The sequence below is a fragment of the Protopterus annectens genome, chromosome 1.part0, assembly GCF_019279795.1.
Source record: "Protopterus annectens isolate FY-2018-M chromosome 1.part0, PAN1.0, whole genome shotgun sequence".
In the NCBI taxonomy this organism is placed as follows: Eukaryota; Metazoa; Chordata; order Ceratodontiformes; family Protopteridae; genus Protopterus; species Protopterus annectens.
Window position 1 is genome coordinate 275,617,199 of NC_056725.1, and position 144,179 is coordinate 275,761,377.

Consider the following 144,179-nt stretch of genomic DNA (forward strand, 5'->3'; position numbering starts at 1 on the left):
GGCCTTTTCATGCCTAGTGAGGTTGTACCATTGTTCCCTTATAGACAAAGGTATGTAGTTCATATTTGCGAATCCATGATCAGCACCGGTTGCCCTTGTCTAAGTGTGACATAGATGAAACCCCTGGGGTAATTTTACAATTTCCCATCCAACTGTCCAAGTTATGCTTAAATAGGGTTATCGATGAGCTCAGTTTCATATGAATTGTAAGTTTGTTCCATAGCACTGGCAATTTCTAGGAGACATATCTGTCTCTCCAGCATGTCCTGTTGATGCCTTGGGTTAGGTTAAGGTGCCTACAGACAGTGAGTCTTGTTCCATTTGATTTGTGGAGGTGCAACATTTTCATTAAGGTAGTGTTTGAGAGTGGTCTGTATGCCAGGCACAAGTCGCCTCTCAGCAGTCTATATGATACAGGGTACAGTGACAGGGTCTTCAGTCTGTCTATGTGGCTCATGTGTGGAAGTTCCTGGATTTTCTTGGTGAAAAACCTTTTAGGTGTTTCCAGCTGAAGCAGGTGTCTGGTGAGATACATGCAAAAGGGAGCATTGTACTCTATTATTGGTCTGATGAGAGACGGGTATAGTGGATTGATATCCTTAGTCTTGGATGCTATGCTCTTACGTATGAGGTGTGCAACATAAAAGGCCTTCCTTACCACTGTGGACACATGATCAAAGTTGACGTTGCTACCAACCTGCATTCCCAAATCTCTCACCATTGTTTTGGAACTTAGGGGGTATTATTAATAATGTAATTTGCAGATACCTCTCCTTTTCCAAAAGGGATAACAGTGCATTTTTTTGGTTAACGTTTTAAGTGTATGTCTTTGGAAGCAATCATTTATGTATGTAAGCCCATTTTGTAGTCTGTTGACATTATCTGGGGATTCAATGATTGCACACAATTTGCAGGCATTAGTGAACTTGGTGAGCTACAGGCCATCTATCAACTGAATTTCTGAGAAATATATTCCAAACAGTAGAAGTGCCAGTAAAAACCCTTGTGGACTATGACTGGTAACAGGTCTGCTGGTAGAGGTAGAATCCCCAGATATGACTGTATGCATTCTGTTAGTGAATCAGTTGATTACTTGTCTAATGATGTATGGGTTAATCCAAAGCTGGGTGTGAGTGGGGGATGGTATCAAAGCCTTTGACCAAGTCGAGATAGGCAGTATGTACTGATTTGCCTTCTTCCAGGGCTTTGGTGACACTATTGAATAATCCCACTAGGTTTAACAGGCACTATCTACACAAAAGAAGCCAAACTGGGTTAGGGTCAAGAGTCTGAATGTCACCCATGTCCTTGTTGATAAGGTCCAAGATGATTCTCTCCATGGCTGTACAGACAAGACTGGTCAGGCTTATGGTTCTGTAGTTCCCTTTATTGGTTGAGGCACCCTCTCTGTGCAAGGGGAAGATGGTTGCTGTTTTCTACTCTTCCAGGACAAAGCAAGTCCTTAGACTGTGTTTGGAGAGAGTACCCGGTGGTTTTGCTAACTCTTGCTTTACACCATTTAGTAAGCCTTATCTTACAATACGTCACATAATTACTATACAGCCATGTATTGCTTCCCCCAAGCACTGCAACCCTGGTGTCTCAGTACTTTTTCCAGACATATATCACCTACACTACAGAAATTAATATCCAATGTTGTGTGATATGCAATGTATATCAGTGTGGTAACATGCAGAACAAAAACTATTGACACATATGCCTAAAAAGCCTTATCGCAAGGCTATGGAAGGAAACAGTATAGACCTTATCCAAAGGGACATAGGTGACATTCAGCACACTTGACTCAACCAATGTTGGTATTGTCAGGGGTAGATCTTGCTTATTAAACCTAGTGGACTTTGTGACCTCCCCTTTCTGGGCCAGTAATCAAGGAGCCTAAATCCTCACCACTGACACTGGAGAGAGACATTCCCTGCAACAAAAATAGAGGCACACATTATTTCCAGATGCAGCTGTCTGCATCAAGCACTATTTCCCTTAAGAACAAACAGGGAACAGACTCAGTCTGTTGGCTGGTTTTCTCTCTGTCTCTCTCCAGACCCCCAGTAAGACTCCCCACTAACACAGCTATAAAGTAGCGTCCTCTGTCAAGTGTCCAAGCCAAGTCATCCAGCATGCTCTCTGTGAAACCAGTGCTTTGTGTCCCTGCTCCAAGCAGCTGACACACACGTAATCACACATACACACACAAACACACACACACACACACACACACACACACACACACACACACACACACACACACACACACACACACACACACACACACACACACACACACACACACACACACTGGGAAAGGTTGGCACAGATTTACGAGCTATGCCCCCTTCTGCATAGACTATAAGGTAGTTACACTGCCACCAGACACTCCAAAGCCAGCTACTGTAAGGCTCTTGCAAGAGTACCCAATTACAAGGAGTAAAATTAATATTAATACAAATTATAGTGTTTGACCAATGTAGAAAGGCTTTCAGGAGTGGCCAAAGTGTCACCAAATAGATATAGGTGCTCTCAAAATTTAAAATATTCTCTAAAGGAACAGCCACAATGAAAAGTTTAAATATATTTAATAATAAATTGCAAAAAGAACAAGAAAATACTCAATATCTATTTACAATAAACACCAGACTTTCAACTCAGGAAATATTAAAATAACACAGATGGTTTCAAAAACAGATGTCTCTGAGGCTTCAGTCTCATTGAGTATTAAAACGTCATTTCAATGATGGATTACAAAATGTCATCACATACATCTGGTCATCTAATTTCTTTTTCCCATACTACCCCCCTTACTAGAGGCTGCCAGTATTTACCATAAATGTGTTACCTTACACACCTAGAGCTTTATTAGATCTGTTGCAGCTTCTGTATGTCATAAAACTATTTCAAACTTCCACCCCACCAGATTAGCAATTAGGTTACTGCTACAGGCAGTGCAGCAAAGATTCCTAGTCCTTGTTTTTACAGACATTTCATCTCTGGCTGCACTCAGAACTGGTAAGATACAATCTTTATGGCCTACGAAGTAATTTAATTTCAAACTATTTTTCAAAGTTAGCTGGACTGAAATTAACCTCTTTTCTTCCAGTATTCTCTGTTGCAATATATCAATATCCACAGTTCAAATACAGTCTGACATGCAGGTACATTTCTCTTTCTCTCCAGCAGGACCCACTGTTGATACATTTTTTAACACAAGCAACTGTACAAATACATTTTTCATCAGAAGCATCTGTACAAATCAGTTTGCTATACAAATGAGATATATGAGTTATGCTACACATTCACTGCCTTACTTCTTCTGGCATAGCTGCCAATACCTCACATCATTACATCTCTCCACCATTTGACGACTCAAGCTAGTTTCTCAAATGCCTCTGGAGAAACATTGCTTGAGTACAATGAGCTCATCTGGGAATACATTAACCCATACCCTGTCTTGAGAGCTCATCTGCATTGGCATTGCTAAGCCCACTACAATACCTCATTTTCATACCATATGCCTGCAATCCTAGGCTCCACCTTAATAACTTGGAATTTTGATGGATGGCTCAATGCAGCCATATTAAGGGATTGCAGTCTGTAACTACAGTGAATTTACTTCCATGCAGATAGGGTTGAAGTTTCTGCAGTGCCCATACTATGGCTGGACATTCTTTTTCTACAGCTGCATAACATTTCTCCCTGGGTTGGAGTCTACATCTGAGGTGTACAACTGGGTGCTCTTCTCCCTCTGAGGAAACCCAGCTGAGTACAGCCCCCCATTGCTTGAAGCATCCAACTGCACAACAAATTCTTTGCTGTAATCTGGACTGGCTAATACAGAGGGTCCTCCCAAAGCCCATTTAAGCTTTTGAAATGCCTGTATACAGGCTGGGGTCTACACTATCTTATCTGTCCTGTTTTTTCTCATCAGGTCTGTGAAGGAAGCAGCTGTTTTGGGACAGGTCATGCCTACATAGCTTCCACTTTGGCTGGTTCTGGCCTGATCTTTACCATTCCTCAATCTGTGTCCAGGTAGGAGACCTCTGCCATACCCACCTGACACAATTCTGGGCATAATGGTCAACCCTGTCCTTTGCAGTCTGCCCAGGACCTCCATGACATGCTGAAAGTGCTCATGCAAGGAATGGCTGTAAATGGCAATATCATCCAGGTAATCAAGGTCATAGTCTCCTGCTCCTGTTAGGATACAATCTACCAGCCTCTGACTCCTTTCAGATTGTATAAATTCACAAAGGTCATCTTTGTGAACTTGTACAATCTGAAAGGAGTCACAAAGGCTGACCTCTCTCTAGTGGTGGGAGTCAATGGAACCTGCCAGTAGCCTTTGGTCAGATCAATAGTGGTCAGGTACTTAATCCTACCCAGCTGCTCTAAGGCTTCATCTGCCCTAAGCATGGGGTAAGCATTTGAATCTGTGTGACTATTTACTTTTCTGTAGTCCACACAGAAACTGGTGCTGCCATCTTTCAATGGTATCAGCACCAATAGGGATGTCCAGGGACTGCTGGATTCCTGGATTACCCCCTGTTCCAACATTTCCTGTATCTCCTCCCTCAGAGTCTGCCTGACTTGCTCAGGAACCCTGTAAGGGGTCTTCTTGATAGGCCTTTGAGATCTTGTATCAACATGGTGCTGTACCAGGTAGGTGCACCCAGGTTTCCCAGTGAACATGCCCTAAAACTCCTGTAACACTGCTTGAATTTCTTAAAACTGAGTAGGGGATAGCCACTGGATTATTGCTACCCCTTCCACTGAGGTGTCAGTCCGAGCCTCACTGAGAAGATCAGCCACCAGATCCCTCTCAGACTCCTCCTGCCTTTCACTGCAAATACTCACCACCAGGACCTCCCTTTTATGGTACGACTTCATCATGTTAACATGGTACAATTTGTGCCCCTGCCTCCTGTCTAGCAGTTCCACCATGTAGTTAACACCACTGATCATACTTACCACTTTGAAAAGTCCCTCCCAAGGTGACTGCAGCTTATTGCGTCTGACAGGAATGAGAACCATAACCTGCTGTCCCACAGCATACACTCAGGCTCAAGCATTCCTATAATACCATATTTTTTCTGCTGCTAGGCTCCTGCCAGGTTCTTCTGGGCCAATCTCATGAGTTCCCTAACCCTTATCCTGAGGTTTAGGACATATGTCACAACAGTCTCCATGTGGGATTCACACTCACCCTCCAACTCATAATGAATCAAATCTAAAGGCACCTTCAACCTATACCCATACCATAATTTAAAGGGTGAAAAAAGCTGTGTATTCCTGAGGTACTTCTCTGTATGCAAAGAGCAGTTGGGGAAAATATTTGTCCCACTCCCTCTTAAACTGGCCTGCAAATGCACATAACATGGTATTTAGAGTAGAGTTTAACCTCTCCACAAGACCATTAGTCTGGTGATGGTAGGGGGGTGTTTTTTATGTGCTTCACCCCACAGCACTTCCACAGACAAGCCAGCAGGTCTGACATGAAATTGGCACCTCTGTCAATCACTATTTCTCTCAGTAAACCAATCCTACTGAAAGCTGGTAACAAAGCATTTGCCACCTTCTCTATCTCAATGGAGGACAAAGTCACTGCCTCAGAGTATTTAGTAGCATAATCTACTACTGCCAGGATATACTTCTTCCCTGTGGGACTTGCGGTACTCAGAGGTCCCATAATATCCATAGCTACCCTCTGAAATGGCTCCTCAATAACAGCCAAAGGCATCAAAGGAGCTTTGACCTTGTCTACTGCCGTGCCTACTTTTTGGCACTGCTCACAGGTCCTGCAGTACCCTGTTAAATCCCTTTTAATCTTAGGACAATAAATGTTTTGCATAATACATCGCTTGGTATGCTTTATGCCCATATTACCTGCAAAAGGTATGTCATGTGCTATGGCTAGAAGTGCCAGATGATAGACTCTAGGCACTACCAACTGATATAAAATGTCACCCCCTAGCCCTCCTTCAGGTGTCCACTCTGTATACTGTAATCCTTTGTTCCAATATACAGACTCCCCTTTTCCTTGAGAATCAGATGTCTCCCTTGCTACCTCCCTCAAGCCTCTTAGTGCAGGTTCCAAGAGCTGAGTCTGTCTCAACTCTGTCATTGTAACTCTTCCCAGCTCCCCATCCACAGGAAGTCCAGTATCCTCTGACAACAGTCCCTCACTGTTAGCCTGCAGTCACTTGTCCAAAGGAACATCAGTACCTACCAGCCGCAGTGGCTCACCTTCAGGTTCACTGATACAGGATAGCTCTCTCCCTGAAATAGCCACCTTTCCAGCCCTGGCTTCAGGTGTGGGGTCTGTGTGGGTCTTCTCCAGGCTAGCACACCCACATGCTTGTCTCCAAGCCTGACTGCATGTAACTGCATGCACACAAGGTACTGCATTATCAGAATCATTCCCTATTGAGATATCTGTAGGGACATCCCCAAGCACACGTACTTGCTTGCTTCCTTTCTCACCCTCCCAGTCAAGGTGAACCATGGCCAAAGGCATTTGCAATGGGGTCCCTCCTAAAGCTCTGACTGGAGTGGACTGCACAAGCAAGTACTGTTCTTTTTTAACCACCACTGCAGGCTTCACAATGGTTATGTTAGAGGCTGTGTCTCTCTTAGCAGTGGCCTACTTTTCATCCACTAGGATAGAATATAAACTCTGGTGGTAGTTTGGTACTCCTGTTGTCTCTAGACAACTTACCACTGACATACTGTTATTTCCCACTTGCTGGCTCCCCTACCTTTTGCCCCCCCCCCATTGCTTCCGTGGACATCTATAGGATACATTGCCCCACTGGTTACATTTAAAACATCTAACCCTTGACCCTGGTCGTGTACCTGAACTAGTGGCTTGCCCTGTTACTGGTGAAAACTTTTGGGGTGGTTTAGGCTGCCCATCTTGGGCTCCCTTATATCCATGTGCAGCACTTGGTATCCCTTTCCTGTGCAGTGATGCCCTGCTTGCTAAGTAAAGATCCCCTTTTTTCCACAGCTCATCTGCAGAGTTACAATCATGGTCTGGCAACCAGATTCTCATGTCATCAGGCAAAGTGCTAAGGGCTTGTTCCCCTCACCAAAAGGTCTGCAAGCCCTTCAAAAGTGATGACCTAACCCCCACTCACCCACTTATGAAAATAAGTAATTAACTCAGCAGTATAATCACACACACTTTCATCTGCCTTGTGTCTATGCTCACAAAACTTTTTTCTGTAAGCTTTAGGTGTTAACTTCAAATATTCCAGTAAACAATGATTTACTTTACCATAGTTTAAACAATTAAAATCAAACAATTTAGAAACAGTGGTTACAGCTTTACCATGGAGTAAGGGAGTCAGGGGCCATATCTAGAGCCCTTGGTCAATGTTATACTGTTTATATACTCTTTCAAATATTTGAATAAAACTATCAAAATTATCACCCTGTGTTAACTGTAGAAGAAATTTACTAACCTTTATTGCTTCTGGGGTTCAATTATTCCCTTTCCTATTACCTCCATGAATCTACCAAAGAGTCAGCAGCTCTCACTCTCATGTCGATGTTGCTTCTCCTTTTCTTTGGCCTCCAAATACCATGGTCTCTCATTTACTTTGACCTACAAACACCGCAGTTTTTCTTTTTCTTCAGCCTCCAAATGCTGAAGTCTCTCTGCTAATTCTAGTTCCAAATATTTGGCCTCTAGTTCAAGTCTCTTTAACTCCAGACAGATTTTTAAGTGTTCTGAGGAAAAGGTGAACTGTCTTGTTTCTGAGCTGCAAATTCCCATCACCAGACTGGTTATCCACCTGGTTGCTAGTTTGAGCTGTGAATAAGTCTGAAATAATTTCCTCTTTAGTCAGGTTAGCATGCACCAGTTCTTTGGCTTCACACACCTTGGCCAACTGGTTCTTTTTCAGCTTGCCATAATCCTCTGCTGACATCTTTGCATGTTTTCACTGACTAAACTAAACTAAAAAAAAATAAATAAATAAAACTGTTGCGAAAATGAAACTCTGTATGCTTACCTCGTGAATGCTGAGAGTACACCCAACTTCAGTGACAACTGCCTATAGGCTGCAGAAGTTCAATTAATATCCACACCACTGCTCACCAATATGTGATGTCCCCCTTCTCTGGGCAGTAATCAAGGAGCCTGAATCCTCACCACTGACACTGGAGGGGGATGTTCACTTAGAATAAAAATGGACATACACAGTATTTCCAGATATAGCTCTCTGCATCAAGTGCAATTTCACTTAAGAGTACACATGGAACATATTAATTTGACAACTGGTTTTCTCTCTCTCTCAAACCCCTAGTAAGACTCCTCATTGACACAGCTGTAGAGTTGAGTCCTCAGCCAAGTGTCCAAGCTAAGTCCTCCAGTACCATCTGTGCCAAACCAGTGTTTTGTGGTGTCCTTGCTCCAAGTAGTTTTCACACACACACACACACACACACACACACACACACACACACACACACACACACACACACACACACACACACACACACACACACACACACACACACACAGACCTGGGAAAGGCTGGCACAGATTTACTATCATTGCCCCCTTCTGCCCAGACTATAAGGGAGTTACACTGCCACCAGACACTCCAAAGCCAGCTACTCAAAGGCTTATACAAGGGTACCTAATTATACAGAGTGAAATTAATATTAATACAAATGAGAGTGTTTGACCAATGCAGTAAGGCTTTCAAGTGTGGCCACAGGGTCAACAAATTGATATAACTACTCTCAAAGTTTAAAATATTCTCTAAAGGACCAGCCACGATGAAAAGTTGAAATATATTTAATAATAAAAGAACGTCTATTTATAATAAACAGCTGAGTTTCAATCACAGAAAATAAAATAACACAGATGAATAGATTCATACAGATACAGAAAAACAGTACTTAACTAATCTTCCTATGATTTCCTGACTGATCTAAAGAATTACTGTTCTCTGGTCACTTACTAGAACAAGGCAAGATGAAGTAGGTGAGGGATTCTTCTATGTCAGGTTTCAAAAACAGAGTGCTCTGAGACATTAGTCTCATCGAGTATTAAAACATCATTTCAGTGATGGATTAAAGAATCACATACATCTGGTTTATCTGCCTTCTGCTTCCTATACTACCTCCCTTTACTAGAGGCTGCCAGGATTTGGCATAGATGTGTTACCTTACACACCTAGAGCTTTGGTAAGATCTGTTGCAGCTTTTGTAAGTCATAAAAAAAATCATATTTCCACCTTTCCAGAGTAGCAAGTAGTTCACTGTTACGGACAATACAACAAGGATTCCTAGTCCTTGTTTTCACAGACATTTCATCTCTGGCTGCACTCAGAACTGCAAGATACAATCTTTATGGCCTACCAAGTAATTTAATTTCAAACTATTTTCAATGTTATCTGGACTGAAATTAACATCTTCTCTTCTAGTATCTTCTGTTACAATATATTAATTTCCACAGTTCCAATATAGTCTGTCATGCAGGTGTATTTTTCATTCTGTCCAGCAGGACTCACTGTTGGTACATTTTTTTAACACAAACAACTGTATAAATAGATTTTTCATCACAAACATCTAAACAAATCAGTTTGATATACAAATGACATATAAATCTTTACAAAATTCCAGCTAGGTATGCTGGCATATGTTAGTGATGTACTGCTCTACTTCTCCTGGCATAGCTGACAATACCTCACATCATCAGACATTTTTGTTACTGACCCCAAAGACCTGGATGGGGGATAACAGAACATATCCACATATGATGAGTTATCCAAGGCTTTTGACTCTATCTCCCATTCAAGTATCATAGAGAAAACCTCTCATCTGCGAATTAACCTATATATATATATATATATATATATATATATATATATATATATATATATATATATATATATATATATATATATATATATATATATATATATATATATATATATATATTACTAGATGGATAGCCAACTGGGTCACCAACAGAATGCAGACTGTCAAAGTTGGGGACTCCACCTCCACCACTAGATCACTTACCAGTGGATTACCAGAAGGATCTGTGCTGGGCCTTCAACTGTTTGGAAACTATTTATCTGAAGTCCAGGCAAAGGTAGATGGACAAGTTTGCACATGACTGTTAACTGAATGCACTCATACAGAGTCCCCCAATGATGGCAACATATTACACAAGGGTCTGACCGATAGAAATGATTGGTATCAAATGCACAGCCTGAACCTTAAAGCAAGCAATAACTCAATGCCCCATTGACAATGATGTACCCCTGCTAATTATGATATACATAGTACCCCTCTAAGCTCAAATACAGTGCTGCAAGACTAACACATGTTGATAACAATCGACACTTAAATCGCTATGTGCCTATATTGGCGGTCCACACATTCTACATTGCACACCTCATAAATAAGGCCATTGCATCCAAGGCCAATGAGGGTATATCACTGTTGTACTCTACCCTTATCAGACCACTAAAAGCGCAGAGTGCTCCCTTCTGAGTATAACTCATCAGACACTTGCAGCAACTGGAGTAAACAAAGAAGATTGTGACCAGGAGAATCTAGGGCCTCCCAAACATGACATACATGTAAAGACTGAAAGCCATGTCAGTGTACTCAGTATCATGCAGGCTGCTGAGAGGTGACCTATGCCAGACCTATACAGCAGCCTCAGACCCTGCTTTACTGGAAGTGCTGGACACCTTCAAATTAAACAGGACAAAGATGACATGCTCTAGGGACATCATCCTAGCCTATGACATAAACAAAACATGATGGGGAGACAGATATATCTCCTAATGATTGGCACTCCTCTGTAATAAGCTCCCACTGTATGTACAGCAGTGCTTTTCAATGAACCTATTCAAGTGCACCTTGACAACTGGATTGATTATTGTAAATTCACCCCTGGGGTGGCATATATATCCCTCATGGATAGACAGGGCCATGTGGTGCTGCTCACAAAATCACTTTGGTAACAATGGCCATCTAACTATGCTCAATAAGTATGCTTGTGTTTTTAAACAGCTATGCTTGTAAATGCCCTAGGGCCATTAGGATAGAAACCTCCTATGAACCAATGCAGGCCTCCCAACATCTTCTCTCCAACATGGCCTGCTGGTATCTTCCACTATAAGGTGACTTGCAGTCTTGTATAAGTCAGACTTGTGCCGTGGCACTTGCATAAAGTACTGTGTGCTATAGTCTGTGTACTTAGATAGGTAGAGGTTCTATTCTCACTACAATCAACTGTGTGTGTATGTCTAAATAGAATTGCAGAATTGTGTATCCTACAATTACTGTTCCAATACCATGGATTGACATTATTTGATACTTGCACACGCCTACACATCCATTTCATGTAGGCCTACAAACATCTTCTCTCCAAAATGGCCTGTTGATATCATCCAGTATAAGTTAACCGGCCATTTTGGATAAATCAGCCTTGTGTCATAGCTGCTGTGTAAAGTACTGAGTTCTGCAGTCTGTGTACTTAGATAGGTAGGGGTTCTATTTTCACTGCAATTAACTGTGTCTGTGTTTGTGCTCTTGCTTGACATTACAGAGAGACTTTTATGCCAGCATGTGAGACACTATTATTGCCATATTCTCTTCAACAGACACTGCTATTGTCATCGGCTATAAAGTGTTGACTGAAACACTCCAAATCAGACTTGAGCTGTGGCTCTTGGCTTAAATACAATGGTCCATAGTCTGTGCAGTCAGATAGGTAGGGATTCAGTTTCCACAGCAGACAAGTATGTGTGTGTGTGTGTGTGTGTGTGTGTGTGTGTGTGTGTGTGTGTGTGTGTGTGTGTGTGTGTGTGTGTGTGTGTGTGTGTGTGTGTGTGTGTGTGTGTGTGTGTGTGTGTGTGTGTGTGTGTGTGTGTGTGTGGGTGTGTGTGTTGCGCGCGTGGGTATGTGTGTGTTTGTGCTCTTGCTTGATATTTCATAGAGCCTTTTACACCAGCATGTGGGATACTGTTATTACCATATTCTCCTCAACAGACACTGCATGTTTCATTAGCTATATCTGATTTGTTGATATGCACTATTCCCACAAATGCAGGATCAGAGACTGGCCTGGAGGACACGCTGAAACCACCTCATGTAATATGATGCAGATTGCAGTGATATGTCTTTCCATCTATCCACATGCATCATGGAATGTTTTGTAGGCAGTGTGCCTTCTTGATGAGAAAGGCCTGCGGTCTCTCCAACTTTTGCATGTGTCTGGTGAGGTGCATGGAAAAAAGGGTATTATACTCTATTAGTGTTCTGATGAGGTTTGAATACATTGCTGTCATAAAAGCCTATGATCCGAATATGATGGCATGACTTATGATGTGCACACCATAGGCTTTCAATACCAGTGTGAACACTTGGCAGTCAAAGTTCAGATTGCTAGTGTTCCAAGTGCTTGCATCACTGCGTTTCTCCATAACAGGACTGTTGTCAGTTCCATAATTAGCATGGAATTCCACTTCTCAGAAGGACACCATAAAGACATATTTCTACATTTATTTGTAGACTGTGTTGCTTTGTCACCAATCATTTGTCTGTGTTACCTCCTCCATAGTAAGGTATCATCATTGTTGGACTCAATGATTGCACCCAATATGCAAGAGTCAGCAAACTTTGTAAGCCAAGGGCCAAATACCTTAGTTTGAACTGTAAAAAAATAGATTACAAACAGGAAAGGGCCAATCACAGATCCCTGGGGTACAGCAGTGGTGTCAGCTCTACTGGTACAGGCCAATTCACCATCTTTCACAGTACATGTTCTGTTGCTGAGCCAGTTGGCTACCCATCTAGTGACATAAGGAGTAATTGTCAGCATGGAGACCTTTGCAATGATACCTCCATGGGTGATTTTGTCAAAAAAATCAGGTCAGGACATGATAGGCACTAAGCACTGATTTCCCTTAATTAGGGCTATCACACAGAATCAGTGGACTGTGACAACATCACAGATTGCCTATGGCATGACTCAGCACATACACCTTCCTGATATCGTTGAATACACACTTAAACATACCCTCTACACAGGCTAGGTTCCTGTAGAAGGGTATACCAACATGTCATCATGGACTTTTTCTAAATGGATGCTAGTAAACTCCTGGCTATGTGCATCAGAACTGTGTCATTTTTAATGCTACATCACGTCTGTTACATCTGATAGATGTCCTCAAAGAGGTCATTGATGGCATGTAGGATGACATCACTATTGTCATCTCACTATGTTGAAATGTGTGAAGTGGCCAATATCTCAGGTCCATTGATCAGGTACATACATCAGGGCTGTTAGCTAGGCCCTTTCATGTCAATTAGTTCAGTGATGGACATCACAGATGACATCATGTGTCCAAACAGCTGCCTGAAAGACTACAGACTATGGGCAATGACCGTATCCAACGGTGATATTAGTCTAATACAGACAGTATCAATACATACCAAAGATTGCTGCCACAGCCATGATACCACCTGCGATGACAAAAAGAATGGTGGGATTTGTTAAGTCAGTAAAACAAACACACAACCCAAGTATAATATGGACATCACACCCTATAATCAGACCAATAGGTATGTCATCTGTGTCCTGGGGTAGATGGTAAGTAGAACATCCACACCCTGTGGTCACAGTGCTGCCTAGTCCCTTGTATGTAACACAAGTACTAACTATACAAACAAACATACAAATATTTCAGGCATGGGCATTAATGCCCTTCTAGCTTGTCAATATACTAAATCACTTGCTCCTATAATAAGTGTCCAGTTTGCTCTTAAAATATCTAAACTAGAACTTGCTTTAATGCAATTTGGTAGTCTGTTCTATGCATCAGCTATTCTGTCAGAGAAACAATTAATACACTTCTCATTCCTATAGAATCTTCTACATAGGTTGTCTGATGATTCTCTAGTAGTTTTTGTTAAACCAAAAAAATCCCAGAGGTAGTTGTCACTAAATGCCCTATATAACATGCTACAGACCACCTTCTCAAACTCAGGAAACCCACACAGCCTTCCTGAAGACACTGGAGAGTATGAATGTCTCTCCAAACACCATCATATTGGGTGACTTCAACTACCCAAACATAGACTGGGAACATTACTCAAGCCCCAACACCCTAGCCCAAAGGTTCCTGGAGTTCATAAACTCAAATGCTATGGAACAACTAGTCACCATTCCCACAAGAGGAGAAAATATACTAGACCTGATCATCACAAACATGGGGACAAAATGCTCCACACCGGAAGTATATCCCTCATTGGTGAGATCAGACCATAAATTAATCTCACTGGAGATCCACATCCCGCCCCCACCCCCAGCAAAAAAGACCACAGTGAAGAACTTCTCAAAAGCAAACTTCACACTTCTTAAGACTGGAGTGGTATCCTTCAAGGCCCCCGAGCCAGTGGAAACCACAACTCATGCTGCTGAAACCCTTACAAATGCCTTCTACGAGCACCTCCAGGAATGTATGGATCAAGCAATCCCTAATAAAATCAAGACCCTTTCCACCAAAGGCAGGCGCCCGGTCTGGTGGACCCCAGCCATAAACAAACTCTACAACAAGAGGAGAAAGCTACTACATGACAGAGCAAAATCCCTAAAAGGGAAGGCATCTCTGATCAATACTAGCAAAAACTACGATCACTCATAAAATCATCCAAGGCCAACTTTGAGAGAAAAATCGCTAATGACACAAAAGACAATCATAAGGCCTTCTTTAGCTATGTTAGAAACCTGGGTGGAAACTCCCAGATATGCTCAGAATTAGTCCAAAATGATAAAAAAATCACTGAACCCACAGACATTGCCAACATACTGGCAGACAGGTTCAGTGCAAATTTCTCCCCTCCCTCCCCCCCAAAAGGAGAAATATCTATCCCACCAGAGTCTAAACTCCCAAACATCTCAGATGCCCAGGTGAGAGCTGCTCTCTCTAAAGCAAAAAACACAGCATCAATGGGACCGGACGGTGTCTCCGGCTGTGTGCTACACGAACTCAATGAGGAACTAAACCCACACATAAGGCTGCTGTTTAATCTTAGCCTTACTACAGGATACGTACCCAAAGAATGGCGTATGGCAACTGTGGTCCCACTTCACAAAGGCGGTGTTTCTATGGATCCTGGAAATTACCGCCCCATAAGCTTGACGAGCCTTGTCTGCAAAGCTATGAAGAGGATCATAATGGAACTCATAAATAAAGACATTGGGGACCTACAGACACTGGATCCTACCCAATTTGTCTTTGTCAAGGGCAGATCCTGCCTTTTGAACTTGGTCAACTTTTTCAAAACAGTCACTAAGGCCATTGATGAGGGTAAGGCAGTTCACACAGCCTACCTTGACCTAGCAAAAGCGTTCGACACAATACACCACTCGGGCATCATAGAAAAGCTCACCAGCTTAGATGTAAACCCATATGTCACAAGATGGGTTGCAAACTGGCTCAAGGACAGAACACACAGGGTTAGAGTTGCTGGTGCCATGTCAGACTCTAAGCCAGTCACGAGCGGTGTCCCACAGGGCTCAGTCCTGGGCCCCCTCTTGTTCAGCATTTATTTTTCTGAAGTGCAGACAAACATAGGGAGATTGTGGCTGACAAAATTTGCAGATGACTGCAAACTGGGCACCATAATTGACACTCCATCAGACACAGACATCTTCCAGAGACGTCTCATAGAAATGGATAACTGGTACCAGAGCCATGGCCTTAAGCTAAATGCCAAAAAATGTATAGTCATACCCTTTGGGAAAAACAAGGTAACCCCTAATTACCACATAGGTGGTAATCCATTAAACACGGAAGACGTTATCAGGGACCTGGGGACCCAAGTTGACAGTAACCTCTCTTTTGACACTCACATTGCCAAAGTGGTTAGGAAGACCTTCTACATTGCCCACCTGATCATGAAGGGATTCACATCCAGATCAGGAGAGGTCATTGTACCCCTGTACTCTTCACTTATCAGACCAATGATTGAGTACAACGACCCATTCGGAATGTACCTTACCCAACACCTGCAGCAGTTGGAAAGACCCCAAAAGTTCCTCACCAAAAGGATAAAGGGGCTCAAACATATGTCATACGATGCCCGACTGAAGAAACTCCAGCTCTATTAAGTCGCATACCATCTGCTCAGAGGTGATCTGTGCCTGACATACAAGGCCATGTCCAACCCGGAATTAATGGACATGCTCCACCTCAAAAAATTCAAATCCACCAGAGCCACGAGAGCAAGAGACTTAAACCTCAACACGGATATAAATAGGACGTGCTGGAGGGACAGATTCATCACCCAGAGACTCCCTACACTATGGAACAAAATCCCAGTCCATGTGAGGCAGAGCCCCTCACTGACTCTGTTCAAGAGAAATCTTGACGAGTGGATAGGAGATCGTAGGTTTACCCCGGGAATCATCTCTGTGTCACTGCTGGACAGAGGCACAGCAAACTAATGGGTATAGTATTCTCATCCTAAGGGGTGGTGAAAGCCACATACACTCTGGCTAGGCTTATAAATGCCCTAGGGCAGATAGCCTAGTATGAACCTATGAACCTATGAACCTATACCTGAATAAGATATTCTCTTAGATATCTGTAAGAGACACTGTACAAGTTCAGATATTTTGGTCTTTCATAATAACTTAAATTTTCACATCCATGGATACTCTTGGTATAGTTCCACTGTACTCTTTCCAGTTTACTCATGCTTGTTTTGTAATAGGGTTTCCCTGTTGTTATTCTGTACTCAAGTTTGGGTGCAATTTAACTCACAAACAATGACTTCATTATTAATGATTTCCTAGACTTTATACATCTTTTTATATACCCTATAGTTCTATAAGTATCATTAACCAATTTGTTGATATGATTAGAAAAACTCATAGATAGATCAACCATATACCCAGATCCTTAAATAAGTCTACAGTTTCAATCACTGTATGCTGTATTAAATATTCACCTTTCAATGTATGTCTCTCAAATCTCTTATGCTTGGTTTTTGATGTATTTATCAGCAAATTATTCTCCGGTGCCCAAGTTGTCAATTTAGTCAACTTATTTTGCAGAAATGCCTTATCTGTAACACAAGTAATCAGTTTACCCAATTTCAGGTCATCTGCATATAGACTATAAAACACCTCAGATGAGAAAGTTAGTTCTGAAAGACACAATCTAAACAAGTAAGGGCATAGGACAGAACCCTATGGGACACCCTGACTGTAACCAAGGATCTCACTTGTTCAGATGCTGTATGATACTTGCCATTTCCTATTTGTAAGACATGCACCTATCCATCGTATCAACAGTACATCAATACCTAGTTGTACTCATTTATTGATCAATGTTTTGTATATGACCCTGTCAAATGTTGAAGTTAAATCTATATAAATTACATCACAGCAATTTTTTATTCATTGTTGTTATTATATTGTTATAGAACACCATGTTACAGGTGGTAATTGATCTGTTTTCAACACATGCATGCTGATGTATGGTTTCAAGTCCCAACCTACCCAGTTTTGATAATAACTTATCCAATATTACCTTCTCCATTATTTTTCCACAACATGAAAGTAGACTTAAAGGTCTATATGACCCTGGGTTTGTCCTAATCCGTTTTCCATTTAAAACAAGTTTACTAAGCAAATGTCTCCAGTCTTGAGGAATATCCCCATATTTATATGACCTAGTGAATAAAAGATATGAGTACTTTAAGTTATTGCTGATGTGTTTTCAGGTCATTGTTACTAATTCTGTCTCCCTGTGCTTTGTTTGGATTCTGTTTGCACAGTTCTTTTTCATTAAAATCTAATTTGAATCCAGTATTTGGGGTTATGTGGATGTCACTAGGACAACTTACTACCCCTTTTGTGGAGACAAACTATTTTGCATGAGATTTTGTAAATATATCTATAATCTGTTGTGTCTGAGAATAAAATATGCACACAGTTTATCAATCTGTGTCTTTATCCTTCCACATCTTATGTATCTATAAAAGGTTTCCTATTATGCTCAATATCTTTATATAAAGTGTTTTAAATTTTTTCTTGATCTTGTGTCACACTATGCTTAATCTGCTGTCCAGCTTGTTTATTTCAGTTTTCAAAGTTGTAGCTTCACCTCTCTTCCAATTGTTATATTTTTTGTCTCTCACCTTGATCCCCCTGATGTTGTATGCCTAGATCCTGATATTATTTTTTTTTTGATTTTTTTGCACTCAGATAATTTCTCTTTCAAAACTTATCACATTCCATCTGCAGTTTTTCCAATGAACACCTCACTCCAGTTAGTTTTACATAGTGACTGTTTTGCTTCTATATAATCTGTAATTAACCTTCAGTGCATTGGTTTAGATTTCAATTTGGCAGAATTATCTAGCAACAAATTAACCTATATAACCCCATGATCACTACTCATCAATAGTGGTAAAACCTGACTTGAAGTTACAGTAATTTCTTTGGGAACACAAACAATGCCTAGTATGTTCTGTCCCCTGGTAGTTTTTTTTTTTTACAATCTGAAGTAATTGTTGAAAGACCACCACATCAGAGGGTATAATACTGCTATAGTTCCGAGACTTCATCACACCAATAACTGAATACAATGCAGCATTCTTCATGTAATTCCCTACTCATCATCCTCTGATGTGTAACTGAAGTGTAATAATTTTTTTCACAGGGAGTTGTCACACAGCTTATTGGCCATACCTAGGTATGCTTTTTGTGGCATAAACATGACTGTGTGATGGTGCAGAACACCAATCAAGTTGTTACAACAGATACATGTCTGCTACCTGTTCTGGTGATGCACACACCACATACATAAGTGTTTGACAATATTAATAACATGGATATCACTCGTGACAGTGTGCATTATGCCATATATATATATATATATATATATATATATATATATATACACACATACACACACACACACACACACACACACACACACACACACACACACACACATATATATATATATATATATATATATATATATGCTTCCAGCAGATTGTGCCAGGACAGTGTGCTTGTGCATGTATCATAATAGTTGTACAAGTGTGTTTGTGCAGAATCATCTCTCATTATTCTATATCCCATATGTTATGTCAGAGTCATGGGATTGCTGGTGGTATTATTCTGATATTGCCCATGACTGTGGTTGCTTCTTTTAATGTCAGCCATGAGCATTTACCTGTGTCCCACTTGCTGGAGACCACTGCTGGGATTACATTCATATTCAGGCAAATCAGATTGCACAGCTTTACAATATGCACCCTACTTCAGTTGTATGCCAGAACCCTGATAGATGTCCTCTGCATTATTGATGTAAGGATGCTTATCTCACAGAGACATCCTCCCCATTGTAATATCATCTTGTGTGACAGTCACATAATCACATCTTCACTGTGCAGTCCCTACTGTACCGTATACATACATGATTGGTGTTGTTCCATTGACATGCCCTCATCTGCTTGTTTCACCTGTTCTGTTTCCTTTTGTGCATTCCTATAATTCATCTGTGTGTCCCTATTCAATACACACACTTTCTCTGAGTATTTATTTTATATGGCAGTCCATGTCCCATTACAGATCATTTACACAGCTTCAGTACAGAATGCCAGGCATGGGATATCACAATAATCTGCACTTTAGATACGCTGCCCTGTACTGTGTTTGGACCATACACTTTGCATTCATACCTCTCAACTGTCCAGATATTCACATGATGCTCAGATGTAGTTTGAAATTCTTTAGTTGTCTCCCCAGTTGTTACTTCTGCTGTCAATGCGTGGTTACTAATAGTGCTGCCCTCTATCAAGTTCGTTACCTCAACATTTATTGTGTTTGCAAAATTACTGTTAAGTAAAGGTTTAACTACACCTAACTGTCTCTTAAGTCTCACTTCTGTTACCAAAGATTGTATCATCTGTAAGGGGTAGCCTCGTTGTATAAACATGTTGCTTAACAATAGACACGCGTCATTAAAATCTGAGTCTAAAAAGGTCATCCTGGCTGCTCTAATAAGTTGTCCTTTCACTATTGAGCGCTTCTGGTGACAAGGATGATTACTAGTAAAATGCAAAAATGAGTTAGAGTACGTTTCCTTTCTGTGTATTCTAGATACGTATCTCTCATTTATAATGTCTTTGACAAGTTTACAATCCAAGTAGTCAATAGAATTTGTGCTAAAACTAGATGTAAACCTTAAGAATTCAGTAGTTGAGTTCAAATACCTAATGAATTCTTGTGCCTGTTGTTCATCGCCCTTGAAGAGGATGAAAATATCGTCCAAGAATCTGGTATAAAATGCTATGCTCACCCTGTGTAGTGGATGTTTAAAACAAAATTGTTTTCCCAAAATGCCATAACTAAATTGGCAAAACTACCTCCACAGGGTGAGCCCATAGCCACTCCACAATTTTGCAAGTAGAACTCACCATTGAATACAAAGAAATTGTTAGTTAAAATTATATCCAATAAGAGTTCCACTAATTGGATTTCTTGTGGTGGGGCGTCCCTAGACTTCATCATGAGGCTTACCCATTCAATTCTATCCAAATGAGGAATTGATGTATATAAGTCTTTAACATCTATGGTTAAAAAGTTGTTTTTATCAAACCTCAATTTGTTAAAGTTGTCCTTCTTAGACAATGGCATTTTCTAATGCTCATCTGTCACAAATCACTCCTGACACTCTTCCCCACCCTCTCCATCCTGCCTGTACTCTCCTCTTCACCTCTCCCCCACACTCATCGAACTGTTTATTCCAAGAATTTAAACTCATCCACCTTTGCAAACTCTATTCCCTATATCCTCACCATTCCTTTATCCTCCAACCCATTCATACACATATATTCTGTCTTAGTACTGCTGACCATCATTCCTCATACATGGGGGAGTGGGGTATAACAAGTATGTCACAATTTGAAATGTCACTGGCTGACAGTGATGGCCCTGAAACATTTGTCATACTCTCAACCTCAGAGCAAGAAATCTGGACAAAGCCATAAATAAAAGTGGGACAAAAGCCCAAAAATAAGGACAATTTTTAAATATTGCTCTTACAAACTTAGAAAGTTAATAGAATAGTAGGTCTTGCATTAGTATGAATTTTCCGAAGAGTATGAAATCTGAAACTCAAATGTCTGTCATTATTTTCTAACTTCAATCTTTAATTATTTGCCACTAATTTGCCAGAAAAACCACAATGTTATGAAAAACAGACCAAAAATGTGATGCAAAAATCTGGATATTCTCTGTAAAAATCTGTAGACACACACACACACACACACACACACACACACACACACACACACACACACACACACACACACACACACACACACACACACACAAACACTGTGGAAAATTACATTCCTTTTTAAAAGGGACCTTGAAACCCATTCTAATACCTGTCAACAGAAACTTGTCTACCAACAAAATATACATTTATATAATAACTTGCAACAGATGCATACAGCTAGAATCTACAATAATTTAGATAAAAAAAACTCCTAACAAAACAAAAGGGTAGTAAAAGAATCTACTGTGCAACAAAGGATAACAGTGTAATCAACATAACAATAATTTTTGGCTACAAAATGTGACATAGGCTCGGTATGTCATGGCTAGAGTACTAAAAGCATGTGACTCCATTTCATGTTTTAGGATTAAAAGCACTTACACTATGACATTCCTGGTTAAACTTGTTAAGCTATTAGTACGTGTTCCACATTTTTCCCATTTGGTCCACATGTTGAAGGGTAGTGTTCCTCATTTTGGAAATAGAAGGTTAAAAGCTATGAATGCAACTAAACACCATCAGGAAAACATACACACTACTAGACCTAGGTTTGCTAAAAAAACTAACAACATGATTCAGAAAAACCAAGTCTTATCAATACAGTTCTCTATGAAAGGCCGATCACTTCCTTATTGAATAATTAAAATATATATAAAAACGCAGACCCACTTTACAAAACTCTGTCAGCTATGTAACGCATCAACCAGTCAACAAGTTGTTCATCACTTTAGGCTCACACATCCTTTCTGTGCCTGCATTCCTTCTCAGATTTTAAAAACAAAAGCACAGATAGTTTTTTTCCTTTAACTTTGTTCTGTCATTTTTGTCTACTTTTACCAATATTCAAGGTGGCAACTCAATTTCTTCCATTTATTTTCCTATACATTGTATGCACCCATACATCTGTCATTCACCAGTTTCTAAACCCTTAAACCAACTTACAGAACCCACTCAACCAGTCCCCAACTCATATACACCTTCAACACTTCACTTGGTATATGCTGGTTACCACTTCTAAACCACCTATCCTAACCTCCCCCTTTGTATCCACCCACCACCTGTTTGAACTACTAAATTAAAAAAAAAAACACCATTACTTTAATAAATGCTCTCTCTTTCCCTTTACTGACTTCAGTCTGTGGCTTTTACATATTATCATCACTATTTATTACAGTCTCATAAATTAAATAAAACCACTTACTTGCTTATTCAGAATCACTTTCATCCACCTACTCTCTCTTTTGCAGCTGAAAGAGCTGGCCACACAGAATGTTGACAAGCCTCCAGCCCCAAGAGAAAAGGGGGGGGGGTAACAACTAAACTACAACTTCAGCAGGTTCAGTTTTTTTTTTGACAGCTACGGCTGTCAATTCCACTCTCCACTGGAAGTCGCCACTCCTCTCCTAGTGTTATCTCCTGAGCAATGATAAGTCGCTGTCCGATCGAAGTTACGAACTCCATCTAAACCAAAGTACACTAACTGGCTGTTTCTTGCTCTCTTTTTCCTAGCATGCAAAGCACAAGAAGAGAACGAGAACCAATCAGTAGCCATCCAGCTATCCACATCACATACGTGACTGCGGATGTGGCAGTCTGATCCCCTTCCACTTTACTGTGGTTACAAACTGCATAGACTTCTTGGCATGACACTGACGCCTTCCCTCCTTAATCTGGACTGCTTTTACAACAGTCCAGATTAACAGAAACTAGTTTTTTTTTTTAAACTCAGAACTCGCTAAGCATGCACAGTTTGAGGTCCGGGACTTTAACAGCAAGTCAGTCAGACTCGCAGCTAAGCAGCCAGCCAGTATACAGTAGTATACAAATAAATATTTTATTTTTTAAAATGCTCTTTCTTTTTCTTTATTTCCACAGCTGGGGGGCTGCAGTCCAGTGGCAAGAGCCACCATTGCTGTCCATCACCACTGCAAATAAAAAGGGTTCAGAGCTGATCCCTGAGGTAATCCCCCCTCCACCTTAAACGCACCTATCACTCCCACTGCAGAACTCACAAGTGTCACACTACCCTTGTGCATATCCTGTAGTACTTTTACAGATTCCTCTACCACTTCTGACTTCTTCATACAATGCCACAACTCCTGTCTAGGCACCCTGATATATGCTTTCTCTAAGCCCACAAAGACACAATGCAACTCCTTCTGACCTTCTCCGTACTTCTCCATTAACACTCTCAGAGCAAACATTGCATCTGTACTGCTCATTCCTGGCATGAAACTATACTGCTGATCACTAATCTTCACCTGCCTTCTTAACCTAGCTTCCACTATTCTTTCCCATAACTTCATGCTGTGACTGATCAGTGTTATCCCTCTGTAGTTACTACAGCTCTGCACATCACCCTTATTCTTATAATCAATACCCAAACACTTTTTCTCCTCCACAGGTATGTCATCTAGACCAACAACCTTTTCAGTCGTAATCCTCTTCATAGCTATCCTTACTTCCTCCTTGCTAATCTGTTGCACTTCCTGATGCACCATAGCCACATCATTCAACTTTCTCTCTCTCTCATTCTCTTCATCCAACAGCCACTAAAAGTACTCTTTTCATCTGCACAACACACTCTCCTTGCTTGTGAGTATGTGTCCCTCATTATCCTTTATCAGCCTTATCTGCTGCACATCCTTCCTAGCTCAGTCCCTCTGTCTAGCCAATTGGTACAGGTCCTATTTTCCATCCTTAGTGTCCAACCTTTCATACAACCCTTCATACACCTCATCCTTAGCCGTTGCCACCTCCCTCTTTGCCATGCTTGTACGCCTGTGTACTTTCTTCATCTCTCTGACAATCCCACTTCTTCACTAACCTCTTTCTCTGTATACTCCCCTGTACATCCTCATTCCAATACCAGGTCTCCTTGTCCTCCTTCCTCTGTCCAGATGTCACACCAAGCACCTTTTTAATTGTCTCCCTTACAAGCTGTGCTGTAGTTACCCGATATTCGGTAACTCTTCATTGCCACCCACTGCCTGTCTTAACTCTTCCCTGAAATCACCCTCAGGATCACTCTTTTTCAGTTTCCACCATTTAATCCTGGTGCTGCCCTCACACTCCACCTCCTCTTCTTGATCACCAATATCATCCCACAGACCAACATTCCATGCTGCTTAACTATACTTTCCCCTGTCACCACTTTACAGTCTCCAATTTCCTTCAAGCAGGCCCTCCTGCATAGGAGATAATCCACCTTTGTGCATCTTCCTCCACTCTTTTATGTCACCCTATGCTCCTCTGTCTTGTTAAAATATGTATTCACCACAGCCATGTCCATCCTTTTTGCAAACTCCACCACCATCTCACCTTCTGCATTCCTTTGCTTAACACCATACCTATCCATCACTTCTGCATCCACTCTGTTCCCCTCACTAATGTGCCCATTGAAGTCTGCTCCAATTACCACTCTCTCACACTTGGGTACAGTCATTGCCACTTCATCCAACTCACTCCAAAAGTATTTTGTCTCATCCATTGCACACGCAACTAGCAGTGCATATGCATTAACAACAGTCATAACACCATCAATTTCCATCTTCATTAACATCACTCTATCTGACACTCTTTTCATCTCCAAAAACACTCTTGCCATGCACATGCACAAATATAGTTTCCAGTATTGAGATTAGAACCTCTACCTATCTTGTTATGTCAACTATAGTGTTACACAATTATCAGACACGCCACAGAGTTTAAATGAATTCACCTTGTCGCAAGGTACTTCTAAGGTGAGTGACATCAGCAGGCCTTGTAAAGTAGGGTGATGAGAAGTGTACAGGGTGGTATACAACTCAAAATGGTATAACCCACACCTGATGACACACACACAGTGACCAGTATTGAGTTTAGAATCCCTACCTACCTAGTTATTTCTACTATAGTGTTACACAGTTATCAGACATGCCACAGAGCTTATATGGATTAATTTTGCCCCAAGGTACTTCTTAGCTGAATGAAATCAGTAGGCCTTGTAAAGTAGGGTGATGGGAAGTGTACAGGGTGGTACACAACTCAAAATGGTACAATCCACACATGATATGACTGCCATACACACACACACACACACACACACACACACACACACACACACACACACACACACACACACACACACACACACACACACACAGTTACTTACCAGCATTGGGATTAGAACACCATGCCTGTCTAGTGATTTGCACTATAGTGTTACACAGTTATCACATGTGCTATACAGCTTACTGGGCTGACAACTGGCCAAAGGTGCTGATAAGGGGAATGACATCAGTAGGACTGATAAAATGGAGCAGTGGAAAGTGTTGTGGGAGGGAATGGCCTAAAACTGTTTCAACTACAAACAAACAAGCAAACAAACAAACACACACTCCCTCATTCTTGCATAAACACTTGTCACACATACACAAACACAGTTGCCAGTATTGATGTTAGAACTCCTACCTATCTAGTTATTTGTACTTTAGTATTACGCAGTTATTGCATGCGCTCCATAACTTACAGGGGTGATGAGTGTCCAATGGTATGTCTAAGGTAAATGGCAGCAGCATATCTTGTGAAGTAGGGCAATGTGAAGTGTACTGAGTGTGAACAGTCTCCTAATACTTAGACCCATGAACAAACACACACACACAGGCAGGTGATGTGATATTATAAACCTAACCTCAGTAGTATTACACAATGGGGCTCACCTTTTATGCTGGCACGTGCAACTGTTTACAACTGGTATGCCACTGTCCACAGCAGGACATCACTGTATTCCATTCAAGGTATCCGTGTGTGTGACTCACTCTGTCCGTGTCCCCCTGTGTGTCTCTCTCAATCACTGTCTGTCTCTCACTTCCCCACATTTATGTGTGGGTGTGTGTGTGTGTGTGCATGCTTAACATATGTTATCTGTTGCCCATATATATATATATGTGTGTATCTCATGCAACAGATACAGATATATCACATATGGGCCACCTACAGCTAGCTGAGGGTAATCCTGTCTGATGCGTGTGTGGGCACAGTTATGGTGTACCTAGCTTTCTGTATGCACAGACATACATATACAATACAGTCATATATTCCGATGTGGGTTCCAACATGTCCTGTGATTCTCTAAGTGTAGGAGCATACACAGTGTGACCTTCTATAGTTAGAGTGGGGCTCCATTCCAGAGATAGGTGTATTCCAGTCCAGAGTTTTGTGTGCTACAGCCATGCCTGTCAGGACTACACAGGACTTTACTTGGGGCACTGGATTTGTTTACAAGACATTTTCTGACATATCTGTAGTCTGACACTGCAATGTATTGTGTCATTACCTAGTGCCAGACATCTTCAGATCATCACAGTGCTTTACCAGAGGAATACTAGTTGTATGATGAATAGACAAATATTATGAGGGTAGCTATGTGCATTCTTGCCCAACAAGGCCATTTGTGAGGTGTGGCTACAGCCAATTGAGTGATGACATGCCATGTAAACAGTCCAGCAACCTGGTGATATACTGGCTGGGGATCTCCTGTTTGTGTGGAGTCTTTCTAACCAGAGATGTCATATCCTTGTGTAGCTATATCTCTCACCTGTACAATTTTTGGCAGGTTGTCCAGGTGTTTAGTTAGAGGTTTCATCCTATCTACGTAAACTTGTGTTTTTATGGCATTTTAGTTACATATAATAGAAGAGTGATGCACAACATAATGACAGACATTACTGTTTCAGACTACATAACCTTCAGACAATTCCTGCTACTGCAAACCCTTCACCCTACCAACTTTCTCAATATGTAAGGGCAATATTTACAACACATGCCTATCATTGTGGCTTTGTTCCACTTTTGTTTCTGCCCTTGTCCAGGCATCTCTCTGTCAGAGGTTGGGAGTTATGGGTGTGGGTAAAGACTGCATTCTACTGTGCAGGCATGTCCATTATATGTAAAAGCAAACATAAGAAAAAATGATTATTGAGAATAACCACTGGCAACAGTACCAAAAAGCACTTATATTCACAAAAGCCTTAGCACCTTGGCTACACATCCTTCAAGATGTCCATTGTAGGTGTAGTATATTCCACATAGCACTGTCACTTCCAAGTATGTCAGTGGCAGAGCAGTGGATGTCATTGACTTGCATAACAGTTGGCATTGCAGTTATCTGAACATGGCTCTGTCAAAGACAGCACTGTACTTATGGCACTACAAGACGACTGCCAGGAGAACGTGCTGGCCAGATTCTGACAGTATTAACCACATATACACATAGCCCATTGACCCCTGCATATTGGGAACAGGCAACATGTTTTCATGTGTGTTGGTACAGCCCTGCCAATGTGTGCTATGCTGCTATTTCCTGGCAAACATACATGTTACTGCATTTCTGTGGTATATGGGGGGGTCACACCTGTCAGCTGTACACATTTGCACAGACAGTGCTGATATTTGCTTTACATTTTATCCTATTTACCATACTATTGTGCCCTGTCTTGAGGACTAGAGGCATATCAGTAAAAAGCACAGGTCAGATTGTAATGGCATGCATAAGAGTTTCAGACTTCTTACCCTTCATAGCCTTACTGCAACTGTGAGTCCTGCTGTGCTACCACTGTGTGAGTCTGTTGGGGGGTATTTCAACATTGCCACCATTTGTGTGCCTTTATCAGACATTTCTCTCTGGATTTCTACAGCTGACTTGCTGTGTGGATGTGAGGGGTGCGTATGGGACCCCCACACTGACATCCATGCCTGTGACCTATGACCCCCTCCAGTAAGTTGTCCCTAGACATGTACTGCAGTAGGATTTGCCACCTTGTGTGCTACTGCATAGTGTGTGGTGGACAGTTTTGGCCAGACATTTCCTGGTGTCCCACATAGCTGTCAGTTGTGTGCTGCTATCCCAGTAGGTTTCCCCATTCCCTTGCATGCATGCAGAATTACCATAGATATGCTAGCAAAACATACTAATCTATTAATTTTTTGTTAAGAAGACTGACTTATCTTGTGCCTGTGGCAGTTGTGAGGATGGTGCTTGAGGGTTACCAATGTTGGATGCACACAGTAGACCACCTATACATGGTAAGTTACAGGTAATGTGATGTGTGTGTCATCCATTTTACAGTGTGTGTGAGTAAGAGAGAGGTGTCAGTCCCTGGGGTTCCTACAGTGTCATTGTGTGTGCTATGCATTGCCTCTTTGCCAAGGCCTGAGCATACTGGGCACGCCTCCATCTGCCTACAGGAGCAGGCTCAGGGGCCTCCTCCTCTGAGTCTCTCTGTGCCTGTAGGGACCTCGGGAATGGTGGTGGGCTGTGTGGCCCTTCTTCATGCTGTTCCTGCTGCAGCTGTTTCCATTAGAACATATTGTGTAGCATGGCACATACTATGAACATGTGTGCACATGTGGCTGGAGAGTACTGCAAGGCTCCACCAGATATGTCAAGGCAGCGGAACCGTGACTTGAGCATTCCAAATATGCTCTATAATGATCCTGGTTTGTCTGTGTGCCTCATTATGGCATTCTTGTGTGGGTGTGTGTGCATTTCTGATGGGTGTCATCATCCAGTGCATAGCCAGCATCCCCCACCAGATGGCTATACGGGATGCCCACACTGGCAAATGCCTGGTACAGCTGTGACGAATTCCAGATGTGGGAGTCATGATAGGTTCCAGGGCTGCCAGCACACACATTCATGATAATGCCCTGAGCATTGCACACAGCTTCACAGTTGATGGTGGGGAATCCCTTGCTGTTTATGTAGACCCTACCCTGTTCACTGGGTGGTGCTTTGATGTGGATGTCCATGCAGTCTATCACACCCAGTACATCCAGGTATTCTGCTACATGGTGGAAGAGACACATATTGCTGGTCCTCTCCTCACAGGTGTTGGGGAAGTCAATGTGGTCACCAACATGTAGTATCATGGAATCCAGAAACTGGTGAAGTACCCTGGATGAAGATGTTTGTGAGACCCCCCATGATGGTCCCAGCAGGTCTTTGGAAAGTACCTGTAGCTAGAATTCTTAATGCTACACATACCTTGGTATCTACTGGGATAGGTTCCTCTCTGTTGGCTCTAGGTTTGAGTTGAGGCCGGCACAGTTCGGTGGTTTGCTGAAGTATGTCTCTATCCACCCTTTAGTGCTCTACTATGTCCAGATCATGTAGACCCTGGTAAGTTACCCTAGGTCTGAACACTCTTCGCCTCCTTCTTGGTCTGTGGCGGTTGTTAGAATTATCCTCCTCTCTGCCCTCAGCCTCTAGCACATACTGATGGATCAAACCAATGGCAGCCCCTAACATTCTTCCAGTTAAAATTTCCCTGCATATGTACAGCAATGGTGCAGAGTTTGTGGGCAGAAAAAAGACTGTAAGTTGTTTCCATAGTTTATACGATTGTGCTACAGATGCTGCCTGTATGATTGGCTGACTATGATGCGTTCCACCTGCTAGCTATGTAATTTGCTCTTGATTGCTTTTATTCCGCTATTTTATTTTTTTACCTTCCCATTTCTGCCCCTTGTAAGCCCAGAGGCATGCCGCGCAAACCTGGTGCCCAAATGTAAACAGTCCTGCTATTGTTTTTTTTTTTAGACCCAGTGCGCTCCATGCATACCCATTTAGCTAATGTAAACATGAAGAAATGGCCCTCCCTGGATGCAAACATGCTCTTCATTTCATGGAATAAGTCAGTACACCCTCAGACATACCCCCTTTGCTTAGCTGTGCTTAGCTAAGCTTATCTGGGCGTCATAGGGCTCCAATGTGCTTACACCATGCATGACACACTCCATTTTCATGTCTGTTGCTCATCCTACTTACAAGATCATGTTATAGCACCTACGTGGTTAGGTGCAGTTTGGCACTTAGAATATTTTTGTGATTCAGTACATTTCCCCTCATTTGCATACCCCACTGCCTTAGTCCACAGTTACTGCACTATCCAAGAGCCTTTCCCCTTAACAACCACTGTTCTCTGGTATTGTTTTGATTCTACATGCCATAGACTATAATGGAAAAATGCAGATTTCCCTTAAAATTGGGTTTTCACATTTTTTTCTTTATTTTGGCACAATCCCATTTGTGTGCAGCTACTCTATGCTTAAACATCTGAGATTGGCCAAAAAAATAACTTTTACTTTTATAAAAATGAAACACTTTTACATGCCAATTGCCATATATTTCACCATTGGCATGCCTAAAGATTTCAATAAATTCTTTTTTTTGAGCTGTTGTGCCTCTGTTTTTCTGCAACTAGCACTATTCTTCAACTGATTCCTGCCTGCTTGATGAATTGCTAATTCACCTCATTTGCATGGTTTTCACCAGTAAATGAGGTAATTAGCAGTATGCAGTGGTGTCCATGCAGAAATAGTGTATTCAGGCTTGTGCATGTCAAAACAGTAGTTTACTGGATCGCTCGGTGGCCATATTCCATGCAGGAGTGGCTACACTGTTCCTGCATGAAGAAATTGGCTTATTGAATCCTGGGGTAACTTTTAAAATTCAATGCATCTTACCTATGAATAATCATATGCTCGATATTAATATAAATGACAGTCTACAGAATGGTATAATAACTTGCTCATCTTACTTAGTAGTGGAAGTTGAAACACCTGAAGCATTCAGCCAATAAGTAGTCAACAACATAGTCACATGACTTAATTCTCAAACAAATAGCATAATAGCATGTGTCTGATCATTGCCATGGAGAAGCGAGGTTAAATAACAGAGAGTTAAAGTTGTAAAATATCAAAAGCTAAAATAGAATAATAAAGGAATGATTGTTTGTAAACATCAGTCAAGGAGAAATCACTCTAAAAATGACCAGATAATGTGAATGAACTAAACAAATAAGGACTAATCTATGCATATGTTAATTAGTAACCATTAAGACACAGAACTATGTAAATGTAAAAAACATGTAAAACAAATATGAAAATATAAAGCTCTAATGTAGAAATGAAAGAAGAACTAATAACACAAATAACTAAACAAATTAGGACATACCTATATGTGTGTGAACAACGAAGTAATATTTGAATAATAAACAATCTGAATGTGGAGTTGGGATGTAAAAAATACACTGCTGTATAAAAAATGTACAACATACCCAGGGAACCAAATAAAAATACTAATCAATGCATCAAAGGCCTGTCTTTTAAAACTAGCTTCAGTGAAACTGCATCGAGTCCAGAAAAGTTATCAGCTTACAAATTGATAATCCAGCTGTGCTCTATTTTTTTAGTTCTGTTTTTAACATCTCCCATTCTCCAGTTCGCATCAACTATTTCAAGTACCATGAACTTGAATATATGATGTGAACCTGCTTGCATTACATACTTGGCAGTAGCTATTGTTGTATCTTGTCTGTTGATCTTATAAATATGTTCCTTAACTGTCTCTCTGAGGGTTCCGTTGATTTTACCAGCATAAAATCTGGGACATATACCACAATAAGCTAAATAAACAAGATCTCATGTTGAGCAATCTGCATAATGAGAGAATCTGTATTCTTTATCAGTAGTGGGATGAGATTGTTATTGCGCATGTATGTACAGACATTGCAATGTCTGCAACTAAATGTACCTTGTCTCTGTGTGAATGCAGGCTGCCTGGGTTCAATGTTTTGATAGCATATTCTTCTTTTGATAGATCTGCATTTCCTGTAAGTAATCCTAGGATGTGATTCGAATATCTTATAAATATCTTCGTCAGCTAATAAAATATGCCAATTTTTATTAATGACATTCAAGATATTTCTATTGTCAGACGTGAAAGATAGGAGTATTCTACACTCATCTGATTGAGTGGAATGAATCTCATTAATGGCATTATTGGCCTTCTTAGAGAAATAGGGATCCCCTCTATTCTTTCTCTCTACAGCTAGTAGTTGTAAATTCTGTTTGCACTCTTTTACACGATAACATCTGCTTATAAAATCTTTGACTGCTTGTTTGGATGAAATTGCAGATGTATCATGATTAGTTAGATGTGATAATCGTAATGTCTGCCCTTTTAAAATATTCTTAAAATTTTGAGTGGGATGCATGCTAGACCTCTCTAATAGATTATTCCTCCAATTTTTAAAAAATTGCTGAATGTATTTGCCCGTTGATCCTACTAAAGGTGACATCTAAGAATTTCGTTTTTTTTAAAAAAAGTTTGCATGATAAACTTTAGAAATGTGGTTGTAGAATCAATATAAGATGAAAACCTATTCAGAATTTCTTTATCTCTTCTCCATATGACAAAAATGCCATCAACAAAATGTTTATAATAACATATATGGTTCTTGTAAATATCCTTGCTAAGGGTATAGTTTCTTTTCCACTATGCCATCACAAGATTATGTAAGAATTGTCACAGACAACTCCAGTGTTTTGTGCATAATATATACCATCAAAAGAAAATATGTTATCTAATATGAGTTCTATGAACATACATACTAAGTCTATATGGCTTGTAGAATATGTAGAATGAGTTTGTAAATAATCTTTAACGAATCCCATACCCACATTGTTGGGAACACAAATAAAGAAAGAACAGACAATGAAGGTTGCAAAATAACTATCATAGGATAAAGGGTTACCTTCCTTTTGAATATATAAAGACTCTAAAAAAAACTATCACATCTCTTAAAATTGTAGGTGTTTTTTCTACAATAGGTTTAAGCATATTTTCCACTTACATTGACATGGGCTCAGTTAGCCAAGCCTTACGTTAGCTATAGGTCTTAGAGGGGAGTTGACTAACATTTTTTGAATTTTTAGAAAACCTTTTATAATAGGCATCAAGGGTGTTTCAGCTAGCAAATAGTCATATAAATCCTTGCTTATATATCCACTAGCAAAACAGTCAAATAGTTCAGCATGTACCCTATATATTATTTATTTCACTGTCTTTTTGTTGATCTTATTATAAGTCGTTGTATCTGATAACATATCATGCATCTTGTTCATAGAGCTTACTTTGTCCAAAATGACTAAAGCTCCACCCTTATCATTCAATGCCTTTTCTTCCATCTTAGATACATTACATTTTTTTTTATGTGGCCCTGATCCATTATTATACATATTGTAAAGATCTTTCTCACAAGATCGGATAAAAGCTTCAACCAATGGATGTACTGATGGAGTATATTGGCTGTTTTTTTTTTTTTTTTTTTTTTTAATTTCTGTTATTATTCAAAGTAGGAAACAAAAATTTCAACATGATTTTCCTGCAAAACAATTTAATGTCAATGGCAGTATCACAAAACCTACTGGGTGTTGCCGGAATAAAAGAAAGTCCTTTCTGCAAAACACCCATCTAAGTATCAGTCAGTTGATATGTAGACAAATTAAAATCTGGGGTGTTCGATTCAGTCACCAGTATTTCTTCACTGAAGGTGTTTAGTTGCTTTCTTTCAAGGACATTCTCCGTTTCCTTCCACTGCTTCATGACCTGTCATTTGAGTGGTTCATGATAGGTAAATGGAAAGTATAAACAATCTGTTTGTCCAATGGCAGGTGTCTAACAACTGCTTTTGGTCTCATATATGTTTCCTTGCTAACCATGGGTATCATATCACTAGTATTCTCAGAATACGTGTTGGTGTCAACAAAGATGGAAGAATTTTCAGTGTGAGCTGTGTTCTTGGTTAGGATTTGGGACTGTATTTACATTTGTTGGCCGGGCTAGTCTAACTGGATATACGCCCATTTTCAGTAGAGGCCTGGTGAGAAAAGCTCCACTAAAGCATTATACAAATTGACACGAATCTGTAAGTATAAGACATAAGAGGATAATATTTAAAAATGAAACATAGAAACCCCTTTAAGTAGATTTATATAACCTAAGAGGAAATAAAATGACATGAATATGCAAGTACATATAGGTTACATATACCAGGATTTACATGTGAGAAGCTTAGACAAAATTAGATAGAAATAAACATATATACACGTGTATAAGTTGATCATATTAGAACTATATATATATATATATATATATATATATATATATATATATATATATATATATATATATATATATATATATATATATATATATATTTTTTTTTTTTGCATCAGAGATGAATGTTATGGTCATGTGAAGGTGGTGGTTAAGTGGAAGAAATATCAATCAGGATTTGTACATGGGCATAGCCATTGTGAAGTTAGGAAGGTTCTTAGTTGCTTCTTGAAAAGTGGTGTAAATGTCAGGGATGTTAGTTTATTAGGAAGCTTGTTCCAAGCATTTCCAAAGGTATTAGCAAATAGACAGTCTCCAGATTTGTTGCTAGATTTAAGGGTGGCTACTAGTAACTTATTAGATGAGCGTAGGGTTGTTAGATTTTTATATGGGCTAATAAGGCTAGAGAGTATGGGAGTAGTTGTAGGATGATACAAGATCTTATGAATTATAGTTAGTTGTTGAAGAAGTTGGTTTTGCAGTTCCAACCATCCTAACATTTTTGGATTTTGGCAATGGTAGGTCTGGAATGGGGAACCAGTAGCAAATCTGGCAATGTTATTATAAGAGATGGCCAGCTTATTTAGATTATTTTTGGATAGGTTAGTGTAAATTGGTGAGGCATAGCGAAGGGTGGTAATTAGGTGTGTTTGGGCAATAGCAGTCCTGGCAGAAGGTGTAAGGAAGGTTTTTAGCCTATAAAGGAAACCAAGTTTTCTATTGACTAATTTAATGGTTAAGTTTATGTGAGCGTCAAAACTAAGATTGTGATCTATTGTTACACCTAAAAGTTTAGTTGTTGTATCAGGTACTATTACGGTGTCATTATTTGATACTAATGAGAAATTGAATGGGGGAGACTTTAGGGTGGGGGTGAATAAAAGGAGTTTTTTTTTACGGTTTAGGAGGAGACAGCATTTGAAGAACCAGTTTTCCACTATGGTAAATGCTTTTTGGGTGCTAGACTGCAGTTCAGCTTGAGATGCTGCAGCACAGATTAAGGTAGAGTCATCGGCATATTGTATGCAGGTGGTTTGAGGAAGGGATGTTTTCAGATCATTAATGAAAATAGGAAAAAGGAGGGGTCCCAGAATGGAGCCTTGTGGGACTCCTAGGGAGATAGGGAGCTGGGTGGATAGGTTATTGTCCCAGAGGACTCCTTGTTGTCTGTTTTCTAGATAGGACTTAAACCATTTGATTGTCTGAGTGTCTACTGAAATTGATTTAAGTGTATCTAACATTAGGTTATGATTCACCATGTCAAAGGCTTTGGAGAGGTCTAAAAAGAGAGCTGAGGAGAGCAAGTTGTTATTATGATTTTTATTAATACAGTCTGAAAAAGATAGGAGCGCGGTTGTGGTACTATGAAATGGCCGGAAGCCATGCTGGCAGTCAGCTAACAGATTATTTTGTAGGAGATGATCAAGTAGTTGCCAATGAATGCATCTTTCCATGATTTTTGCTAAAGGAGAAAGTAGAGCTATGGGAAGGAATTTAGAGAGTTCAGTTGAGTTACCTCCCTTATGTAATGGGATAATATGTAAGACTTTCCAGAGAGATGGGATAGAACCTTCTGTAATGGTTCTATTTATTAATATGGAGATAGGATAAGCAAGTGCACCAGCTGCAATTTACAGAAATTCAGCTGAAAGGAGGTCAGCTGTAGGTGTACATGGTTTTAGTTTATGAAGTAGGGTATGGATGAGAGCTGTTGGAACAGGCTGCAGCTGTAAGGCAGGAGGTATATTGGTTAGAGAGCATGTGTTAGAGATGATGGCAGGAGATAAGGTATTTGCTAAGGATTGGACTGTTTCAGAGAAAAGTTTGTTAAACGTATTGGCAATTTGTCTGGGAGAATTCTGAGTCAAATTAGATGGGGTAGTAGTTTTGGAGTGCCCTGGGTGGAGTAGGCTATTTATACCTATCCAGAATTTTTGTGGGTTTTGATGTTGGGCTTGCTGGAGTTTCAGGTAATAGCTTTTCCTTGGGCTTGCTGGTTGAGGCAGGTTTAGATTGATTTCTAGAGGCTGATAGTATAATATTTATATTATTAAGCTCACTTGTTCTCTCTTGGGACCAAGAGAAAATATTACCTGCTTTAAATTACAGCATATCTCTCTCTAATTTGCATTGGTTTTGTAGCTGTAACTTCCTTTCAAACAATCTCATGTTACTCAACTCGTTGTCAAGGGCTTCTACAACTACAGATGTAGGAAATGTTTTTTTAAAATTCCTGTCTCTTAATACTTGCTTCAAAAATTAACTTATCTTTCATTGGTTTAAAAAAATCTATTAGAAGCTTCATGTAATTGAAGCTTGTTTCTAAACTGGTTTTCTGCCAATTAGATAGTAATTCCATGTAAATCATACTGTATGTTGGCATTTTTGAAATGCACAGACCTCTGGGAACTATCTTATAATAAATACAAGCTTCAGGATGTTTACGTTGCCATTGAAGCTTCTTCAGTTTAATTGAACGTTCTTCAAGCTCTCTTCGTAACATAAGATATTTGTGAGCATCATAGTCCATATGTTCACTACTGCCGAGGCAGAATAATATAATTTTATACAGAGAGAATTTTATCTAATTCTGGTTGATTTGTTTATTTATTTTCTGACATTGGGATGCTTGTTACGTTGTTTTTGACAACATCCTGTTCCAAACATGATGAGCATTGATTGGTTATGAAATCTTTTAAAAACCTTAAATGGATTTTAATGTCTGATGAAGCGTTAATGTGAATGCAAAAGCATTTGCATATTTTGTTTTGTGCTGGAATAAACTCTTTTGGTTTGGATACTGAAGTTATCAGTCATGTTTGCTGTCTCCAGAGGTCTTTACTATATATTTTTTGGATTTACATTTGTACCTTAGAGACACTTAATTTTTGCAAAGTGTCTTTTTGTTCATTTAATCCTAGAGGACATAAACAAGCCCTGTGATGAATAGCTTGGGAGGCCTGCAAAGTCACATTGCTTCTTACTGTCATCTGCAGCTAGTAGCCTAGCAGTCAGGAAAATGTTTTGTAGCCTAGCTATGTGACAATGGTACCCATTTTGGGTACTGTTTGAATTTGGATGGGCAAGCCTGTGGCAAAACTCAATTAGCCCTGTCAATGAGTGAGCACACAACATAATACATTACACAACTTGTTCAGTTGTGGACGGCTAGTGAAATCCAGCAGACACAGGGGGCTGTAGTGAATGTGGGGGTTGTTATTGCCAAAGATACAAACATATGGTTTCACAATATATGTACATATTCATATACTGTGCCATATATTTTCAAGGTGGGGGAGTATCCATATTTATCAAGGATACCCACACCACCAGATTAGTGGCACAACACGATGCTTCAGAGGTCATCCACATGCAACTAACAATGGGCAAAACTGCAATTCAAATTGTAGCTTGCTACAGATCACCCACCATGTCCCAGGACCCCCATTCCACGTTTCTGAAAACACTGGGAAACATAAAGGTCCTACCAAACACACTAATATTGGGTGATTTCAGTTACCCAAATATTAACTGGGAGAACTACTTAAGTACTAACTCCCTTGCCCATCTTTTCCTAGAATTGATAAACTCAAATGCCCTGGTTCAACTGGTCAACATTCCCACCAGAGGTGACAACATATTGTACCTGGTCATCACAACATGGGTGACCAGTGTTCCACACCAGAGGTCAACCACTCGCTGGTTAGATCTGACCATAAACAAATCACTTTGGATATCCATATTCCGCCCTCACCCCAGACAAGAAAACCACTGTGAAAAACTTTTCAAAAGCAAACTTCACGTTACTTAAGACAGAGGTGGAAAGTTTCAAAGCCCCCATGCTGAAGGATAACACTGTCCAAGCTGCAAAATCCTTTACTAATGCATTCTACGGGCAGTTACAAGAATGCATGGATTGTGCTATCCCAAGCAAAACCAAGACTCACTCCTCCAAGAAAAGGAAACCAGTCTGGTGGACTATTGCCATAAACAAGCTATACAATAGAAGGAGGAAACTAGTACAGAAAAGAGTAAAATCCCAAGAAGGAAAGACATCCCTGATCAGTATTAGCAAGAAACTACGTTCCCTCATAAAATCATTCAAGGCCAGCTTTGAAAGAAAAATTGACAAGGACTCCAAAGATAACCACAAGGCATTCTTTAGCTATGTCAAGAATCTAAGTAGCAATGCTCAGATCTGCTCAGAGTTACTGCAGAATGGCACAAAATACACTGAACCGACCAATATCGCCAACATCCTGGCAGACAGGTTCAGCAGAAACTTCACACCCTCTCACCCCCAAAAGGGCCCATAACCATAGCAGAAGAATGCAGAGTCCCTGAAATCACAGACACTCTGGTTAAAACAGCCCTCTCCTAAGCCAAAAACACAGCATCAATGGGACCAGACGGTGTCCCAGGCTGAATCCTACACGAGCTCAAAGATGAACTAACTCCTCACCGAAACAGACTGTTCAAACTCAGCCTATCCACAGGCTACATACCAACAGAGTGGTGCACAGCAACGGTTATTCTGCTCCACAAAGGTGGAGCCACAACAGACCCCAGGAACTATCACCCTATAAGCCTGACTAGCTTGGTCTGCAAGACTATGGAGCGCATCATCATGGAACTCATTAACAGAGACATTGGGAACCTCCAAACACTGGACCCTACCCAGTTTGGCTTTGTTAAGGGCAGATCATGCCTCCTAAACCTAGTGGACTTCTTTGAGACAGTTACCAAGGCTATAAACAAGGGAAAGATGGTACACACAGCCTACCCAGACCTCGCTAAGGCCTTCAACACCATTCCCCATTCTGGTATTATAGACAAGCTCACCAGCCTGAACATAAACCCCTACATCACAAGATGGGTTGCCAACTGGCTCACTGACAGAACCTGCATGGTGAGAGTTGCAGGAGATAGGTCCAACTCTAAACTGGTTACAAGTATCATTCCCCAGGGCTCAGTCCTTGGACCCCTCCTGTTCGACATATATTTCTCAGAGGTACAGGCAAGCACAGGAGGACTATGACTGACCAAGTTCACAGATGACTGCAAACTAGGGGCTATAATTGACTCTCCGGCTGACACAGACATCCTCCAAAAGGGTCTCACTGAGACGGATACCTGGTGTCAAAATAATGGCCTCAAGCTAAATGCCAAAAAGTGCATAGTCATGCCCTTTGGAAAAAACAAAGTACCCACAAACTACCACATAGGTGATAGTCCCCTAAATACAGAAGACGTAATAAGGGATCTGGGGACCCATGTAGATAGTAATCTCACCTTTGATAATCACATTGCCAAAATGGTTAGAAAATCCTTCTACATGGCCCACCTAATCACAAAAGGGTCTGCATCCAGATCAAAAGAGGTTATTGTCCCCCTCTACTCATCACCCATCAGACCCATCATAGAGTACAACGCTCCATTTGGGATGTACCTTACAAGACACCTGCAACAGCTGGAAAGACCACAGAAGTACCTCACCAAGAGGATCACTGGCCTCAAACAGATGCCCTATGCAGCTCGACTAAAGAAACTCCAGTTGCACTCGGTTGCATACCACCTACTCAGAGGTGATTGCTGCCTGACATACAAGGCCATGTCCAACCCAGAATTGATGGACATGCTCCACCTAAAGAAAACCTTATCTCCTTGAGCCACACACTCTATGGATCTAAACTTCACCACAACAATAAATAGGACATGATAGAGGGATAGATTCCTGTCCCAGAGACTTCCCATGCTTTGGAACAAGATCCCAATCCACATTAGGCAGAGCTCCTCATTAACACTCTTCAAGAGTAACCTTGACGAGTGGATGGGAAACAGAAAGTTTACCTCGGGGATCACTTCAATGGCTCTGCTGGACAGAGGCACAGGGAACTAATCTAAGGGGGCGGCGAAAGCCAACACATTCTGGCTAGGCTTATAAATGCCTTCGGGCAGGTAGCCTAGTACCAACCTATGAACCTATAAGGTTTCACATACTGTCTGAGGGAGATGTGGTAGGACTCACCACTGCCCAGATGTTTGCAGTAAGTACACAGGTTTGACTCATATTTATGTGTGATTCACAGTAAAGTGTGGTTTGGTGTCAAATGTGGTATCATTTACATATGAAGAGAGAGAAGACTACCAGAAATCTCAACTTCAGATGTCCCAATAGTTCTCCAATTGCAATTTATGCTACTCTATGCACTTCCACATTTTTGTAACTGCATTATCTAATGTTGAGCCCTTAGTTTTGGTCATTTGTCCAACATTATATGTGTTCTAGTGCAGTTTTACTCTCCATGATCTGGGTATGTAGGGCAATACAGACACACACACACACACACACACGCACACACACACACACACACACACACACACACACACACACACACACACACACACACAAACACACACACACATCCACGTACGTGCACACATATACATATAGGGAGAGACAGACATGTATATGTGTACAGATATAGCTATATATAGATAGATGTGTATATATATAAATATATATATATATATATATATATATATATATATATATATACATATATATATAGATGCCCACAGCATACACCACTAATTACCACAATCAGCTGCAAGCAGTAGTCATAGAAGGTTCTAAGGTTGACAGAGACCAGGCTGAAGACCTGGAAGTTGACTGGAGAGAAAGTACAACAGTTCAAGGAATTACTCAGGGCTCTAGCACTCCAAGAAGAGGAGGAAATAGGTGGAGATGAACAAGAATGGCAGTGCCTTAAAACAGCATGTGTCAGGACTACAGAAAAGATATGTGTCCAAGCCAGGTATGGAAATAAGGTACATAAGGAAAGCTGGTGGTGGAATGCAGAAGTCCAGGAAGTCATCAAAAGAAAGAAGGAGTGTAGGAAAAAGTGGACTACTAGTTTGCTAACAAAGAAACTAAGAAAGAAGTTGCAATAGCAAAGAATGGGGCATCAGAGGCACTCTACCAACTTTTGGAAAATGACTCAGCAAGTGGCACAAAGAAACTATATCAAGTTGCAAGACAAAACAGAAAGAAAAAGAAGATAGTCAGACACACTTCATAAGGGATGCCAGTGAAAACCTGTTCATGAGTCCACAGGACATCAAAGGCAGATGGAAGGAGTATTTCCAGCAGCTTCTGAATGAAGAAAACCCGACAGAAGCTGTACTGCCACAGAAATAGCCCATGATGAGAGAAGACGAGGAGCCCACCCTAGACAAAGTAAGAACAGCACTAAGGAAAATAAAGTCAGGGAAAGCAGCAGGCTCAGATATGGTCACAGCAGATATGATGATGCTGGGAGATGGAGAAATGGCTCCTGAGGGTACTCATAGCAGTGTGGAGAGAAAGGCATATCCCAAATGACTGGAGAATAAGCATACTCTTGCCAGTGTACAAAAACAAAGGGCACATTCACAACTGGGCAGTACAGAGACATCAAACTCCTATCACATTGCATGAAAGTTCTGGAGAGAGTGACTGATAAATGGACACGCAGTGTAGTAGAATATAAGATGGGAGATGAGCAGTTTGCATTCAGTCAGGATGCAGCACAATTGAGCTGATGTTTGCAGTGAGACAGACACTTGAGAAGTTGCTAGCGATGAGGAGAGTGTCCAGCTAGGCATTACTAGACATGGAGATAGCATATGACAAGGTCCCAGGAAAGCTGATCTGGGCAGTACTGCGGTGGTTTGAAGTCCCAGAAACACTGGTAGAATTAGTGCAGGCTAGGTACAAGGACTCAATGACTGAAGTACGAACAGCCACACAGAGGAATTCCCAGTGGGAGTGGGTATACAACAGGGTTCAGCTCTGAGCCCACTGCTGTTCATACTGGTGATGAACTACATTAGCAAACAGGTCAGAGGAGGCAGATCTACAAAGTTGCTGTATGCAGATGATGTGGCATTACAGGCAGACTCTGAGCTAGAACTTCAGCAAAGGATAGGAGAATGGAACACAAAACAAAACACACATGGAATGAAACTAAGCACAGATATGACAGTGGTAATGGAAGCAAACTGGGAAAAATCAGAAGAAGCTGAGAATAGAGATACAAGTGAAGATAGTGGAACAGGTAAACAGCTTCAAATATCTGAGAGGGGTGGTTGAGGAGAAGGGAAGTCTGAATGAAGAGGTCAGAGCTAGAATCAGAGGGGCTGCAGCCAACTGGCATATAGTCTCTGGTGTAGTCTATGACAGAATAATTCCAAAGAAGCTGAAAAGTAAGGTGTACAATACAGTGGTGTGACTAATACTACTGTATGGTACAGAAACCTGGCAGTAAAGGCAGGACAGTTGAAAAGCTAGAGGTGTTGGAAATTAAGTGCCTGTGAAGAGTTGTAGGATGCACACTGTGGGAGAGATGAAGAAATGAGAACATAAGAGCAAAAACCAAGGTAGCCCCAATTGCAGAAAAGATCAAAGAGAACAAATTACTGTGGTTTGGACATATGTGCGGAAAAGCAGAAGACAATCTGGTGAGGAAGATTTAGGACAGACAGGAAGAAGGCAAGTGGAAGCAAGGACATCCAGAAAAAAGGTGGCTGAATTGTGTGAAAGAAGATCTGCAACAGTTAGGCATGAGTGTTGAACAAGACAGGAGTGTGGCACTGAATCAAAAGAGTTAGCAACAGTTAACATGATACCCTGATCCCATGTAAAAAAAAAATGGGAAAAAGGGGGCTGATGATGATGATGATATATATATATATATATATATATATATATATATATATATATATATATATATATATATATATATATATATATAGACACACACACACACACACACACACACACACACACATATGCACATATATAGATATGTATATATATATTTTTAAATAAATTGTGGGAGGAGCAATGGATTTGGGCTCTGCTTAACTAAGTCTGTGGGCATGCGCAGTGGCATTTTTGATTGTTGGCGTGTTGCTAAGCAGTGCGCAAATTGGAGGTGTATTGCTTACATCAGAGACTTACTGTTCCATAAACTGACTCCAGCCAACACCTAGCTGTACTCCAGGCTGGGATTATGTGCGTTACATGGTGTGACCTCTGAACCTGTTTCTGCCCTGCTGTACTTTGCACAAATTGGCTAAGACTGTTTAAACAGGTCTTAGATATGCGTCACAGTATGCAAATGTGTAATTAATATGTGAAAGGGGTTAATACTAGTGTAGCACATACATAGTCACAGTCTGTAAAACACTACTTATTGCTACTTCACATGCAAAATATCTGGATATTTCGCTATTATAACCCTGAACACCATCACACAGGCTAATTGCCTTAGTTCTTTGAGCCTCAGAATCTGCTTGACAAAAAGGGGATCATTCATCACAGTCACCTGCATAACTATGTACATTGCTATTCCTCACTTACCTAACAAATACAATGTAAGTTCAAATTGTACATTACTGTGCTGATACTGTGTGGCATACTGTGTGAAATGGACAAAACCCCATGTTCTGCTAGGATACACACTAGTCTATCATTTAACTTCACTTTTTAGCATGTCTCGAGTAATTTGTTGCAGTAGGACTACATGAATATTCCATGCATGAGGCCTACCAATTACAAATGGTGACATGATAATGGAATGCGTGTCTGTAGTCACACATGGATGTCATTTCTATCCAAATAGTCCACTATACCTTCATAATGTATCAGGTCCATAGCTATAATGACATATCATAATATGCCACTAGACTACTATGTAGGATATGGACTTACCTTGCAAATGCAGCAGTTGACACAACTTTAGTTCAGGGCTGAGTCTGTCTGATGCAAGCAGTACACAGCTAATACATGAATAGGTACAGCATGTGTGAGTTGGCTGGCATCAATTTTAATAGGTCCCTAGGTTGTCAGTGAATGTGCTATCTGTTGTCTTTTAGCCAAAGCCTAGGAGTACTGACCATGCCTATGTCTGCCTACAGGGACATCAGCAAGGGGTTTCTCCTCCAAGTCCTCCTGTGACTGTGGCTGTGGTGACCTAGGCACTGGTTGGGTGCTGTGTATCCCTTCCCTTTGCTGATCTTGCTGCAGCTTTTTCCACAGGATCAGATTGTGTAACATAGCACATACTGTAAATATCTGCAGACTCCCCTGGATATATCAAGGCACTGGAACAGTGACATCAGAAACCCAAACGCATGCCCTATGATGCTCCTAGTTTGTTCATGTGCCTCATTATGGCATTCTTCCATGGGTCGGTGTGCATTTCTGATTTGTATCATCATCCGCTACAGCTGTGATGTGTGCCAGAAATGGGAGTCATGATAACTGCCTGATTGGCAGCACACACATTCATGATAATCCCCTTGGCATTGCACATGATTTGGCAGTTGATGGAGTGGTATCCCTTGTGGTTAACATAGATTGCACCCTACTCACCTGGTGGTGCCTTGATGTGTACATGAGTGCAATCGATGGCACCCAGTACTTCAGGGTAGTGTGCTACATGGTAGAAGGATAGCATATTACTGGCCCTCACCTCAAGGGAAAGGGAAAAGATATGTGCTCACTGGCATGTAGGAGCATAGTATCCAGGAAGTGGTGGAGTATCCTGGATGCAGAAACCTGTGATACCCTATCATGTCCCCAGTTCTTCTTTGAAAAGTACCTGTAGCTAGTATCCTAAGGGCTACACATACCTTAGTTTCCACTGGGATGGGTTCCTCTCTGTTTGCTCTGGCTTTGAGTTGAGGGTGGCAGAGCTCACTGAGTTATTGTAATATGTCCATGTCCACCCTGTAGTGTTCTTCAATCTCCAGCTCATGTAGCTCCTGGTAGGTTATTCTGAGCCTGAACATTCTTCTCCTGCTCTGCCTAGGTCTTTTGTCAGCAACACCAACAGCATTGACTTCAGCGTCTAGTACATACAGATGTAGAATAGGTGCAGTAGCCCCCTAGCATTATCTCAGTTAAAATGTCCAAGTCTGTATTTCAATGGTTCAGAGTACTGAGGGAAAATCAGAATGTAGGGTGTATGCATACTTTATACAGTTGTGGCATAGGTCCACCATGTGGGATTGGCCAATTATGATGCAGTTCACCTGCTTAAGATATAAATTACATGATTTAAAAGCCCTACTTTATTTTGCGATGTGGTACTATGTGCAGTGTCACACAGCATAGTTTATACGAAAGTATATAGTATTAATTGAATATATCCAGTTTTCATTCATAGTTGGCTATATCATGACTTTTACGTGGGCAGTCTGGTCATGCAAACACACTCAACTATGCCCAAACCATTTGCAGCAAGCTGCATGCTGCACAAACACACACACTGAGCACAATAAAATCCTAAAAGAAACATGACACACCCCTCTGATGTCATCCACATCCATTGGGAATATAAACACAGTGTATCAGCCTACACAATGTGGATATGTGGACATGGTTGCTGCCTTTAGTGATTCAACAAATTCAGGGCATTTACCCCTCATTTGCAACATATTCATGCTAACAGCCTGGAAACTACACTGTTCGTAGCCGTGTAAGCTGGGTAACAGCATGAATGCACCATTGTACAGACCTGATGCAAGGTCTTAAAGTACATTTGTCTGAAGTACATTATAAGTGTTATTTTACAAATTGTTTTTTTTATTTTTTTATGTTAAGGATATTTGCGCAATGTGGTGCATAGTGCAAGCATGTGGAAATTATTAAAAAATATATTAATTTCACATAATCCATACTGTTTTCAGACATCCACAATGTATGTTTTACACATTTATGTATGTGATCTTACTTTTCAGGGAAATTATGCCCATATTTGTGGACTTTTACATCCCCTTTGCTTAGTAAAGACTCCTGTACCGAGAAATTTTCCACGTATACTACTGACAAGGATACGGCGTCTAGACATATGCATTACATCTTGTTGGATTGCTCCACGTGGCATATTTGCATGAAATTCACCTACTTAAGAGACAAAATTTGTATTGCATGGAAGTTTCCCAGTGTGGGCATGCTTGTGGACCACTACACGGGTTTTAATGAATCTAAAACTGTTTGCGCCTGTGTACACTTCGCAGCAAGGTGCACACACGGGAAAAGAATTTTGTGTAGACTTTACTGAATTCTCCACTTTGTCTTAAATGCTAACTACATATTTAGGAATTAATGAGAAAGTAAACATTAAATGTATTTTAAAGTCCGTTTCTTTTAGATGTTATGCTTTCATATACTGAGTGATTTGATATGTATTCTTAAGATATTAATTTTTTCCCATGAAATTGATTGGTGGGCATGAATTCATATGATCTTACTTAATGTGCATTTTAATTGGTAGTTTAACAATGGTTTTGGACTGATAAAGTCCCGGTGTGAGACAGGCTAAAAAAACACACTAACTAAATCTAATAAAGTAAGTTTGTTGTGAAATTTGCCTGGCTCCAGAAAGATAAATATTTTTTGTTTTATAGTTTTACAGTGCTTTTATTTAGTCTGCCAGATCTATTGGATCAGTTCTGATCTGATGAGTATGAGTGCCTATCTAACTCTCTACTTATGTGTCTATAGCTATCTACTTATCTGGCTATACGTAGATAAATATGATTGCATATGACTAGTGTGTGTGTAAGTGTGCATGTCTGTCTATATATCTCTCTATTGAGAGAGAGATAGAGAGAGAGAGAGAGAGAGAGAGAGAGAGTCATGCTGATAGGCACAGATATACAGAGACACAGCAACACACAGCACAGTACAAGAGAGATTGTGTATGTGCAAGCACGCGCATATGTGTGTGTGTGTGTGTGTGTGTGTGTGTGTGTGTGTGTGTGTGTGTGTGTGTGCGTGCGTGTGTGTGTGTGTGTGTGTGTGTGTGTGTGTGTGTGTGTGTGTGTGTGCGCATGTGTGTGTATGCTAACTTATTTATTTATTTGTGTGTGTAAATATTAATCTAAAAAATAGGATTTCATAAAATAACTGCTGCTATCTAATCAAACAGTTAAATCATAAGTAGTCAACAGGGAATCAGACATTGCATTAACTTATATTTTTCAGGCTAGCAATTTAAAATAAAATACCATTTTTTTTTCTTTAAATTCAGTTTTATTTTAGGATTTATTCTAGGACAGCCAGAAGGAAATGCTGCATTTTCAAAGTTGAAATTCAGATGACTAATGGTGTCAAGCAAAGGTGTTTCTTTATGGAAGTCATAGAGAGAAAATAACTATGATGGCTCTGAGACCAACCACTGTCATATATCAGAAAGAACGAATGATGGAGTTGACTGGCACTTACCATCCCTGCTGAGTATTGTTGATGAATACTTCTATAGATCTGGTATATATGACTTGGGATATCACTAAACATAAATACCAGCATCAAGCAATGGCTATGTTTCTGTATTAATATATTAGAAATAATGGAAACTGATCTACCAAGCACTTACATGTTATACACATTCTTGAAAATTAATTCTGCCTAGTAGGGATAAATAAGCAAATGCAAACTTTGAGCTATGACAGGCATGTAGATATGTCAGACTATTATAACTGTGATTATATTAGAAAATGCAAAAGTACCAAAAAAGCTGCTAGCAGCATTAAGGTACTATATTATTTAATGTATCATAAAATATGGAAATAAATAAACTCAACATGATGTGAAGGGCACCACTGTTTGCCATGCACATTGTTTCTAAGTTTACATTGGGATGCAACTAACAATGAAGTTTTCCTGCTTTGATATGTTTACATATTTACATAACTTTATGTGCACAAAATTGCATTGGAAGTACTAGATTGTCATCTGATCGACTGGGTGGCACAGTAGTGGAGTTAAGAGAATTGTCAGTTTATTTCCTTCACTGTGAAATTTGCATTCCCTCTCAACATTTTCGTGTGGTTTCTTTAGGCACTGTCATTTAATCCTTCATCCCAAAGTTGTGTAGTAAGTTGAATGGTGACACTATTGCCTCTAACTGTGTGTGGGTGTATGGGTGTGTGAGCATGTATGTGCTTGCATATGAGTGTGTGTGTGTGTGTGTGTGTGTGTGTGTGTGTGTGTTCATAAGTACATGTGTACATGCTTGTGTACATATGTATGCATATGTGCATGTATGTGTGTGTATTTGTGAGTGTATGTGGATTTGTGATATGCAAAAAAGCCTGGTAGTCTACTTATAGTCATTACTTGCTAAGTAAACTCTGTACATGGTGCTAGCTGTTAATCGGATCACAATAGGAGATGGATGAAACTTGAAAACAGTGGAGAGATGTTAAGCATTGGCACAATCTGATACTGAATAAATTAGATGTTAAGTACTGGGGAAAAAGAACTAGACCAGCATTGAAACAATGCTTTATTTAGCATAAGTTTGTTCGATACATAAATGAGTCGTGAAGAACTTTCTAAAATAAGTTTATCTTTGAATGTATTGTTAGAGATGCAGCTGAGACTATACTATATTTATAGCTTGATGCATTAAGGGAATAAGACTCAGACACACTATGCTGCTCATTGAGGATTATGGTTCCTACAGCTGTAGTGTGTTGGTGTCTCACTGGTAGGCAAAGCAGACAATCAGTCATGGACTTAGGCTGGCCTTGTCTTGCCATATAGGTGGCTGTACACACCGTAAACACCGAAAGTTTGATAAGAGACTTAGGGACACAGGTGGACAGTGGTTTCACCTTCGATAACCACATCGCCACAACAGTCAGTAAATCCTTCTATGTGGCACACCTCATCACTAAGGGCTTTTCATCCAGAAAAAAGGAGGTCATTGTCCCACTGTACTCATCCCTCATTAGACCCATTATAGAATACAATGCCCCGTTTGGTATGTACCTCTCAAGACATCTGCAACAACTAGAAAGGCCACAGAAATACCTCATTAAAAGAATCACAGGCCTAAAGCAGATGCCCTACGCTGACCGCCTTAAATAACTCCAGCTATACTCTGTCGCATATCGTCTACTCAGAGGCGATCTTTGCTTAACATACAAGGCCATGTCAAACCCAGAGCTAAAAAATCCCAATCCCTCAGAGCCACACGCTCCAGGGATCTAAACCTTGTCATCACAATAAACAAAACATGCTGGAGGGATAGGTTCCTGACCCAGAGACTCCCCAGACTCTGGAATAGATTGCCCATACATGTCAAGCAGAGTGCCTCTTTGGTCCTCTTCAAAAGGAACCTTGATGATTTAATGGGAGAAAGGAAATTCACCCCGGGGATCACGTCAGTTGCCCTGCTAGACAGGGGTCCAGGGAAGTAAATAGTGTGGGAATAAATAGCCAGGGAATTGTTATGGCTAGGCTTGTATAGGCCCTAGGGCTGATAGCCTAGTACCAACCTATGAACCTATGAACCTATGAACCTTAGTGGCAATATCTACATTTACCAACCTGCCCACACACTTAGCCTGGCAGCTCTTTACAGCCTCTGCCTCTGTCAGTACTATGGACTAAGGCCCATCTCCATTGGCACATAATTCCCATCCTTCCCCTTGGAGAGAAAAAAGGCTAGAAGAGCCTCAACATTCTTTCTTCCCCCATGCCAGACTCCAGCAGGCAACTGAGCTACTGATCAAAATTGTGATACTCGAGTCACAGTCAGGGCTTTATCCCTCTATGCCAATGGAACTGAATATATTGCAAGAGTTACTGGCACATTTGTTTGTATTTAATAAATCTCTGTATAAATTATTTTTTGCAGCTGTTTCAAACAGCATAGCTGATCACTGGCTTCACCATTTCAGATATTTATTCATTTGATTGCAAAAGTTTGCCAACAAGATCAGCATGTGCCTGATGAGATCTGGAATACAGTTAGCCAATACAGTGTTACAGTGTCAGTGCAACCGTCATTACTGCTGATGGTGATCTATGTTGTATTTGTGACCATTGAGGCTTTAGCATCCAGCTATAGGCTAACTTATGAGAGGGTAGTGTGACGCCCGTGCACTGGCCCAGTAATCAAGGAGCCTCAATCTTTACCACTTGCACCAGTGAGGGGAGTGCACATTGGGAAGGATAACAAGTACATACACAGTAAAGTACAATTTCCCTTAAGAGCCACAAAGATCACAGTCAGTCTGGGGCTGGTTTCTCACTTTCTCTCCAGCTCCTCAATAAGACTCCCCACTGGCACAGCTATAGGGTTCAGATCTCAGCCGAGTAGTCAAGCCAAAACTTCCAGTACCCTCTCTGTCCAACCAGTGCTTCATGTCCCTGACCAAGTAGCCGGCACATCCACACACTTTGAAATTTGGTTTATATACAAACACACAGACACTCCTGGTGCAGGCTGGCACAGGTTCTCCCACTATTCCCCCTCCTACCAGGCTATAAGGTAGTAATCACTGCCAACAACTACTCTTATCAGCTCCTAATAAGGCCCTTCCCAAAGGGTGACCAATTTCACTGTATAATATTACTGTTTATCCAAATAGTAAGTGTGACCCAGGACTAAAGCTATTGGAGTGGTTTGGACAGTATCACCAAATACATGCAATGTACTCTAAGAGCTTAAATTATCTCTACACAAAACAGCCACAGTTGAACGGTTCAAAATATTTAATAATAAATACTAAAAACACAAGGCAAATCTCATCAATTCAACAGATTGATAATCAAGAGTTCGGAAATCACAGCAACATGATTAAAACAATATTGCAGGATAGCCTTACACAAATATAGAAAACAGTTAGACTAATCTGGCTAAATTCCTATGTAACTCCAAGATAGCTATTAAGTTCTAAATAACTACTTACATACAGAGCAAGCAAGTGCCTGATGAGTTGTCGACAGATCCAGACAAAATCCAAAATGTTCTCTTTTCTTTCTTTCCTTAAATTGATAACACAGTACTGCTGAGTCATTGCAGATGACATCATTCTTAACAGTTCTAATTTAGTTTCCCAGGCTCACAGAACTTAAAATTTGCATTTCTTTTAGCAATCTGCACCCGCAGGAAGCCACAGCAATAAAATACATTTTACATGTAAAATTTAGTAATTAACTCTTGTCCTAAGACAATAGAAAGAATTCCTTAGTCCACAGTACTGTTAATGAGACAAATCACACTCAAAATCAGAAGTATATGTGATTACAAACCATTGCCTCTTGGATAATTGAGCTGCAAAAGAAAAAAAACAGCATATGTCAGAGTGTGATAAGGAAACATGTCTAGTCCCTGCAAATCCATAGAGATTCCAGACTTCATCCCCTGGAGAAGTTTGTCTGCCCATTAAAAGAACATGTTAGATGACCATTACTATCAAAGTCTGCAGAAGCAGAAACTCTGAAAGTCATGTAATTGTCCTTGATGTCAGTGGAAGAAGATGACCAAATAAGTAAGAAAATGGCTGGAATGCTGAAAACAGTGACAAGCAGGGATAAAGAGCAAACTATCAGCTTTTGTGCAAATTGTTTGCCATATTTGAAATGAGGCAAACTGATCACAGGAAGATGTATGCCTATGTCAGTCAAAGTTGGGAAGGGGGTGAGACATGTATGCATATGTCAGTCAAAGCTGAAGAGAGGGTGAGACGTACGAAAATGTCAATCAAAGCTGGGGAGTTGGTTAGACATGATAACATTTCATAAATGCTGGTAAGGCTGTAACATTGGTATCTCTTTGATAGGCATTGATAGGAAATACTTAGTCTAAGCATAAGATCTTGACTGGAAAAGACAATACATCACCATAACAAAATGAAATTGATTAAAATAGAAAAGGGAAGGAAAAGAAGAGGACAGGAGAGGAGAAGCGAAGAACAGCATTTGCAGACTGAAATAGAAGTTGGCAACACCATAGCAGAGGCTTATCTTACTAATTAAATAAAAAGAAAAGCAATAACACATGGTTAGAAGGAGATGAATGTATTGCCACAGGTGAGTTAATTCCTTCTTGATGAAGAAACTTGAATACAGTCAGGAGCAAGCATATTTTTGAAATATTAACTATGGGTATATGAGCAACATATTCATGATTCCATGATTTTGTCACAGAAGATGGCTACACCAAGAAAAAAAGTGGTTCTGAAAGGACTAACAGTGATTTGTGATCAGCAGTTCACTTGTTAATATTCAGAATGAAGTCCTGACTAAATAGTTACTCCATGTGCTACAGTAGCATTATGTAAAAATAATTTAATGGATTGCAATACCATGACTACTAATCATATCTCTTAGCTGTCCAGCTTTTCACAGAATGTCCATAATTCGGATTCACATATTTGGTTTGGGCTATATAAAATTTATGGTTTTCTGGCAAATCACTGAGGATTGAAAACACTAAGAGTAATAGTCATATTTCCAAGGCTTGCACTTTTGTAGTGGTTATTCATGATGATTACACCTACATCTATATGCAAATGCACTAGCCACAGGTTACATGTGCTAAGAAATTGCAAAAGTTTTTGAGTAAAAAATGTCCACTTTTGTGAATTGTATAAAGTTGCTGAAGTTAATCCTTAAGTATGTGCGAAGTACTAAATAAAAACATAAGTATTTTTGTGTTATAGACAAATGAAGCTATACACAAGCACTTTACAAGTACTTAAAGCAAACAGCACATAGCACAGCTATTTTATTAAGTTTAAAAAAATATATAAAGGGATTTTATATGTTTTCTATATATATATGTCCTTATGTGGACATACTGATTGGTTACTTAAAAGAGAAGAAAAGGGAATATAGGAAAGAATGAAAGAGGTTAGCCTTAACAAAGTGGAAAACACAGAGGGAATACATCATGAAGCTTGTGCTGGTGGCAGTGGAAGAGGAAGGTGCTATATTTTTGGGGGTGATAGACTCCCTATTTTTTAATTTTTTTTTAACAGAAGATAGTACTTTTGTTAGGAAGTAGTTTACAGGGTGTAAGGGAGAAGATTAGGAAAGGAGGGAGGGAGGGAGGTAAAGAGGTGTTAGTAACAGGATACCCGGTCCACACACTTCTACTGCTTGATGGTGTTGCAGTATAGGACATTGATGTAGGAGGAGGTAAACACTTGTGGTTGCATGGTGGTTGGCAATAAATGTGGCAGTGAATCTTGAACCAAGTGAAGAACATCCTGGACTGGCCAGTTATGTCTCTCTACTATCTGCTTGAATACATCTTCAACCAAGTCCCAAATACCATAGTCTCTGTGGCTTGCCAGGCTGCTCCATGCAAGGATACCTACAGGACCAGTGCCACCTACCTGACCCTGTGAAGATGTGCCTAGATGGGCAGAGGGTGAACTCTCCCTAACCTGGGAGGAATATTGCTGGGCTACTCCTAGGGATTCTGTACTTGTAGAAAAATAGACATAAATGGGAGAAAAAAGAAAAAAAAAAGACAACATAAAAAGAGAGAGAGAGAGAGAAAGAGGGAAGGTAGACAGAGAGAAACAAGAAATGGAGACAATAAATTGATTTATAATATAAAATAATACATCAATGCAATCTTTACGAACAGTTATTTATTATTGTCTTTAGTCTTTATTCAGACAAACATATTCTGGGAAGTGGCAGTGGAAATCTATAAATAAACAGAATAATGTTATCAAATGGTGGTGGTGGGTTTAAATTTACATCTACTGATCTTAAGGAAATAAGTTGGTATAACATAAGAAACTGTAGTACATTTGAAATTTCTTGCTGATATGGATTGTGCCTCTGCCATGTACTGAAAGCATGTTACTTTTATTATTTTTGTGTATGAACGTCTGGATTTAATTTTTACAAAATAAATAAAACAAAGAAAAAAAATGGGTTTAATTCAACACATTTTTGGGGAAATGACACTTTCTTATTTTAGAATCATGTTTGCATACTCGCAAGAATTCTCAGTCAGTCTCATAAGGAATCTTTCCTCTTGTGCTTGGTTATATTAAATCTCTTCTATTGCATATAGAAGGCATAGAAGATTTAAGCAATAACCGACAACGTGGTGTGATATATTGAAGAATTATCCACGGTTGGTGTGGTTTAATCATGAGGGTGAAGCCTGAGTGATTAAATAAAGTCAACCATGAATAAATTACCACAACCACGGAGTCGGTTATTGCTGACATACAATGACATTATTTAATAAAAAAAAACGTACTTTTCTTAAATAATGTCTTTATATAATGGCACATTACTGTTCTTCTGCTGGTTGTGGTATACTACTTCTTTGTTTTGATGTACTGAGCATGCATTTGGAACTTGTGTCCCATGCATACCCAGTATATCAATGCTTTGAAAAGGAAGTAACGGAGAAGAGAAAGTCTCCATTGCTCCAGTTTCTTTTTTTTTTATTTGTTAAAAAAAATGTTTTGAGCACTTTATACCAATGGAAAAAAGTCCGAGCGACCGGACCTTTTTCCGTTGGTATATTGTGGGATTTACAATGGGCATGGTGACCAATCAGCATGCACATTTTGTAATATTAATAGGGGGTCATTGTATAATGTTGGTTAACTATTAGAAATGTGAGTTCAAATCTTTCTTATATGATTACAGTTATTAATCAGCTAAGCACAGAAGATATTCTTGTAATTGTACTGAATATGTATAATTATTTCTGTATATATTTGTATGGGCTACTGAGTCCACCTGAAATATATATATATATATATATATATATATATATATATATATATATATATAGGGTCTATATTAGAACACCAAAGTCTGAAAACCTTCCAATGTTCTAATATCAACCCATATTCAGTGAACACTGAAAAATAGCGAAGCTGCAGAACACCAAATTCTTTCCTAGGGAAAGAATTCGGTTGGCCATTTCTGTCACTTCACTATTTTCAGCACTGTGGTGGAAAGTTACGGGTCGGGTTCAAGTAAGTGTGCGATTGTGTGGACGTGAGGGTTAGGGCACGGGGTAGGTGAGTTAGGGTTAGGGCGTGAGTGAGGTGAGTGTGCGATAGTGATGGACTTTAGGGTTAGGGTTAGGGTTTGGGTTAAGGTAAGTGGATAAATAATAGTGTATGTACAGTTTGGTGTAGGGTTAGATGTAGGATTTTAAGTGTATGTGTGTGGATTGCTGTTTTTTTCGTGTGCTTGTGTTGCATGCATGTGTTTTGGAACAGCAAATTTTTTCCCTGGGAAAAAAATTCACTGTTCTGCATGTTCGATATTTTAAGCATTTGCTGAATACGGGTCGATATTAGAACATTCAAAGTTTAAAGACTTCGGTGTTCTAATATAGACCCTTTATATATATATATATATATGTGTGTGTGTGTGTGTGTGTGTGTGTGTGTGTGTGTGTGTGTGTGTGTGTGTGTGTGTGTATGGGTCCCCTTCTAAAGCACAAATTACCACAACATCAAACATCAGAAGATCGCGATGATAAAACCAAAAGATCAGAAGCCTGAAAGTTTAAAATACCAAGTTATGCAATACCAAAGTGTAATTTTAAGGTGAATTGGTAAGTGGTGAAATTTTTGTCTGTCACGCTAAGATTTCTGTGAGATGTGTAAAAGGAATTCAACAGACGTTATGCACAAAGTTTCTGGTGTTGGTGAAGATGGTTTTGTAAGTTTTAAATAAAGGATAATAAGTAAAAGGTAGTTATTGAGTGGTATGAATTGTGAGTCATGCATACTCAATGTGTAGTCATAGTTTACCCTGTTTTACAATTTAGTGTGATCTCAGAGTTGATATATTAAATGTTGGGGGGAAAGGTTGGGGCTGCATGGGGTGTAGCTCCCTGAAAAATTGTAGGATAGCAATTGTATCAAGTATGTAAGTGGTGCTTTGATGTGAAATATTTGTTTGTTTGTAAGGTGTTTTGCATCGGTGTAAGATAGGGATGTTCTGTTTGCTTTTTGGTGTTCAGTATTGTAGTTTCAGGCTTTTGAAATTCAGTTTTCCTGTCTCGGTCTTCTGAGGTTTCATCTTGTGGTAATTCATGACTTGAAAGGAGATACATATTAATATATATATATATATATATATATATATATATATATATATATATATCGGTTTACTATCAAATAGTTGACTGTCATAAACACCTATTCAGATTTTCGAATGTACAATGCAATTCAAACAAATGAACTAAATCACTTCATTGTCATCAACAAAAGCCCAAATCATCAAAAAATACAGTACACCACATTTTATTTCATCCAAACATAGTACTGGCAGTATATATGCCCATTACCTCACTGTAGTGTAATCCTGGAGTTAGAATATATAGTTGGGGGGGCACAACCCCCCCCCATGTCAAGGGTGTGGGGTGCCCACCTAGCTTAGTTTCATACTGACCAGTTTCTGTTAAGAGGGTAAGTAAGGTTTGGTGGAGGTGTGGATTCGCAAAAAATGTTGAAAATGGTCGAAAATATTGAAAAGTGTAATTTTCGACCATGTGAATCCTTTCCCGTTGTAAATTTTGATAATATGATTCTACATTATGATAGCTTTACATTCTGAATTTCGACTATTTGATAGTAAACCTATATATATATATATATATATATATATATATATATATATATATATATATATATATATATATATAAAGAGAGAGAGAGACTTTGGCACAATTAATTATATATGTATACTCATATATTGTTTTACTCACACATATATATACACATTTGTATTTGCAATTTCCATACTGATGACATTTTATGCATCAACTAACCTTGAAAATGCTTTAGGCAATTTAAGTCAAGACTTTCTGCTGTGGAAGGTAATTCTAATTCCATGCTTCAGAAGAAATTCTTGTTTTGTCAGTTTGGACTAACTGGTGGTTGATACCACATACTTATACCACATACTTGGTAAGTAAGGGATTGGGCAAAGAAGTCAGTATATACCCATTATTTTATTTTGCATTAAGAGGCACCTGTCTCCATCTAAGATGAGTGTAATGCAAGGGAGTCAGCAAATGTAACCTTTTTTGTAGCTCTGTAGTGCACAGTATATTTAGACATGATAGTTGTTGGCTATTAGTTATGACAGCCATGCATATTTAGTATATACCCTACTCTCAATGGCCACTTCCTTTTCTATAATAAATAGTACCTACCCCTGTATTACTGGTTCTGTGAGACAGCAAATATTGATGACAGCAGTGCAGGAGTATAAACAAAAAACCTTGTAATTGGATTATTAAATGGTGGTAGCAGGTGACATTAAATCCATTTTTGTCACAAACCAAACATACACATACAAACATGCATACATGCAAACATGCACAAACACAAATACACATACACACATGCACACCCCAGATATATAGATATAAATGCATAGCACAAGGTAGAGGGAGAGAGTAGTATAGAGTGGCAGTGCCCCATGCGGGAGAGCACAAGTGACCCCTAAATGTATAAAAATTGTGTAAATAATGATAAAAGCATTATACAGAGCTAATAGCAAACAAAAATGTCTATATCAGCATTATTCAGAATTCATTCAAATAGAATCATTTTTTATAATAAGTAGTTTTTCTCTCAAGTTACAGTTGCTTCTTTAAGAACAGAAATATATCTGGCAGTTTTGTGAGGTTAGTCTTATTTAGTGATCTAGTAAAATGCAATACAAAAAAAAGGGCTGCAAGAGGCTGAAAGAAGCCCAATGGGATAGTGTTTGCCTTTTGTGAAAGGGGAATTAGTATAGACAGGAGCTCTTTGGAAGATATTCAACCCCATTAAAAGAAGACTGAGAAGAAGAAAAAGTAGTGAAAAATGAAGCAATAAATTTAAGTTTATGTCTGCCCCATGGAAAGAACCACAAATAAAATAACTTACCAGGAAGAGGGATTTTGATGCAGATCTTAATATATTTGACTGATACACCCATGCAGATGGACATGACATAGTTGACTGTGCCACCATCCTATCAGCCAAGTTAACTGTTGAACCAATGACAGTCTTAAGTGATATGGAGGACACTGAGTACCAGGACTATGAGAAAGTAAAAATGTATTACTTGACAGAACTTATGGTACCTCAAAAGATTTAAGCTGTAAATTTTCATAGAGGGATATTTTCTCATAACAAAATGGCAAGGTCACAGTTCTCACACTTAAGATATGAAACTACTTCATGGTTATATCCTAATTGTTAACATAATAAAAATAAAATGATAGAAATGATAATCTACAATTTTAAAATATCTCTGCCTTCTCCTTTAAGAAAATTTGTGTGCAAATTAAGACAATAGGACTAATGGTCTTGTATGAAAGTTGTTATTCTGCAAAATGTTGTCTCAAAATAAATGGACTGGACCTGTAGCAAAACATGTATTGAGTACTGACAAAAAGCAGAAAATAACTTCTTCAGACATACTCAATTTAAGTGTGAAACAAGGTCACAAAGCTAGATTTTGTACTGTCGTAGTAGTGATGTAGTAGTAATGTTATGTGTATAGAATGCAATAAATCATCTGTTTGTATGGCTGAGGGTGCATTCTGTTACTGTCTTACTGCAAAATTATATAAACACAATGGGGATAATTCAATAAACCCTACATGGACCGATTCACTGTATAAGAATAGTGCTGCGGCCCGAACACTGAATATGACCTCTGAGCGATCCAGGAAACAGGGCTGGGGGTGTGCATGAGTGTGTGGACACCATGCCAACACGGAAATGTTCGCGGAATGCAAATCACCTCATCTGCTGGTGAAATCCATGCAAATGAGGTGATTTTGTGATCCAGGCAGCAGAAAGGCATCCGTGTAGGTACCATGTCTGCAACAAAAATGTACGCGGTTACTAAATGACAAAATGATAGGGGCTGCTCCTGCTGTGCTACATCTCTAGGTGCTACAGGCTGGGGTCAGTGGTGGTGATAATAATGATGATACTGCCAATAAGCCCAGACTGAAGAGGAGAAGAGTGTTCAGACCAAGGGCAACCTTTCAGGTACTATATGAGCTGGAGATAGTAGAGTGCTACAAGGTGGACAGGGACATACTACAGGAACTCACCAAGCTCTGCCGCCCTCGCCTCAGACCCAGAGGCAACAGAGGGGAACTCATCCGAGTGGGAAAAAAGGTATGTGTAGCCTTAAGAATACTAGCTACAGGTACTTTCCAGTGACCTACGGGCGACATCATGTGGGTCTCACACGCATCCGCATCCAGGGTACTCCACTAGTTCCTGGATGTCATGCTAACACATGCCAGTGAGCATATTTATTTCCCCAGCATCTCGGAGGAGAGGACCAGCAATATGCATCTCTTCCACCATGTAGCACACTACCCAGAAGTACAGGGTGCCATAGACTGCACTCATGCGCTCATCAAAGCACCACCTGTTGAGGAGGGTAGAGTCTACATCAACCACAAGGAGTATCACTCCATCAAATGCCAGGTCATGTGCAATGCCCAACGCATTATCATCAATGTGTGTGCTGTCAATCCTGGTTGCTATCACTAGTCCCACATCTGGCATGCATCACAGCTCTACCAGACATTTTCCAGGGAAGACATCCCTTATGGACATCTACTGGGGGATGCTGGCTAAGCACTGGAACCATGGATGATGACTGCCATCAGAAATTCACACACCAAATGAAGAACACCATAATGAGGCACACACACAAACTAGGAACATCATAGAGCACATGTTTGGGCTGCTCAAGTCACAGTTCCATTGCCTGGGCATATCCGGTGGAACCCTGCAGTACTCTACAGCCACATGTACACACGTGTTCATAGTATGTGCCATGCTGCACAATATGTTCCTGCAGAAACAGCTGCACTAAGAATATCAGAGGCAAGGGACACACAGCCCTCCACCATTGCCAAGGTCCCCTCAGGCACAGGGGGACTCGGATGAGGAAACCCCTGAGCCTGTCCCTGTAGGCCAACGTAGGCATGCCAAGTACACCTTGGCCTTTGCAAAGAGGCAAAGCATAGCACATGCGATGACAACCTAGAGTCCCAAGGACTGACAACTCACTCCGATTCACACAGTAAAATGGATGCCAGACACACCACACTACCTATATCTTACCATGTAAAGGCTGTGTACTGCATGCATCTGACAGACTCAGCTCTGGATCACTGTCCTCTCGACTGCTGCAGGCACAAAGTAAGTCACTCTTCTTAACAATAATTGAGTGGGGTAGTAGACTGTGGTAGCATATGTATAGTATTGCTGCATGTATGCGAAGGAATGGAGTGTGCTACCGGGATAGCAGCAGACACCAGACAGCTATGTGAGACAACAGGAACACTCTGCCAAATACTGGCTGCACTAGAATATGCCATAGGCCCAAAGTCAGACAAATCCACTGCACTATGTGAGGAACTTACAAACAGCGAGGTCATAGGACCGATGCATGGTTGTCAATTTTGGAGTCCCCTACATACCTCTCAACCTCTTAGAGCAAGACATCTGGACAAAGACAAAAATAAATGTGGGGCACAGGCCCAGACACAGGGATAATTCTTAAGTATTGCTCCTACAAACTTAGAAAGTGGATAGAATAACAGGGTTTGCAGTAGCAAGAGGTTTCTGAAGGGTACAAAGTCTGAAACTCAAATGGCTGTCATTAGTTTTTAACTTCATTCTTTATTGATTTGCCATTAATGTCCCAGGAAACCACACTTGTATTACAAATGGACTCAAAATATGAGGCAAACATCTGGACATTCTGTGAAAATCTGTACAGTTGAGAAGTATGGTCCCCTACCCCCGGCACACCAGTATTCCCATACAACTGCAGTAACATATATGTATGCAAGGTAAGGCAGGAGACCACACATTCCCAGGGCTGTCCCAATCAACTTGCTAACATGTTCCAGTTCGACAATATGCAGGGGTCAAAGTGCTATGTATGGGTGTGGTTAATAGTGCTAGGAAATAGGTGGCTGTCGTGGCTTAGTGGTCTAAGTGCATAACTGTGGTTGACAGGGTACATAGTTCAAGACTGGCTATGTCCACTATTTTGCATGTCAGTTAAACCTATGGTAGGAGTTCCACAGTCTGTCCAGATGTCAGTATTTGTTACTGCAGAAAATCTGGACAATGGAGGGATAGGGGGCCACAGATAAAGACAGTACCCAACTCTGAGTAACCTAGATGCTGCCTACTAGAACAGCAGGATGGGACAAGTCAGTGTAGCGCCAGGATATAAAGGCCACCATGCAACTCTGTCAGTACTGACAAGTCAGTGAGCACCATCCATACCTCACAAATGACATAGTTTCATAGAATGTCCACATATATTCATCATATATCTGTTCTGTTTGTTGTAACATTGCATTTGTCTGGCAAACTATTGGCAAACCAATAATGGTTGATGTGAAAACATCAATGACAAACAGTTGAGATGCAAACTTTATAACCATAAGAAAATGCAAGCTACAAGCAGTCTAGTCTTGATACAGATTTGCTGTGCCAAGGACTGTTTGTGGGCTTCTGAGCCCCCAAGCCTTTCTGTGTTGGAGGAAAGCCTTCTAGCTTAATTGTTTCTTAGATCCAGCCAGTTTTTTTAGTTTCAGCACTCCTCTGTTTCTTTGAGCTCAGCACTTGTTCAGAACTCGTTGTAAGCACTAAATAAGCTACAAATTACTACAGCACTCAACTTTCCTCACTTGTCTAGAGGAAAACAGTTTCTAGTACTTAACAAATAAGCACCTATCCAGGCTTGTCTAAGGGTCAGCTCCCGGTGTTTTCTCCTGTCTACCTGATGAATCTGGGCATCTTGAGGTAATGCAGCAATTGCCTCATGTAAACAGACAACCCTCTCTTCCTACCACCCAACACTGCATCCTGTGAGAGATGCACTTATATAGCCAAACTGGAAGCAAAGCTCTCTTCACCCAAGACTGGACTAGACAGTCAAGAGGAGAAGGTAAACACTTGCACCACACCACACTCATCACATAGCCCTTCAAACTTACACCGCCAAAACACACACATAGAAACACAAAACACACACCTACATTCACGGAGTAACAACAGGGACCTCCAAAGCAGAAATACAAGCAACCTCCACTCCCCAACACAGCCCAAATGACACATAGCCCACAAACTCAGTGTCCCACTCAACCACAGCCCATAAGGCATAACAACGTACCCAACACTCTAGTCATAGGTGACTATAGTCAGGCACACTGATGTTCCACTCACCAGGCTAAACAAGGAGAAAGTTACTGTCAGCTGCCTGTCAGGTGCCAGGATCTGCCACATAACGCATGCACTCAGGTCACTCCATAACAAGTACAAATATGACTCTGTCATTGTCCATGTTGGTGTGAATGGCCTGAGACATACCTCCCTGGACTACATGAAAAGGGACATGGAAGAGCTGTCTGATCTTGAGGCCCAGGCAGGTATGACCCTAGCCCTGAGTAGCATCCTGCCATCACCCAGAATGATACCACAGTACAAGGACAAAATGATTGACTTCAACAATTGGCTAAGCTTCTGGTGTCATTCTAAGGGGATCCAGTATCTGTCTGCCTAGGATGACATAATCAACAAACCACGATGCTTTGCCAGAGATGGCCTGCACCTGTCACCCCTGGGATTCCGGATACTGGCTAAGACTCTAGCCACCCCATAGTGCCCTTTTATAGGCAAGGTTCAAATGACAAATTCACCACTGTAACAGGTGCAAGCAAAAAAAATCTGAGGTTATTGCTACTCAGTGCTAGAAGTCTAAACCTCAAAATGCACTCACTCATTGCACTCCTTAAAATGGAGAACATCGACATCTGTGCAGTGGCAGAGATCTGGTTCAAGGTTCCAGAGAGAGTACCCCTGCATTACCAGGCCATAATTCATACAACACCTTTCAGCCATCTAACCTGGACCAAAACACTAAAGGCCGAGGCGTGTCCATATTCATTAAGGATATCCACACCTCCAGGCTAGTTGGTCAGCATGATGCATCTGAGATTATCCAAGTGCAACTAACTCTGGGCAAGACCACAATCCAAATTGTAGCTTTCTACAGATCCCCCACCATGACCCAGGATTTCCACTCCTCATTTCTTGATACACTGGAAAATATTAGGGTACAACCTAACACCCTAATAATGGGCGATTTCAACTACCCCACCATTAATTGGGAAAACTACTCATGTATCAACTCTTGTGCTCAACATTTTTTGGAATTCATAAATTCCATTGCCTTGGATCAACTTATCCACACCCCCACCAGGGGCAGCAATATCCAAGACCTGGTAATTACTAATATGGGTAACCGGTGCTCCACACCAGAGGCCAATTCCTTGTTGGTCAGATCCAACCACAAGCTAATCACCCTAGACATTTACATCCCTCCCCTACCCGCCATTAGGAAACCACCGTCAAAAATTTATCCAAATCCAACTTTACACTTCTTAAGACAGAAGTGACAAACTTCACAACATCCATGCTGACGGACAATAGAGGTATGACTGCTGAATCCTACATAAATGCACTTTTTAAGCACTTACACGAGTGCATGGATCATGCAGTCCCTAACAGAACAAAGATGCTAGCCTCCAAAAAATGAAGCCAGTCTGGTGGTCCCCTGCCATAAACAAACTCTACAACAGAAGAAAGAAACTGTTGCAAAAAAAGAGTAAAATCCCATGATTGGAGGAACTCCCTGGTCAGCCTCAGTAAGAAGCTGAAATCCCTCATAAAATCCTCCAAAGCTAGTTACGAAAACAAAATTGCCACTGACTCTAAAGGCAACCACAAAGCATTCTATAGCAATGTCAAGAATCTCAATGGCAACACTCAGATCTGCTCTGAGTTACAGCACAATGGCACTAAATATAGAGAACCAATTGATATTGCCAACATCCTGGCAGATAGGTTCAGTGCTAACTTTACCCCCCTCTCATCCCCTAAAGGGTCCACCTATTACCGGAAGAATGCAAAGTTCCTATTATCATGGCTACACAGGTAAAAAACACACTCTCCAAAGCCAAGAACACAGCGTCCATGTGACCTGACAACATCGCAGGCTGCGCTCTACATGAACTACAGAACAAACTGTCACCCTACCTAAGTACCATGTTCAATCATAGTTTCACCTCAGGCTATGAGCCCACTGAATGGTGCACAATAATGGTTATCCCACTCTACAAACGGGGAGCCACCATGGACCCCAGAAACTACCACACCATTAGCCTGACGAGCCTGGTCTGCAAGGCTATGGAACGTATCATCATGGAACTTATAAACAATGACATTGGTAATCTCCAAACTCTGGACCCCACCCAGTTCGGGTTTGTAAAAGGCAAATCATATCTCCTAAGCCTGATAGACTTCTTTGAAGTGGTCACCAAAGCTATAGATGAGGGTAAGGTGGTTCACACAGCCTATCTAGATCTCGCCAAGGCTTTTGACACATCCCCCATTCTGGAATTATAGCTAAACTCACTAAACTAGGTATAAATCCCTATGTCACAAGATGGGTTGCCAACTGGCTCACTGACAGAACCTACACTATGAAAGCAGCAGACTCCAAATCCAACTTCAGACCAGTGACAAGTGGAGTACCACAGGGTTCAGTCCTGGGTCCTCTCCTGTTTGCTATCTACTTCTCTGAAGTACAGGCTAACAAAGAAGGTCTTTGGCTAATGAAGTTTTCAGATGGCTGCAAACTAGGAGCCATAATCAAAACTCCAAAAGATGTGGACATCCTACAAAAGGACCTCACTGAGACAAATATCTGGTGTCAAAGTCATGGCCTCAAGCTCAATGCCAAAAAGTGCATTGTCATCCCTTTTGGTAAAACTCTGTACCCATGAAATACCACATAGACGGTAGTCTACTTAAGTGTGATAAGAGACCTTGAGACACAGGTGGACAGTAGTCTCTCCTTTGATAATCACATCGCCACAGTAGTCAGGAAATTCTTCTACCTGGCACACCTCATCACAAAAGGTTTCTCATCAAGGAAAAAAAGAGGTCATTGTTCCCCTCTACTCATCACTCATTAGACCCATTATAGAGTACAATTCCCCTTTTGGTATGTACCTCACAAGACATCTACAACAACTGGAACGGCCACAGAAATACCTCACAAGGAGGATTACTCACCTCAAACAGATGCCCTATGCAGACCGTCTCAAAAAACTGCAGCTTTTCTCCATTGCATATCGCCTACTCAGAGGCAATCTCTGCCTAACACACAAAGCTATGTCAAACCCAGAGCTTTTAGACATGCTCCACTTAAAGAAATCCCAATCCCTACAAGCTACATGATCTAGGGACCTAATCCTTGTCACCACAATAAACAGAACATGCTGGAGGGATAGATTCATGTCCCAGAGACTTCCCATACTCTGGAACAAACTACCTATCTATATCAAACAAAGCTCCTCATTAGCGCTCCTCAAGAAAAATCTTGATGATTGGATGGGAGATAGGAAATTCACCCCGGGGATCACTTCTGTGGCTCTGCTCGACAGTGGCACATGAAAATAATTTTCTTGGGTGAAGAAAGACAGGGTACCTTTGGCTAGGCTTATATAGGCCCTAGGGCCAATAGCCTAGTACCTACCTATGAACCTAATACAAAACCTTTCTACCAACTGTCTAAGTGTGGAAGAGCAATATTAAGATCCTATCCCCATGTTTGGGATTGTGTGTCTGACTGTTATATATGAACCTGTCCAGATGTCTGGACTTAACAGTTTGAAAGGTATGGCTAACATAAAGCCTTATAATAATGGTGCAGGCAAACTGTCTGAGAACCATGGCAGATGTATGGGACACAATGCTGGGCAATCTGCTAAACAGGTACAGTGACAGATGTGAATCCACTAACCCTGTGTATGTTCTTATGACTTTTACCCCAGTGACACCATAACTACAGCTACATAAGAGCAGCAACTGTGGATAAAGCCTGCAACTGGAACAGAGCAGGACAAAGGCCCACATATAAGGGGAAAGAGGACTCAATGGCCAGACAAATGTAGAATGTGCACACTAGAACAATTTGTCCAGTAGCATGGGTTCCCTGCAGTGTATAGAGTCAGTAGACAAATGTATATCAGTGAGTCCTCACATTAACCTATACTGATCTGCCGCCGACATACCAGGAAATCACAGTGCTGTGTAAAATGTACCACACATATTATGCAAAACTCTGGTTAGTCCACTAAACTCTGTACCTACCCTAGATATGACTGAGGTAAGAAGGAAAGCACACAGCCAGGGGATCCCAAAGCCAGTATATCAGTCAGGTGATGGACTGTTTACACAGGTGCATCAGCCAATCAGCTCTAGCACACAAAACTCAGACCGGAGTACAGGTTGGTCTGGCCTGGAGTCCTAGTGTTACTACTGGGTATGCTCCTACACTTAGCTACTAATTTTAGTCCATGTCTGAACCCACATCTGACTATAGAACTGGGATGTCCATATATCCCTGTGCATACAGACAGATACAGTATGTACACCTTGACTGCCTCTCCCCACCCCCATCAGACATGATTACCCCCATCTATCCGTATGTGGTACATACAAGATATATCTGGATCTGTTGAGTCTGATATGCATTCAATATATATATAACATATACAAATTCCATTAATAGACAGCCAGAGACAGGGGAAGAGAGAGAGAGATACAGAGACAGAGAGAGAGAGAGAGACACACAGAGAGACTCTGGAAGGCATAGAGTGACATAGTCCTGCAGCCACATGTACAGCAGTTCTACACATGTACACTTGAGCCCCATTGTGTAATAGTAGGTAAGGGTTGTAATCTCACATCAGCTACCTGGTGCGTGTGTGTGTGTGTGAGTGTGTGTGTGTGTGTGTGTATGTGTGTGTGTGTGTGTGTGTGTGTGTGTGTGTGTGTGTGTGTGTGTGTGTGTGTGTGTGTGTGTGTGTGTGTGTGTGTGTGTGTGTGTGTGTGTATAAGTATATCCCTTGTAGATGTGTGTATTTTCTGCTTATGTTTGTGTAAAGGTAATACATTTTGAGACCTGTTCTACCCCCATAAACCCCCCATTGTCTTACTTTACAGGGACTGCTGATGTCATCCACCTTACATGCACCATTGGACACTCCCTGGCTGTATAATCTCTGTGGCACACATGACTCTCCAGGTATATAATCTCCATGGTGCACATGATAAATATGTAGCACTATAGTACATATAAATAGATAGGTAGGGGTTATAATCCCAAAAATGGCAATTGTGTGTGTGTGTGTGTGTGTGTGTGTGTGTGTGTGTGTATATAAGTATATCGTCTTGTGGCTGTGTGTATTTCCTGTGTGTGTGTGTGTGTGTGTGTGTGTGTGTGTGTGTGTGTGTGTGTGTGTGTGTGTGTGTGTGTGTGTGTGTGTGTGTGTGTGTGTGTGTGTGTGTGTGTGTGTGTGTGTGTGTGTGTGTGTGTGTGTGTGTGTGTAGTGGTAATACATTTTGAGGCCTGTTCTACTCTGTAAACCCCCCATTGCCCTACTTTACAGGGCCTGCTGAGGTCATCCACCTTAGATGCACCATTGGACACTCTCTAGGTATATAATCTCTGTGGCACACACAATAAGTAGATTGTGCTGTAGTACATATAACTAGATAGGTAGTGGTTCTAATCCCAGCAACAGTAAATCAGTGTGTGTGTGCGTAAGTATGTCCCGCTGTGGGTGTTTCCTGCTTATGTGTGATTGTAATATCCATACATTTTTGAGGCCTGTTCCACCCTGTTAACCCCCATTACACTACTTTACAAGGCCTGCTGATGTCATTCACCTTAAATGCACCATTGGACACTCTTCAAGTATATAAACTCTGGGGCACACGCAATAATTATGTTGCACTATAGTACAGACAACTAGAATAGTTGGGGTCCTACTGCCAACAATGGCAACTCAGTGAGAGTGTGTGTGTGATGCTAATACATTTTGAGGCCCATTCCACCCTGTTAACCTCACAGTGCCCTACTTGTCAGGGCCTGCTGATGTCATTCACCTGAAATTCACTGTTGGACACTTTTGAGGCATGTAAGCTCTGTGGCACATGCAATAAATACATAGTGCTATAGTACATGCAACTCAATTGGTGGGGGTTCTAATGTCAATACTGACAACTGTGTGAGTGTATGTGTTTGTGTATGCATATCCCTGTAGCAGTGTGGTTGTCTTGCATATGTGTGATGGTTATATCATTTTGTGTGCCTGTTCCACCCTGTTAACTCCCCCATTGCCAACGTATTCAGGGCCTACAGTTCTCATCCACCTTAGAAGCATAGTTACACATTTTCAAATACATTTTGAAATACACATGTTGAAAATATCTGTCCTTATTCTCTAACGTCAGTCTTTTATGATTTGCCACAAATTTGCTAGAGAACCACAATGTTATGACAAATGGAACAAAAATATGTGGCAAACATCTGGACATTCAGCAAAAATCTGTAGAGGTGAGAGGTATGGCCACCATCTGTCCTACTCTGCAGGTTGCAGTCCATGTTTGGCAGGTGTGACCTGTGACAACAACTCAAACAATACAGATGTCCCCAGAGTGTAGGACAACAAACATTTCCTAAGGTTGTCTACTAGTTACATAAAGCAGTTATTTTACATCAGAAGCATCTTAATGTCACAAGAAATAGCAGAAACTAAGGTAATGTGACACAAATAAGCTGTGATATTAGGAAACCAAGGGAAGTCTTATCTGTTGCACTTGCCATAGGTATGTCCTGCCATGTGTCTCAATACTACATGACGTGTCCCACAGTCCACATTTGATAAGGCGGCAACCCCACTATGTGTTGCCTATGTGTGTGCAATAGGTACACATGTGGAGGCTCTGTCAGTAGGTACTGCCCTCAATGACCCACATGTATCTAGGCATGAATGCTAACTGCCAAAACCTTCATATGTAGGTAGTGCCTCAATCTGTGGTGACTGTAAGTAGTGTGTTTTCTGTCAGTGACCCACAAACTGTTGTTAACACACTGCAATGGGGTCATACAGTGGGTATGGAATGGTGCCAAGGCCCTGACCTCAAGCTGAATGCAGACATCAATACTATCATACCATATTGCAAGGACATGGCCCCATTATTTCACACATCAGTGGCAACCCCATAAACACACAAACTATGTTGACAGACCTTGGTAATCAGGGTGATAACACTGTCACATTCAGGCAAGTAGTGACAGTGGTCAGAAAAGGCTTGTACATGGTTCACTGCATAAATAAAGGGACTGCATCCAAAAAAAGGTGGACAATACTTCTGTATAGTCCTCAGTCAGTACAACAATACATTATCAGCATGGTTGGTCTGGTATGTACCTATGCAGATATCTGCAGCAACTGGAAAGGCTATGTTAACACCCACAAAGGTTATCCATCACCTTCAAGACCTGTTCCACACAAACAGCCTCAAATCAGTAATGCCCACTCAGTATCGGACAAGTTATCCACAGGTGGGTTGTAGCATAACTTCATGGAAATGTTGTGCTCAGCCCTTCCACAGCTGCTCCATATAAGAGTATACCTCTATGCACATTATGGGCATGGCAGACCAGAATCATATAGGAGACAGCAAAAAAAACTTGCCAGAGAGACACGTTTTTCTCCCAGAGGCTGCCTTGTCTTAGGAATGCACTCCCCAAACATGTCAAACACAGTAGCATGCAGACCCTCATCAACTGCATCATGGTTGAGTGGACTGGAAAAAAAATATCTGCCCCAGGTGTCCAAAGTGTGTCAAGCAATGCCAGCGGCAACATGTGCTGATCAATAATTCTGCTGAGGATAAAGTAATGACTAGGCTTGTAAGGGACCCAGGGCCAGTACTCTAGTAACATCCTCTGGACCTAGGAATCTGTGATCCTATAGAACTGTCAGGTGACATGTATCAAGAGTAGCATGCTGTGTCAAAGGGTATGTATGCAAGGTTACGTTCTCTGCCCCATTGTCCCTCACACACTTTTCCACGCTTATACATCTAGGTAAACATGCACATATACAGCCATACCTTGGCGATGAAAAGATCTCTGCATTGCCACTTGGCCATCCTGAGCTCCTGTAATGTCCACAGCTCACCACGACTTAGGCACACAGACTCCTGGAATGAAAACAGAATAAGGTCTGTGAGACAACAGTCAGTCAGCAGTACTAACAGCAATGAAGTATCATGGCACAAAGGTACATACAATTTGATGTTTACACATGACAATTGCCAGCAGACAGCACTTTACAGGGCATAAAACTACTACACTACAAACTGCCATTACCTGTACTATATTCACCCTGTGCATCAAACACATATTATCATGTCCCTGCATCGATAGTATGGATAACAGGGATGTGGCAGAGGTATCATATCATACACAGAGTGTGGTGTGGGGTTGCCAAAGGCCTAGGCTGTGCTATACAGTTGACATCATGTGTGTGTGTGTGTGTGTGTGTGTGTGTGTGTGTGTGTGTGTGTGCGTGTGTGTGTGTGTCTGTGTGTGTGTGTCTGGAGGGGTGCTGGTCAGTTGGGCCATGGAGAGGAGCTGTGTGCATCTGTCAGTGACCTGCATGTGACAATAATGTGTAAGTGTGTGCATGCACACAATTGAGCCATGTGCTAGCATTACATGAGGGTATGTTGCACAGCCATGGACTGTACATGGCAGAATGTACAGGTAACTGTCTCTGGCCACGAACATGGGGAATGGTTCTGCCCAGAGTGACAATGGCAACACCATGCCCAAGGCCAAATGTGGTACTACTTCCTGATGGTGACCGGTGTCTGCTGGATCTGTGTACCTCATGGGACCACCCAGGACCATGTGCCCACAGTGTGCCACATTTTGGTGTGGACAGCATCCTCCATTTGGTAGTGCTGGTGGTGCTGCCACTACAGGAGTGCAACTGTGAACAGCCATGTGGGTTCTCAGCTGATGTTGTTGCTGACCTACGTCCATGTGTCTGATGCCCTATTCCCACCACATGTTCAATCACAGACATTGCAAAGTTGAGCACTGACAATGTGTCATCCCACTGTCTATCCACTACATCAGTGAAATGACATAAGGCATCACCAATGCCATGTAGGGAGTCATGCATGCATGTGGCATCCATGACTCTGAGCATCCATCAGGTGTACCGTTCACAACGTGTCTGTGCCTCCATGATGGATCCAAACATGTGTCGGGTGACACATGCTGTGACATTTCTGACACGGTTTAGATGGGCAGCAGTCCTCCTTAGAGCACTCCCATCAATCTGCCTGTGTGGGGTTTCTGGCTATAGCTAGTGTCTACAGTCACAAATGCCATAGTCGCCACACTACCTTGTTCGATTCCAAAAGCCTTTGAATGCCCAATATCTGTGGTTGGTGGGAAATGGGTATGTGTGGGCATACTGACCATGTGGGGGAACATTGGGGGTGGAAGTGGGATTTCAACCAATGGGACAGATTCAGCCCTCAACAACCCCACCTGTGCCTCAAATTGGCCACCATCAGCCTCAGAGTCTGATGAGACACTGACATCAGGTTATGAGGGGGACTTCACACATCACTGTCACATGCAGGTCACCCATTGTCACCTGTGAAGGGTAGACAACATGACTACATTAATTCCTGCACTGTAATGTTTGCTGATCCACACACACACACACACACACACACACACACACACACACACACACACACACACACACATACAGGTGAGGTGCCACAAAGGCATTATACAGACTACACCTTCTGAATGATACCATGCAGAACATGCAATCAGACCATAGCAGACACACTCTGGACAGGCCCTCAACAACATGCAGTGCAGTCATGTCCAGTTAATGTTGCTAGTACTATACACCTGTGAGAGATGTGACAAGTCGGAGTATGTGATGGACCTTCACCTAACACACAGTGCACCCGTTTACACAATATTAATGCTCCCCTGTATAGCAGAGAGGCTACACCTATACAAAACTATGTGCTAACATGTTACTGCTCCTGCAAATATACTACTGTGATTACCAATGTGATGTACTGCAGTGAAACCCACCACAAGTGAACATGCATGTATTGCAATATGGCTAAGCTTAACAGTTGTGTGCATGACAAACTGGCAGCCTTTAACATGCCTAGGGTATAGGTGAGCCATAACATGACAGTTCCAAACTCAGCAGCTACAACTTAATGTTCCCCAGCCACACCAGAAGTACCTATGAATTTGAGGGGGAGAGGTATTGTCAGCACACACACACGGGTATTGGTAAAGGATAATATGTGCATTTATCAACATGTACAGTACAAGCTGTGATACTACCCAAATTATTGACATTCACAATATGTGTGCACATGTGTGCATTACAAAACCCCACCCACAAATGCAGATTGATCTGACATATGCATACAGATATGCAGAGGCTGCCACTATGAATGCTACAGTATTAACATGATGACCACTGGAGGCTTACCTGGACACTCCTCGGCTGTGAAATCTGTGCCGCCCACCTCAACAACATATGTACTGATGGTTTCCTGTGAGCTGGTGGCTGAACCCAGGTTTGCCAAGAACTCCTCTGTGGTTGAGAGTGGTGGTTGTATAGCAGGCACTCCCTCTGTGCCAGCATAGTCCCTGGCCACAGCTGCAGCCCTTTGCTGTGCATGATGTATGAGATCAGTAGCATGGTGATGGACCTGTTCATAGCTCCTGTCCTGGTGGCCCATATCATTCACTGTTGCAACCAGGACTGTCCACAGTGCAGCACATTGTGGCTGGTTATGGCGACTCCTTGACAACAGCACCCAGTGATGGAGTCTCAGGTCATCAATAATTACAGTGGTCTCAGCTTCTGAGAAGGGTGGGTTGTGATGTCTGTACATCCACCTGAAAGAAATGAGTAGGGGAGCACATTACAAGACTGCATACATTGCTCACCATTATGTACAGACCCTGCACATTCACTTTTGCCAGCACTATCCACCACTACCCCCTACATCATACCCCCCACCATCTATCAGCACAGTATGTCTGTTGGTATCAACAACATAGTGGCAATACAGCATGCGTTGCCTCCCTGATCCTGTTGTTTCATGCTACTTGCTGCATGTGCTATGAGGTGTTGCAATGCATGTACCTGTTGCAGCTATTACTGCTTGTTCATAGCCTGTCAGCATGGTCTGCTGTGGTGGCAGCCTCCTACTGTATTAGTAATCACCTGGTCTGTAGTCCCACCCCTCAGGTCTCCCTGGCCTTCCTTCCTCAGATTCTGGACTATATGGCTGGACAATGTCCTACAGTTTCCCCAGCCAGTGTGGTTGATATAGGTGTCCGGCACTGTGTAGCATCTGCCTCATGTATAAGGATTGACAGCCATCTACAAACACCACCAAGGAACACACTGTGTGAGAGATGCAATGACAGTAGGAACATGCAGTCCATGCTTTCGCCCTGTCAAGGCCACATATCTGTCCCCAAACAGGTTGTCAACACAATCCGTAAATCACACACACCACCCACACCTACACAACACACACAAACATCTGCAGGGTCCACAATATACACATCCACAAACAACGGAGATCTCCAAGGCAAACCTATAAATGAATGCCACAGCTGTACACAGCACATACCACACATGGCCACATACCTCTGTCTCACAGCCATGCAGGCATCAACCCATGTCAAACATGTTACACATAGGGGACTCCAGTGGAGATATACTGGTGTGTCATGTGGCAGACTCAGCCATATTGGATACACACTGCTGTCTCTCACCAACAGGTAATGCCATGGGTCTGTCACAGTCCATGTTGGTGTGCCTGACCTGGCATGTATGCCCCTGGACTATATGCAGTGAGACAAGAGTGAGCACACTGGTTATGTGTCCCAGTCAGGTATGTCCCTAGCCTTATGCAGCATTATGCTGTCACCCAGACCGATGCCACAGTACAATCAGGGAATGATTGCCCTTAACATGTTCTAATTTATCCTGTGATATTGCAGGGGTTACAGTACCTGTGAGTCTGGGATGATATGGTAAACAGACCAACATGCTCTGCAAGAGATGGCCTCCATCTGTCTTTACTGGTCTTCATGCATCTGGCAGTGGTTCTCGCCATTCCCATAGTGACTCCATTAGTAAAAATTATGAAGTTATCACTACCATGTGAGGCAGAGCACCTCGCTGACTCTGTTCAAGAGAAATCTAGACCTGTGGATGGGAGATCGTAGGTTTACCCCGGGAATCATATCTGTGTCACTGCTGGACAGAGGCACAACAAACTAATGGGCAGAGTATTTTTTCATATAAGGGGTGGCGTAAGCCACAAAAATTTGGGCTAGGCTTATAAATGCCTTAGGGCAGATAGCCTAGTATAAACCTATGAACCTATGAACCTATGAACATACAAGTGTGAGTGCAGTACACATTGAAGGCCATGTTGCTAAATGCTAGAGATGTACACATGACTTTGCCCTCATTGCAAGCAGTCCTAACCCTGAGAACTGCAGACATCTGTGCAGTCCCACAGACCATGGTTCAGAGCTGCAGAGAGCAACTGAGCCTTACCTGGTCAACCATTATATCATGCATTCAGAAGCCAAAGTGTAGCCAGTAATACCATGAGACATGGGATTTCCATATATATGAGACAAATACACACCTCCAGGCTGTACAGGCAGTACAATGCATAGAAGACACTGCAGGGGCAGGTCACCATTGTCAGCACACACCTATTCAAATCACAGCTAGCTACCAGCCACCTCATGTGACCAGGAAACCTATTCTGCCTATATGGACCTCATCAACTGTATTAGGATTTGAGTCTGTACCCTGATCCTGGATCAGTTGAACAACCCTAACATACATTGTAAGACATACCCATGCCAGCAAACAAATGACAAGAGAGCCATCAACAATGGAAGTTAAAACACCTTGTTGCAGCCAGGGGCTACCCCCACATGAAGTGAAAGTGTATTGTAGTTGACATTACACAACACAGGTTACCACTGCAGCATCCCTACAGTGTCATCCTCCATGGCAGAGCAACCATCATGTGGTCATGTTTGCAGTCACCATCTACCACAATACCCATCTAACTAGGGTCAGCCATACATACACCTCCAACATGGAATACATCCTCCTGGGGAGTATACATAGCCGCACAGTCCCCAACCCCTCATCAAGGACTGGTACCAATATCCACACATACACACAAGCGCTATATGTGCATTTGTATAGATACATGTAGTCAGGTATACCCGACAGGTCTACATCATCTACTGCTAGGATATGCACACCTGTCTTCTGGACATCTGCGATACATACTGTCCATAACAGGGATGACATACCACTGTCCGAGACAAAGTAGGGGCAGGTGCACATTTTGGAGCAGTGTCTCCTTAGCGTGTACATGAGAATGGAATCAGTCCTGCAAACCTGCACAACAAACACAGAGCTTATATTGTCTACATCCACTACAGACAGTCATCTCCCCTACTGCACATATGTCTGCAACAGCACAGGAAACACCTGCAGCTGCTCACTTGTGGTGGTCAAGGACACCAGCTACACCAGTGCTATTGGTATAGTATACTGGATGTTTGACAGAGTCAGTGTAGGCTTCAACCCCAGTCTTCCCCATCAGTACATCAAGATATCCACAGTACCTCCCCCATCTCCTATATGTAGGGAACAGTTCACCACTGCCATATGAAAGTCATGGTATACATCTGGCACGGGAGCATATCACATCATAGGATGCATCCTACATGACCCCAAGCATAGCCTTGCAACACCATAGGGAGCCGTATTCAAAGAATGGCTGACTACTACCTTTGTCCCAGCTATTTGATGGATGACCGCTGTCACCCCTTTAGACTAAGGTGTGGTGCCCCCCACTCAGTCACATTATAGACCCAACAGCCTAACTAGGCTGTTCTGCAAGGCCATAGCACAGTTTATAGTGAACCACATTAACAAGGACATTGGTAACCTGCACACTCTCTATCACGCACACTTAAGCTTTGTCAAGGAAGGGTCTATGTCTGTTACACTTGGTTGATCTCTATGACACAGTCACCAAAACCATGAACGGGGGGTGATGGTGTAGACTGCCTAGCTTGACCTGGACAAACTCTGTGACAGTATAACCCACATGGCCATTATAGATATAACACTACCAAGTATGCATCACACCATATGTTACCATAGGGGTAGCACACTGGTGCACTGACAAGACCCACCTATTCCACATAGGGGAATCCACCTCAAGTGGTTGACACATAACTAGGTGTGAAACTTGTTGTTCCATGTTTGGGCCTCTGTTGTGTGGAATGTGCACTTCTGAGGTGCATGTAACAGCAATTAGCCTATGTCCGACGATGTCTGCAGACAACTGCATGCTGTGTGCAATCACCAGATTCCCTAGTGATGTGAACATCTGCCTAGGAGGGTCTCACACAGATACATGACTGTTGCCAGACACTTGGCCTCAGGCCGCATACCAGGGCATGCAATGTCAACCCCTTTGGGGAGAGTGACATCCCCACATATCGGAGTAGTAATAACATCCTAGGCACACAATCAGTAGTGAGGGAGCTGTGGACACATGTCTCTGGTAGCATGACATTTTCAACACAATGTTGCTTCCATTGTAAGGTAAACCTTCTACAGTGCCCATGTCATACATGAGGGTATGCCATGAAGGGACATGGGATATAAACATGCCTGTATTCCCCCCCAGTGAGGCCCATTATTATGTATAATTCCCTGTTCATCATTCAAATCATACAGCACATGCAGCAGCTGGGGACATCACAGAGGTACCCCACCAAGGAATACCAGGGCATCAAACATCTACCATATATCAATAGGTTATAAGGCCAACCCTCTACCTGGTTTCATACATATTCCTCAGGGGTGACGTCAATGTGGCATGCAAGGCAATCACAGACTCCACATTGCTGGGACTGCTGCATAAGTGCAACTCATACTCCACTATTTTAACACACACACATATGCTTCCTTAACCTGATGTGTGACATGAATTGGGCTTGTTGTCAGCTCAGATGTGTGTCCCACACAATCACCCTGTGGTGGAATGGGCACCCTGTCCACATCAGGCATGGTAGCTATTTACACCTTTGCAGGCATAACCTGTATAACTGGATGGTTAACTGCACATACATCTTTAGGATACCACCTATGTCCCTGCTGGACTGGGGCATCAGGTGCTGCCTTGCATACACATGGGCTAACATCTGGTGTAGGCATATGGCTGCTCACAGCCCATAACCTAGTAACCTCATATGGTACCAGGAATACCAGATATGGCCTGAGTGCTGTGGCAGACTGTGTTTTTATGTGTCCACACCCATCACTGCCATCAACTGTTGGGTGTCCCCTATGGGCAACATTGCAGTACAATGTCATCTAGCCTACATCCGTCAAATAGATGAGTGGTACTGCAAGTGTATGTGGACATTCCAGCGACATCTGTGCTACGCAATAACTGAAAGCAGTGCATATGTGGTGTATGGTGTCCTCCTCATAGGTGTCTGACATCTGCAGTCCAGATGTCTGCGAAATGTGTACATGTGATGGATAGATGTAGACCCCCTGCCAGACAAATGTTGATTTCCGGACACCAGTTAGACAATATGTGATGGTTGTCCCCAGAGTTTGGGGAATGTGTCTTTGACATGCCAGACCCCTGGGAACACAGTAATCATACATTAATATCTGGTGATGTATTCATTCCCTTACATTGTATGCTCAATATGTTTGCACTGCTGCTGAGACACAGCCAATGTCTCCCCACTACTAGTGCCTGTAACCTGATGTCCTACTGCAGGAGGTCACCGGGTATGCCAGCCATAGCTGTCAGCCAATGAGATACAGGTGTGGAGTACACAGTGACCTAGCCAGAGTATATCAGGAATGGTCAGGGAAATCCAGACAATCTTTGAACTAAGCCTGCATGACATTCACAGACTGAGAGGGGCTCACTGACAGTACATGATGTGATATTCCAGCTGTATCCACCAGAACTTACTGTCAGTATTGTACAACAGACAATCCAGTAGGAGTCATATGTGAGTGGACGATTGCTGAGGTGACTCAGGGGCCAGAACTGTGATCTGCAGACAGAGCCATAAGGGATGGCCATAGGTGCTGGACAGCAGCCTAACAGCATGTCAGTCCAAGAAATATTGTTGAGACCTACTGTTTTAATTCCTATTTCCCATCAGTGCATTCCCCATCTGCATTCCATTACATGCTTAATTCTATAACATACCCAGTATAGTGCTGTACTCCTTTGTGAGGAGGAATCCAGTTGTAATCTCCTAGAGAATCACAGTCTGTCTTCATGAAATGTCAGATCTGTTTACCATAGGCAGCAGCTTGCCTTTTGTAGGTAATGCTCATGAAGAGGTAATTGCCTGTGCACCAGTCTGTGATGCCCACTTGCTGATTGCACCCAGAACAGCTGGGTTGCATTGCCATTAGCCAATGGCATGGGAACACAGTCCTATAATTAAGGCCTTTATGTAGGCCTTGGCCCTTTTCCTGGCCTGTTTGGATTTTTGTGTTATGTCCACAGTTTTGCATGCTATGTTTGGCCATTGTTAACAGAGTTTCTGATTCTGTGGCAGGTTACTGTTTAACAATGTGTGTTGGGCTCAGTAAGGAGACAGGCGGATGTGACTGTCATACATCCTTTTTATCTAAATAGGCATGTTGCTGCAGTTGATGCTGGTGTATCAGCTGTGTATGTTTGTAGGGGGAAACTGTGATACATGTCCCTGTCACCTGAACACCCGGCCAACCCTTTATGTATGGGTGTTGTGTGCATGTCCTGTTCTAGGTGTTTGGGAGGTAAGATAGGTCTGTAGCAGGTAGCTGAACATACAGCTGCATGTGTGACAAGCTGCAACCTCTGCATTCTGGCCAGGAGTCATACTGGGGATTGTGAAAACATTGGGAGATAGCAAGCTGTATATGTTAGTGAGAGCAGTGTCAGCTCTTGTGTCACAGCATGGCCAAGGTGAGAGTACCCATTACAATCCAGGTTTGACATGTGCCTCTGGTACATGTGTTAAGTAGTAGTACCATCCTGAGAGTGGTAGGGAAGGTTTAGGACATGTATTGATATTTGTGATGTGTGCCCCACCTTCCAGGCCTTTGACATGCTTCTGTGGGTGGCAGTGACTATGGTAGCTGCAACCAGGTCTGTTGGACATTGCAGGGCTCGGTTATTTCTAGGTTGTATTGCCAAGCATGTAGTTGTCATGCAACAGACTGGACTGTGGGCCTGAGCTGTGGGTGCCCAGATGTCAGACATGCTAGGAATGTTACAGATAGAGCTACTGAGTAATTATTATGGGAGATGTAGTTGCAAGGCATATGTGCATGCATACAATGTGCTACACAGGATTGGCATGAACATGTGTGTTTGTATAGCTATGACATGTGACACTGACTTGTCTGTCATGCTTTTGTAGAATCAATCTGCACTGCCTAGCCAGTATGTCAGCACACAGAATAGCTTTGATAACAACCATGCCATAAGTAGATGACACAACTGTGCACATTCTGCAACAGTCTGTGCAGTTGTCAGCTATACATATCATAGGCTTACTGTCAATCCATCAACATGTTTTTAGCTGTGTACTAGTTCAGTGTCTGCATCACAGGCCCAAGTACATTGTCATTTATCACATTATATGTAGAAGTAGTGTCACTGGTACTCAGGATATCTTCATAACAACACCTGTAATTCCCCAGAGTTAAGTTGGCCTACTGGTGTATTGCAGTGAACTGTAATTCAGAGGGTCCTGAGGCCAATATTTGGCAGGGGTGTCTTTTTTCCCTAATGTTACATGACTGTACTGTATGATATATTTACAAAAGTAGTAGTAAGTCCCCAGAACTGAGTTGGCCTAGTGGTATGTTGCTCTGGTAAAAGGTCAAAAGGTCCTGGTTTCAATACTTGGCAGTGGTGTCTTTTTCTCTAATGTTACATGATTGTATTCCATGATATATTTACAAAAGCAGCAACAGCTCCCCAAAATTGAGTTGGTCTAGTGGTGTATTCCTCTGACTGAAGTTCAGTGGATCCTGGGTTTGAGTCTTTGTGGGGCTCGTTATTTTGTTGCTGGGAAGAACAGTGTCTGAATCAGATAAGGTGATTAAAGCAGTTTTATGTGGGTTAGCATGATGCGCTGCAATGCCAAGCGGCACTTATCACCACTTAAACACACTCTATTTTCAAAAAACGAAAAGAAAAATGGGGTAATAGGAAAGTGATGAAATGGGGGCAAGCAGGGGGAAAACAATATGAAAGGCAGCTAGGGATGTGCAGTACAGGTGTAGGAAAGGACCATAGCTCTCCATTTCTTGTGCAGCAACAGCTGTGCATGGTGTGGGCAATTTGGAATTTGGACCCACACACCCCACAGGGAGGAGTCTGGGTGACATAACTTTGTTGATTAATTGATGGGATAATTGATTCATGGCAGTGCATGTGGGGGCAAAATAGAGAGCTATGTATGGGATGAAATTTTTTTTGGGACAGATGTCCTTTTTTAAGGTGAGAGTGGGATGTTGGGAAATGGTTTTAGGTACATTTGGGGAGGTAAGTTAGGTAGGAGAGGTAGCTTCTGCAGACAGACAAGACAGACAAGGCAACGGACAGGGGTGGTAAACACCTTGGACAGGGATGGTTGGGAATCGGAGGACCATGTACCCCAGATGGCAACAGTGGGACTGAGATCCCCACCCATGGGCAGTCACCACTGCCCCTTCCCAGCCCCAAAAGTGGCTGTGTTGGAGGCTGGGTACTGGGGGCCAGCCTGCCCCTTGAGATGCACCAGTCTGCCCTCAATCTTTTGCAGTCTATCATCCAAGTCACACTGGATGACCATGCGCACCATACCTGAAATCAGATTGTGGGTGACAGTGTCCTGTCCACTCCTGCACACGGTGGGGGACAGTCCCTGTCCCCTGAGGCAGTTCCACCTGAGGATGGTGCAGGACCAGCAGAAGGAGCAGCTCCAGGTTGGGTCACAGATGTACTGGGACCTGGTGCCATGACCAAATGAGGTAGGATAGGTGGATCAGCCAGAACTGGCCTACCCAATCATGCTATGGTGTTAAACCTTGTCAAGGTGTATTGGTTAGTCATGAACAACATATTTCAACTTTAGTTATAACAGCATGCATGGGCATTCCATTTAATCCAGAACAATAGAATTGCATAGCGTATGGAACTATAACAGTCATTATTTTAATATCATGCCAGTAACAGTTGTGGCAAAAGGCCAATAACGGTGGAATTTCAACAAGGTATGTTAGTATGCAACTATTGAAATAAATAACCAATAATACAACACAAGGCCCAACATTAGGTGTTGAGAACAACATATGTGGAAATGAAACCATGCCCATAGTATAAGAATAATAACTTATGATTCAGATAAGGGGTGGGGGGAGAGAAAAATATTCAATTAACAACTGTATTTGTATATTTGTTTAGAACAGTACTGTTGAATACTCTACAGGTCTTATATGATTCTTAGAGCATTAAGCAATCAGATGTTGCTCACGGAGCAGAAGTCAGATGAAGAGAAAAATACAGCAGGAACCATTGAACACTCACACACTGAAAAGAATGTGGACAGAGAAAATGAATCCTTCATATGGAATATTTCTAAAAGGAAACTCACATCCGAGGAATGCTTACTTTTGCAGAAAGAGCTATTGTATATTGTATACTGATCATGTCTAAATAACTAAATGTGTCTGTAATGTCTAAATAACTAAATGTGTCTGTAATTTTTCTTTGTGGAGCTTTTCTCCCCGGGCATCTGCTGAAAAAGGGCCTTTTTGGCTCAGTCAGACACCCCCGATTAACAAATGTAAAATAAAAATAAAAATAAAAAATACATTTCAATACAAAGGACTGAGGTAACTGATTCAATAATAGACTTGAAACTTTTTTATGAAGAATGCTATGTTAAAACTTTTATTTAATGATATGGGGTAACTAATAGCAGTAACCATGTTTTTAAAAAAAAACAGTACTTTAATACCTAATAATCATCCTGTAGTAGAGATGTTCAGTAGAATATGTGAACAGGCAATACACAAATCATTAGATGGCCCACCACAAAGCAATAAGTATAAATTATGAAATGTTAAGGAGATATTAGTCTTGAAACAATTACAGAATGATAAGACTATAGTGGTACAACCAGCTGGCAAAGGTGGGCCTATTGCCATCATAGACAGTAATTATTATTTCTCTTCTATGAATAATATGTTAGCAAACCCTAAAGTATATAAAGTCATAACATATGAAGATGTTCAAAAAATGATAATGAGAATACATAATACCTTGCATGAATGTTTACTGTGCAGAGTTATACATTTGGAGTTATACAAATATTTAAATATTGATGCCCCTATTATACCAGCTATGCAGGGGATCCCGGAGATTCATAAGGATCCTCTGTATCCTCCTTTCTGACAGATAATGTCTGGTCATAAATGGTGTACAGAAACTATTTCTTTATTTGTCAAGAGGCATTTAAGACCAATACTGTACACAATAGGTTCATAGGTTCATAGGTTCATACTAGGCTATCTGCCCGAGGGCATTTACAAGCCTAGCCCATCGTTTTGTGGCTTACGCCACCCCTTTAGTATGGGGAACTATACCCATTATTTTGCTGTGCCTCTGTCGAGCAGTGACACTGAGGTAATCCCTGGGGTATATCTGCGATCTCCCATCCATTGGTCAAGATTTCTCTTGAACAAGGCCAGCGAGGTGCTCTGCCTCACATGTACCGGGATTTTGTTCCACAGCATAGGGAGTCTTTGGGTGATGAATCTATCCCTCCAGCACGTCCTATTAATAGCCGTGTCAAGGTTTAAGTCTCCCGCCCTTGTGGCTCTGATGGATCTAGATTTTTTGAGGTGAAGCATATTCATCAAATCTGGGTTTGACATGGCCTTGTATGTTAGGCAAAGGTCACCTCTGAGCAAGCGGTAAGCGACTGAATAGAGCTGGAGTTCTTTCAGTCGGGCAGCATAGGACAGATTTTTGAGACCCTTTATCCTTTTGGTGAGGAACTTTGTGGCCTCTCCAGCTGCTGCAAGTGTTGGGTCAGATACATTCCGAATGGGGCATTGTACTCAATCATTGGTCTGATGAGTGATGAGTAAAGGGAGACTATGACCTCCCTTGATCTAGATGAGAATCCCTTCATGATAAGGTGGGCAATGTAGAAGGTCTTCCTAACTACTTTAGCTACATGGGTGTCGAATGACAGACTACTATCAACCTGGGTCCCCAGGTCCCTGATAACTTCTTCTGTGCTCAGTGGATTGCCACCTATTTGGTAGCTAGGGGTAACCTTGTTTTTCCCGAAGGGTATGACTATGCATTTTTGGCATTTAACTTTAGGCCATGGCTCTGGCACCAGTTATCCGTTTCTGTGAGACCCTTCTGAAGGATATCTGTGTCAGATGTGTTTTCTACTATGGCACCCAGTTTGCAGTCATCTGCAAACTTTGTCAGCCATAACCCTCCTGTGTTTGCTTGTACTGGAAAAGTAGATGCCAAACAAGAGTGGGCCCAGGACTGAGCCCTGTGGGACACCACTTGTGACAGGCTTTGAGTCTGACATGGCGCCAGCAGCTCTGACCCTGTGGGTTCTGTCACTCAGCCAGTTTGCAACCCATCTTGTGATGTATGGGTTGACATTTAAGCTGATGAGTTTTTCAATGATACCCGAATGGGGTATTGTATCGAAGGCCTTAGCCAGATCGAGGTAGGCTGTATGAACTGCCTTTCCCTCATCAATGGCTTTGGTGACTGTTTCAAAAAAGTCAACCAAGTTTAAAAGGCATGATCTGCCTTTGACAAAGCCAAACTGGGTTGGATCCAAAGTCTGCAAATTCCCTATGTCTTTATTTATGAGGTCCATTATGATCCTCTCCATGGCTTTGCAGATAAGGCTTGTCAAGCTAATGGGCCGGTAATTTCCAGGGTCGGTGGAGGCACCGCCTTTGTGAAGTGGTACCACAGTTGCAGTGCGCCACTCGCTGGGTACGTATCCAGAGGTAAGACTTTGATTAAACAGCTGTCCTAGCTGTGGGTTTAATTCCTCATTGAGTTCATGGAGCACACAGCCGGGGACACCATCAGGTCCCATGGATGCTGTGTTTTTTGCTTTGGAGAGAGCAGTTCTCACTTGGGAGCTGGAGATGTTTGGGGGCTGCAATCATTTGGTATAGATATCTCTCCTTGTGGGGAGGGAGAAGTTTGCACTGAACCTGTCAGCCAGTATGTTGGCAATGTCTGTAGGATCAGTAATCTTCACATCATTTTGAACTAGCTCTGAGCATATCTGGGAGTTTCCTCCCAGGTTTCTAACATAGCTAAAGAAGGCCTTATGATTGTCTTTTGAGTCTTTAGCTATTTTTCTCTCGAAATTTGCTTTGGATGATTTTATGAGAGCTCTTAGTTTTTACTTATAGTGATCAAGGGTGTCTTACCTTTTAAGGATTTTGCTCTATCTTGTAGTAGCTTCCTCCTTTTGTTGTAGAGTTTGTTTATGGCTGGGGTCCACCAGACTGGACGCTTGCCTTTGGTACAAAGAGTCTTTGTTTTGCTTGGGATTGCCTTATCCATGCAGTCCTGCAGGTGCTGGTAGAAGGCATTTGTAAGTGATTCAGTGGCTTGAGTACTGTTTTCCGCCGCTCGGGGCCTTAAAGGAGACCACACTAGTCTTTAGAAGTGTGAAGTCAGCTTTTGAGAAGTTCTTTACTGTGGTCTTTTTATTTCAGGTGGGGTGGGATGAGGACCTCCAGCGAGATTAGTTTGTGGTCTGATCTCACCAGTGAGGGGTACACCTCCGGTGTTGAACATTGTGCTCCCATGTTCGTGATGATGAGATCAAGTATGTTATCTCCTCTTGTGGGGATGGTGACTAGTTGTTCCATGGCATTTGAGTTTATGAATTCCAGGAACTTTTGGGCTAGGGTGTTTGGGCTTGAGTAGTGTTCCCAGTCTATATTAGGGTAATTGAAGTCACCTAGTATGATGGTGTTTGGTGATACATTTATCCCTCTAGTGTTTTCAGGAAGGCCATGTGAGGTTCCTGAGTTTGTGAGGGTGGCCTGTAACATGCTACAATTTGCAGAGCAGTCTTGCCTATGGTTAATTGCACCTGGATGGTCTCCGATGCATCGTGCGTTGCCACCAGTCTTGAGGTGTGGGTGTCCTTGATGAATATGGATACCCCCCCTCCTTTCTTGGTATTGTCCAGATTTTTGGGCCGGAACGCATGATATGAGGTAAAACCTGATAGCGCTGGGGTGCTCTCAGGAGCCTTGAACCAGGTTTCTGTCACAGCACAGACATCGATGTTCTCCATACTGAGAAGGGCCTCGAGTGCGTGCATTTTGAGATTTAGACTTCTGGCATTGAGCAGCATTACCCTTAGTTTTTTTCCTTTTTTGTGTTCTAGGGTGGTAGGTTTAGAATTTGAGCCTTGCCTAAAAAAGGCACTATGGGGGTGGCAAGAGCCTTTGCCAATATCCGAATCCCAGGGGTGACAGGTGCAAGCCGTCCCTTGCGAAGCAGCGTGGCTTGCCCAGCATGTCATCCCAGGCAGACAGACACTGGATCCCCTTTGAATGACACCAGTGTTTAAGCCAATTGTTAAAGCTGATCATCTTATCTCTGTATTGTGGCATCATTCTTGGTGAAGGTAGGATACTGCTCAAGGTCAGGGTCATACCTGTCTGGGCTACATAATCAGAGAGCTCCTCAATGTCTCTTTTCATGTAGTCCAAGGAGGTACGTCTCAGGTCGTTTACACCAGCGTGGACAATGACTGAGTCATATTTGTACCTGCTGTTGAGAGACCTGAGTGCTTGCGTTATGTGGCGGATTCTAGCGCCCGACAGGCAGCTTACTGTGACCTTCTCCTTACTCAGTCTGGTGAGCGGGACGTCAGTGTGTCTGACTATGGAGTCACCAATGACTAGTGTGTCTGGCATTGTGTTTGGCCTTAAGGGCTGTGACTGTCTGACACTCTGACTGTGAGGTCTATGTGTTGCAGGTGTTGTGTTCTGAGGTGGTGGTTGTTTGGGTGTCTGCTTTGGTGGCCTCTGCTGTTTTGGTAGATTTTTGATCAGAGCCTCCGAGTATGTCTTTGTGTGTTTATGTGTATGATTTGAGGTTGTAATGGTAATATGTGAGACTGGGTCTATAGTGTGTGTGGTAACCTTCTCCTCCTGACTGGTCTTGCCAGTCCTATGAATGCATTCTAAGGGATTCTAAACAGTTTTTGAGTGAACGTTGCTGCTTTATATCTGGATGGGGTATACAGCACAGGGAGTTTCTCCTTGTCACCATGGATGTACAATCCCTTTTTACATTCATTCCTAATGCAATGGCCATAGAAGTGCTTAAAGCATATTTAAATGGATGTAGTAGTTATAGTTCTGAGTTTATTGATTTATTATGTTTAGTAGTAGAGTTAATCCTAGAAAACAATGTATTTATTTGATGGAACTGTTTATGCACAGCAAGATGGCTTAGCTATTGGCATGTCATGTGCAAATAGCTACACCAATATGATTATGGCTGTGTGGGAAGAAGATCATATCATGCAACATGAGAAACAGATTGCATTTTATAGATGCTTTGTTGATGATTTGATTTTTTTTATTTGAGATGGTAACAGCAGTGATCTATTAAAGTTCCATGACTACTTAAATAATACCACAGCTTTCTTGAGATTCTCACTACAATATTTGAAACAGGAAATGGAATTTTTAGATGTGACGTTGTGCAGGATATCAGATGGAACGTTAACAACTAAGACCTATTGCAAGGAGTGTTACAGGAACGCATTATTACATAGGGATAGTATGCACCCCACTTGTATTTTCACAAATATAGTAAAAGCCCAAGGACTTAGAACATCAATATTAAATGTAAATGAGAATTAGTTCAGAAGTGAGTTAGATAGTCTTAGTGATAGATTTGTGAAGAGAGAATATAATAGAAAACATACTGATAGAGTATTAAATGAAATTCCTGAACATAGGTCTACCATCGACAGACCTTATTTTTCAGATTTTTCAGTCTCTACAAATAGGGAAGCAAATACATTAGATAAGAAAAGGGAGAATACAGTCCATATGCCAGTCTCATATACTAGTGACGTAAACATAGTCACTAATATAATGCAAAGGTACTGGCCTATATTGACAAGTGACCCCAAGATTACATAAGTAGTGGGAAAGAAGCCAATGTTCATTTTTAAAAACAAGAAGTCTTTAAAGAGACTGTTATGCTACCCCAATAAAAGTATAAATGAAAGAGATGTTTTAACTTAAGGAGATATAGGAACATTTCCATGTAACAAATGTAATTATTGCTCATACATTGACACCTCACGAAAGTTTCTTAATCCTGACACAGGAAAGGAGTATGCATTTAAGCTTAAGGCAAGTTGTGATACCATATATGTGGTGTACCTAGCTTATTGTGTTACATGTTTATCATATTATGTAGGTAAAATGAATAGCAAGTTTAAGGATAGAATCAGGGAATATCTCTATAGCATCAAAAATAGAATATTGAATAATGTGTTAGCTAAACATGTAATAAGTCAGGGTGATACACATAGATTTAAGTTTTTAATCATGGAGAAGGTGAGATTAAATGAACAAGGAGGGGATATAGAAAATCTAATGAAAACATCTGAAGTCCATTAGCTAGTTAGGTTAAGGGCTGATGTAGGGAGAGGTTTAAATGACAAAGTGCCACTAAAGCCCATACTAGTAGCTAGAAATATTTTCAGATAAAATTGTAATTGCAATGATGTTTATTTATTATATTAAATTACTATGTTTCTATGCCAGAATTACAAGAAGTTTGTCAAAGAAGTTTTTAAAGTTTGATGAGGTTAAGATTTTTATAGCTTATGTGACTTTTATTGTTTATTAAGACTTTAATGGGAGCAATGATTGGTGGTTAATGATTGTAACTGTGTTTCAAATGAATGAGCATTTAATACTGTCTGTATGAAGAAGCAGTTAAGAAATAACTGTGAAAGTGCTAACATGTTTGAAATGAAAGCTTTTCTATATTCCTGTCCACTCAGCATTGTGTTGGTTCATTCTTTTATATGTATTAAGACTTTATTTGGACTGCAGAGTGAACCATTAATCCACACAGCCATCATATTTATTTTTATTTTGGTGGCAGTGGTTTAGAAAATAGACTGACATGAAATAATATTAGAATTTATGGTATACCTGAAAAGTATGAGGGAGACAGTATAATAAACTTTTTAACTACCTTGTTACATAAAACATTAATCTACCTGAAACTTTTTCTTTTGGAAGTGAAAGAGTAAATACATTCCTGAGGGCACCTTCTAAAAAGGAAAACTCATCTCCATGCTCAGTTATAGTTAAGGTAATGTCTAGTTTAGAAAAAAATTAAATATTAAAAGCAGCATGATCCAGCGCACCTATTAAAATACATGAACATGTAGTCAGAATTGACAATGACTATTCTAGTAAAGCAACATGTAAAAGAAAATCCTGTTTACCACTGATCAAGGCATTTAAAAACAACAATATTAAAGACACTTGTGTTTCTTGCAAAGATTACATTCTTCCTTTCTGAAGAAACCAAAACATTTAACATGATGGAGGAGGCATCCACTTTTGTTAGCAGCAAAAGTATCGTTAATTCTGAAGAAATGGAGTGGAACAGTATATCTCTGAAGAGACAGAGTGAGCTGAATTCTTGGAAAACTGCTTCTAAAACTAAAAAGCCTAAAAACATATTACTCTTATTTACTGATTACTGGACTATTATTTTCTCAAACAATAGATCTGCCTTTTAAGTAAAAAGTTTTTTACAGGACTTTAAACCTCAAAACACAAGTAAGTTTGTATCTATATTTTAAGCTAAAGCATTTTTCATGATGAGGAATATAAAGGGTTAGTTTTACTGTTTGATCCAAAAGAGAAGCACAGGTTTCAACTCAGTGCTAATTGCAATACATCACATGTCATTTATTTAGCTAAGTGCACTGCTTGTCAAGCATTCTACATAGGCAAGACAGACAGACGCCTATGAGACAGAGTAAGGGAACACCTTTATCACCTCCGTACACTGTCTCCACACAGTACACTTTCTAAACACATTATAGACAGTGACAGTACACATTCATTTGTATCTTTAGTTATACAGATCAATGAACCCAGTGTTAGGGGAGGGGATATATGCAATTACACTGAAACACTGGAATTAAAATGGATTATCAGACTTAGAGCAGACTGGAGACCAGGTCGGAATGACAAAATTCCATTGAAACCTGTTCTTAAGAATAGGAGACTCACTGTGAGATAAACATACATACTTTAGAATGTTAATAAATGTTTTGTATTTGCCTTTACATACAGATGTATATTTATATATATATATATATATATATATATATATATATATATATATATATATATATATATAGTTTTCTGTATATATTTTTATAGGTGTATTATTTTTGCATACTGAAAAGTTTTAATCAGGAACAGGAAGTGATGTCAGCCCTATTTCCTTATAAAATGTGACTTGATTTTATTCAGTGTTTGTTTCTTATGGTTTGACAAAGTCCTTACAGGGTGAAAGCGCTTACCAATAAAACAGCTTGGATTTTACTTGTCTTTGGCACAGATTCAGTCATTGTTTGAACTAGCATTTATTTCTGCTGCTTGAATAAGCCTCAGTGACTGCTGGATTTATGCTGATTTTTGTTGTCAGCCTTGGGTTGCTCCTGTGCTTCTCTTTTGGATCATTTATTTATTGTATTAGTAACAGGAGCATTTGGACTGTGATAACACTTACTCTTATAGTTTAGTTTTACTGTTTTACTATATTTACAGTAAAATACTTAATATATCTCGTTTAACTAAACCTGTTAGTGTGTTTCATAATGTTGAACAAATATTTTATGTAAGAAGATGTCATATTACAAGCAATATAATTGGAAAGTTTAAAGCTACATAAACTTAAAAATTTTATTTTATTTATTCAACATTCCTTAGCATGTGCATTGCTGAGTTAACTGAATGTCAGATCTAAGTAATATCCTAATTGGAAGTGTTAAAGTGCTGGAGATTTTATTTTCTTTGTTGCTGTGTAAGACATTCCTTTCACAGGTCATTTAAAAAATAACAGACACACTAAGAAAACTTGAGAGCAAAATAATCTTCCATCTCTTCAGAATGCTACAGTTTTCCCACCTTGAGCAATGCTAAACAAAATCTAGGTCAAAATTCATCACTAATGTCTGTGAAAGAAGAAAGAAACTTTCTATTTTTTCTTTTCTCAAGTATATATGCAAGCAATCTACTTAAAATAATAACACTTTTATTTTCTTAGAAGTGAAGAATTGGTAAGACAAAAGTTATAGTAATCTTATATAGTAATGTTGTAACATATAATTTAGTAGCATTTTACATGTTAACAGCATAGACCATGGGTGATCTGTAGATTGTACCCTGACTGAAAAACAAACATTCTCCAGCAAGGTGTCAACATACAAGCAATACCCACTAAAAATGAGTCTGATGATTGATGGCAGCATATCAAGCTGCCGTGGAGCTCTGACTAAAAAAAAACTAAGGGGTCACCATTATTTTATGCTCACTAAGCAGTGCATTTGCTGTTTATCGAGTGTAAAATATATATTTGAAAATAAAATTAAAAAACAAAATTGTGTGTGTGTTTATTTCTCTGTGTGTGAGTGCATGCATGCATGTGAATGAAAGCAAGACCAATCAAGTCATTGTTTTACACTCGGTAATCAGCACTTTTGCTGTTTAGCGAGTGTAAAAACTAAATATAGCAAAAAAAGTGTGTGTGTGTGTGTGTGTGTGTGTGTGTGTGTGTGTGTGTGTGTGTGTGTGTGTGTGTGTATGTGTGGGTGTATGTGTGTGCATGTTTCTGTTTCTGAGTGCTTGTTTATGTTTCTGTCTGTGTGTGTGAATGTGTGCTTGCATAGTGAGAGAGCGAGAGATTGAAGATTGAGAACGATCGACCATTGGCAGCAGTAGAATAGAGGAGGTGCAAAGTTGCTTGAATAATAGAGATTGTGTTAGCATTTATTTTCCGAAGTGCAAGAATGTGTGTGTGTGTGTGTGTGTGTGTGTGTGTGTGTGTGTGTGTGTGTGTGTGTGTGTGTGTGTGTGTGTGTGTGTGTGTGTGTGTGTGTGTGTGTGTGTGTGTGTGTGTGTGTGTGTGTGTGTGTGTGTGTATGTGTGTGTGTGTGACAGACAGAGAGATCGATGGACCAGTGATAGCAGCATATAAGAGGTGTGTGTACCTCTCGACCTTTTAGCTCAAGAAATCTGGATAAAGCCTGCAATAAAGGGGGAACAAATGCTCAAAAATGGGAACATATTTTAAATGTCAATCTTATAAGTATCACAAAGTAGGTTAAATAGCAGGATTTGTGTTAGCATTAATTTTTTTAAGGAAATAAAGTCTGCAAGTCAAATGTATGCCATTATATAGCGACTTCAATCCCCAATGACTAGCAAGAAACCACACATTTTAGCAGTAAGGGACCAAAAAATAAAGCCACTATCTAGATATTTTTTAAAAATTATATATTTTGGCTATAAAAATTCTTCCTCCAACACCATTCTCATATACTACAGCAACTTTGAAACATTGAAACATTAGGTGGAGGAACTATAAATGTATATATATATATATATATATATATATATATATATATATATATATATATACACACACACAATATTGTAATGCTGTAACATATAATTTGCTAACATTTTATATGTTAACATCTTATGCTGCAGTGCTATTAACTTTAACTATTCATATTAACTGTACATATAAATTGAAGGAAGTAAAGTTAGATGTTTGCTACTCATTAGAACAGTATAGGAAATGGGCAATCTGTAGGTTGCACCCTGATTGGAGAATGAACATACTCCAGCAGGGTGTTAACATACAAATAATGCCCACTAAAACTGAGTCTGACGATTCATGGCAGCATATCAAGCTACCTTGGAGCTCGGACTGAAAAAGCTAATGACTACCATTATCTTACACTCTCTAAACAGCGTGTCTGCTGTTGAGCAAGTGTAAAATATATATCTGAAAAAAAGAAAATTAAAAATTAGCACTGTGTGTGTTTATATCTCTGTGTGTGAGTGTATGCATTTATGTAAGTGAAAATTAGACTGATCAAGCCATTATCTTATACTCGCTAACAGCGCTTTTGCTGTTTAGTGAGTGTAAAATCTAAATATAGCTGAAAAAAGTATGTGTATGTGTATGTTTCTGTTTGTGAGTGCATGCTTATGTGTTCCTGTGTGTGTGAATATATGCTTGCATGCATGAAAATAGGGTGTGTGTGAGTGACAGACATAGTGAAGAGTGAGAGTAATCAAGCATTGACAGCATCAGCATTACAGAGATTATGTGAGTTTTGAAGTTTTTTTGCATGTTGAATATTATTAGAGTCATTAAGACTACCTGAAATAATTCATTTCAAAGTCAAAGTTGAAATGTGAGTGCTTTATTGCTGAATCAGTACATTCATTTTGATAGAAAATAAATCAGATATTTTTATAGGTTTGAATCCAGGAAAGGAGAATGGCATTTAAATTAAGCACTTTGTAACTTTTAAATACAATATAGACTGCTATTCTTTTTTTTTTTTGACTCCATAGAAATAGTAAGAAATTCTCTTTGACCTCAGTAATGTGCATATTTTTAAGATGTAGTTTAGTAAACTAACTTTTTTAAAAGTAATTTGATATTTGATATGTTAAGAATATTACAGAAATTTGAAACATAGGCACTTGTACTTCAAAAAACGAATTCTCAGCCCTTTGTTAAAGCTGTAAAATATGCACGTGTCTTTTGACAAGATAAGTGTATAAGTACATTGATCTTTCTTTTGTATTATAGTTTAGTATGATGAGATTACCTGTGACCTGTAAGTTCATGGATGTCTTTATATCTTCAGGTCCCACTCTATTATACTTATGAATTTATAGATCTAGTTATACTAATGTTGAAAGAGTGAATAATTTAGGAATATTAAATGGGTAATTTATACTACTATTTTATAAATGGGTATATAGTATACTATTTGTTAGATTTTTTTAATATCTATCATGAATAGAAGAGGATTATTAAACGTGCATGCATTAATGAGGGAATAGTTTTAAATGGCAAAATATATAACCAAATTAACAGTCTCCTATTATATTGACCTATATATAATATTGTATCAACTATTTTTAAGTCACTGTAGCTTTTGGCTAGGTTTTGGATGAATTTTTAGATGCTGCTAGATAGAACAATAGTTTAGTAGTCTGACTATTCAATAGGCAGACTAGGAACTTTGGTATCCATGGTAGGTTGTGTTTTATTAGTATTATATGCAGTTATAGTTGTAGACTTGTCTTTACTTTTGTTATTTTTGAATTTAAGTAGTTTAACTTGTAGAAGGGAAGAATTCAAAGATATCTGGAATGTCAAGATAGTGTCAGAGGAATACATTAGAGTCTTGTATATAATTAAATTAATATGGTAGATAAATGTGTCATATTATCTTTTAAAAGAAAAATGTTTAAATTCCCAATAAGGATAGTTTTAATATAATATCTATTAATATAAATGGACTAAACATGTCAACAAAAGGAAATCATTAATGAGATATCAAAATTAAATAGTGGAGGCATTATATTCTTGCAAGACACTCACCTGATAGATAAAGATATACATTATTTAAATAGGTTGCAACATTTTATCATCTGCTTCTTTTAACAAAAAGAGGAGAGGACTGCTATACTTTGGAGAAAATCCACTGTAAGGCCTAAGATCATGGAGTCCTTTAATGACCCTAAAGGAATGTATAAATTTGTAATAATTAAATATAATGGCAAACTCTATACATTAGCTAATTTTTACTGGATCCCTGGAATAGTTGCAAGAGTGGGTGACTAATGTTCACTTAAACTAACTACAAAGTCATTGGAAGGGTAGTTCAATTTAGGAGGGGATTTTAATTGCATATCTATTATTGAAGATACAAGTGAACAGAAGAAAGCTAAAATGCTGGCATCAGCTAAAGCACTAAATAAATAGATTAGCAATAATAATTGAGTTGATTTATTAGTAAAAGCAGAAGATAAGTTGTTGTTTGCCACTCATTATTCTTATGCATAGGGGTAGCAAACTAGAATTAATAGGATTCATGCCTCTACAGGTTTACTTAATAAACTTAATTATTTTAAAATGTCCTTGTCCTCTATCTGATCATAATGCACTAACTGTTAATATAACAATTGATATAATGACATTTTAGATTATCTATACAATCACAGTATAAATGATGAAAATAAAAATATTTTTAGAGTTATCTTAAGGAGCAAATCAAGGATTTTTTTTAATCTTTGAATGATAATGGTCAGGTTAGTAAAGTCATACTTTGGGACTCCTTAAAATTGCATATTAAAGATAGAATGGGGAGATGAGCTTTTAATAAAATAAAAGAATGGGATAAAGAATTGTTAAAAATAAAAGATGAAATATACAAACTGTGGTTTGAACAACAAAGAAATTAGATAATACTGAAATCATTAAAAATGAATGGCAAAATGTCAAACAGTTCCAACTCATATATTGGAGATAGCTTTAGAAAAAAAATGCATAGTTATCCAATGACTTCAAAAAATCTGCACATATCCATGAGGAGCTTGATAAAGATAAAAATAATCCTCATGATTACAAAATTGTTTAATTATTTAAAGAAAAAATTCACTTGTAAATTGAATGACTAACAAATATCTCCATTGAATAAGCCTATTAACCTGCTAGAAGTTAAAAAAGCTTTAAAAAAGTTAAACATGATTAAATATAGAATTATATAGCCTGTTTCCATTAAATATTTTAGAATTACTGAGTGACATTTTCAGGATAATTCAGAGTGACAAAATAATTCCTCCTTCATGGAACAGTTCTGTAACCTCACCTATACTTAAATAAGGAATGAGTAATAAGTTAGCCTTCTCATATAGACCTATTTCATAATTAAATGTAGACTATGAAATATTTACTTCCGTTTTTGCCACAAGACTAAGAGATGTAGTAGATAATTAATAAAGATCAAATAGGATTTTAGTGAATAGATTTATGTGTGATATTATAAAAAGGGTAGTAACTACCTTAGATTTAGCAAATGGAATGAACAAAACATTGCCCCTAATTAGCTTAAATATCAAGGCAGCTTTTGATTCTGTAGATTGTAACTCCATGTTTAAAACTTTAGAAGCATTTGCATTTCTAGAACAGTTTACTGAGGTACTGGCAGCCATGCCAGGAGAAATAGTGCAGTAGATGTATGACTTGTGCCACACACCTAGCTTGAATTTTGTAAATAATTATATGTCATTTGTATATCAAGCTGATTTGTACAAATGCTTATGCTGAAAATGTATTTGTGAGGGTTACTTGTGTTAAAATATATCAACAGCGCACCCTACTGGAAAGAAAACAAATGTACATGTATAATTGTAACTGATTAAATGTGCATGTTTTAATAGAGGACACTGAGATAGCAAAGGTTAACCAGCTAGCTCATTTTAAGAAAAATAAGGGAAATGTAAATGAGGTGTTAAACCATTAAAACGGCACCCCAGAGTGCTGAATATGACCAGAGATGATGGGTCTGGAAGAAGCCTTTGTTCATTAGCTCAGTAAAAAGAGGGGAAGCCCCAGGCACTACACTAAACATTTAATATGTGTATTGTAGCTATCTATGCTAAATTCTTGTCTCAGCTTCAAAGGAGGTTACTGTGAGAACCTAGAGTCAGGAGACCAGATGAGGTCATTCTGCATGCTGTCTTTGATATTATATTTTACAGGGTGTAATCTCTGAGGAGGGAATATTCTGTTTTAGGGAACCTGGCTAGAAAGACTGCTCTTGTATTTCATTGTGCCTTGCTCTATCAAGTAAGTTATTAGGGAATATTAATTCTCCTAGAATCAGTCAGGAAAATATACTAAAGCTTATTTTAGATGTTGTTTTTCTTTATTTGTCTGAGTCTGTCCATCAATGTTGTTTTCAGTATTCCATGTGATTTAAACTCTGTGGTTTACTATAAATGTATAGTTAGTATTTTCTTGTTCTTTTATTAATTTATTATTAAATACATGTAAAACTTTTATTGTGGCTGGTCCTTGTATAAACTTCTTAACCTTTGAAAGTACTTATATTTATTTGGTGATACTGTGGGCCACTCCAGACGGCCTAACCATTTTGGTCAACTACTGCCATTTGTATTAGTATTAACATTACACAGTATAATTGGACACCCTTTGTTAAGGGCCTTAGAGTAGCTGATTGTGGAGTGCCTGGTGGCAGTGATAACTACCTTATACTCTGGGAAAGCATGTAAATATGTGCCAGCCTTCCCAGGTGTGTGTGTGTGTGTGTGTGTGTGTGTGTGTGTGTGTGTGTGTGTGTGTGTGTGTGTGTGTGTGTGTGTGTGTGTGTGTGTGTGTGTGTGTGTGTGTGTGTGTGTGTGTGTGTGTGTGTGTGTGTGTGTGTGTGCGTGTGTGTGTGTGTGTGTGTGTGTGTGTGTGTGTGTGTGTGTGTGTGTGTGTGTGTGTGTGTGTGTGTGTGTGTGTGTGTGTGTGTGAAAAGTCAAATCTCTGAGTGTGTGTGTATCAGCTACTTGCAGCAGAGACATCAAGCACTCGGCCTATAGAGATGGTGCTGGACATCTTGGCTTGGAAACTCATTGCGGTCCTAACCCTGCAACTGTAGCAGAGGGGGATCTTATTGGGGACCTGGAGGGGGACAGATATAGAGGAATCCAGGCTCTGGACTGAGTGTGTTCCCTGTGTGCTCTTAAGGGAAACTGTGTTTGATGCAGAGAGGTCTGCATCTGGAAATACTCATGTATCAGTTTGTATTCCAAGTGCATGTCAATCTACAGTGTCAGTGGAGAGGATTCAGGCTCCTTGATTACTGGTCCAACGTGGTGACATCACTGGAATAATAAAGAAACTCCATATGCACATGTTAAAATTGCATCTTACATTTCTCAAGGAATCATTTTAAATAAAGGCAGAAAACAAGGCTGTCCCTTGTCCCCTTTATTTATTCATTAGTTATCAAACCTTTATCTAGTAGTATAAGAAGCAATGGAAAACCTGATGGATTCTCAATTAATACAGATTGTCAATTTAAAATACAACTTTTTGTAGATGATATTTTACTAACTGTAGGAGATTTAAATTATTTGATTGAAGAAATAACTGAAGAAATTGAAAAGTTTCAAGAAGTACCACTGGTGAAGTTTAATAGCAATAAAACTGAAACTTTAGTGTTAAATCTGTTATTAGATAATAAGTTTAAGGATAAATATAAATATAATTGGGAAGGAAAATAAGGAAGATACTTAGGTATAAAAATCTATCCAGATGGGAGTAAGAGTATTAATAATAATTTTTAAAAAAGTAATTGAAGATGTATTACTTTTTATTAAAAAAATGGAATGATTTTTTTTTTTACTTTTGAGGATAGGTTAGTGTGTATTAAAATGATTATATTACCCACAATTCAATAGCTTTTAAACCTGACAAAAAAACTTTTAAAGAAAATGAAAAAAAAAATTCACTTCATTCTTATAGTATCCTAAGAAGATGAACATTGCTTATACAAATCATATATGATTATGGGAGAATGATGGTATTAGCTTCCCAGAAGTAGAATCTTATTCTATTGCTGCAAATTTTAACTCTATTTTACTCTGAATAGACTCCACCTACACTAGTCAATGGAAACCTGTCTGTGAGCAAATTATACTAAATTCTTTTAAATTTAATAAAGATGATAAATTAAGAACTATGTAATAATCCTTTCGTCTGGTTAACACAATTTACCTTAGAAGGAAATTCATTTCAGTTTTTAGATTCTGCATATATAAAATCAGTTCTCAAAACAGTTAAGAAGTTTGTCTTTAAAACTCCATTAACATCCTAGTACACATATCTCTAGATTTAAGGAATCTCAGAACAATGTTAAAATTAATTTACTAAAAAGGAATGGAGTAGTATTATGGTCTGATTGCTCTGAAAAAGGAAAAGTTAAATCCCGACAATACTTAATGAAAGAGTATAAGTTGGATGAATTTGTTAACCAGTTAATATTATCCATCAGTAAGAAATTAAATGAATTTGAGGATAATATGAGTGAAGAAGAACAGAACATTATTTCCCCATTATATGCCTTTATGAATGCTGTTATCAAAGGTCAATTGACATACAAAGGAAGCTTGTTGAAGCTATATAAGTTAATTATAAATAATAATAATAATCATAATGATAATAATTTAGAAGAATGGTAGAAGGCCAAAGGCTCAAAATAAGGAACAACATTTAAATATTATCCTAATCCACTTAAAAGGTTAATAGAACAATATGTTTTGTATTAGTATGCCTTTCCTGGGTAATAAGAAGTAGAAACTCTGATGCCAATCATTATTGACTGAGTGCAATCTGCAATAATTTACCAGAAAAATCAAAACATTTATGAGGGACAGATCAAAAACATAAGCCAAAATTGGAGACATTCTGCAAAATCAAACACAGTTGATATATACCTGGAAGTATTGTAAAATACTGCAGTCTGAAAATATTGTGAAGCAGGGCCCTGAAATCGCTAGCAGATCTGAACAGAAGGAACACTCGCTAAACGACTGAATTTTAAGGAAATTAATTTCAGAACTCTAGAAATTGTACATCTTAAGCTGCATTCAAAACCTTCTGTCAAGTTAAAACAGAAAGCTCTGAAAATGGAGTATTCTAAGTAACAAGTGTCTGTGTTGAGAAATAAAAATGTAACAACAAGAAATATATCTGTATAGTTACAGAGCACAAAACCATATTTTCTCAGAATTCTAAATTTACTTTCATTAGTATGAGAGAAAACATCAAATAAGGGACAATTATAGGCAATATGTATATTTGGTAAAAACTGGAGACATTTGTTTTAAGGTATCCTTTTCCAAAAGAAAGCAACCTACAGAAGAAAAGAGTGTTGAAATAGTGGTATGCATTCACTGTGAGATGTACTGAGAGTAACATAGAGAAGACAAGAAAAGAGAAGGTTGTTTATTTTAAGAGATAAAATAACATTGTAAAGAGTCCTAATGATATTCAGGTTGAGCCAAAATTCCTGATATCTAAGCAAAAAAAGAAGTGCTCTGTGTGTTAGGTTCTTAAGTCAAAATGAAAAAAAAATTAAAGTATCGAAAGCAACTGACACCAAAAATGCTTATATGAGTTAAGTTGCCTTTCATTGAGAAGAGATAGACAATGATACCCCAAAACTTCTATTGGTAGGTGTGGTAGTGTGGCAGTAACACATTCTAACAACAGGCTGACCTTGAGGAAACTCCACAGTTGGCTGACCTTCAGGTAATGTAGTCAAATTTTAAGAAGTCAGATAGGAAGAAGACATTTTGAGTAGAGCAAGAGAAAATATAACTGAAGTTGTAGGGGAAGAAGCAGAACAACATCTTTATCATTTTCATTGATATTTTGAGCTATAAAGTGACATGATGCACAGACTATGTAACCATGCAGTAACTGATCACATCAGGGTTCTGGATCAACTTACATGTTTTAGCCTGAACAAAGAAATGCCATGCAACTTATGTGCTCGTAGTAGCTTATCCCTTTGAGCAGCAAGTCAGAATCAGAGTAGCAAGATAGAAAGTCAGAATACTGAGAAATCAAGAATGAGTAATAGCCCTGTGTTATTTATGAGATCAAACTGGAAAATTTGAAGTGACAAGATGAATAATAGAAAACAAATCATAGACTTCCACAATTTACTTATGATAAAGCCTGATGACAAGAGTAGAATTTTTAGATTGTGGGAATGCATCAGTTGTGTAGAGCAGCATCTGCAGGGATCAAAAAGAAAGCAATGAGGTGAAATGCTATGATGTCTGTTTTATAACCACATGTGGTGATGAGAAGCAATATGTGTTTTAAATGTGTGCAGTGAGTAGTATAAAAAGTAGTTCTAAATGGGCAAGATAAAAGAATTTCACAAGCAGCAGGTGATCACCCTGGAAAAATTATTGACATACTCTTATTGACACAAGTGGACAGTGTGAGTATGTTAGACACCTGGAAGTAAATCACTTTAAACAGGCATATATTGATGCTTGCAAAGATTATCTTGAAACTGCATACATCTGGGTGTTCATATAGCAAGAGTCTGCAATGTAGAATATAGAATGCCAGTACATTCTCTGTTGAAGAAGAGATTTGTGTTTTTAATAAAGAACCCAACTATGCTGTGCACTTGTAGATATTAAAGCTGAAGTAAGAACACATGCAGAGAAGCTATATGCAGAAAGGCTATATGCTTAGCCAAATATGTTTACCTAAATATGTAGTTGAGAGATTTCAGTGAACACAAATGTTTGCCATTGTTCAAAAGAACCAGAAAAAAAACAGTTTCAGGAAAGCAGAGTGATCCTCTCATGTCAAGTTAAATGTAAATGAAGAACATGACAAATGGAATATAATAGAAATGCAAGGAAAAGGGAATGACAAATGGAATATAATAGAAATGCAAGGAAAAGGGAATTTATAGCTAGAGATCAGATGTTATTCTGGGTTCTGTCAGCAGAGAACAAATTGTTGACTGAATGACAGGGTCCATTTGAAATAAAAGAATTGATTTAGATAAACTGCAGAACTGGACGCAATAATAAAGGGACAAATCCCCACCTCTGTCAAGGTGATGCCATATCACTATTCTGAAAATATGGAACAAAGCACAGATTGCTGTAGGTAGCTTAGCAGTGGAGATTATTGGAGATGGTATAGGAGAAAATTAACCTCCTCTAATGGCAGTGGTTGAGATTACCTTAGCCTATTATAATGAGATTTTGCTTTCTAGGGATTTGGGAAGGTGGATATAAAAGTACATAAACATTGAGGGAATGGACAAGGAATGTGATTGTTACACTTATTGCTTTAATTTTTCAATTGATTTGAAAATGTTTCAATTTTGTTATAAATTGAAAAGCAGGAAAAGTGCTAAGCTAGGTATGCCATGTTGGAAATGTGCATAGATTATTCATTATTGTTATTTTGAATATGCTGTAAAGGCTTGTTGAATGTTTTCTTGGATATGACCTGTTACTTCATTCAATATAGCCTATTATGTTTTTTAATGATTTCTTTGCCTGCAGTGTGGGAAAATGACACAATAAACAAGTACTAAGGAAATTACTTACAGGGAGAAGCAAGTAATCATTTTTATATATGCTTGGCAGAATAAACCTGATTCAAAAACATGCTTACAACTACTCCAGATGAGCAGGTTAGCTTAAACCCCCTACAAGTTATTCAAGTCCCAAAGAAATGTAATTCAAGAAATAGTAAGAAAATGTCTTAAAAGTATGCATAGTAGAGGGGGTAGTCACAAAATGATTGCCGAAGCACTATAGTGCAAGTCCCAAAACCTAAGGAAACAAATGGGAGCTGCAATGATTTTATGTGGGAGAACAGTGTTATAAAAGGTGACAGTAGCCTAGTGCATGGACTGGACAAACTTGCAGAATGGTTGAAAAACTGTGCTGGCTTGGCATGGCTTTTTTAAGGAATGCAGCCCAGCCAATAGTCATGAATCTGATAGATACAAGTTAAGAGAGCGGTTGTGTAATAATGCAGATATTCAAACCATGTGAAAGAGTACAGATGACCAAAAATGTACAAAGAGTTTTGTAAATAATATATGTGAAAGTGTTGTAAAGCACTTTTTATAAATAAGTAATGTCTGGAACATTATCATGCAGATTTGTTTGATAACAGAGTGGTGTTTCTTTACATGCATGATACTTCTGTTAAACTGTATTGCTTCCTTAAGAAAAGAAAGAAACCTAGCTGTATTAATGAGAGCAATTTTCTTTAATGGTGTAGTGAATGCAAAATAAAAAGAGAGCTGAAAGAGCCCCAAACAGAGCACATTTGCCTTTGTAAAAAGAGACTGTCTATCCAAAGCAGCAGCTCTGGGTGGGAGAATGAACCAGAGAGAGACCGAAAACTTGAAAAGAGAAACTGTTAATTGTTCCTGATAGAGGAATCCAGAGAGACCTGTCAACAGAGACTGAATCCCAGTAGTGTAAGACTTAAGTATAAGACTGAGCTAAAGGTACTTGCTGTGCTTTTCCTTAAACTGTAAGACTGTTTCATGTGGAACAACTTGCAATCACATTGCTACTATATGAGAAACTGTGCTTTATTATGACCGGTGGTCTCAGCTGCTTTAATCATCCACATGTATGTATGTATGTATGTATGTATGCATGCATGTGCATATGTATAACATCAAGTGATATTCAGTCCAATTCCAAAAGACTTGCTTTTGGAGTAAGTGACCTACTGTAGTGTGAGTAAGTTGCTTATGAGTGCAAGTCTCTTGAAATCTGGCCTCCAGTGTTAGTCTGCTATATAAATAGTCACTTACTCAGAAAGAAGTCTATGGGATCACAGCAGACATACACTTGAGGAAGTGACTTAAATGGAGATCAAGCCTTTTGAAATCTGACCCACTATAAAAGAAGTAGAAATTCAAACACCAAACAACAGGATTTTTCTGCTGTGTGGAAGTGCTTTCATCCTTTTATTAACCAGTGCTTCACTGGGTATTGCAAATAACCTTGAGATTACTGGTGGTGTAGGACTGCACTGACTTATTCATTTAATGTTTGAATACTTTTATTTCTTGAACAGTTTCCATTACTTTATTGTAGTTTATATTATTTTAAAATTTTGTTTTAGCTTTAAGTTTTTGTTATGGAGTTTTGCAAGTTCTTGGCTAGGCCAGTCAGAAAACAAATCCTTTTTTGTTCATTAACTGCAGGGGAATTAAATCTAGCGTATTTGTGGAAGGAGCTGAGAAGCAGGATTTTGTATTTAACACATGTAGAACAGGTAAGGATTTAATCACTTGTGGCCATAAGTGTTCTGAGACTACTGCTGATATGTTACTGCACTGGACATTTCCCACCCACCTGTGTAGTTCCTGTTGTGCTTTTAAACTTGGTGACTTTTGACTTGGATGGCTGTAATGTAAATTTAATGCTTAGAAGATCCTCCCAGTCTCATCTCATTTGCTCATACTACTGGGCACTAAAAGATCATATGGAAAGGCCCCTTAGACCATACCTCTCAACCTCTTAGAGTAAGAAATCTTGACAAAGCCATAAATAAAAGTGGGACAAAGGCCCAAAATAGGGATGATTTTTAAATATTGCTCTTACAAATTTAGAAAGTTGATAGAATAACAGGTTTTACATTAGCATGATTTTTCTGAAGGGTATGAAGTCTGAAACTCAAGCATCTGTCATTATTTTCTAACTTTAATCTTTAATGATTTGCCACTAAACACGGTTTTATGAAAAAATGAATCAAAAATATGAGGCAAAAATCTGGACTTTCTGCAAAAATGTATACAGTTGAGAGTTATGCCTTAGACTGTTTAGGCTTGAGTTAACCTCTGTTTCATATCTCTTCCTAGACAAGTAATGCACAGTGCAATACTTCGAGTACTAATCACCCTTTTTTCCATTTTTCTTTTAAAATTGGTAACATCTGGGACAAGACTACTAAAAACACAGGAGAGCCTAGGAATTGCATCTCATGAGTTAGCCTGCTCCTGGAGAAGGAAGGAGGAAATGGTCATTGTTTCCTAGCTTTTCTAGGGATTACCACTCACTGGAAAGCCTGATAATTGCTGATTAGAAGCCGGTCTGGGATTAATGTAACTGCTTTGGTTCTGGTGAGAGAAGAAACAGGATCACATTGATTCCTGGTGGTTTCTGAATTTGCAGTGTGTATGGGACTTGACTGATTTGTCTGGTTGTGGTTTTGTGGGAACATCTGCCAGGCCTTTGTGCAGCCTGACTTTTTCTTGTGTCATTCTGCTGTATATGCTATCCAGGGTACCTAACTAGAATATACTTTACAAACGTAGTGAACTCAGCAACATCTGGGACAATACTACATCCCGGGAAGCAGCTTGGGGTTAATGCTACTGTTTTGTTTTTGGTGAGAGAAGGCAAAAATGATCAATGACTCCAAGCAGTGTGCATCCAGGATGAGAGTAGTACTTGTACCCAAGAAGTATCCAATAGCTAAATCACCCGTATTTGTTTTTCTTGGCTGATCTAATGCTTTCCTTTTTACTTTGTATTGCCAGATTATCTACCAGCTAACTTATTTCAAGATTATCATCATAAATATGCATACAGAAATCTTCCGGGTCTAGAGTAACAGATTCCCTCCAACCACGTTATGAGCTCTAGTCCACCACCCTCTTGCAATAGTTTGGTGTCACCCCATCCATCTGATCACCTTTGGTGTTCTAAGGCACTGCAACAACTGCCTTATTCCTACTGACTGTTCACTGCTTTTTGCAGTTGATAGTACAACTTGCAAGGGGGTATAAACATTTAAGAAGCATGGAAACAAACCCCTCAGATCAACTCACTATTAGTAAGCATCACAGCTCCACTGCATTATATCAGTCACAACACACCACTAGCCCCATATCTCATCCTGAGTCTGTAAAGAAATATTTGCAAAGCCTCCTAAAATATACTCCAAAAGATCCCATCCTCCAGCGCACAGTGCAACTCATACTCCTTCTCCACATGCAGGTATTGTAAATTCCCCAATCTCACTCAAGAGCCACCTGGAAAGCAAATCTAAACCCATAAGGTCCACTAAGTCTGCTTCTGGACAGGAAATGTTTTAGTCTAAGTAACTCTATAGTTAGGTATGCAGACTCCAAATTCAACAGATTACATAAGAACATGGTGATTGTAAGCTATTTGTTTGGTGCCAGGATTCATAATGCCACAAAGACCCTGGGCCTTAAACTGGACAAATATGACTATGGTCTCGTGGTTGCCCATATGAGGGTGAATGTCTTGAGGTGGTGCATTTAGAGGGACATGCCAAAAACATGTTATAAATTGCTATACATGTATTGCATAGAAGAAATGCACTTCATTAATACCTTGTTCTAACATCTTAACCTCTTGGAGCAACAAATCTGGACAAAGCCATAAATAATGGGGGGACAAACCCACAAAAAATAGGGACACTTTTTAAATATTGCTCTTATAAACTTAGAAAGTTGATAAAATAACAGGTTTTGCATTAGCATTAATCTTCTGAAGGATATGAAGTCTGAAACTCAAGTGTTTGTCATTATTTTATGACTTCAACCCTCAATGATTTGCCAGTGATTTACCATAAAACCACAATTTTATGAGAAACAGACCAAAAATATGAGTCAAAAATCTGGACGTTATGTGAAAATCTCTACAAATGAGAGGTACAATCTTACCTTCTCTAGGAATGAAGCCTAGATAGAAAGACAAGATAATTTACTTTAAAAATTGAATAAGTAGTTGGTGTCATTCTCAGACTCCAGTATGTGTCAGCCTGGGATGAGATGGGAGATAAGACTTCCTGTTTTGTCATGTACTGCTTACACCTCTCACATCAGGGCTTTTAAATAATGGCTGTAGACTTTGCTGCCTTACAGGGTCTTTTTTAGGCAGATTCCCCCTGCTGGACATTCCTCCATAGCAATCTCAAACTCCAATTCAAACAATACCCTGGTGGCACTACTCAATGTCAGGAGTCTAAATAGAAAAATGCTGGAAATTGAGGCTGTCCTGCAACTCACACACACTCATATATGTGTAGTTACAGAAATGGCAGTACTCTCTTTATAGTAGGGCTTAGCACCTATCATTCCTGCAGACTACTAGGGTTTCCTGTGGAGGAGTATCTGTGTTTGTCAGCAATACCATCACCTCATGTCAAATTACCCATGACCATAACTTGGAGCTCCTGGAGATATAGATCATCACTAACAAAGCCAACTAATACACATTGCTAGCTATAGATCCCTATAGCCTCATTTACCTTTGACTTTTACCAACACCTAAACAACTACAGGGAAAAGTTAAAGAAAGAAATTATGTATTGTTACTATTATGCAAAAAAACAGAATTTCCAGGCAGAAGATATATAAAATGATTAAGAGAGAAATTAGAGGAAAGAAAAAATACTTCCACAAGAAAAACTGTCTGAAGCTTCGACTGATAATTTGCCTTCATTAATACAACAGATTTGTGAAAACCAGTATATAGATCAAGAAACTTTGATCTGTTTGGAAAAAGAAGCATCTGAGGAAGTGTGAAAATATATACAACAAAACATAGAGACATTTGAACAATATAAAAAAGAAATATAGACATGGGAAAGAAAGAGAGATTTGATAAGGTGCAATATTTATGCAAAGGAGAAAACCAAATTAAGCAATACAAAGTAGGCAGCCCCAAAGATATTCGATGAGAAATACAGGCAAAAGCATCTGGATATGGAAAATTTTACAATAAAAAAATAATACTACAAAGATGGAGTGTAGAAAAGAAGATTAGCAAAATAGAAGTTAAAAAAATAGAAGATGAAGTTATGGAGTGCCTGCGAAGTGAAGGATTTAGTCTAGAAGGTCTAATACAGGCTATATCACAGCATACTGGCTTGAGTCCCCAAAGTAAGGAGAAACAGGAAGATCAGGAAACATCTGAAGCAGAAATATGGACATGGGAAAGAAAATCAGATTTAATATGGTGTAATATTTATGCAAAGGAGAAAGAAAAAATAACCAATACAAAAATAGCAACACCACAGATATTTGAAGAGAAATACAGGCAAAGGAATCCGGACAAAAAAAAAAAACAAAGAGGAAAAGTAGAGAAGGAGATTAATAATTGGAAAGTTAAAGAAATAGAAAGTGAGGTTATGGAGAACCTGCAAAGTGAAGGATTCAGTGTTGAAAATCGAATGCAGAAAGCACCACAACAGGATAGAGCAATGGATATCCAAATTACGGGGAAACCAGTGGAACAGGAAGCAATTGGTCAGTTGCCATATAAAGATATTTTGGAACCTTCCCCATGAAATCAGTATAAACATTCACTTGAAGTTAGACAGCAAGAAAAGGAATAGGAAATTATCGAAACTCTGATGCAGTCAAAGTTGAGGAGTGATAGGCCAATGAGCTCCCATATGACAGAGCAATGGATGGCACAGGATGAAATTGAAGAGAAGGTGCCACAGGAAGATGTTATAGAACTTTCTATAGAATGCCCACAGGAAATGGAAAACAAGGGATGTGCCCTCAGTTTTCAAGAAAATTAACTAAGAGAAGAGTTGCTTGATTTAATGGACATGGATAGATATATTAAGATCAATGAGAGAAACAGACTACAGAAGGTCAATAAAATCCAAAAAGTTAGAAGTCGGATAAAACAAATGAAGGCAGTAATTAGAACTGCCCATAGAGATCCATGCAGTATGACAGATGTAAACAGGCTATACTACTGTGCTGCTAAATTAATAACTGATAAAGTTCTACCACAAGATCACAGGGTAGTGAGGGAAAGGAAGGGGAAAAAATTGAATACCATCATGGAATTATCAAATAGAGAAAACTATAAAGCAACTAAGACAAGAAGTGTCACTCTTAGAAGACTATGGAAGAGGGAACAGATCAACAAAAATACTGAGAAAGATGTAGATGTGATTTAAACAATACACAGTATTAGAACAGACCAGGATCGATCATGTACCATCGCAAATAACAAACCAAAACTTTCAGCACAGGTGGAAAAACTTAGAAGATACACAGATAATTATAAAGGAAAAGTACAAAACAAGCAATTTATTGATGACCCAAAAAAGTTTTTGTAGACAATTGGGAAATAAGGTAAAAGAAATTGAAAGACAGCCAAAAAAAGAGGAAGTAGATACATTTTGGAGAAGTATCAATGAAGATCCTGTGAAACATAACAAGGATGCTAAATGGATAGAAGAAGTAAAAGAAAGAATAAGAAATTTAAAGGTGCATGATATAAAATGGGATAAAGTAACACACAGAAAGATTGAGACAAAGTTAAGAAAAGCCTCTAATTGGAAAATCCCAGGCCCAGATGCAGTACCTAACTTTTGACTAAAAGCATTAATATCTTTGCACAAAGATTTAGCCATGAGTAAGAACTATTTATATGCGCACCCCAAACAGACACCAACCTGGCTAACAGCAGGCAAAACAATGCTCCATCTTGGAAGTGAACCTGCAAGCTACCCTAAAAATTATAGACCAGTAACTTGCCTTCCAACGACGTATAAACTATACATGGGAATTGATGTCAACAGAGTTTATAGTCATTTAGAAGAAAACTAAATTATGGCAGTAGAACAGAAGGACAATAAAAGAAAGTCATATGGAACAAAGTATCATTTGGTGTTAAATAAAGTCATACTGGAGAACTGTAAAAAAGGGGAAGAATTTAAGTATGGCATGGATTGACTTTAAAAAAGCAATCAACAGTATCCCACATTCATGGATAAAAGAGTGCTTAAAAATGTATAAGATGCACCCTACACTGATCGACTGCATTACAGTGACCATAAAACAGTGGCAGACCTCTTTGTAATTAAGGCATGATAAAGGGCGGATTGTTATCCCAGGGATAAGCATTCAAAGGAAGATATTCCAGGGTGACTCTGTCAGCATTGTTATTCGGCCTTGCAATTAACCCATTAAGCTGTTTACTTAACAACTTAGGCCACGGCTACAATTTGGCTCCTAAAAAAACAAAAAAGTGTAAAGACTTCTCATCTTCTTTTTGTCAGTGATTTAAAACTGTATAGCTCATCATATGAGGAACTTAAAGCACAGCTGCAGGTTGTCAAAACGTTTTCAGATGATATAAGAATGTCATTTGGTCTTGATAAATGTGCAAAAGCAACCTTTAAAGCAGGAAAACAGCAGCACCAAGAAAACATCAGTTTGGGACAAGAATGTGATAAAAAAGAACTTGAGCAAGAGGGAGTGTTTAAATATTTGGGAATTGATGAAGGATCAACAATAAAACATGAACAAATGTGAATAAAACTTAGTAAAGAATACTTTAGAAGACTTAAATTATTCTGAAAACAACGTTGGCATCTAGGAACAAAATCCAGGCTATAAACCAATTTGCTCTTCCTGCCCTAACTTACAGTTTTGGCCCCAAACCATGTTGGCTAGATTAAATAGGAAAACAAAAAGGATGCTTCATGCTTACCAAATGATTTATAAAAATCGATGTATACCAAGATTATATATTCCCCGTTCAGAAGGAGGGATGGGCCTCCTTGAAATTAATTACATGTATAGATCTGCAATCGTGGGACACCACACATATCTTCTGACCTCACAAGACCCAAATGTAGTGAAAGTCTTGAAACATGAGGAGAAAAAAATCTAAGATGAATTCTCTGCTTAATTTAGCAGAAGCATATCAGCATCAACCAGGAATGGAAATCAAACCAGAAGTAGATAAAAATCAGGCAGCAACTGAATGTGCCAAAAAAAACAAAAGAAAGAATATAAGGTGAAGGACCAGATGAGAAGGGAAATGTGGAAAAAGCATAAATATAGTTGCAACTATAGAAACCTTCTGGAAGAGCTTCATGTTGATCAGGAAGGAACACATGAGTGGTTAAGGAGAGGCAAATTCAAACCAAGTGATGAAATGTTAATATTGGCAGCCCAAGATAGTGGTCTACGTACATGCTGGTTTACAAAGTCCATTGAACATGTAGGAGAAACAGACAAATGTAGGTTTTGTAAAACCAAATTGAAAACAGTTGCAGACTTTGTTGCTGGGTGTGACATACTAATGGCAGAAGGACTGTATACTGAAAGGCATAATAATGTGGCAAGACTGTTGCACTGGGGATTGTGCAGACATTATGGTATTGAAGTGGCTGAAAAACACTGGAAATATGATCCACAAAGCATCATAGAAAATGATGAAGTTTATATCACATGGGATCACCCATTGCCAACAGTTCAAAAGATAGATGCTAGAAAACCGGATATAATGGTCCAAGAAAAGAAGACAAAAGCAGCATTGATCATTGAAATTGCCACACCTAGTGACTACAGTGTCTTGTGTACAGAGAGACACAAAGTCATAAAATATCAGGATCTGCAGGCAGAAATGAGAGCAATGTGGAGGAAAGATACCCAGACAGTTCCAATAGTAGTAGGAGCAATGGGTCTTATAAAAAATAATTTACAGTCATATTTAGATATGCTACCAATCCATGTAACACCTTATGAATTGCAGAAGGAGTCATTACTGGGCACATTGTGAGTGCTGCGAAGAGCATTTTTGGCTGACATCAAAGATTGAAACAATACTTATTTCATAACTTTAATCACAGTTTGACTAAGGAATGGGGTCCATTCATGTCATAGTATTAGAAACCCAAAAGATTTGGAGAAATAAAAAAAAAATCAGCTCTTGTGTGTTAAGGGTAAATTTAGGAATCAGTCTTTCTGATGGAACTCCTATATTTGTAAAATGTATAACAAAAGCTGGAAAATGATGAAAAGTTGCAAGAAATCCTCATTCACTTATCTTAGGACTACACTGAATCATGCCAACAAAGAACTTAAGAGTATTATAAGAAAATGTAAAGCAGACTATGAGCTCAAGGTCACTACAGATACAAAAACAAACTGTAGATCTTCCTTCAGTTATGTAAGGAAATTAAGGAATAATGTTCAGCAATGCACTGAGCTGTACTTATAATGATATTACATATTGCAAACAAATTTATTGCTAGCCTTACTTTAACTGCCCACATTATTTCCTGCAGAATCTGTGAAAATTTATTTTCCGCCAAAATCATCTTGGAATAAGTCATAAAACCCATGTCAAAGTCTAAAAGTAATACTTCCATGAGACAGACAAGATACAGGGGCATTTTTGTCAATGACAAGAATGCACCATCTGAGCCACTACCTCAGTGTTTCAACCTCGGCCTATCCATAGGGTTTGTGTCCAATGTCTGGACAACAGCCAGTGTGATTCCTCTACACAAGGGTGGACCCTCTGTAATTCTGGCAATTATAGTAGGCCCATCAGCCTTACTAGCCTTATATGTAAAGCCATGGAATGTACCCTAACTGAGCTTGTTTATACAAACACTGGCAAATTAATGGCTCTAGATCCCAATCAGTTTGGTTTTGTGAAGGGCAGGTCCTGTCTCCTGAACCTAAGCTTCTTTGAAAAGGTTACAGAGGCTGTAGACAGTAGTTACTCATTGCATATTGCTGATCTCAATATGGCTGAGACTTTTGACACTATCCCCATTATTGTTATTAAAAAAGTATAGATACTTAATATAACCCAACACTACAACCCATGAGAGATGCACTTATCTAGCCAAACTGGAGGTAAAGCTCTCTCCAACCAAGACTGGAACTTGACAGTCATGAGGAGAAGGTAAACATTTGCACCACACCACACTCATCACATAGTCTCACTAAATCTACACCACCAAAATCCACACATAGTAACACAAACACATTCATGGAGGCTCTCAATAATAATCTGTCTAAGCAACAGAGACCTCCAAAGCAGAAACACAAACAACCTCCATCCCCCAACACAACGCAAATGACATATAGCCAACAGACTCAGTGTGCCACTCAACCACAGCCAATAAGGCAAAACAACATACCCAACACACTAGTCATAGGTGACTCTATAGTCAGGCACACTGATGTCCCACTCACCAGGCTAAACAAGGAGAAGGTTACTGCCAGCTGCCTGTCAGGTGCCAGGATCCCCCACATAACCCACGCACTCAGGTCACTCCACAACAAGTACAAATATGACTCTATCATTGTCCATGTTGGTGTGAATGACCTGAGATGTCCGTTCCTGGACTACATGAAAAGAGAAATGGAAGAGCTCTGCGATCCTGTAGCCTAGGCAGGTATGACCCTAGCCCTGAGTAGCATTCTGCCATCGCCCCGAATGATACCGCAGTACAAGGACAAAATGATTGACTTCAACATTTGCCTAAGTTTCTGGTGTCATTCTAAGGAGATCCAGTATCTGTCTGCTTGGGATGACATGGTCGACAGACCACAATGCTTTGCCATAGATGGCCTGCACCTGTCGCCTCTGGGATTCCAGATACTGGCTAAGGCTCGTGCTGACCCTATAGTGCCTTTTTTAGGCAAGGTTCAAATAACAAATTCAACACCATAACAGGAACAGGCAAGCAAAAACTGAGGGTAATGCTACTCAATGCTAGAAGTCTAAATCTCAAAATGTAGTCACTCGAGGCACTCCTTAAAATGGAGAACATCGATATCTGTGCAGTGACTGAGACTTGGTTCAAGGCTCCAGACAGCACCCCTGCACTACCAGGCTATAACTCATACCACACTTTTCGGCCATGTAACCTGGACCAAAACACCAAAGGCGGAGGTGTGTCCATATTCATTAAGGATATCCACACCTCCAGGCTAGTTGTCAGCATAATGCATCCGAGGGTATCCAAGTGCAACTAACTCTCGGCAAAACTGCAATCCAAATTGTAGCTTGCTACAGATCCCTTACCCTGCCCCAGGATTCCCACTCCTCTTTTCTTGATGTACTGGAAAATATTAGCGTTCAACCAAACACCCTAATAATGGGCGACTTCAACTACCCCACCATTAACTGGGAAAACTACTCATGTACCAACTCCTTACCTCAACGCTTTCTGGAATTCATAAACTCCAATGCCCTGGATCAACTTATCCACACCCTCACCAGGGGCGACAATATCCTAGACCTAGTCATTACCAACATGAGTGACCGGTGTTCCACACCTGAAGTCAACTCCTCGTTGGTCCGATCCGACCATAAGCTAATCGCCCTTGATATCCACATCCCGCCCCCACCCCTCATTAAGGAAACCATGGTAAAGAATTTCTCCAAATCCAACTTCATGCTTCTTAAGACAGAAGTGGTGAACTTCATGACACCCATGCAGATGGACAATACAGTTACAACTGCTGAATCCTACAAAAGAACACTCTATAAGCACTTACACGAGTGCATTGATCATGCTATCCCAAACAGAACCAAGATGCTATCCTCCAAAAAAAGGAAGCCAAAATGGTGGTCCCCTGACATAAACAAACTGTACAACAGAAGGAAGAAACTGTTGCAAAAGAGAGTAAAATCCCATGAGTAGAGGAGCTCCCTGGTCAGCCTCAGTAAGAAGCTGAGATCCCTTATAAGATCCTCCAAAGCTAGCTACAAAAACAAAATCACCACTAATTCTAAGGACAACCACAAAGCACTCTAGAGCTATGTCAAGAATCTCGATGGCAACACCCAGATCTGCTCTGAGTTACAGCACAAAGGCACGAAAATTACAGAACCAACTGATATTGCCAACATCCTGACAGATAGGTTTAATGATAACTTTACTTCCCCCCCCCACTCCTTAAAGGGCACATATCTATACAGGAAGAATGCAGAGTCCCTGTAATCACAACTACGCAGGTAAAAGCTGCACTCTATAAAGCCAGAAACACAGCATCCATGGGACCGGACAACATCCCAGGCTGCGTTTTACAACTTCAGAATGAACTGGCTCCGCACTTAAGCACCATGTTCAATAATAGCCTTGCATCAGGCTTTGTGCCCACTGAATGGTGCACAGCAACAGTTATCCCACTCCACAAAGGGGGAGCCACCACTGATCCTGGGAACTATCGACCTATTAGCCTGATGAGCCTGGTCTGCAAGACCATGGAACGTATCATCATGGAACCCATAAACAAAGACATTGGTAACCTCCAAACCCTGGATCCCACCCAGTTCGGGTTTGTGAAAGGCAGATCATGCCTCCTGAACCTGATCGACTTCTTTGACGCAGTCAACAAAATCATACATGAGGGTAAGGTGTTTCACACAGCCTATCTTGACCTTTCCAAGGCTTTCGACACCATCGCCCATTCTGGAATTATAGCTAAACTCACTAAACTAGGTATAAACCCCTGCATCACAAGATGGGTTGCCAACTGGCTCACTGACAGAACCCACACTGTAAAAGTTGCAGACTACAGATCTGACCTCAAAGCAGTGACAAGTGGAGTATCACAGGGTTCCCTCCTGGGACCTCTCCTGTTTGGTATCTACTTCTCTGAAGTACAGGCTAACACAGAAGGCCTTTGGTTAATGAAGTTTGCAGATGACTGCAAACTAGGAGTCATAGTCAAGTCCCCAAATGATGTGGACATCCTACAGAAGGGCCTCACTGAGACAGATGCCTGGTGTCAGAGCCATGGCCTCAAGCTCAATGCCAAAAAGTGCAGTGTCATCTCCTTTAGTAAAAACTCTGTACCCATGAACTACCACATAGGCAGCAATTTACTTAACACTGAATGTGTGATAAGAAACCTTGGGACCCAGGTGAACAGTAGTCTCTCCTTTGATAGTCACATCACCACAGTAGTTAGGAAGTCCTTCAACGTGACACACCTCATCATAAAAGGATTCTCATCCTGGAAAAAAGAGGTCATTGTTCCCCTCTACTTGATACTTATTAGACACATTATAGAGTACAACGCCCCTTTTGGAATGTACCTCACAAGACATCTGCAGCAGCTGGAAAGGCCACAGAAGTACCCCACAAAGGGGATTACTGGCCTCAAACAAATGCCCTACACTGACCACCTCAAAAAACTCCAGCTTTACTCCGTAGCATACCACCTACTCCGAGGTAATCTCTGCCTAACATATAAAGCTATGTAAATCCCAGAGCTGTTGGACATGCTACACCTAAAGAAATCCCAATCCCTCTGAGCTACACACTCTAGGGACCTAAACCTTGTCACCACAATAAACAGGACATGCTGGAGGGATAGATTCCTGCCCCAGAGACTTCCCATACTCTGGAACAGGCTACCCATCTATGTCAAGCAAAGTTCTTCATTAGCACTCTTCAAGAAAAATCTTGATGAGTGGAAGGGAAATAGGAAATACACTCTGGGGAGCACTTCTATGTCTCTGCTCAACAGTGGCACAGGAAAATAACTTTCTTGGGTGGCATAAGCCAGAGAACCTTGTTGGCTAGGCTTACACAGGCCCTTGGGCCAATAGCCTAGTACCTACGTATGAACCTATGAACCTATAAGCCCCTGTGTTGTCCACTGGATTGTAAATTGGTATCTGAATGATCCAAAGTTATTACAGTTACTGGTACTCTCTCTGAACATAATACTGTAAATGGTGTGGTACCTCGTGGAATAGAGCTGGGTCCTCTTATGTTTGCCATTCATTTTGCTGAAATCCAGTTCAATATCCCAGAAGTGTGGTTGACAATGCTTGCTGTTGACCGTAATCTGGGTACTGTTATCTGCTCATCTACTAATAAAAAACAGCCTGAGCAAAGGCTGCAACATGTATACACCTAGTGTAATAAAAATGGTCTGAAGTTAAAAGCAAAAAAGTGCAGTGGAGTAGCATTCAGGTAAAAAAAGGTGCTTTCATCTCAAAAGTTTTTAATGATTCTTCCCTTCAGCAAGACATAGTCTTATGGGACCTAGGTACATAAGAGGACAATTCTCTCTCACTCTATCATCTACCTGAGTCAATTATTTTTTATGTTTAGTCCATTTAATTTCCAAGGGCATGTTTTCAAGATCCAAAAAGTCATCATGACAATTAACATACCCATCATTAAATACAATTCCCCCATGGGTATGTCTAAATCAATAAATAATGCTAATCTACAAAGTCCAAATGAAAAGAGATGAAAGTGAACTGCCGTCACAAAAACCATACAATGTGTTCACTCTGCAGACCAAATGAGGGTATGAGACCCAAGCAATGCAATTCCAAATAGAAATAAAATAGTAGAAATAATCCAAGAATAAATGTAGCTGGTTTATAAACAACAAAACTGCGTTTTCGAACTTCTTCTTCAGATGTATCAGAAATTGTGTTCGTTCTGATGAAGAAGTTTGAAAACGCAGTTTTGTTGTTTATAAACCAGCTACATTTATTCTTGGATTATTTCTACTATTTTATTTCTATTTGGAATTGCATTGCTTGGGTCTCATACCCTCATTTGGTCTGCAGAGTGAACACATTGTAATCTACAAAGTCCTCAAAGATGCTTTATCAACAAAATCAAAGGCCTTAAATTTTTCAACTATCTTGATAGATTGACACAAATCTCATTATACTCAGCAGCATATAGTTAGTTTGGTCTAAGGTGACATGAGGGGCTTTTCTTTCTATCCCTAAAACAGGAATTTCATCTACTAACCACTAGCATATTGGACTAACATACTTTCCATATTTCTACACCCTTAACTTTCCCATCCTTCTAAGCATCCACTTGCATCTAATGTTCTAATCCTCATTTTTTACCTTACTCCTACCTGGTGTGTGTGTGTGTGTGTGTGTGTGTGTGTGTGTGTGTGTGTGTGTGTGTGTGTGTGTGTGTGTGTATATATATATATATATATATATATATATATATATATATATTTATATAAATGTTTTCAATCTGCCACTTCAGTTTTAGTACATGTTTTATTATTTTATTTACCTCGTTGTACTTATTTTCTATTTATTATTGCATCTACCTCTGTACTTATTTAGTATTTAATTATTATTAATGTGTGCTTTAACGCTTGTTTTTTTTTTATCTTGTTCATGCAAATTGTCTTAACTTTCATGCATCATTTAAAACTTTTCTCCCTGGGCCTCCCCTGAAATTGTGATCCTGACCCAGTCAGACTATCTCGGTAAACAAATGTTAAATAAATAAATAAATTAGTTGCTTTTTGTGCCCTAAAAGACCCAGTCCTTTTCAAACCTTTTCTTCCTTAGCAAATCCAGAGGTTCAACAAATGCCCACAGCAGGGACCTAAATTTACAGCAATAAATAAACAGGTCATGTTGGAAAGATAGGTTCCTAACTCAATATATTCTCTGCCTATTAAATAATTTGTCACTACAGGTCAAACAAAGAATTACTTTAACTACTTTTACACCTACTCTTTGTGATTTGGATGGGATAACAAAAATTTACAGCAAGTTTGTCATGCACAGCCTTACTCAAGTTGGAAGGTAAGCACTATTACATGCATGAAAAGGGAGGTATGAATTTTAAGTATATCTGCTTATAGTTGTATATGCTTAGGCATCTTGTAGTTCTCATGATGGCTTGCCTAGTATTGTTTCTATTTTCCTATGAAATCGTCTTGTCTGATAAAGTCTAAGTGATTAATAATTAATAAAATGGTGAAGGCATTTATGTGTAAGAGAACTGTTCAGTATGTTTGAACTTCTGCTGTCAGCTCATTGCATATTTCCAGTACTTCAGAATTGTACAGTTGCACTACATATCTATATACACTCACATGCATATGTGCACTCACACACACACACACACACACACACACACACACACACACACACACACACACACACACACACACGCAAACACACACACACACACACACACACACACACACACACACACACACACACACACACACACACACACACACACACACACACACACACACACACACACACACACACACACACACACTTGCAACACGCACACACACACACATAAATCTCTCTCTCTCTCTCTCTCTTTCTCTCTCTACTCTAAATAACGCCATGGGGAAAACTGGTACTTTTTGGGCCTCAAGGCTGCTAATGTTGATGCTTAGAAAGTACCAGTTTTCCTTGTAGTTTATGTTTTTCCTTTAGGGTGGGAGACATTTTATTCCCTATCGTACCTCACTATAAGGATCTGTTTTTTTCACATATGTTTTATCAGTATTTTTAGGGTAATATTATGAATTCAATAATCAGTCATTCTGTATTATTTTGTTGAAATGTCATACGCATCTATCTCTCTATCTATCTATTCTATCTATATGTGTGTGTGTGTGTGTGTGTGTGTGTGTGTGTGTGTGTGTGTGTGTGTGTGTGTGTGTGTGTGTGTGTGTGTGTGTAGTGTGCATGGCCTTATGAACATATAGAAACCGTCTAACACTATCTTTAAATGCAGATAAGAAAATACTATCAAGGATTGGACAAGAAAGACATACAAGTAAAATGCTGCAAGGTAAGAAAGAAGTGACAGACATTTCACAAACTTGCTTCATGTTATATATTATGGTTATACAGTGCTGGAACTGCAGGTCTGCAGAGCAGTCATTAAATGCAGTATGATTTGCAATAGGCATAAACTTTTCATTTCATGTTGTTATTAATCAGGTAAGTTCCCAGGAGCAGAAATATAATTCTCTGTGGAGATACAATATGCTCATTCAGCAATATCATCATGTACAGTTCCTTTATTTTTGGGAAATATGGTATGCTAAACAGGAACTATAAAAATCTTTTCCCTGCTGCTATGTTATTGCAAAGAAGAATGCTTTCTTCAGCAGATCTTTAGAATGACTTTTCACTAGTTAAGTCTTGTCTGAGCATCTAATCAATTGCTTTCTGACTAGTGTTCCCTTGAGTGAAACTGTATTTTAATTTAGAGCACTTCACTTATTGGGTGTTTGTACCTGGAAAATGTGAGTCTATAGTGATTGCGCCCCCCCCCCCCCCCCCACAAGTTGAAACGACAGAGAACAAATGCAACAAGGTACTGATAGGTCACTCACATCTCATGCATAATTACTTCATGTCATCCTTAAGCTCAGTGCTACGGAAAACACCATCTGCGGTCAAACAGAATTTGTGAGCGTAAAAGTGTTAAGAAAGAAATTTTGTTCAACAATTATGCATAATTAACACATTCTTCTTTGTCCTCAGACAAATACTTTTAAAAAATGTATTTAGTGTGCTCTTTAAGGGATGTGATAAAAGGCTGATGACTATAGCACTCAATCACACACTCAGTAAGACAGCTGACCTATATTGACCTTTGTGAGATGAGGAGAAAGCTGTGGTCTGCATGAGATCTTTGTTTATCTACAATTGATCAGTGGAACTCCTGCTTGCCATGTACGATGGCTCCATTATTTTTGTCCATTTATTTTCTGTTTTCTACTGAATACTGTGCCTTTCTCTTTCAAATCTTGGAACACCACATGATGAATATTGACCCAGTTCTATTGCTTTGATAGTCATGTCAGGTGATACGGAATGTTTTAGATAAATAACTGATTATGTGCAGCAGGTGTATGAATGCATTAAGCTGTGTGAAACACTGTAAAATTCTGATAAGCAACCATGGCAGAATACATAACAAAACATCAAAAAAAAGATTTGCAGTAAACACATAAGCTGTTTTCGACAATTTCTGAAAGATAATTCATAAGTATGAAATAAAATATACATCTTTAAAAGAACAGTGAATAGACATGCCACATTTTTTAATCCATTCAGCACGATTTTCACACCTAACTGTTTAAAAATCAATGTTCATGAAATATGAAACAGCAAAATGTTTCTGTAGAGTAGAAGAATTACCAAATTTATTGTAAAAATATTTCATAAGAGAATGACACTGGAGCACGGTGCCATTAACAACTCTCTGCCTAGAAGTATCCTAGTAGGGTTAATAAATCTACAACCACAGCTGTCATGCAATAAACTTGCTGAAAGCCAGAACCTTTTTTTAAAAAGTAAACAGTAGTTATGTACTATATTACCATGAATGTATAACTATTAGCAACTTTTGCCCTACACTCGGTATTGCATATGCCCTACCCCCTAACTAGCTGACACCATCTGAGAAGGGCTTGTCTACTTTATATGTTCACAGTTCTTTTTTTCTAGAGGCTCCTTTAGCTGTTTAAAACTTTCATTTAAAGGCTCACTGCTGCTTTTCAGCTATGAAACATTTCTGCAGTGTGTTCTAAGTAGTGGGGATATTTGTAGCATTTCCATATTCAGGCTTGTATTTGGGCCTAGTGTTTGTGGAGGCTGTGTGTCTGAGCACATATTCAGAGACATTGGTTTGGCCAAAGCCATCGGGCATTTCTGTGAGAGAGAATTGTTTGAGGTCATTGGCTGACTGAGGTCACCTGGACTACAGCTTAGACTAAGCACCTCATTGGTTCTTTTGAGATTTCTTTCTTAAAAGCTGTCTCAGGTTTCAACTTTCTGTTACCTAAGAAGTTCAGTTGTGAATGCTCTGCCATTTCACAGTGAACTGATCGAAGGAAAGACACTGAGGAAACTCGGAGCTATAATATATAACATTAAGTATCCTGTTTTTTGTTTATTTTGTTCTTTATTTCTTTGTTATTTATAGCACTTTGTGTACTGTGTATTTTTCTAGCTAGTTTCACAGTGTGTGAGGTATTAACTGGAAATTGTCCACTTTTATTAAGCATTTGTTGGGTTGTTTGTTTCTTATAACTGGTTGCAGTAAACTCTTTTTTTTCTAGAGGCTCCTTTAGCTGTTTAAAACTTTCATTTAAAGGCTCACTGCTGCTTTTCAGCTGTGAAACATTTCTGCAGTTTGTTCTAAGTAGTGGGGATATTTGTAGCATTTCCATATTCAGGCTTGTATTTGGGCCTAGTGTTTGTGGAGGCTGTGTGTCTGAGCACATATTCAGAGACATTGGTTTGGCCAAAGCCATCAGGCATTTCTGTGAGAGAGAATTGCTTGAGGTCATTGGCTGACTGAGGTCACCTGGACTACAGCTTAGACTAAGCACCTCATTGGTTCTTTTGAGATTTCTTTCTTAAAAGGTGTCTCAGGTTTCAACTTTCTGTTACCTAAGAAGTTCAGTTGTGAATGCTCTGCCATTTCACAGTGAACTGATCGAAGGAAGGACACTGAGGAAATTCGGAGCTATAATATATAACATTAAGTATCCTGCTTTTTGTTTATTTTGTTCTTTATTTCTTTGTTATTTATAGCACTTTGTGTACTGTGTATTTTTCTAGCTAGTTTCACTGTGTGTGAGGTATTAACTGGAAATTGTCCACTTTTATTAAGCATCTGTTGGGTTGTTTGTTTCTGATAACTGGTTGCAGTAAACTCGCTTTTTCTAGAGGCTCCTTTAGCTGTTTAAAACTTTCATTTAAAGGCTCACTGCTGCTTTTCAGCTGTGAAACATTTCTGCAGTTTGTTCTAAGTAGTGGGGATATTTGTAGCATTTCCATATTCAGGCTTGTATTTGGGCCTAGTGTTTGTGGAGGCTGTGTGTCTGAGCACATATTCAGAGACATTGGTTTGGCCAAAGCCATCGGGCATTTCTGTGAGAGAGAATTGTTTGAGGTCATTGGCTGACTGAGGTCACCTGGACTACAGCTTAGACTAAGCACCTCATTGGTTCTTTTGAGATTTCTTTCTTAAAAGCTGTCTCAGGTTTCAACTTTCTGTTACCTAAGAAGTTCAGTTGTGAATGCTCTGCCATTTCACAGTGAACTGATCGAAGGAAAGACACTGAGGAAACTCGGAGCTATAATATATAACATTAAGTATCCTGTTTTTTGTTTATTTTGTTCTTTATTTCTTTGTTATTTATAGCACTTTGTGTACTGTGTATTTTTCTAGCTAGTTTCACAGTGTGTGAGGTATTAACTGGAAATTGTCCACTTTTATTAAGCACTTGTTGGGTTGTTTTTTTCTGATAACTGGTTGCAGTAAACTCTTTTTTTCTAGAGGCTCCTTTAGCTGTTTAAAACTTTCATTTAAAGGCTCACTGCTGCTTTTCAGCTGTGAAACATTTCTGCAGTTTGTTCTAAGTAGTGGGGATATTTGTAGCATTTCCATATTCAGGCTTGTATTTGGGCCTAGTGTTTGTGGAGGCTGTGTGTCTGAGCACATATTCAGAGACATTGGTTTGGCCAAAGCCATCAGGCATTTCTGTGAGAGAGAATTGCTTGAGGTCATTGGCTGACTGAGGTCACCTGGACTACAGCTTAGACTAAGCACCTCATTGGTTCTTTGAGATTTCTTTCTTAAAAGGTGTCTCAGGTTTCAACTTTCTGTTACCTAAGAAGTTCAGTTGTGAATGCTCTGCCATTTCACAGTGAACTGATCGAAGGAAGGACACTGAGGAAACTCGGAGCTATAATATATAACATTAAGTATCCTGTTTTTGTTTATTTTGTTCTTTATTTCTTTGTTATTTATAGCACTTTGTGTACTGTGTATTTTTCTAGCTAGTTTCACTGTGTGTGAGGTATTAAATGGAAATTGTCCACTTTTATTAAGCATCTGTTGGGTTGTTTGTTTCTGATAACTGGTTGCAGTAAACTCTTTTTTTCTAGAGGCTCCTTTAGCTGTTTAAAACTTTCATTTAAAGGCTCACTGCTGCTTTTCAGCTGTGAAACATTTCTGCAGTTTGTTTCCCACCCTTCCTCCCTGCTGGTATAGTGTTTTTATAGTTGGTAGCTTTGCAGTTGCCCGCCCCTAGTGTAAATTTGATCTGGGACCCTCCTCCCAGTCTAGTGTCATTACCTCATTCAACCCAGTAGAGGGAGAACATTTGAGAAGGCCAATCAGCTTAGTTTGGCTACTCCTTTCTCTCTTTCCACTAAAAAAAAAATGTTATCTGCTTTTACTGTATTTGTGTTTTTTCCTACTTTATTTTGCTTTTGAGTCATCTTAAAAGTACTCAGTTGTATTTATTACTGCTTGGTGTAACTTATTCTAAGCCTTTTAGTTTAAGCACTTGGGCTTTAGACCAGTTGTTTTACATTAGGAAGGTTTGTGGGCTGCACTGTGGTGGCAGGACAGGTAGCTTACATCCTTCTAAGTTGGGAACTGCTGATTGAGGGCTCAGTGTCTGTTATTCTAAAAGTATATTAGTTCTGGTTTAAGCACCTGTGCTTCAGGCCAGTTATTTTACATTAAGAAGGTTTGTGGTCTGCACTCTTGTGGGAGAAGAGGCTGGACTCTGCCCTTCTGAGCTGGGAATTTCTGGTTAAAGGCTTATAGTGCCTGCATATTTGACCTATTTCTTACTGTAATTGGTACACCTTGTTTGCTGTAGCATAGACTAGATTCAGGCCTGCTGAATCTAGTTTTGTTTGTATGCTTGTTATTTCCCTGAAAAGCTAATTTCACCTAAAATGCGGCTTTTCAGCACTTCTGTGGATCCCTAGTGATATCTGCATTGCTTACTATACTTATTTCCTTGTTTCACTTGAAAGAAAGTTACTGTTTGTCATTTTTGCATTTAAGTTACATAGCACTTCCTCACTAAAGCAATTATATAAGTCAGCACTAAAAAATTAAAAGCACTACACCCTCACAAACTCCCCCTGGAGTACCTTGCTCCCCATTGGCCATTTTTTTTCAATTATAAAGAAATTCCCAATACTATTCTAGCATGTCCAAAGGTCAGTTGTCAATCTTCTCTCCAGTCCAGCTGGTGAATCTGGGAATCTTGAGGCAATGTTACAACTGCTTCATGTACACAGACAACCCTCTCCTCCTCCCAACAAATTTCAACACATGTGAGAGATGCAACCATATAGCCAAACTGGAGGCTAAGCTCTCTCAACTCAGTACTGGCGTAACCAGTCAGGAGGAGAAGGAAACCACACTCACTACAATTCCAGTCTCACATAGACCTACCACGACAGCAAACCAAACACATAAACACACAAAAACATACTTGGAGGCTCTAAATAAAAATCTGCCTAAGCAGCAGAGACCTCCAAAGCAGACACCCAAGTAACCGCTACCCCAAAATGAAACACGTGCAACACATAGCTCACAAAGCCAGTGTGCCGAACAGTCACAGCCCTTAAGGCTAAACAACACACCTGATACACTTGTAATAGGTGACTCTATCATCAGGCACACTGACGTCCCTCTCACCAGGCTGAACAAGGAGAAGGTCACGGTGAGCTGCCTGTCGGGCGCTAGGATCCGCCACATAACACAAGCACTCAGGTCACTCCACGGCAAGTACAAATATGACTCAGTCATTGTCCATGCTGGTGTGAATGACCTGAGACGTACCTCCCTGGACTACATGAAAAGAGACATAGAGGAGCTCTCCGAGCATGTAGCCCAGGCCGGTATGACCTTGACCTTGAGTAGCATCTTACCCTCACCAAGAATGACGCCACAGTATGAAGACAAGATTATCAATTTCAACAATTGGCTTAAGTATTGGTGTCATTCAAAGGGGATCCAATGCCTGACAGCCTGGGATGACATGCTCGACAAGCCACGATGCTTCGCTAGGGACGGCTTGCACCTGTCACCCCTGGGCTTTCGGATATTGGCAAAGGCTCTTGCTACCCCCATATTGCCTTTTTTAGGCAAGGCTCAAAAGACAAACCCACCTCCATAGGTATCACAAGGGATAAGAAACTAAGAGTAATGCTACTCAATGCCAGAAGTCTAAACCTCAAGATGCACGCACTCAAAACTCTCCTTAGCATGGAGAACATCGATATCTGTGCAGTAACAGAAACCTGGTTCAAGGCTCTCGAGAGCACCCCAGCACTACCAGGTTATACCTCATACCATGCTTTTCGGCCCCAAAACTTGGACCGAATCACAAAAAGAGGGGGAGTATCAATATTCGTCAAAGATACCCACACCTCCAGGTTGGTGGCACAACACAAAGCATCAGAGACTATCCATGTGCAGCTAACAGTAGGTAAAACTGCCTTCCAGTTTATAGCCTGCTACAGACCACCCTCCCAAACCCAGGAACCCCACTCGGCCTTCCTGAGAACACTGGAAAATATGAAGGTCTCTCCAAACACCATTATATTGGATGACTTCAACTACCCAACCATAGACTGGGAGCATTACTCTAGCTCCAACATCCTAGCCCAAAGGTTCCTAGAATTTATAAACTCAAATGCTATGGAACAACTTGTTACCACTCCCACAAGAGGGGAAAACATACTGGACCTGATCATCACCAACATGGGGACTCTATGCTCCAGACCAGAAGTGTATCCCTCACTGGTAAGATCAGTCCATAAACTAATCTCACTGAATATTCACATCCCGACCCCACCCCATGCCCAGAAAAACACAGTGAAAAACTTCTCTAAAGCAAATTTCACACTCCTCAAAACCGAGGTGGAATCCTTCAAAGCCCTCGGGCCTGTGGATAATACGGCCCAGACCACAAAATCCTTTATAAACGCATTCTATGAACACCTTCAGGAATGCATGGATCATGCAATCCCAAATAAAACCAAGACCCAATCCTCCAAAGGCAGACGTCCTGTCTGGTGGACCCCAGCCATAAACAAACTATACAATAGAAGGAGGAAGCTACTACATGATAGAGCAAAATCCCAAAAAGGGAAGGCATTTCTGATCAGTATTAGCAAAAAACTATGGGCACTCATAAAATCATCTAAGGCCAGCTTCGAGAGAAAAATTGCACAGGACACTAAGGATAATCACAAGGCTTTCTTTAGTTATGTTAGGAACCAGGGTGGGAATTCCCAGATATGCTCAGAATTAGTCCAAAATGACAAAAAATACACCAAACCCACAGACACTGCCAACATCCTAGCTGACAGGTTCAGCGCAAACTCCCCCCCCCACCACCAAAAGGGCTAATATCTATCCCAGCAGAGTGCTGTCCCCCTGACATCTCAGATGCTCAGTTAAGAGCTGCCCTCTCCAAAGCAAGGAACACAGCATCAATGGGACCAGACGGTGTCCCGGGCTGCGTCCTACATGAACTCCAAGAAGAGCTAAACCCAAACCTAAAACTACTGTTCAGTTTCAGCCTTACTACAGGATATGTACCCAAAGAGTGGAGTACAGCAAAAGTGGTCCCTCTCCACAAAGGTGGTGCCTCAACGGATCCTGGAAACTATCGCCCCATAAGTCTCACTAGCTTGGTCTGCAAAGCTATGGAAAGGATCATCATGGACCTTATAAATAAAGATATTGGGGACCTACAGACACTGGATCCTATCCAGTTTGGCTTTGTTAAGGGCAGATCCTGCCTCTTAAACCTGGTCAATTTCTTTGAAACAGTCACCAAGGCCATTGACGAGGGGAAGGTAGTCCACACAGCCTACCTGGACCTCGCAAAAGCCTTCGATACAATACCCCACTAGGGCATTATAGATAAGCTCACCAGCTTAAATATAACCCCCTATGTCACTAGATGGGTTGCAAACTGGCTCAAGGACAGAACCCACATGGTTAGAATAGTTGGAGCCATGTCAGACTCCAAACCAGTTACAAGTGGCATCCCACAAGGCTCATTCCTGGGACCTCTCTTGTTCGGTATATATTTCTCAGAGATACAGGCCAACATGGAAGGACTGTGGCTGACCAAGTTCGCAGATGACTGCAAACTGGGCGCCATAATAGACTCTCCAGCTGACACAAGCATCCTCCAAAAGGGCCTCATAGAAACAGACAACTGTTGCCAGAGCCATGGCCTCAAGCTAAATGCCAAAAAGTGTATAGTCATCCCCTTTGGCAAAAACAAAGTGCCCACAAATTACCACATAGGTGGTAATACATTAAGTACAGAAGAAGTAATTAGGGACCTGGGGACCCAAGTTGATAACAATCTCTCATTTGACAACCACGTGGCCAAAGTGGTTAGAAAAACATTTTATATAGCCCACCTAATCATGAAGGGATTCACATCTAGATCAGGGGAGGTCATCGTGCCTCTTTACTCATCCCTCATCAGGCCCATAATTGAGTACAATGCCCCTTTTGTGATGTACCTTACCAGACACCTGCAACAACTGGAAAGACTCCAAAAGTACCTCACCAATAGGATTAAGGGGCTCAAACAGATGCCGTATGCTGCCCGGTTAAAGAAACTCCAGCTCTACTCAGTGGCATACCGCCTGCTCAGAGGCGATCTGTGCCTGATGTATAAAGCCATGTCCAACCCGGAATTAATGGACATGCTGCACCTCAGAAAATCCAAATCCCATCGAGCTACGCGCTCGAGGGACTTGAACCTCAGCACTGAAATAAATAGGACATGCTGGAGGGGCAGATTCATAACCCAGAGGCTCCCTTCACTCTGGAATAAAATCCCAGACCAGGTTAGGCAGAGTCCCTCATTGACTCTCTTCAAGAGGAATCTTGATGAGTGGATGGGAGATCGTAGGTTTACCCTGGGTATCACTTCTGTGTCACTGTTAGACAGAGGCACGGTATACTAACCTCGAAAAAGGGCATAGCAAAATTAATTTAAAATGGGTGGTGAAAGCCATACACACTCTGGCTAGGCTTATAAATGCCCTAGGGCAGATAGCCTAGTATGAACCTATGAACCTATGAACATGCCCTGATCCCTGTGCAGTAACACAAGTCATCTCTTTCTGTTTTAGTAATTTTGAAGGATTTTTGTGACACCAAGCAGAGTGTTTGCAAGTGTGTGTGGTGTGTTGATTCATTTAATGTAACAGTGATAGCAGTTCAACAGATCATACACATCTGATCAAACATTCAGCCACTTACACCCTAATCACACATGCCCAACATATACTTCATTCAGTTGAAGACCAAAACAAAGAAACACACTCATACAAAATATATACTAACAAACAGTCCACAATCAGTGCAGTCCACACACCAAATGCTAATTATAGTGGTGGAGGGGCATATTCTCTATACCTGCTGTGCTACAGTCTCATTCAGATAACAGTCTCGCACATACAGGTTAATCAGATACTTATAACATTGCCAGTCAAGGAAATCAAGGTAAAAAACTTCTCTAAAGCCAACTTCACACTCCTCAAGACCAAGGTGGGAAGTTTCAAAGCTCCCAATCAAATGGAAAATGATGGCCCATCGGCAGAATCTTTTACAAGTGCATTCTATGAACACCTTCAAGAATGCATGGACCGAGCCATCCCAAGTAAAACCAAGACCAACTCCTCAAAAAAGAGGAAGCCAGTCTGGTGGACCCCGGCCATAAATAAACTTTACAACAGAAGGAGGAAACTCCAGAAAGATAGAACAAAATCCCAAAATAAGAAGGCATCTCTGATTAACATCAGTAAAAAACTGTGCTCCCTCATTAAATCGTCCAAGGCCAACTTCGAAAGAAAAATAGCCAATGACTCTAAGGATAATCACATGGCCTTCTTTAACTATGTCAAGAGTCTAGGGGCAAACTCTCAGATATGCTCTGAGCTAGTGCATAATGGCCATAAATACACTAGCCAACTGACATTGCCAACATCCTGGCTGACAAGTTCAGTGCAAACTTCACCCCCCCCTCCACCAAAGGGGCTAGCACCCATCCCAGAAGAATGCGGCGCTTCAGATTTCTCAGACACACAAGTAAAGACAGCCCCTGCAAAGGCCAAAAACACAGCATCAATGGGACCAGATGCTATCCCAGGTTGTGTCTTCCACGAGCTTCAAAATGAACTAACCCCCCCCCCCCATCTCAAATCACTATTCAAACTCAGCCTCTCTACAGGCTATGTACCCAAAGAATGGCGTACAGCAATAGTCGTACCACTCCACAAAGGTGGTGCCATAACTGACCCTGGGAACTATCGCCCTATAAGCTTGACTAGCTTGGTCTGCAAAGCCATGGAACACATTATCATGGAGCTCATTAACAGGGACATTGGGAACCTCCAGACACTGGACCCCACCTAGTTCGGCTTTGTTAAAGGCAGATCTTGCCTCCTGAACTTGATCGACTTCTTTAAATCAGTCACCAAGGCCGTAGATGAATGGAAGGTGGTCCACACAGCATATCTGGACCTCGCTAAGGCGTTCAACACCATCCCACACTCAGGGATCAAAGACAAACTCACCAGCTTAAATATCAACCCCCATGTCACGAGATGGGTTGCCAATTGGCACTTAGACAGAACCCACACGGTAAGAGTGGCAGGCGTCATGTCTGACTCTAAACCAGTCACAAGCGGAGTCCCACAGGGCTCAGTCCTGGGACACCTCCTGTTCGGTATATATTTCTCTGAAGTACAGGCAAAGGTGGAGGGACTGTGGCTAACCAAGTTCACAGATGACTGTAAATTGGGTGCCATAATTGACCCTCCAGCTAACACAGACATCCTGCAAAAGGGTCTCACAGAGACAAACACCTGGTGCCAAAGTCACAGCCTCAAGCTAAATGCCAAAAAATGCATAGTAATCCCATTTGGGAAAAACAAAGTACCTACAAACTACCACATAGATTGGAATCCACTAAGTACAGAAGAAGTAATTAGGGACCTAGGTACCCAAGTAGATAGCATGCTCTCCTTTGATAACCACATAGCCAAAACGGTCAGGAAATCCTTCTATGTGGCACACCTGATCACAAAGGGTTTCTCATCCAGATCCAAGGAGGTGATTGTGCCCCTTTACTCCTCACTCATTAGGCCCATAATAGAGTACAATGCCCCATTTGGGATGTACCTCACTAGACACCTGCAACAACTAGAAAGACCACAGAAGTACCTCACTAAGAGGATTAAGGGCCTTAAACAATTACCCTATGAAGCACGACTAAAAAAGCTCCAGCTATTCTCAGTCACTTACCGTCTGCTCAGAGGTGACCTATGCCTGACCTATAGGGCCATGCAAACCCTGAACTAATGGACATGCTTCACATCAAAAATACGAGATCCCTCAGAACCACTTGTTCTAGTGACTTGAACCTATGTACAACAATAAACAGGACATGATGGAGGGATAGATTCCTGTCCCAGTGACTCCCCTCACTCTGGAATAGAATCCCAATCCATATTCGACAGAGCTCCTCTCTGACCCTCTGCAAGAGAAATCTTGATGAGTGGATGGGTAATCGTAAGTTCTACCCTGGGATCACTTCAAGAGCCCTGTTGACAGAGGCCCAGGTTACTAATCTAATGGGGAGGTGAAAGCCATCACTCTGTGGCTAGGCTTATAAATGCCCATGGGCAGGTAGCCTAGTACTTACCTATGAACCTATGAACAAGTGGTGCTGGTTCCATACACAAATCATATAGGAATTGTAAGCACCTTTCAATAAACACCCATTTTGAATATGCACTATTTCAGATAGTATATTGTTTGATAGATTGAACATGTTCTTTCAGCTGTGTCCTCAATAATCTAAATGGAAGCCATATTACATGAAAAAATTGAAGCAGAAGCATCAGGATTATCAGCATATAATTTGCAAGTGCTAATAATCACTTATTTCCATATACAGTTAATGATAATTAGAATAATGCTAATGTTCTTTGCATTTCTGAGCTTCACTTCCTTGTTAAGCTGTCTGGTAAGATAACATGCAAATGATAAATGTTTGTATGATTTAGAATATGGCCCACCAATAATTGTTTTTTTAAAGAGAAGATATTTTCAAATTATTATTATTATTGTGAGGCTGCCAGCCAAGCTAGCTGGAATTTTCTAAATACTTATGTGTCATTTGTGAATATTAATACGATTTGTATGCTTTTCTTACAAATGTAAGAATACTATTTGTTATGTGGATATTAAACTACTGGTGCAGAAGAGTGTGTTGAACTGTGTTATGTACTGAGCTTCAGTAATATAACCACAGTGCACCCTGCTGGAAAAGAGCAGAAATGTGTATAAACGTTATGCCTGTGCAAATGTGAGTTTTCATAGTATGAGAAGAAACATACAGAGTTAGCTTGCAAACCTCGAGGAAATAAGTGAAGAGTTTTACAATTGTGTTTTTCTCAGCAAGAAGACAGGATGTCTACAGCAAAAGTTTTTTCTATTGTTTGGAAACAGAAATAATTACAGGTTTCAAATGTAAAAGTGTTTAACTGTTTTACAACTTCCAGTTCTAGGTAAACTTCTGAGAGGTAAGTTTTTCACAGAGAAATGTTAAATTCTGTTGGTATCTGTTCGCCTGGGAACTAAAGGCAAGTGACAAATAGTGATGTCATCCAGTTGACCCAGCAGTAATTTGTTGTTATGTGCATTTTGTATTTCTCTTTGGACTTGAAAACATCCATATTCAGCACTTCTCATCTGTGTTTGCCTTGCTCTGTAAGTAATATTTAGGTATAGAAATTCTTTTAGAGATATATAGGAATATAATAAGATTAGTTTAGATGTTTTCTGTATATATGTGAGACTGTCCTGCAATGTCATTTTAAAATATTTCCTGTGATTCTGAACTCTGTAGTCACTGTGTTGAGTTGAGTATTGTTTTGTTCTTTTATTATTTATTATTAAATATATTTAAGCCTTTTAATTGTGGCTGGTATATTTAGAGATATTTAAGCTCTGTGAGTACTTGCATATGTATTTAGTGACACTGTACAGGCCACTTCTAAATAGCCTTCAAGTCTTGACCACACTTTCAATTTGGATAATAATAACATTACAGAGTAGAATTGGTCGTCCTTTGAGATGGGCCTTATAGTAGCTATTAAGTAGTGGTCAGTGGCAATGATAACTACCCTTTAGTCTGGGCAGAAGGGGCATAGCTAGTAAACCTGTGCTAGCCTTTCCCAGAAGTGTGTGTGTGTGTGTGTGTGTGTGTGTGTGTGTGTGTGTGTGTGTGTGTGTGTGTGTGTGTGTGTGTATTTGTATATAAATCAAATGTCAAAGTGTGTCTGTCAGCTACTTGGGCAGGGGCATGAAGCACTGGTTGGACAGAGAGGGCTTGGGGTTTTCACTGGACTACTCGGCTGAGACCTTAACCCTGTAGCTGTGCCAATGAGGAGACTTACTGAGAATTTGGAGAGAGAGGGAGAAACCAGCCCCAGACTGATTGTGATCTCTGTGTGCTTTTAAGGGAAATTATAATTTACTGTGTGTGTACTTGTCATCCTCCCAATGTGCATGTCCCTAACTAGTACTAGTGGTGAGGACTGAGGCTCCTTGATTATTCGGCCAGTGCAGGGGCATCACAATTATTATTATTATTAGTAGTAGTAGTAGTAGTAGTAGTAGTAGTAGTAGTAGTAGTAATAGTAATAGTATAATTCCAGTCTAACTAGAAAGGAATACATATTATTTATTTAGTGATGTTTTGATACATTTTGATGGATGACAAGATTGCCATATTGAGATGTAGTCCACTTGCAGTGGTGATCCTATAAGAAAAGGTCTATAATGTACAAGTACACAAGTAGGAAAGTTCACATCAACATTTGGAAAATCATGAACCTAAACAACATAAAATGTAACAACACTGTATCAGCAATTTATGCATCTAGATCAAGACAATTGATAACCTCAATCAACCAGCATGCCTGAAAACAGTATAATGAGATTTCAACACTAATTTATACAGATGGGTTAAGGAATATCCATGAAAAAGGTGGTACATATAAAAATAGCAATTATTTTATACATGACTGTTAGGTCAGCTTTTCAGCATACAGTACTTGTATATTTTCTTCTTTTGAAGTTGATCACAATTGCTAAAACTATGGAAAGCTCCTTTTCATTCTTTAATTGCCCAAAAAAAAAAATAGGAAATATGGATACAGGAAACGATGCTTAGTCTTTTTGTGCATGCCTGCATATTCAACAACTGCCACCTTAATCATACTCTGGTTCCATATTGTATTTTAAAACTACTCATGTTTATTTTTAAAACAAATTAAAAAAATATGCATTTTTTTCTAGAAATGCCTAAAGGACATTTATAATATTTTTTGTTATTGCTCATCTTGTACATAAAATACTGTTTACAGTTCTGTTGTATCTATTAAACTTTTAAGTTATTTTGCTTTGTAAATGGTGAATATTGTTATGCCAATTAAAATGGTCAAACTCAGAATTATTACCCACAATGACTCCAAGACATAGTCTGAAAGGTGACAAGTTGATAGATGCATGTCTCAGATTTATTGCATGTGTCACATTATGCTGCATGTATTGCAAGCAGTGAATGACTATTGCACAGCAAAGCTGCACTGTGAGCCATCAATCTAAGCAGTATAATCAGCTGCTAGTGCAGAGTGGAGGGGATGGACAGCAGGTATGGCACATATCATGATGTATCTCTACATTTTACGTTATCAAAGTACCTCTCAGGAAGACACTTATTGCAGTATAACACAAAACAGAACATACCCATTGATAGTAAAGTAGTCATATTACATAGGTTAGTACTAGGCTAGCTGCCCTTGTCAACCATTTTAAGCCTAACTAGTTTTCATTAGTAAGAATCAAACACTGTAACTCTTGTCTGTGAAGCAAACACCATAAACATTATGCCAACCTCCAATCCCCATTCAGTCAGGGGTGGTACTTTCCTTACTATTTCACACAGCATAATATACTTTGAATATTAGATTAGGAGAACAGTACTTCAGGAAGACGTACTGTAATAGGATTAAAGCAAAGTTGCATTATACTCCCTTGAATTTAGTGTCACATAACTGGTATACAAAAACTCATGTATCAATAATTAGAATTCTCTGAAGTGGAAGTATATGTTGAAGATTTACGACTGACTAAATTTTCAGATGATTGTAAGCTGGGGGTTATCATCGACTCCAATGCAGATACTAACATTTGTCATGAAAGTCTATCTCTGACTAACAAATTTTGCTAAAGCCATGGTCTTAAACTCAATGCTAAGAAATGCATAATTGTACCCTTTGAGAAGTCACTACCTCACCTATTTACCATGTTGATAATATACCACTGAGAGTCAACCTAATTGGTCAGGGAATTTGGGTACACATGTAGACATTAGCCTTACCTTCCACCACCATGGTGACAGCAGTGAGGAAATCCTTTTATGTTGTGCAACTTATAATTAAGGGCATGGCATCTACATACAAATAGATCATTATCCCACTGTACTCCCCCTTGTCAGACCAATCATAGAGTACAATGCTTCTTTTGGTATGTACCTGAGCAGGCATATGCACCAACTAGAGCAACATCAGAGATTCCTTACAAAAAGAATATAAGTGTAACAGAATGTCCTTAAAGCCCTTTCCCACTACTCAGTCTTCTATAGATTGCTGTCTTCTATAGATCTGTGCCTGGCTTACAAGGCATCTGTAAACCCCACACTTATGAATCTCCTGCAAATTCATAAATCACACAGTACCAGAAATACAAGGGCTAAGGACCTGAATTTTGAGCAACTTAAACAGAACATGGTGGAGAGACAGATATGTGTCCTACAGACTACCCCTACTATGGAACAAGCTTCCCATCCATGTGAAGCTGACTATTATTATTTTCCTTTATGGAGAGAAGTAGCTTAGAAATGCCTGGCACCCAATGTCCTGTTTGGATATAAGACACAGGTTCATAGGTTCATAGGTTGGTACTAGGCTATCAGCCCTAGGGCCTATACAAGCCTAGCATATAACAATTCCCTGGCTATTTCTTCCCACACTATTTACTTCCCTGTACCCTTGTCTAGCAGGGCGACTGACGTGATCCCTGGGGTGAATTTCCTTTCTCCCATCCAACCGTCAAGGTTCATTTTGAAGAGGGGCTGAGGAGGAGCTCTGCTTGACATGTATGGGCAGTCTATTCCAGAGTCTGAGGAGTCTCTGGGTCAGGAACCTATCCCTCCAGCATGTTTTGTTTATTGTGATGACAAGGTTTAGATCCCTGGAGCGTGTGGTTCTGAGGGATTGGGATTTCTTTAAGTGTAGCATGTCCAACAGCTCTGGGTTTGACGTGGCCTTGTATGTTAAGCAGAGATCGCCTCTGAGTAGATGATATGCGACAGAGTATAGCTGGAGTTTTTAAGGCAGTCAGCATAGGGCATCTGCTTTAGGCCTGTGATTCTTTTAGTGAGGTATTTCTGCAGCCTTACCAGTTGTTGCAGATGTCTTGAGAGGTACATACCAAATGGGGAGTTGCATTCTATAATGGGTCTAATGAGGGATGAGTACAGTGGGACAATGACCTCCTTTTTCCTGGATGAAAAGCCCATCATTATTCTTTTGGAAAAACTTTGCTAGGCTTGGAAAGGCCCCCTAAGTCATTAGCCTAGTAACACTCTATCTATGAATCTATGAATCTATGAAAAGTTAACCGGCATCACTCTGTACTGTACAGATCAGTAGTTCATGTGACACTCATGGAATCTTAGAATGTCTTAACATTTTACAGGTCACAACAGCAAAAAATCACAGCAGTGGCACAAATTTAATAACGTTAAATTACAAGCTTGGGAGCTCACTGCAAAAATGAGTCAACCTAAGTTTAATGGTGGTATTTTTATGTATCACTGATGGCTTTGATTCTTTCTTTACAAGAAAATTGTGTCCTGATATCAGGCACTGTGTTTGGAAGGCAGCTATGGTCTATTTCAGGATGAAACAGAGAGGAAGAAGCAACAACCTGTATTTATCATTTAATCACTCCTGCAGTAGGCTTAGTTATATGGGTTATATCCTGCCAAGGATATAACAGATGACCATCTTCCAAAGTTTCATGGCACCTTCCATATGTACAAACCATTAGCCCAAGCTGAGGTGAATAAAAAGTCAGTTTTGATCCCAAGCACATCAGAGCTTTTCTGCTACTGAAGAGTGCTCTTCTTGCAGCCTAGAGAGAATTGAAAGTTGTCTAACACTGTTCCAGTGGTGGGCAGTTAAGTTTCTTTTAGGGAAAAAAATTCCACTTTTCTTTTTATGACAGAAGTATTACTTTTCCTATAAAACTTATTTTTTAATGTTAGGTAAAAAGTGTTTTTAATGACTGTCATGTGATTCTTAATTCAATTTAAACAGGAGTGTCAATTTTTTTCTTTTCCGGTAAAAAAATTGTTAAAATTCATTTAAAGCTACTTTTTCTAGGTAAACGTTTTATTTTACTTTTGAGGGCTGGGGTAACCATTTAAAGTGCTTTTTACTGTGGTTATGTTGGTTAAAAACTTACTTTTGTACTGCTTAACATGTATTACCAATTATTGCTACCATACATCCTTGGGAATCAGGCATCTTTTTCAGATTAACCATTGAACAACCTACAGGTTCCTCATTTCTTCCTTTTTCCATCCACAAAAAAAGGAGAAAACTACTAAACAGCCTTTAGCACACTAGCAGGTTGATAAATTGCGTCAGCCACAATGAGTCACTGCTGTGGCCATTTCTGGTTTCCCAGAACCCAAAACAGCACCTTCTTCTACAAAGGAGCCGTTGTCTGTTAAACAACTAATCTGAACAAATTGCCCTTTCACTTTGTTCTGCTTTAGATATGTGCTTCTATATAACAGAGGTTATGCGAAAAAAAAATATTTAAAAAGTTCCAAGAGGTTAAAGAATAAAGAGAAATGATTATAAATCATGTAGATTAAAAAGAGAGAAAAATAGAGTTTACATCCTGTAGATTAACAGAAGGAAGGCAAAATGTAAGACTTTTAGTTCATCCATGTTACAATAATTAAAATATCAATGGATGAAATAAGTATTATTAATCTTTTTAGAAGTATTTGGAAGAATTTCAATGGTTTTCCATATACCTTGAGTAAAACTGGAGATGAAATAGAGTTTGTTCGCCACAGGGAGAACAATTTAAAGGATATTTTCAAGGAAGACCGAGTAATATTTCAACCCCTTATGTGATAATGAAAAAAGGTATGTTTAATTGTTACAAGTGCAAATATATTAAAAATGATACTACTAAAATAACAATTAGGGACAGTGTGATTCTTTTGTAAGTGTGAATTTTACTTGTAAATCCAAATATGTGTTCATCTTGTGACATGCACATGGTGTGACACATTCTACATAGGGTGAACTTCTAGACAGCATAATTTTAGAATTTATGAACGTATGCATGCTAGAAAGTTAAATGATAACTCTAACACATATAAGAACTTATAGGTAGACTGCAGTTAAAACTGTGCTTTCTGATTTGACTGTGATACAAAAATCCTGAAAAATTAAATATGTGCCTTCTGTACTGCAAATTGGACTTCTTGGTGTTATGATATAACCTACATGTTATGGTTAGTTGCATGAACTACTGCACATTGTTTGTTTAACAAATGAAAACGAACCTGGTCACTATAAGAGAAACGCTTCTTCAAATCCAAAATAGCAGTTTATTGTGCCAAAAGTTAAAAGTGAGCGTTAAAAACAATACACGCTTTCGGCAAGAGAATATCTTGCCTTCTTCAGACAAAAGTTTAAAACACCATCAAAGATAAAATATTTATAGTGACAACACCTTACAAGTCTCCAATCAGCTAAAAGTGCATCTGATTGCTTTTATATTAATCAAATAAGCTTAAAGGTACTACGCTGCTCATTGTTAAAACTTTTCCAAACAGCCTACTAAACTTCAACAAACATTATAATCATTATTTGAAAGTTATTTTGTGTATTTAAAATTTATATCATGTTATTAAAAACACAATTTAACACGAAATTGATTCACTAGGTAGAGGTATTTTCATGCCATCTTAAATAATAGATATCAAATATTACATGAAAACCATGGCTATGTAAACCTGCAAAAAGAAACAATAAATAACAAGATAAAAATCCTAAATATAACTATTAGAAATAGGAATATTATAACCAATTAAGGATCCCCTACATTTGACAGGATATAGCGACCCTAACTATTACAGATATATTCTATCTATTACATGTTAATAATTTTAAAACTGGTTTTATTGATAACATTTCATTAATACCAGGAAAGATATGAGCTCTGGTTCTTATTTGCCAGACCAATTCATTAATTTCCAAGTGGATCTGCCAGGGACCCCCTCTGTTATCAACAAATCTTTTCTGTAAAATTGTGAAGCCAAAAGTATGCCCTTCATTTTCAATAACATGCCTAGCTAAGGCGTTGTTTGTATCTTTTTTATTTATGGCGTACTGATGTTCATATATCCTGCATTTGAGTTTACGCTCTGTTTTACCAATGTAAAATGCCTTACATTGGTTACACAAAGCCGCATAAATTACAATTTTGGTCTCACAATTACAGTGATCATTCACTTTATATATTTTATTATCAATCTTAACCTGGCTACCCACTTTTATAAATTTACATTGCGCACAAGAGCCACATTTAAACATCCCAGGCTGTCTATTGGAGTTAATTTTATGCTTAGTTCTTTCCAGTAAGGCCTTTAAATTAACCCCTCTCCTATATGTAATCCTCGGTGTCTCACCAAGTTGATTTATCAAATGTCTGTCATTTCTCAACACCTCCCAGTTTTTAAATATGACTTCTTGGATTTCTTTAAAATCTAAGGAGAATGTATGCATAAAACTGATACGATAATCGTTATTATCTGTTCTGCTCTTACCTATGATGCATTTATGATCATCACCTAAGATTTGAACTGTGGTAGAGCATTCGGAATCCCTAACTCCTAATAAGGGAAATAGGGAACCATCCTCCCGTCTGCTTGTAACTTCTGATATTATACTTGAAATTAATGCAGGGGGTACCCTCTAACTAAAAACATATTCTTCAGTCTATTGCATTCTGTATCATAATCTAACCGGTCAGATACCATGCGTGCTGCACGAACAATCTGGCCCTTAATTACAGCTTTCTTCTGAAAAAATGGGTGATTACTTGTAAAATGCAATAGAGAGTTAGAGTATGTTGGCTTTCTAAAAATCAAACTTTTATATCTGCCATTAACCCTATCATTTATTAATAGAATATCCAAGTAGTTAATTTCATTTACTCCTAAATTATAAGTAAATTCTAAAAAATTAGTCATTTTAGTAATTTCCTCTATAAATAAGGGGATCGTGTCCTGATTACCAATCCAAATACAAAATATGTCATCCTGGTACCTAGTGTACCAGGTGACATACTTTAGAAACAAGGGGTTCTTAAAAAGTAAGGAATTCTCCCAGAAGGCCATGACAGCATTTGCAAACGATCCTCCACAGGGTGAGCCCATTGCTACCCCTGATGTTTGCAAATAAAACCTGTTTTCAAAGGAGAAAAAATTGTTTGTCAATACTACTTCCAACAATGTCTCAATCAGACGGATGGTGTGTTCACTGGCCTTTTTGGACAACATAAATTGTCTCACCCATTCAATCCCCATCACTTGTGGTATAACAGTATATAAATCTTTGACATCTATCGTCAAAAAGATGGCATTTGGTGAGTACTCCAATTTATTAATGCTCTCTAAAAAAGACCAGGAATCTTTACATATTTGATTTTCACTATCAATAAGTGGTTTAATAATGCTATCAATGTATTTTGCGCAAGCATATGTGATTGACCCCCTACCATCAATGATGGGTCTAAAAGGGGGTTCACATAGTCTTTTGTGTAACTTGGGATTCCCAAAAAAGGCTGGTATTCTAGGTACGGCCAGCTTCAAATATGTATGGAGCTCTAAGTCGATGGACCCTTCTAGAAACAAATCACTTAGAATGTTATTGATTTTCTTGTATGCCATATAGATTTCATTTAAAGAGACTAATCTATATGCTGGAGTATCCAGATGTTTTAGCATATATTCTACATACATACAGTGGTCCATAAACACTAGGCCGCCGCCTTTATCTGGTTTCATTACTCTTATTCTACAATCCCTTATTAGGTGAATGAAATCCCATTCCAACTCATTCATGTTGGTAGAGTGTATGTGATTTCTAAAAATCTCATGATTTCTTATAGCCCATAAATCCATTTCACAAATCCTCTCAAAAGTATGTAAGGTAGAATGGAGAGGTGGATTATATGAACTAGATACTCTAAGGGTACTCATTGAAGCTGAATTACTACCTAAAAGACAAGAGAGATTTAGCTTACGTACAAAGATTTTTAAATCAATAATAGTTTTGCTAATGTCCATACGTCGTCCTGGAACGAAGGACGAGTCCTTTGCTAGGAAATCTACCATTTCCTGATGTATATCTAATACCGTATAATTATAAATTTTAAAGTCCCCCTTCGAACTCTCATATAGTTTTGGTTGTAGGCCAAAACGTGGAATTATATTCATCTCTTCCGAGCTTTCCTCCTGTTCCTGGAATTGGACTGTTGATGTACGAATCTCTGGTTGTTCCGCTTGAAGTAATTGACCTGGTGAAAAACCGGTTGGTTTTGAATGTCTTGTGATTCACATGGTTGAATCACTTCATATTCCCCACAATTTTGTTGAACATTCGGAATATTAGAATCCACTGAATTGTTTGCATTGGCATTCACGTTACCATTGTTATTCAACCTAGGGCTTCACCTCGGAATGGGTCTTTGCTCACATGGCCCACTTGGAGGCCTATCAGAATTTTTTGAATTTACTTGGCCCCTTATAGTTCCATTATCATTGCCTACCCCTGTTGCCTTTTGTGCTTGGGCTGGAAGTCTGGGATAAGCACATTTATTACTATAATCATTGATGTCCCGGGTTAATTTCTTTTTCTTATTTAATAATAATTTGTCCATTGTAGCTTCTATACTGTTAAATATTCTGCAGTACTCATATTTGTACTGCAAAAATTCAACATGGGCTTTTATCTCTTTTTCCAATTCTTCCAGCTCAGTTTTTAGTATGGCAATGTCTTTAGAATAATATGCTATTAGAGCTAATAAAAACTCCTTGCCTTGTCTGTCAAATAACTCAAGCAATTCCTGGTAAAAAGGAGAGTCGTCAGTTAAGCCAGCGGGAAACCGCCACTGGCGTAAACCTTTTGGAATAACATTGTTTTTAACACATTCCTCGAGGTAAGCTACCTCGAGTTGTAGTTTTTTACATCTGAACAACTTAGTATCAAGCTCTTCTACTGTTCCAGCAAGCCCACAGATCTCATTCGCATTCCCACTAACATTTGGGCTTGTTGTATAAGTCTCTACCTGTTTGTCAAAAAAGTTAACTTTATCCAAAAAGTTCCCCATAAGAGGTAGACCTTCTTTAGCAGGCATACCAGTATTAACAGCCAGTCTGGAAACTGCAGAGTTTAAATTACCTCGTTGTTGACTTATTCCTGCAAACACAAGGGCAGGATCCTGTTCCACATTTCCGACTGCCTGATAGCCGTTATTCTCCTGGTTTCCTCTGCTAGTTCCCTCTTGAGGAGACCGCTGGCCATTCGGTATTATACCCGCTGTTACACTTGCAAAGGAAGCCTGACCACTCATTTGGGTTAAATTAACCTCCGACCGTTGTGTAGTGAAAGCATCCACCTTTTGCGTGAGTACATCCACTCGACTGAGTAGCGCTTGTACAAGTGCCGTGAGGTTACCGGAAGACATTTCATTTGTAGTTAAAGTTGTATCGTCACTATCTTCTTGTGTAAAGAGGTTTAAAGAAGCCTCTCCGGACCCGGTCGTCATATTCAGGACACAAACTGACACAACACGAACCGAAACTGTTAAACAAATGAAAACGAACCTGGTCACTATAAGAGAAACGCTTCTTCAAATCCAAAATAGCAGTTTATTGTGCCAAAAGTTAAAAGTGAGTGATAATAAAATATATAAAGTGAATGATCACTGTAATTGTGAGACCAAAATTGTAATTTATGCGGCTTTGTGTAACCAATGTAAGGCATTTTACATTGGTAAAACAGAGCGTAAACTCAAATGCAGGATATATGAACATCAGTACGCCATAAATAAAAAAGATACAAACAACGCCTTAGCTAGGCATGTTATTGAAAATGAAGGGCATACTTTTGGCTTCGCAATTTTACAGAAAAGATTTGTTGATAACAGAGGGGGTCCCTGGCAGATCCACTTGGAAATTAATGAATTGGTCTGGCAAATAAGAACCAGAGCTCATATCTTTCCTGGTATTAATGAAATGTTATCAATAAAACCAGTTTTAAAATTATTAACATGTAATAGATAGAATATATCTGTAATAGTTAGGGTCGCTATATCCTGTCAAATGTAGGGGATCCTTAATTGGTTATAATATTCCTATTTCTAATAGTTATATTTAGGATTTTTATCTTGTTATTTATTGTTTCTTTTTGCAGGTTTACATAGCCATGGTTTTCATGTAATATTTGATATCTATTATTTAAGATGGCATGAAAATACCTCTACCTAGTGAATCAATTTCGTGTTAAATTGTGTTTTTAATAACATGATATAAATTTTAAATACACAAAATAACTTTCAAATAATGATTATAATGTTTGTTGAAGTTTAGTAGGCTGTTTGGAAAAGTTTTAACAATGAGCAGCGTAGTACCTTTAAGCTTATTTGATTAATATAAAAGCAATCAGATGCACTTTTAGCTGATTGGAGACTTGTAAGGTGTTGTCACTATAAATATTTTATCTTTGATGGTGTTTTAAACTTTTGTCTGAAGAAGGCAAGATATTCTCTTGCTGAAAGCGTGTATTGTTTTTAACGCTCACTTTTAACTTTTGGCACAATAAACTGCTATTTTGGATTTGAAGAAGCGTTTCTCTTATAGTGACCAGGTTCGTTTTCATTTGTTTAACAGTTTCGGTTCGTGTTTTGTCATTGTTTGTTTAAAACTGAATCAAGTCTGTGTTTGCTTTAAGTCTAAAAAATATAAAAATAATCAGTTTGTGGAACATCCAGTTGCTATTGAATAATATTCCATGTAAAGAATTTCCTAGAAAATTCTGTTGTTATACTAAAGAACTGTGTTTCTTTTCTGAAAATAAACATTCTTTGTTGTTGTTTTTTACTGAAATAAAATTTATTTTGTTGTGCTATAAAAATATTTATTTAAACTGAATTAAAAAGTAAGGTATCAAGTATATAACCATATTCTGCTCCTTTCGACATATAAGCATCAGGTTTTCACAGTGAGCGGAGATGGGGATCCTGATTAAAACATTTCCAGGCCAAGTGAACTGTAAAGCACTATTAATGTCATCACTCCTTGATACAGTGAACTGCCAGAACTATTACTGCAATTTAACCCCTAACCCAAGCCAACCTATTTCAAAGTCTTCATGTGCAACAAAGAACTAATTACGTTTTCCAACACATCATGCAAGACACCATTACTGGTCAGCAAAACAAACTACACAAGCAATTTTCATCTGCCATGTAAGGGAGCAGCAACAAATTATTTAAAACCTGCAGGAGGAACTCTGAGCCCTAACTGAGTTGAAAGATATACCTAGGAAGGATTGCAGCCCCAAATGCAGGTCATAACATATGCATATGTAGAAAAAGAACACTATTGATGATGATGAGGGTGAAGAAATTAGACACTGTCATGTGTTCTAGCATGTCTGGCTGAAGTTTTTGTACATAATTTCTGATTAACCTGTGCATTATATGCCAGCATGACTAGCTATGATATTGTAAATAACTTCTTACATGTTTATTTAGAATCTGTTTGTACAGAATGTTTTAAAGATTTGAACAGTGTCCCTTGCAATTTCTAACTGTGCATATTTGTGAAGAAGATTCTAACTGCAGTTTGTCTCAGAATCAGCTGATCTGCAAATGATGTCATCAACATGTTTACAGTTGCTATGTTACTGTCAGAGGCTGCAATACAGGAAGGAACTAGCTGTTGGTTGATTTCCAAAATATGAAATGACAATTAGAAGTGGAACAGTTGTGACAGTTAAGCTAGTCTATAAAAGAGCCTGCTGAGGACAGGTGAAGTCAGTGGTAGCTGTCAAGTAACAGCCAGTTACAGTTGTCAGTTTCTAGATGCAGTTGTTCACAGTTGTACTGTGCAGTGGATACCCAAAAGAACTCACCAAAAAATGCAAAGGCAGGCTTGCAGTTCTTGGTGAGTCCTTTTGGGTATCCACTGCACAGTACAACTGTGCAGTCCTTCTGGGTATCCACTGCAAAGTGCACTGTAGTGGATACCCAAAAGGACTCACCAAGTACTGCAAGCCTGCCTTTGCTCTTTTGTAATAATTCAGTTTAAATGAGGGACAGTGTTCTTTAGTCAGATAGGAAAATTATAACTAATCAATTAGAGTTTTTCTAAATGTTGGGTTTCTGTCCTACTTTATTAATTTTATTTTCCTGGTGATTAAGTTCTGTTTGTTTATTGGAAATTACTGTTTTATATTCTTTAATCATTTTTCTCATTATTAAATATTTTTGTTAAGTTACATTGTGGCTGGTCAGTCATTGTTTTCTTTAGTGATTTGAGAGTGCTTATGCCTACTCTGAGAACTTCCCAG